Below are 144,179 nucleotides of genomic sequence, written 5' to 3' on the forward strand. Positions count from 1 at the left end.
AGTCGATGAGCAGTAAATGATAATTTATGTACAGGTTAAGCATCCCAAATCCAAAAATTCAAAATCTGAAATGCCGCCAAATCCAAAACTTTTTGAGCATCCACATAATGCACAAAGGAAGTTCTCATTGGAGCATTTTGGATTTTGGATTTTATGATTTGTGATGCTCAGTTGGTAGGTAGGTATAATGCAAATATTCTAAAGTCTGAAAAAACCCTGAAATCTGAAGCACTTCTGGTTCCAAGCATTTTGGATAAGGGATACTCAACCTGTATTACAATTCATATCTTCTCTTTGAATTGACCTTTTATCATTATGAAATTTCCATGATTCTAAATTGGCAACACTGTTTCTTTTGCTGGTGTTTATGTGGTATATCATTTTCCATTCTTTTATTTTCAATCTTTCTGTGTCCTTATATTCAATGTGTGTCTCTTATAAACAACATCTTGTTTTACTAACTTTGTATTTTCATCAGAGTGTTTACTTCATACATAATTACTGATATAGTTATGTTTAAGTCTACTAGCTTGCTTTGGGGCATGACCCTTACTCCTAGACTGTGGCCCTTTGGGGAGTCTCATCCAAAGCCCAGGATGTTTGCCAAAGCCCTTCCACCAGTGGGACTTGAACCTCTCAGCATCACGTGGCAGCGGAACTTGGTTCCCGTATTTAGCATCCCAGTAGTTTTCCTTTCTGCTGATTTCCACTACTTCTCACTGTACGTGCGCATCTTAGGAGTCAGCGAACAACTTGAGGGGAACTTGTTTGCATATTTCTCATTCAGCCCTTCCTATCATTTTACCTTCAAACTCCAGCAGCTCTGGCAGCTTTAAGCTCTCCTCTTAGCCTAGTCAGACTGCTGCTTTCTGCTGTTTACTCCCTTGTACCCTCACCCCCTCCAGGGACTCAGGGAAATCCTCTCAGGGGAAAAGCCAGGAAGAATATGAAGCTTTCCTCATGTTTCCTTTCTCTTGGGGATCACAGCCTCTCAAGTCCTGCCTGCACTGGATGTTCTCCAGTTCCTTTGAACAGTTCCTTTATATATTTTGCCCAGCTTTCCTAATTATTTTATAAGGAAAATTAATCTGATACAAGCCATTCCCATATGGCCAGAACCAGAAGCCTAATGCAATTTCCACTTACTGAACCCTTCTCAAAACTGCTCTAGACTAGGCAGCAAAAGTTTCTGTTGGCAGGCAGATAATTTAATCCTTACTTCAGCCTACAGAGAATGAAATGACCTCATAAGTTGGACCACAAACAAAGCTATCTGAGATATTTAACTGATATCAGACTGAAATTTAAGCACTTGTTAAGAGTTACACAGTCCTGAGAATATAAAAGAATTCAGAAGTCTATTTGGTTCAAGGTGTTTACATGGCTTAGGATTTCTCTCAGAAGTCATTGGACGTAGGCTAGAATCACCAAGGAAATGAAAAGCCAATCTAATGAGTGACTTAGTGAGAAACGCATACTGCTGAAGGTAACTGAAGAACTAGGCAATTGTACGATACAGGAACAAGGGCCCCAGGGTCACTTCTTGTAAGCTATGAAGTCATTGACTAAGTAACCACAAATAGGACCCAGTGTCTCTTACGGACTCAGACAAGAATCAAGTATGCTCCACCTATAAACTCAAGAATGCTGAGAAGCAACCACCAAAATTACTGGAAGTGATAGGATTTTCTTAGGTGTGGGGAGAAGAATCCACTCAATGTCTGCAGATCTGGGTCTCACACCTGAAGGAAATTTCTGGTAGTGATTTACCTTGGTTACCTGGAATGGTTATTATCTTCTTTAGTGGGTATTTTTTCAACCCTGGTTCATCAGTCCGGGCTAGTCAGAGGACAAAGGCCACATCAATTATTTTAACAGAGAGAATTTAATATATGAATTATTAATCAGAAATTGGACAAATGAGATGGCAAAGAGGGGACCCAGAGGAATCACAAAGGTGGTAACTACAAAAAGCAACTACCACCCTTAGAACTGGGGAAACAAAAAGAGTGTTGGGGTTACTGAAATTTAAAAAGTTAGAGGAGGGGCCCCAGAGGGCTTCAGAATTCTGAGGAGGGATCCCAGGCTGGACAGTGCTTGCATCTCTTAAGGGGAGATGTTGAGGCTGGTTCTGGGAATGTGGATAAACTGCAAACAGTAACTCAATACTGCTGCTGTACCCAGCTGTCTGTGCCAGGTAATGTGGACAAAGACAGGATGAGTCCAATTCTTCTCCCTCCACCAGTCCCCCAGGCTCCCTCTAGCACCCTCCATTAGCAGAACCTACCAGGGACCCAGCTGACAAAGCAGCAAGGTGGTTTGCAGAATCCCAGCCACAGCAACACAAAAAAAGGAAAAGGCTCGAAACTGAGAGACAATAGCTCACCAACACTTCAGGGAGGTTTAGATTTAAGGGTAGAAATATTTAAAAGAAAAAAACTATAGCATTAATATTTTATATTAGGAAGGAATATGTGCCTATCTGGTGTTTCAGAATGTGATATTTGAGAGAATAAAGCCCATTAGAGTGCAGTTTTACAACTCCACTTTAAAATGTATAATTGAGAATTAATTTAGACTTGTGTTTTTTTAATGGTGACATCTAAGTTTAAGTAGAGTATAAAAACATTGAAGAGGACTTAGATTTCTCTTTTAAGTTAAATTTATTAGCTTCTATAAGAGTTTAAAATTTGGGATGATTTTGCTTGTGGTCAGAAAAACCAAAGTAGTTAAAAAATAAACATATTAAATTTCTAAATTTGTTTAAAAATGTTTGAAGTGCTGAGCTATGCTTGTAAATAAGAGCAAGCATTATTCAAGCACTCCTCCAAAGTTACTGCCACGATCTGCTAGACTTATAAAATAGAATAAAATTTGTAAGCTGAATTTAAAAGCATAAAAAGTTTAAACTTTGCATCTGAAATAGAATATTGATTCTAAAGACAAAATTATATTATTTATTACATTAAATATAAACATTAAATTATTACTTTTTAAAGACAAATTTTAACATAAGTTTTTTTTTTAAAAAGCCCCAAAATCTTTTCTATATAGGAAATTTACTGTCCAGGATACCAGAGTCCCCCACCCCCACTCCCTACGCCATGAGGTTTTCTAGAAATGGTTGCAGAAAAGCAAGAGATGCAGCTTTGTTCCTCAGCTTTTCTAGAAACCCTGGAACATCTCTTACCTTGTAGCAAGCTGAGGAGATTATGCCCCTGGCTTAGTTATTCTTCATTTTCTATCAGGCTAGGGTACCTCCTAGAATAGAAGGGGATGACCACTGGACTTGTGGTAAACCTGGGGTCAAGTCCTAGCTCCATTGCTTAAAAGACCCAAGGCTCAGTTTACTCATCTGCAGAATGGGGGTGATACCTGCCTTGCAAGGTTGTTGTGAGGAACAGCATAGTACTCGGCCCTCATTCTGGATTCCTGAATGCAGAATGGGGCAAGGAGGCTCTTGTCTGAGCTTACTGGCCTGGGACATTCTCTCTTCTTGGCAGGAGAGTTTCTTCAAAGAGATGGCCCTATGGCAAACAACAGGTACTCTCACTGTCCTCAGGATTGCCAGGTCCCAAAGCAATCTCTTACCACAGAAAGAGGGCAGGCCAAGAGAAAGAGCTGGCTCTGGAGCAAAAACATCAGCCCCGTGAACAGGGTTAACTCTCTGCAGGGAAGTGGCAGACATTGGCTGGAGCAAAGGGGAGGAGTTGCAAGAAGGGCTCAGACTCCCACCTGTGTTCACTGGGTCACCTGGGCACACAGCCTCAGTTGGAACATGCTTGGAGACAGCTGCATGGGGAAGATCCCTACCTGGAGAAAAAGGAGAGAGGTGGCATCCTTTCTGCACATACCTGGCAGGGGCGGGGTGGAGATCAGAATTATACCATCCCATTCATTTATTCAATGCACATGACTTAGAAATTTCTCTGTATTGTGAGGCCCTAAGCCTGCAAATATAAATCCTACACATTCTTGCCTTCCTGGATTAAGCCCCTGAGAATGTATAGAGGTTGAAGTGACTGCTTCTATCTGGAGAAGTGATGGGGAGGGCCCCCAGGGAGAGGGAACAGTGGGAGCATGGCAGGGCATATGGAGATGGAAGGCAGCTTCCTGGGACAATGAACAGCCCTGGTGAAGCAGTCGGTCTCCAACTCGAGGGAGTCAGAGCAGCCAATGAGGCCGGGAAGGTAGGTGGGGTCGGCTTGTGAAGGACCTTGAAGTCGAGTTCAGGTGTATGGATTATATTGAAAGCCAAGGAAAAGTTTTAAGCAAGGGTTGCACCTTAGATCAAATGGGAATGTCCATAAGGGAGAGATGGAGTCTGTACACAAATACAGAAAGTACCAAGTTGTGCAAGTCCAGACTAGGGATGGTGAGGGCCTGACAGAAGGCAATGAGGCAATTAGAGATTGGAGCCTGGGACTACAGAATCGTGGTCTCTGTGGGAGTCTAGGCCATGGTGGGTGGAGGTCAGGCTATAAAGTCCCCAGGCCATGCCACCCAGTCTCCCCTGTACACTGAGACCAGCACTTGTATGCTGCAGTTTCATCTTCCCAGGCTCCCAAGTACATCCCATGACTGGCCTTTCTCCTGCTGGGAGAGAGATTTCAGCAGAGGCGGCAGCAGAGCAGTACCCACAGAAATCTTCAGCTGAGAAGGAATGGAGACAACAGCAAGCATGCTAGGGAGGACACCAGTGCATCTCTGGCCAGCTGAGGGGCTCAAGGCCATTTAAGGACTTTCAGAAGAGCTTCAGCCAACTTACCACTGCTCCTTAGCGTGAAGGCAGGGTGAGCCCCTGGGGTGGACACTTTTTGTCTATCTTGCTTTCCTTCTCTTTTCCCGTCGGATTCCACTGGGCCGGAAGACAAGGAGTTTTCTGAGTAGCTCAGCTGGTCTTTCAGGAGCTTGCTACCCACGAAGAGTAATCAGTAGAAGCAGCAAAAACTAAGGATTATGTGGTAATCATCATTCTGTGGGGCAGAATAATGGCTCCCCCTCCCCCATCAAGGATGTCCACGTCCTATTCCACAGTACCTGTGATATATCCTACAAGGCAAAAGAGACTTTGCAGATGTGATTAAACACTTTGAGTTGGGAAATAATCCTGGATTATCTGGATGGGCTCGATGTAATCAACAAGGGTCCTAGGGAGGCTGAATGTAGTTTGGAGTGATGCCATGTGAAAGGGACTCAACCACCATTCACTGCTGGCTTTGAAGATGGAGGAAGAAAGCCACAAGCCAAGGAATATGGGCAGCCTCTAAAAGCTGGCAGAGGTAAGGAAACAGATCATCCCTTAAAGCTTCCAGAAAGGAATGCAGCCCTGACACCACCTTGATTTCAGCCCAGTGAGACCCTTGTCAGACTTCCAGCCGACGAACTGTAATAACAAATAAGTTGTTTTGAGCTGCTAAGTCTGTGGTAGTTATGGCAGTGATCGGAAACAAAGCAGATCGTAAGGCTGGCTCCTTGTCACTCAGCTCTTGGGTCAGTTGACTTGGAGAGAGACCTCCTTTGGCCATCCTACCCACAGTCATCCTTTCTTCACTCTCCAGTCACTGGCACTTTGCCATTTCATCCAGTGTTGTTCGGTAGTTGTGATGCTTGTGTTGACCTGATTTCCAGCCTTCCCCACTAGAGTAAGCTCCACGAGAGAAGGCATCTTGGTTATTTGTCCATCACCATATCCCTAGTACCAAGAAAAGTGCCTACACACAATGGAAGCTCCACAAATGTTTGATGGGTAGACGGGTGGATGAATGAATATGATGGTGCACTGCTATGTCATGGGCACACTAATGACATGAAACCTATTGAGACAGAATGCTCAGTGGTTGTTTACCATAATTATGACCTGCAAAGGCTCAACCGAAACATACACACTCTCCTTTTACATCCTACAGGATGACTAATCAGTCACACCTCTTCAAAGGCTCTTATTAAGCCTTTAGAGGTCTCAGACTGTTGCCGCTATAGGCCTCCTAGAAGTATGTATGCAGAGTAAAATATGATAAATTTCCTCTGCCAAACAGAATCAGAGGGGAATACATGAGATCATCCATGAGTACGTATGCTAAGTGTTCCCTCTAGGTCAAATACTCTGGGAAGAAAGGCCAAGCTGGTTTTAGAAAAAGTGTTGGCTTCTCAGACTTTTTTCAGTATTTTCTAGCTCCACAATCTGTTTCTCCAGGAAATGAGTTGCCAATCCAGTCCAGGATTGCAAACAAAACTCAGGGAAGACTGGCTGAGCTAAGGCTGCTGTCCGACTGTGGAGTGGAGGCAACGGGAAAAGAGATGAGGAGGCAGAAGTGGGGGCAGGGAGTTTGAGGGAAGGATGCATCAAAATCTAATTTGAGGGAAAAAAAGATCTAATTTGACTGCTATACTTGCAAATTCAATCAAGACACCCTTGGGGCACCCAGCAAGGACAAAATGTTGTTTATTGAATTCGTTTTGGAAACAGACAACATGAAAGGTTTCTGTGAGCTCACTCGAAGAGTCATGATTGCTTCCTGTCATCAAATGTCAACCATAGGAAAAACCTAGCATAAATAATGAAAACGAATCTAGGAGAGAAAAAGTGGTTAAAAACACCTCAGCTATCACTCTTCCAATAGCCCTCTGATAGCTAACACGATCATAAACATCAATAAAATGTTTATAGGAACAGTCTATTTACTGCACAAATATCAAGAGTGTACATCGATGGTAAAGTTGTAAACTGGCTAACAGTCATTAGCAATTAAGTATACTGGGTCTATACTGACACTCCCATTCTCATTTTAAGAGCTTATATATTTAACTGATGACTGCTCTCCTCATCAGGGACATTTAAGACATGGAAAAGGCATTTATATACACACGCACGCATGCACATGTGATTAACCTTACAAACTGAAAAAGTAAGCCCAAGCATGATTAATTAATTTGCCTGGATCAATAAATACTAGTCTCAAATGTTAAGTGTACTAATAAGGACAGAAGCTATCAGTTACATAAATCATCATGTTGCTACCTACTGATGTTCCATTTGCTAATGCATGTTAGTCAATTTGTAGACTTTATCCAACACATACACAGAGATGATTATTTTTGTTTGAAATTCTCAGCCGATCAGCAGATCTCTTTTGGACATTTCTCTCCCATCATTCTTAGAATGAAAATGAAATAACTCAAATTTCTAAATTCCCAGCCATCAAGAGCACAATTCTGATCATATTTCAAATCTTCACCCAGAAGGGAAATGCCATCAAGAGTTAAATGAGAAGGTCTCATCACCACGGCAGCTTAGACTGATCTTCACCTTCTCCCAGCACCCTCTTGCCATATTGGAAGCCAAGGTGGTTCATCTCTTTGAGATTGCATAAACATAAACAGGAAGGGTCAGAGGAAGAGCCTTGTCTTGTCTTTTTTCCTGGAGCTGTTATCAGTGAGACAGACAACTACAAAGAGGAGGATAGGGATTCAAGGTGCATAAAAGCCCCCAGACCTGGAGGGAGCAGTAGAAGGATGCAGCACCGTGCTATGGCCTGCAGCCCCCAAGTGCTTCACATGTTAGAAACTCCGGGCATTTCTTTAACCACAGGGAATAAACATCCTTCGAAAAGGTCCTGCCCGCATCTCCCCTCTCTCCCCACACTGTAAAGCATAGAAACATTCCATTTTCCATGCTTCCTGGAAGAATCCTCTGCCCATGAGGCAAACTGGGTCTCCCCACCCCAATGCAGCTTTTCCTAGAAACCATGAAATTTACAAATTTACACAGGCCACTGTGGATTCAAGTCCAGCTGCTTCTAGAGCTCTGTGACATAAGAGCTCTGTGCACCATAGATCTCTTTATCCTGAACCACTTCCGGTCTCTTTTCCCAGGAGCTCTGCTTGCAATTTTAGTGTGAAGACTCACCCCAGTGGAAATGAACAGTGCAAGATCCCACGTGCAAAATTTGCAAACTTTGTTTTTGAAACAACACACATTTTAAAAATTCAAGTCAAATCCAGGTACAGGCTAGTTGGTTGGTATCAGTTGGCCCCTCACACCCACCACAGGAAAGCATGATAAGAAAGTCCGTTGCTGAAATGAGAGAGACAAGAGGCATCTGGGGGTGAGTTCCTTGAGCTTGAGAGGAAGCCTAAGAGGGAAATGCTGAGGCTCAATAAAAGACAAGGCAGCTCCAGCCTTACAGCCCCTCTGGGTCAAAAGCTAAAGGCCTCTGTGCAAGCAGCACATAGGATGTGGATATAGGTGAGGACAGATCCTCACCCACCAGAGGGGTAACTTTCCCAGCAATTCTGAAACTAAAATAAGGCGGGCACATTCCCAGAGCCCTGCTGAGTAGGGGCTGCAGGCTATTTTCACTCTACACAAAATGGGAGAGAGGAGTTCCCTCTCCACTAATTTTTCACCCATAACCCACCACATCACAAGAAACCTAAAGGGGAACTCCAAAGGCCAACACATCCTTGGTGGTTGTATGTGTGGTCCTGACAACCTCCTGTTCCAGAAATGCCAGGAGTATTGGATATGTCATTGGGAACATTAGGCAGTCCAACATCGGAGGAGGAAAGGCCCAGAGATGAGGATCTGAGTCAGGCTGGCAAGGCTGGAGTCAGAAAGTGACCATTAGGCAATTGGTCACTACAATTGGTGGCTACAAAGAACTGGTCACAGTCACCAAAATGAAGAGGTTCACAACAACGGTTTCCCCTTAGGGCATTTTGACCAGGACAGTACCCTAAAAGAAATAAGGCAGCATTGCACAAAGCAAGAGGCCCCTCAGTAATCCATGGAGATGGAGATGTCCTCATCCTGGTTGCAAAACAGGATGTGGAAAGGCCTGGGGGTGGCGACTCAGCTGAGGGAAGCACAGTTCAGCTCTGAGCCCTCCTGGCTGCCCCCGGCCCCCTCCTCCAGTCCATCAGGGCTATCGGTGATGTTGGGCTCGCTGGAGCACTGCCGGTGGGGTGGGGGGAAGCTGGGTGGCAGGAGAAGGCACTTGTCCTCACTGCTAGCCTCCTCCCCCAGGCCTGAGTGCATCATGGTGGCCATGGCCAGCAGCTGAATGTCCGAGTGGGCATTGGCCACCGTGTGCCGCCGCACGCTGCCACACTTCTCCAGGTAGGCTTCCCCCTCCTGCTCCGTCAGTGGGGTCAAGACCATCTCATTCAGTGGCCGGCTGACTGCGGTTATCGGGGAAGCATAGTTCAGGACAGTCATCTTGGGCCGGACCCTGGAGTGCCGCCTGGCTGCAAGAGAAGAATCAGCAAAGACTGTTATTGGGGAGGGGGTACTGGTGCTCAAAAGCTCCTAATCCAACTAGGGGAAAAGAACAAGGTGGTGGCTCAACCTTTAGGAGCAGCTCTTAGGTGCAGCCCTACTACAATGCAAGGGAGGAATTTGGTGATACCTAAATGTTTCTCTTACAACTTTACCTGTTTATGCCAGATCCTGCCCGTAACCAACCCTACCCCACATATTATTAGGTGGTCACCAACAGACTTTCCTTGACAGATAAGGGTCAAGGGAATCTGGTGTGTTTCTCAGCTGCTGCCTGAGCTTCATCAGATTTGCCCTAAAATTCCCTTTCAAACAATGTCCCCTGAGGACCTGGGCATGGGATGGCCAGCTTCCAAAAGAAGCACCCTGGCTTCCTGCAGGAGTGGCCTCTTCCATGCCAACAAGTGACATAAAAGAGCCTTCATAAGCTGAAATCCAGAGGAAGAGATAACTGAGGAGTTACCTCAGTTGTCAAACCCAAGGTAGCAGGACTGCCTTGCAAATCATAGGGAACCAGGGCTATCAATGACCCTCATCTCCCGCCAGGTCAAGGGTCTCAGACCTATGTTCTGTTCAAGTCAATTCTCCTGGACTCAGTTTTTAGCATCACCAAAGAACAGGCTAGGTTCCATGGATCACCCCAAGGAGGTAGACACAGGAAGACTGGGTACTAATTACACAACTGCTGCTTTTTGGTTCTGAGACAGTTTTGCTCTTGTTACCCAGGCTGGAGTGCAATGATGTCATCTCAGCTCACTGCAACCTCCGCTTCCCAGGTTCAAGAGATTCTCCTGCCTCAGCCTCCCAAGTTGCTGGGACTACAGGCGCCCACCACCATACCCAGCTAATTTTTGTATTTTTACTAGAGATGGGGTTTCACCATGTTGGCCAGGGTGATCCTGGACTCCTGACCTCAGGTGATCCACCCGCCTCAGCCTCCCAAAGTGCTGGGATTAAAGGTGTGAGCTACCACGCCCAGCCTACACTGCTGCTTTTGAATTCTCATCATGTTCCAGAAACTGCTAAACCTAGACATTTTATCCTTTGAATCCTCCCCAAAACTGAACCTAATTCATGGTATAGTATCAGCTTCCACTTTCCAGACGAGAAAACTTGAGTCTCAGAGAGGACGTAGCTTACCCAAGGTCATATAGATAGAAGGTAGTTTAAGCTGGGACTCAAACAAGTCTGTCTCTCTCCAGACCCTTGCTCTTCTAGCTGCGCATCCAAGGCCCAAAGATAACTAGGGTAGGTGAAATACCTCAAGGGAAGGACAAGCCAAGTGGAGGTGCTCCAGGGCTGGAAAAAGCATGCCCATCTGGAGATAGGAAACTTGCCAGGAGGATGTACACTGGAGGTGGACCTTTAGGATGGCAGAACTCCCAGAAGCGGGGAAGGGGTGACAGAGTTCTGAGCAATGGCAGCAGCCTGAGAGAGCTGCTGAGACAGGTGCACCATCAGGTCACAGCCTGGCTGGAACAGAGTCCAGGAGACAGTGGAGAGGTGCCCGGGCAGGCAGATGGAAGCACCTGTAGTACATCAGCCAGGTCGCAGCAGAGCTGCGGGGACGCAGTTAACATCGAAGGTCACAGGGCAGGATGGGCTGTGCTCAGGAAGCTTCCTTGGGCAGAAGTGTGGCAGAATGGGCTGGAGCCAGCAAGGCCAGCAGCGAGGAAAGCCAGGGAGAAGGCTCGGGTATTATGTTCTATAATAAATATGGATTGCATGTGAAAAAAGGTAATGCTAACATCAGAGTCAAAGTGAGAGGTGATGAGGAAAGGAAGTAGCGTTGTGATGATATGGGTAAGGTGAGGAGGATGACCGCTGGAGACACCACAGAGACACCACAGAGATACTACAGAACCCCACAACTAAGAGATCCTGGGAGCGGGGCAGGGAGGAGGAACTGTGGGACAGAAGGAGGGAACGGCAGACTTGGGGGAGGGGTGAGGGATGGGGAAGATGCAGAGGAGGCAGCTGGTGAGACCCAGTGCCGGGGCCTGGCCACATCGCATCTGAGATGTTGGGGGGCAACCTCCATGGGCAGACAGACATGCAGTTTTGAGCTGGGAAGTTTCTATCTAAAGACAGAAATTTGGTCATTTTCAAATAATATTTAAGGACAGTAAGAAATGTTGATAATATTTGGTGACAAAAGCAGAATATAAATAACAGTATTATATGCATTTAGTCCCTTTTTAAGCCAAACTGGGGTTATACTGGGTGCTATATTCACCCACCACACCTATGTATAAAAACTGGGAAAGGTTACATCCAAATATCTAATTATCATCTCTGGGTAAAGGTATTACCTGGTGATTTTTAAAATTTCTTTATCTTTTCATTGATATGTCTTTAACATTTTCATTCCATATGTGGGCATTTCTTTTATGACAAGAAGAAAACATTTTAGGATATGAAAATCAAAGTCCTCTGGAAATTAGTAATGGCTGGGGCCCTCCGAGTGAATGTGACCTCTCTGAAAATGAAGATGGGGTAAAGGACTAAATTATTCTGGTGTGTGCACCTGTGCTGGGTGGATAAAATGAGAGGAGCTAACAGCACTACTTTCAGAGGGGCTAAAATATTAACAGCTAACACACAGGACAGCACTTAAGAGCATTAGGTGCTAATCTGAGCATCTTGTATCTATGAACAAATTATCAACCTAATGAAGTGGGTACTGTTATCACCACTGCCAGTTTACAGATGGGAAATTAAAGCACGGAAGAGGGAAGATGGCCGAATAGGAACAGCTCCAGTCTCCAACTCCCAGCGCGAGCGACACAGAAGACCGGTGATTTCTGCATTTTCAACTGAGGTACTGGGGTCATCTCACTAGGGAGTGCCAGACAATTGGTGCTGGTCAGCAGCTGCAGCCTGACCAGCGAGAGCTGAAGCAGGGCAAGGCATCGCCTCACCTGGAAGCGCAAGGGGGAAGGAAATCCGTTTTCCTAGCCAGGGGAACTGAGACACACAACACCTGGAAAATCGGGTAACTCCCACCCCAATACTGCGCTTTAAGGAAACAGGCACACCAGGAGAATATATCCCACACCTGGCCGGGAGGGTCCCATGCCCACGGAGCCTCCCTCACTGCTAACACAGCAGTCTGCGGCGATCTTACTGCAAGGCAGCAGCGAGGCTGGGGGAGGGGCGCCCGCCATTGCTGAGGCTTAAGTAGGTAAACAAAGCCGCTAGGAAGCTCGAACTGGGTGGAGCTCACAGCAGCTCAAGGAAGCCTGCCTGTCTCTGTAGACTCCACCTCTGGGGACAGCGCACAGCTGAAGTCCAATAGGGGAAGAAGCGGGGGCCGGTGCAGACGCGAACGACTCTGTCTGACAGCTTTGGGGAGAGCCGTGGATCTCCCAACGCGGAGGTTGAGATCTGAGAACGGACAGACTGCCTGCTCAGGTGGGTCCCTGACCCCCGAGTAGCCTAGCTGGGAGACATCCCCCACTAGGGGCAGTCTGACACCCCACACCTCACAGGGTGGAGTCACCCCTGAGAGGAAACTTCCAAAGAATCAGACAGGTACACTCGCTGTTCAGCAATATTCTGTCTTCGGCAACCTCTGCTGCTGATACCCAGGCAAACAGGGTCTGGAGTGGACCTCAAGCAATCTCCAGTAGACCAACAGACAGTCCTTCTGACTGTCAGATGGAAAACTATCAAACAGGAAGGACACCTATACCAAAACCCCATCAGTACGTCACCATCATCAAAGACCAGAGACAGATAAAACCACAAAGATGGGGAAGAAGCAGGGCAGAAAAGCTGGAATTTCAAAAAATAAGAGCGCATCTCCCCCTGCAAAGGAGCGCAGCCCATCACCAGAAACGGATCAAAGCTGGTCAGAGAATGACTTTGACGAGATGAGAGAAGAAGGCTTCAATCCATCAAACTTCTCAGAGCTAAAGGAGGAATTACGTACCCAGTGCAAAGAAACTAAAAATCTTGAAAAAAAAAGTGGAAGAATTGACAGCTAGACTAATTAACGCAGTGAAGATCATAAACGAAATGACAGAGATGAAAACCATGACACGAGAAATACGTGACAAATGCACAAGCTTCAGTAACCGACTCGATCAACTGGAAGAAAGAGTATCAGCGATTGAGGATCAAATGAATGAAATGAAACGAGAAGAGAAACCAAAAGAAAAAAGAAGAAAAAGAAATGAACAAAGCCTGCAAGAAGTATGGGATTATGTAAAAAGACCAAATCTACGTCTGATTGGGGTGCCTGAAAGTGAGGGGGAAAATGGAACCAAGTTGGAAAACACTCTTCAGGATATCATCCAGGAGAACTTCCCCAACCTAGTAGGGCAGGCCAACATTCAAATTCAGGAAATACAGAGAACGCCACAAAGATACTCCTCCAGAAGAGCAACTCCAAGACACATAATTGCCAGATAACCAAAGTTGAAATGAAGGAAAAAATCTTAAGGGCAGCCAGAGAGAAAGGTCGGGTTACCCACAAAGGGAAGCCCATCAGACTAACAGCAGATCTCTCGGCAGAAACTCTACAAGCCAGAAGAGAGTGGGGGCCAATATTCAACGTTCTTAAAGAAAAGAATTTTCAACCCAGAATTTCATATCCAGCCAAACTAAGTTTCATCAGTGAAGGAGAAATAAAATCCTTTACAGATAAGCAAATGCTTAGAGTTTTGTCACCACCAGGCCTGCCTTACAAGAGACCCTGAAGGAAGCTCTAAACATGGAAAGAACAACCGGTACCAGCCATTGCAAAAACATGCCAAAATGTAAAGACCATCAAGGCTAGGAAGAAACTGCATCAACTAACGAGCAAAATAACCAGTTAATATCATAATGACAGGATCAAGTTCACACATAACAATATTAACCTTAAATGTAAATGGACTAAATGCTCCAATTAAAAGACACAGACTGGCAAACTGGATAAACAGTCAAGACCCATCAGTCTGCTGTACTCAGGAGACCCATCTCACATGCAGAGACATACATAGGCTCAAAATAAAGGGATGGAGGAAGATCTACCAAGCAAATGGAGAACAAAAAAAAGCAGGGGTTGCAATCCTAGTCTCTGATAAAACAGACTTTAAACCATCAAAGATCAAAAGAGACAAAGAAGGCCATTATGTAATGGTAAAGGGATCAATTCAACAGGAAGAGCTAACTATCCTAAATATCTATGCACCCAATACAGGAGCACCCAGATTCATAAAGCAAGTCCTTAGAGACCTACAAAGAGACTTAGACTCCCATACAATAATAATGGGAGACTTCAACACTCCACTGTCAACATTAGACAGATCAATGACACAGAAACTTAACAAGGGTATCCAGGAATTGAACTCATCTCTGCACCAAGCGGACCTAATAGACATCTATAGAACTCTCCACCCCAAATCAACAGAATATACATTATTCTCAGCACCACGTCGCACTTATTCCAAAATTGACCACATAATTGGAAGTAAAGCACTCCTCAGCAAATGTAAAAGAACAGAAATTATAACAAACTGTCTCTCAGACCACAGTGCAATCAAACTAGAACTCAGGACTAAGAAACTCGATCAAAACCGCTCAACTACATGGAAACTGAACAACCTGCTCCTGAATGACTACTGGGTACATAAGGAAATGAAAGCAGAAATAAAGATGTTCTTTGAAACCAATGAGAACAAAGATACAACATACCAGAATCTCTGGGACACATTTAAAGCAGTGTGTAGAGGGAAATTTATAGCACTAAATGCCCACAAGAGAAAGCAGGAAAGATCTAAAATTGACACTCTAACATCACAATTAAAAAAACTAGAGAGGCAAGAGTAAACACATTCAAAAGCTAGCAGAAGGCAAGAAATAACTAAGATCAGAGCAGAATTGAAGGAGATAGAGACACAAAAAACCTCCAAAAAATCAATGAATCCAGGAGTTGGTTTTTTGAAAAGATCAACAAAATTGACAGACCACTAGCAAGACTAATAAAGAAGAAAAGAGAGAGGAATCAAATAGACGCAATAAAAAATGATAAAGGGGACATCACCACTGACCCCAGAAATACAAACAACCATCAGAGAATACTATAAATGCCTCTACGCAAATCAACTAGAAAATCTAGAAGAAATGGATAATTTCCTGGACACTTACACTCTCCCAAGACTAAACAGGAAGAAGTTGAATTCCTGAATAGACCAATAGCAGGCTCTGAAATTGAGGCAACAATTAATAGCCTACCCACCAAAAGAGTCCAGGACCAGATGGATTCACAGCTGAATTCTACCAGAGGTACAAGGAGGAGCTGGTACCATTCCTTCTGAAACTATTCCAATCAATACAAAAAGAGGGAATCCTCCCTAACTCATTTTATGAGGCCAACATCATCCTGATACAAAGCCTGGCAGAGACACAACAAAAAAAGAGAATTTTAGACCAATATCCCTGATGAACATCGATGCAAAAATTCTCAATAAAATACTGGCAAACCGGATTCAGCAGCACATCAAAAAGCTTATCCACCATGATCAAGTGGGCTTCATCCCTGGGATGCAAGGCTGGTTCAACATTCACAAATCAATAAACGTAATCCAGCATATAAACAGAACCAAAGACAAGAACCACATGATTATCTCAATAGATGCAGAAAAGGCTTTTGACAAAATTCAACAGCCCTTCATGCTAAAAACGCTCAATACATTCGGTATTGATGGAACGTACCTCAAAATAATAAGAGCTATTTATGACAAACCCACAGCTAATATCATACTGAATGGGCAAAAACTGCAAAAATTCCCTTTGAAAACTGGCACAAGACAAGGATGCCCTCTCTCACCACTCCTATTCAACATAGTTTAGGAAGTTCTGGCTAGAGCAATCAGGCAAGAGAAAGAAATCAAGGGTATCCAGTTAGGAAAAGAAGAAGTCAAACTGTCCCTGTATGCAGATGACATGATTGTATATTTAGAAAACCCAATCATCTCAGCCCAAAATCTCCTTAAGCTGATAAGCAACTTCAGCAAAGTCTCAGGATACAAAATTAATGTGCAAAAATCACAAGCATTCTTATACACCAGTAACAGACAAGCAGAGAGCCAAATCAGGAATGAACTTCCATTCACAATTGCTTCAAAGAGAATAAAATACCTAGGAATCCAGCTTACAAGGGATGTAAAGGACCTCTTCAAGGAGAACTACAAACCACTGCTCAGTGAAATCAAAGAGGACACAAACAAATGGAAGAACATACCATGCTCATGGATAGGAAGAATCAATATCGTGAAAATGGCCATACTGCCCAAGGTTATTTATAGATTCAATGCCATCCCCATCAAGCTACCAATGACTTTCTTCTCAGAATTGGAAAAAACTGCTTTAAAGTTCATATGGAACCAAAAAAGAGCCCGCATTGCCCAGATAATCCTAAGTCAAAAGGACAAAGCTGGAGGCGTCACACTACCTGACTTCAAACTATACTACGAGGCTATAGTAACCAAAACAGCATGGTACTGGTACCACAACAGAGATATAGACCAATGGAACAGAACAGAGTCCTCAGAAATAATACCACACATCTACAGCCATCTGATCTTTGACAAACCTGAGAGAAACAAGAAATGGAGAAAGGATTCCCTATTCAATAAATAAATGGTGCTGGGAAAATTGGCTAGCCATAAGTAGAAAGCTGAAACTGGATCCTTTCCTTACCCCTTATACGAAGATTAATTCAAGATGGATTAGAGACTTAAATGTTAGACCTAATACCATAAAAACCCTAGAAGAAAATCTAGGTAGTACCATTCAGGACATAGGCATGGGCAAGGACTTCATGTCTAAAACACCAAAAGCAACGGCAGCAAAAGCCAAAATTGACAAATGGGATCTAATTAAACTAAGAGCTTTTGCACAGCAAAAGAAACTACCATCAGAGTGACAGGCAACCTACAGAATGGGAGAAAATTTTTGCAACCTACTCATCTGACAAAGGGCTAATATCCAGAATCTACAAAGAACAAACAAATATACAAGAAAAAAACAAACAACCCCATCAAAAAGTGGGGAAAGGATATGAACAGACATTTCTCAAAAGAAGACATTCATACAGCCAACAGACACATGAAAAAATGCTCATCATCACTCGCCATCAGAGAAATGCAAATCAAAACCACAATGAGATACCATCTCACACCAGTTAGAATGGCAATCATTAAGAAGTCAGGAAACAACAGGTGTTGGAGAGGATGTGGAGAAATAGGAACACTTTTACACTGTTGGTGGGACTGTAAACTAGTTCAACCATTATGGAAAACAGTATGGCAATCCTTAAGGATCTAGAACTAGATGTACCATATGACCCAGCCATCCCACTACTGGGTATATACCCAAAGGATTATAAATTATTCTACTACAAAGACACATGCACACGTATGTTTATTGCAGCACTATTCACAATAGCAAAGACTTGGAATCAACCCAAATGTCCATCTGTGACAGACTGGATTAAGAAAATGTGGCACATATACACCATGGAATACTATGCAGCCATAAAAAAGGATGAGTTTGCATCCTTTGTAGGGACATGGATGCAGCTGGAAACCATCATTCTTAGCAAACTATCACAAGAACAGAAAACCAAACACCGCATGTTCTCACTCATAGGTGGGAACTGAACAATGAGGAAACTTGGACTCGGGAAGGGGAACATCACACACTGGGGCCTATCATGGGAAGGGGGGAGGAGGGAGGGATTGCACTGGGGAGTTATACATGATATAAATGATGACTTGATGGGTGCTGACGAGTTGATGGGTGCAGCACACCAACATGGCATAAGTATACATATGTAACAAACCTGCACGTTATGCACATGTACCCTAGAACTTAAAGTATAATAAAAAAAATAAAAAAAGCACAGAAGAGGTTAAATAACTTGTTCCACATTACAAAGAAGAGGCAAAGCTGGGACTGGAGCACAGATGGCAGCCTCCAAAAACCAGGTGAGCCTCATTGCCTTTCCAGAAGGAAGGAAACCCTAGGGTGGGTCAGAGAGGCAGGAGAAGAACCGAAACACTCAGGTAACCAAAGCCTGGGGAGTAGAGTCCCAAGAGAGGAAGCAAATCTGACAGCAACACCCCAGCTCCCGGGGCCTCTGCTCTCCCAGCTTCACACAGGCTGCGCCAGGGCAGAAACCTGCACAGAGTTTGAAATAGAATAAGCACCATGACAAGGCTGGGTCCCTTGGTCCCAGAGAAGTCCCCCGACCCATGCTCCTCTCAAGGCAGTGCTGCCTCCTCTGCCACCTAGGCCCGGTATCATGTTAGGAGCTGGATGGCTCTGGACCTGAGAGAGGCAGAGGCATGGGACAGTCAAGCCACTGCAGCTGGTCTGGCCTGGGAGAGAGTGAATTTGAAGGCACGGCCATGGGAGAAACACAGTTTCAGAGGGCTGGGGGATGGGTGGGTTCTGTTCCGGGCCTCTTCTTTTCAGCCTCCCTTTCTGCCAGAGCACACCTCTCCCCAGCTTCCCATTCACACACCCAATTTCACCTGTCTCTGCCTTCCACAGCGCCCATATCCCTGACACACGGAAGACCCAAGAGAAAGGTATTCCCTCTGCCATCCAGGCAGGACAATGCAGTGGGAAGAAAGGGAGTGGGGCCCGATGGTATCAGTATTCCCACCACACTTGGACAGGAGGGGGAATACCCCACTTTCCAAGAGGAAAGCAAACCATGCTGTTCGCAGACTGGCCATGGGGACATGTGGCTCATGCTGCTTTAGTTTACTCTCTGCTCTTGCAGTGGATCTGGAGGGCCCTAGACATGTGTGTCAGCCACTTCCAGAGCCCATGCTCCCGGAAGATCACAGCAAGACCTGCCCACATCCATGTGCAAAGCTCACAGCAGCTCCTGTCATCCAACTGGTGTGTGTGTGTGTACAAATAATGAAGATAATAAAATTCTAACCCTTTGGACTAAATCTTGAGTCTACTGGCTCAGAAGCCCAAGGGGCCTATTTGGTGGTAACAACTACTTTTCAAAATCAAAGGATAATACATAGAATTTAGAGTGTACAGTGTGTTCCCACCCAGGATCTCGCTGTTTAGTCCCAATCTCCCTCCAAAACAGAGTTGTTCTCAGTATACCCACTGCACAGATGAGGAAGACTGAGGATCAGCCCCAGTTCTCTTAGGTTCCAGATGGCAGCGCCCAAACTGTCCCCACTACACGCTGCTGTGTCTGAGGGGACTGCTGCTGCCCTCAGAAGACATGTCCTTTGAAGCGGCCCCCCTACTGAAGTCAAGTAACAGCAAACACTGCCCCCCAGCAGGTGCTAGACAAGTAGCTGACACTGGCTTCCCTCTTTGGAGATAGGAGACAAAATGCCAAGGAGCAACCAAGAAGAAAGCATCTATGCCAGGCACTGGCAGTTCTTTGTGAAGCATGGACGCTTGTACTCTCCAAGTTACACATTTCTAAAATGTTCCCACATTCTTATAACCTGCATTACTTTTATGATCTCCAAAATCAATAACTATAAAACAGAAGCACCAGAAGAGTTCAAAGCAGCAAGGATCCCACTGAAAAACTGTCCTTAAAAAAAAACGCCCTTGAGAACAATTCATTTCTCTCTCACTGCTGATAGAAGTACACACTTTAGATTGCTGTTGGGAAATCCATGTTGGGACCTGAACCCTACAGCCAGCCTAGCGGGAGACGGGAAAAGACCTATCTGGGGAGCATTTGCTGCATGCAGATGTCTGGGCTCCTGAGACTGGGTACCTACCTGCCAGGAGGGGTTTGTGCAAAGGGTAGGGCAAAAGAGCCAGACAGTAGCGACATTATTTCTATTGTTGCTAGAGATTTCGATAATTTTGTTTGTTTGTTTTGAGATGGAGTCTCGCTCTGTCGCCCAGGCTGGAGTGCAGTGGCGCCATCTCAGCTCACTGCAAGCACCGCCTACTGGGTTCACGCCATTCTCCTGCCTCAGCCTCTCGAGTAGCTGGCATTACAGGTGTCCACCACCACGCCCGCCTAATTTTTTGTATTTTTAGTAGAGACGGGGTTTCACCGTGTTAGCCAGGATGGTCTGCATCTCCTGACCTCGTGATCTGCTTGCCTCGGCTTCCCAAAGTGCTGGGATTACAGGCCTGAGCCACTGCGCTCGGCCTCAATAATGTTTTATAAGTGTATGGGGGACTCTTCTCTTTGGGGAAGGGGTATCTGGAAAGATACAGTATTAATGTTAGATTTTAAAACATGACTGAAACTTGGAAGAAAGGCTGAGACCAGAGAGGACAGAGGGTAAATCAAGGGAACGGGAAATCTACTTGCATGGCAGACACATGCAGCATCTTTGGAAGAAATGAGAATTCATCTGATGATTTCCACAGGTCCTAACCCATGGGAATGAGCCAGGGAAAGGTGTCTCCAATGATCCTTGGAGGGCCCAGGCAGCAAACGGACAAGAGAAGCCCCTCTGGCTGCTCACAGGTCAAGAGCTGGAGTCAGAGTGAGGGGGGCTGCCCTGGAGGAGGAGACCCCATACCACCTGTCCCCACCTTCAACAAACACTATTACCTGTACATGCAAAATGCTGCACTAGCTGCAGAGAAGAAAAGAAACATAAATCTGATGTGGGGCCCCCAACAGGGGCTTGAGCCCAGCACACTTGTGTACTTCCATGCATGTATGTTCACATGTCAGGGGCAAGAGTTCTTAGGAGCAACTATTTACTGAGCATCTACGGGATGCTAGGTACTGTATCAAAAAAGAGGTGCTCCACTGATGGCTTCTAACCACTTTGCAGAAGAACCTGAAGTTGAGATGTGGAATAACTACAGTCACAGTGAGTGAGGAAACCAGGACCCAAACCCAGATCTGACAGCATAGGCCCAGCTCATGACCCCCACACACAAATAACTGTTAGAACAGGTCAGTGTGGCAAATGTCAGGTCAGAGATACAGATGACAGCACCCTGGAAATTCAGAGAAGAAGGAAGAGAAGTCACAAAGTCTATTTCAGATGGGCTGTGCTTCTCTAGGCTTGACTTACAGACTGAACCACTCACTCACAGGAGAGGTCTGTGCCAGGTCCTGGGATACAAAATCCCTGCTCTCAACGAGCAAGCTCAGTGTCAGGGAGAGGCTGAGAAACAGAACATGGCAATACAGCCATGTTCTGGCAAGGCCAAGGATGTGGTTTGGGATCCAGGGGAGGGATTGGGGAGGTACATATAACCTCCCCAGAGAGTGATTTCACAGGGGCCAGGCTGCCTTTAGCTGGGGTCCATAACATAGCAGGCAGCTCTACCTGGCCCTTTCCTGAGACAGGACAACTTCTTCCTCCTGCTGGCCCTGAATAGGAGGACAGGGCCTCTGTGCTCAGCCTTCTGTGGCTCAGAAGTTGCTCCAGGCCACACAGCTGAGCCCCAGCTCTTGTGGTTTCCAAGGCCCTGCTCTCTCCACAGTTGCCTCAGCCTCTCTCTCCCTGCTGATGACTCACCAGAGAGGCTACAGCTCTTCCTTCTGCTTTCTGGGTGGAATGTTTTCATTCCCAAGATTGGGTGTGGGCAGAGCCAGGACCACAGGGACCACAAGGCTGTGTTGAGTCCCCCGAGCAGACAGGCAGACAGCGTTTCCTTGCTAAGTTCCTGCCAGACTCCAGAGCCAAGCCTCAGACAAGTGCGTCAGCTGTGTCCCCACTGGGAGGTCAGGCCTGCTGGGCCCCTTGGGAGGCCTTAAAACTGAACGCCATGCCCATGACTGGCAGACAGCGACTGACACTCTTGCTTCTTGTTCTCCTCCCCAACCTTTTCCTTCTTTGCCCCCAGGAAGGCAGGGCCCTGTCACCCAGGGAAGGGAATCTCCCACTAAGGGACTGACTACCCTGTGGGTACCCCCTGGGGCTCCAAGTCAGCCCTTCCCTTGCAGTGGTGCCCTTTTAGCAGGAAGAGGGCTGGGTCCTGCCATTTCAGCTGGCATCTCCAGGCCACCTCTGCCTCCTCCTCTTCCCTTTCACACAGGGTGAGGCCAAGGGGAGGCTTTATTCCCTCCTCACTCACCAGGAGCCCTGCTGAGCACTGGCATTCATCCACGGCCCCGGAGCCAGCAAGAGCAGCTCCTTTCAAACCCCCAGAGAGAAGCAAAGCCTGGAGAAGGCCGTCCTCGGGCCCTTTGTTGGGGACTTGGTTCCCAGGCTTTTGATCTCCCAGGTTCCCTGGCCAGGCCCCACCGGAGCGACCGCCATAATACGGCCATTGTGACCCCAGCACACCAAGCCCGTGGTGGGCGTCCCTCTCCAGGCTGGCACCTGAAAGCCGTGAATGCCGGCTTGTCACGCAGAGAAGTTACAGTATCCTGAAGGAGAAGGGCCCTCCCCCGGGAGACACAATGGACGGAGGCCTGTGGGAGACCAGGGCCTTTGTGTGGGAGAAGTCGAGCGTGCTGCTGAGTGTACACGCTGGGAGGGCCCTGCAAACAGCAGGGAAACAGCCTGGAGACTTCAGGGACTTGAAAGGTGGGGCAAGGGCCAGCCTCTGAGGAGTCCGCCTTTTACAAAAAGTTTCACTACCCTCCTCCTCCTCCTCCCTCGCCAACTGCCACTGTTGCAGAAAAGTGGCTGCTTTGGAGAGGGGAGCACATTCTCCCACTCCCATCATGGGCCTCCGACCTATGCATACCCAGGGGTGAGAATAGGGTGGCAGGAAGGGAGACCTCCCGAGAATCCTCGTGCAGTCAAACAGGCGCGGGCGCGTGGGTGCAGTGCAGAGCCCCGGGAATAAACTGCTTCTCTGGCTCTGGCCACCTGCCCTGCAGGTGACCTGGAGACTGAAAGCACAACAGTACCTTGGAGGATGGAACCAGTTACATGCCAAAACCCTGGTCAGTTATTCAGCTTGAGTGGCGGCTTCGTAGGGGATGGCTGGCCCCTGCTGCCTGTGACCACGCCTACCGGCGACCACGCCTACCCATCCTCCGGCCCAAGTGAGCCGCGGCAAAGCCCTCCCATAGGTTTAAAGGGTTTTTCACCTCCAACCTCACTCCTTAGTTTTTACTTCAGCCAGCCATCTCAACACCCCTCCCACAGGCAAAATAAACCTTTTACTAAGGGGCAGACCGAGGCCCCGAGAGTCCTCTCTTTATCTGGAAAGCCGTGTCCTCAGTCAGGATGGGCACCGCTGTGACCACTTTAGCTTCTTAGTATCCAGAGACATGGGGTGAAATGTCTGGCTTAGGATCCCTCTTGGGCTAAGGAACACCTCCTGAGCTGTCCCTGAATAAAGTCACCTCCTCAAAGGTGGCAGCGGGCAGTGGGGGTGGAGGTGATGATAGTGCACGCGGGGCAGCTGATAAAGTATCCACAACTCAAGGCTCTGTAATCCTGGCTCCACGTGACCTGAATCCTCACTTGCTTCCCCTGTAAACCTGGGAAGAGCAGTGTCTGCTCCATGGCCCAGCGTCCAGCGCCCCCAGCACCATGTCTAGGACGAGGTCTGTGTCCAGTAGCTTCCCTTGCCATCAACTTCCTTGCAACTCTGAAGCCCTTTCAGTTCCTCTAACACTCCTTCCTCTTGCTCATCACCTCTCCTCCAAACCCTCCCAAGGTCCTCCCCTTGGCCTGGGGATAGTCATCCCTCTCTGTTTACTCAGCGAACTCATATTCATCCTGCAGGTCCCATCGCAGACATCATCACTTCCTCCAGGTAGTCTTCCCCGATTCCCTAGTCAAGGTGAAGTCTGCATGCCCTGGGTCCATGGCCCCTGTACTTTCCCCCTCAGAACAAGTGTACTCTGATGAGACAATGCCTTGTTTGTGACTTCTCCCTTAGGCTGTGTGCGCTGGAGGGCAGGAATGGGTTGGCTTCATTTACAGACAGCACCTCCCAGAGTGCCAGGACAGGGTCTTAGTACACATTTGCTGAAATAATTTAAAATTAACCAAAAGAGGGTCACATCCTTCCCTCCCTGCCCCTACTGTGACAGCTCACCAGAGGCAGGGACTGTCCTAGGTACAAGAATAAAACCTCGAATCTTTACTTTATAATTTGGCAAAAATGTGCATTATTCTTATTTTAGTTGGCAAGCTAAAGCTATCCCCTCTTAGAGTGAGTCCTCACTGAACAAGCTTCCCAATCGACTCTTGTTCCTGGGATAGGACACCAGAATAATCCACCAAAAAATATGACTCTTGGGCATAAGGATTTATGAACTGAAGGCAGTTAAGACGCAGATACAGGAAGCTCTCTGTCCTCCCTCTATTTGCTTAAAGACAGGATATAGATGTATAAAGACAAAAGGTATCCCATCCCACTTCTACCAGGGAGAGCAAAGGTTAACCACTGAAGACAATTTTAGACCCTTATCAGCCGGCAATGGCAGCAGAGAAACCTACATGAACAAGCCTCACTAACCAGCCCTTATCTGCCCTCTATTTCCCTTGCCACAAGCTGCCTCCCCAACTCAAAGTTGTTTTTCTTTGCATTGTCACTTCTCTAGAAATTTATTTTTTGTTGTTGAAGATGCTATATGAGCTGAAATTCAAAGCCACGTATTTAAGAACTACTAACTCCCTGGGTGTGACCCATGTGTGTATGAAACATACAATATTAATAAGCTTCTCTTTGTTTTTCTCCTATTAATGTGTTACAGGGGTCTCTTCCAACTAAGAGCTTAGGAGGGTTGGAAGAAAAACTGTTTTTCTTCCTCTACACTGGCATTAGGCCCAAACAATGGTGGCATTCCTGCCATGGTCCAGCTAACTTGCTGACATCCTGACAGCTCCCTGGATGCCCCTGTCCCCCAAATTCGGTGAGCTGAGCCAGCAGGAACGTGGGCTCCAGGGAGACTGCAGCAACATGGTGCCCAGCTCAGAGTGGGGCTGCAGAAGGCTATTTTCCTTCAGTGTCATTGAAACTGGCGCGTTCCAGCTCCTGGGAGGAATGAGTGAGGAAGGGAGGGAGGAGGGAGAACAACCAGCAGGCAGCAGGCTGAGGCCAGCACCCTCCGATCTGTGGTGGCTGTGGTTAAGCTGGTGTCTCCAGAAAAACATGACCAGGGTGGTGAAAACTGCCAGCTGGCCCTGGCTCTTGCTGTGGTAGAGAGGCCCAGGAAGGGGCAGGAACCTCACTGGAGGACACTCCTTTCTTTGAAGCTCAACTACTGCAACTCCATTAAAGCGAGAAGAGGGGGTATCAGGTCCCCAATCTGAGTAATCCATTTCCGCCTCTGCATCTCTCTGTGGGTGCTGGCTCCCCTGGCCCTGAAGTACCGTCGCTGCCATCATCTAACATTTTTTGAGTGCCTACTATATGCAAGGCACCATTCCTGGGGACAGAATAATGAATAAAACGTTTCTGCATTGTGAGGGTTTATATTTCAGACAATAACTGGGTTCATTATTATTATTATTAGAAGCCTTATCATACAGCTATTTCTACAAAGACTGGTCTGAGAGCTATTTTGTATTATATTACAGAGATATTTGTACTGAACCCATCTAGACTACAGTGTCACTGAGAGAAGGAACAGATCTGATTCATCTCCAGATTTTCCAAGGTGCCTGGTACAGAGCCTGACACTCACTGATGCTAGGTTTACAGCCATCAAAAAACGGCCCCAACAGGATTTGTCCCCAAATCCAGGAGCCCCTTTCCTTGCCATGTGGTGGTACCTACAGAAATGAAGTGGGAGACAGCAGCTCGATAACATCTGGCCACGCATACAAGTTGGCCTGGCATTTCCAGTTGGTTTCAAAGGGAAATCCATCACAGTAGGTTTCTCTACTCACCCAGAGGAAGAGTGTAACAAAACACAGTTTCTGGTATCAGATACAGAAAGATTAATGTCCTGGGCACACCAAAATGATCAAAGCCACGATCAAAGATGTGGATCAGACAAGCACCACCACAAAGGCATAGTAGCGGTCCTTGGGGAGGAATCATCAAGGGGTAGAGGTTACTGCAACCTCCAGAGGCCAGGAACATGAGTGCTTAAGATGCACAGATTTGCACTGACCCACACAGGAAGCAAAAGGCTGGGCACATAATCAGTGCTCAGTTAAACAGTGCTGGTGTGATCACCAGGCCTCCTGACAACTTAACAGCTGCACTCCTTACCCAGCGTGTACGTGGGGCCTGAGAAGCTACGGTCCTCGCTGATGCCTAGGAAAGGAGAAACCACTTGCTTCACCAGCTCCTCCAGTTGCAAATAACTCTCACTTGGGCCTGTGGGCTCGTGAACACTCTGGAAAATGAACAAGCAAGATACACAAAGGTCAGTGTTCATTGCCATGACCAGCAGGTTCTCATTCAACAAATCCTGACTGTCCTCCTCCAATGTACAAGGCTGTGTTGCTGGCAGACAGCATCGCTGCAGTTAGAATGAAGGAAACTGAGGCGTGAAGCCTTGGTCACTCGCCATGGGTCACTGCAATTAGAACTGTGCATGGTTAGTACCACAGCAGCCTCTCCCATTGGGCCACCAATACAGCGTGGGTGTCCCACCTCCAAGGCTGAGATCTGACTGGTCTCAAGGACAATAATCTTATCCACATGCACTGGTTCATACACAGCAAGAGACATTTAACATACATAACGCACGGAGGTCTCCTGATAATGCAAAGAGGAAGGTCCTCTTATTATCCCCCTTCTATGGATGAAGAACTAAAGACCCAGAGAGCTTAAATATCTTGCCCAGAAAAACACAGCCAGTAAATAGCAAAAATCCTGGACTGGAACCCAGGCTATCTGGCTCTGATCCCCTCTTCTGCCACTTGCTAACAGGCTAGAAAAGAAGGGAAGAAAGAATATGGAAAAGTTCAGGGTGATAAGAGAAAAGGAGAATTCTTCTAGAGCCAGGAATAGTTTTAGCACCAAATGAAGAGCCAGTTAAAAACCTCAGCATGACAGAAGCCCTGAGTAAAGAGCAGTCAAAAGCAGAAAGAAGCCAGTAACCAATGTTTTCTAGAAAACTGGCAGACTCCTAGGGAATTCAGCTTCTTGCTGGGAAGGACTCAAACATGCTGTCATGTTGAGGGGCTGCAAAGAAGCAAAGCCCATCTGGCAGAAGAAGGGACTGGCCAGGGAAGAAACAAGTCTCCATGGGGCTGTGCCCAGCCCAAGGGGTTAACATGTCAGATTCTCGAAATGGAGTAGACTGTAAATCACTTCCACTTTCAAAGTAGACTCCACTCCAGTGCGGTGTTTCAGGGATTGAAGGGGAAACTGGTCAGGTAATGAGGCAGGAAGGGCTGACTCCTGCAGGCTGGTGATCCCAGGGGGAGATGTAAGCTGCCAAGGAAACAGGCTCTTCCTTGGCCCCTTTTTGGTACCATCGCACTGAGATGGGTGTGGCAGGGGCTGGGGGAGAGAGGACAGAGCTTCAGGAAATACAAGGAGGCTGAGGAGGGGGCTATGGTGCACATTTGGAAGTAGAAACAGGGCCAGAAGAGATGCAGAGAAAATGAGTGGCTTCTCCCCCAAACCTTCCATACATGCGAAACAGGGAGGGACCACAGAAAAAGGAGAAGTGGCAAAAGGTGGGAAGAAAATGGATAATGAACACGTGATTTGGAGCTGGATGGTTTTCTCCCAGAAAAGTCACTGCTGAGAACTTGGCTTGTGCACAGCCCTCTAGCAAGGTGCTGTCCTCAGCCCTCGGCTTGGCTGCCAAACAGCTATGGAATTTGTGTGGTCCAGCGTAAAATGAAAATGCAGGGCCTCATGCTCAAAACTCATTAAGAATGTCAAATGGCGATGGGAGTAAATAAAAACAAGCTCAGGGTCCTCTGAGCACAGGCTGCACACTCTGCCTGGTTGGGACCCCTGAGAATGCACCATTCTTACGGTGGTCTCAGGACCTGTCTGCGTCAGCTGGGAGGGAACTGATCTTCGCACTGGTCTGTATCTCTGACTCTGCCTCTCACTGGGGCAGTCTGAAGGCAGCGCACGTGGCCCACTGTAGGAGTATTTGTACATTTTGGGAAGGGTAGAGTTGGGTCAGGGACACCGTGGAAGAGCAACAGAAAAGACAGAGCTGAAGGCCTAAGAGCTTCTTTCTCTGTAGTAGGGTCAGGTAGTTTTGAAAAATATCAGCCCCAGGTCTCATGGCACTGTGGAAAGTGCAGGTCTAGGGAGATAATGGACAATTCTAAGTACTGAGGCCCACATTTCCTGTAGCAGATATGGCCCCAGGGCAGTGCCACCTGGAAGTTTCATTCAGATCCAGAGGCCACCGCCCCTGCTGCTCAAGATGGACTTGGGCCAGGGAAAGATCCGAGTTCTTCACAGTCATACCCCCAGCCCCAGGCTCTAGAGCTCCTGGCGAGGAAGAACATGGGCCAAAGGCACCATTCCCGGGAAGCCCTCAGGGGAAGTGATGCCAGATGCCCTGCAGGAGAGTGGACGATCTTGAATGGTCTGTAGGGTGCCTGTGGGGCGTTTCCCAGTACCCTGGGAGACTGCAAAAGAAAGGCAGTAGTTGCCAAGAAAGGCTAAGTGGAGGCAGGAAGACAAGGGCTAAGGGATGGGGAGCAATCAAGCTCTGTTATCAATGAGTACAAGACCTTGAGAAAGGTCACCACTTTCTCTGAACCTCCATCTCAGCTGTGAGATGGGGAAAATAATGGTATAGACACAGGAGGAACTGCTTCCTTGCCTGACTTTCTGGAAATTCACCATGACTCCAGAGCTTCTCTGACTGTACTTCCCTCTGCCAAGAGAAGAAGCCCTGCATGATGGTCACCAACATGGGTGTGAGGTCAGGGACCCAGAGTCAGTCCTGCTCAAGCTTCTACTATATTCCATGGCCAGTGTTTAATTAATACCTATTATGTGTCAAAGAGTGTGCTGGGTGCTGAGGGCTCAAGGGCAAGGAGAAAACATTGACCTGCCTTGATTAGACAGGGGCTTGAGGGGCCCAGAAAACAAAGTGTTCTGAGCAGGAGGAATGGTGAGTACAAAGATCCCATGGCAGCCAGGAGAAGCGAAGAAGACCAGAGCAGTGGAGAAGTCAGGTTCCAGGCAGGGATGGAAGGGTGGGAGATGCCGAAGGCAAGGGTATAGACTTGGGCTGTTTTTCTAAGATCGATTGGGAACCACTGAAGAGTTTGAGGCCGTCCCATGGAGAGCAAATTGGGGTGGGGACCAGAGTGCATGAGGGCAGATTCTCCTGGGCAAGCCGTCTCACCTGTCTTTGGGGACTCAGGGCTATGATGACAGCTTTCTCATACGGTTGCAGGGCTACCTGGCACAGGGCCCAGAATGTTGGATTGTGATAGGTGTTTTTCATTATAGACACAGGCCCTCCTGTTCCAGCAGTGACAGGTGAGAGCCTTCACCTGCAGGACTGGATCAATTCTCCTTCCCACAAAACCAAACAAACCACCACCACCCAAAACACAAAGGAATCGCTTCTCAGCCCTAAACTACTATAAACTGAAATGGGAAGATGGGAGCCCAACTTTCCGAATTTTTCCTATCAGAATCCCAAAGGGCTCATTTTCAAGACTCCTTATTCAGGAAGCACGATCTAATTAAGGCTTCTCAGACCCGAGCCCCACATGCATTTTTCTATCCCCCTCCTTCTCCATCTCTTCCATAAAAATACTTGACCTGGCATTCCGGCCAATTACACCCACCCTCATCCTATTAGGCAACTCTTCCTCCTCTCTAATTATAGGAAAGGGGGAGAATGCCCAGAAAGATGGCCCAGCTTCAAGGACTGAAACATAACACCAGCTGGGGGATGTGGGGGAAGGATTGGGGCCCCAGTGCCCGACATTCCATCACTGCTGTGAGGGCAGCAAGGGGTCACCACTAGCCTGGTCAAGGATGAAGCCATCTTCCCTGAGGAAGGGCTCAGAGCTAATGCTGCAGCATCTGAACTTGTTACAGAGATGAGGAGGCATAGCAGTCACCTCTTGGGGTGTCCCTAGCCAAAAACCCTACTCTCTGAGAATTGTGTGGCCCCACCCATAGGAATGAGTTTGCCAAGGCCATGTTTATACTGCTTGATCTTATTCAAGGGTCATGGCTGATAGGGCAAAGAGGAATCATCTAGCCCAAGCTGGACCAATTCAATTATTTCCTCTGGGGAGGAAGCACAGTGTGCATAATTCCAAATCTTACTGCCTCTTCCTAGCTGAGGGACCTCAGGCAAGCACACAAACTTACTAGGTTTCATTTTCCTCACCTCTAAAATGGGAATAACAACAATGCCTACTTCATACGGTGATTGTCTGGATTATCTGATTAAGGAAACAACACACTTAAAGCCTTTGGCCCGTGCCTGGCACATAGCCAAGGACCAATAAGTGTTAGCTCAGCTTCCTAGTATTGATTTAGAATTGGGATTGAGTGACACTAGGCAGCCACTAGCTAGTCTCTTACTGGAAGCACATCAACTGTGAGGTATCACATTCGATCAGGTAAAAACCAAACACAGAACACAAACCTGCAGGGAGAAAAAGACCAAGTCCAGGAAAGATAGACAAGACGAAGACAGACAAGGTAGCCCAGATACAAGTAGAGACTAGGAAGCAGAGGAAGGATGGTGGCTTCCTGGCCTGAGACAGCCTCATTGCTGGTTGTACTCCCTCCTGAAGTCCATCTGCCTTGGGAGCTTTCCAGGGAGTTCCTCATCTGCTTAAGCTAGGCCAAAGTGTATTCTTTGCCGTGACTTGCAACTTGTGGCTCCCTGGCATCACTGGAGAGGGGAAAAGGGTATCTACTTCCTGAATGAAAGACTATGCTTCCTTCACTCTCCAGTGCAATCTTGGCACCAAGCACAGCACCAGGACCTAACAGGTGCTCAGTGAATGCACATCAAATGAACGAACGAATGAAACAACAAACTAAATAGTAGTTAGCCAAGCCAAGGTGTTCTGGTCACTAGGTTCCTTCCCCCTTATCTCAAAAAGGCAGTCTCTTCCCTCGCTCCCTCCCTTGGCCTTGGGGCAAGTCTCCAGCACAGCCTCACCTGCAGGATGAGCAACATCTGGACAATGGACGAGGGCAGCTTGGACTGGGCCAGCAGCAGCAGGTCACCCAGCTTCACCTTCAGCAGGACCAGGTCTCGGAAGCCCAGCAGGGAGATCTGGCGGATAGTCAGCTCCTGGCCCTAGAGAGGACAGAGAAGGGAAGGCTGTGAAGTGAGATCTCACTGAATCTGCCACTGATCATGTGAAGCTCAAGACAACACATGTTTACATAGCACCAAAGATAGGATGAGGCATCTGCAAGGGCCAATGTGTCTTTCAAAGAGCCAAAGACCAGGCTCCTCTAGAATTAAAATGTCGTTAAGATAAGGCATGACTACCTAAATGACCCAAAGACAATACAAGGCACATGTAATCGGGGCCACACTATTATAAGTGCTGTAAGTGGTTGGGAAGGAGAGAAAGAGAAAGATGGGAGAAACAAAGAAGATGATCAATACTACCTCCCTACATTCAAGGCTGTTTTCCCAACTTCATCTATAATACATCTGAACAGCTATCATACAAATAAAGAAGAAAAACATGGGACCTCTTAGATTGTTGTATAAATACCAATAATTGAGGAAGAAAAATAAATAGGAAAGTAGGAGGAAAGGGATTTGTTCAATTGTTGGGACGCAGTAGGGAGCAGAAGGTGAAAATAATAACTATCAATAAGCTAACATGTATTAAATTCTATGTGCCAGGCATGATTCTACATAGTTTAGATGTAAACAACACATGTAATCCCCACAACCACCCTTTGAGATAGGTACCATTATAAAACTCATTTCGCAGATCAAACACCCAAACACCCAGAGAGTTACTATAATTCAACCAAAGTAGAGCTGCTTTCAAACCCAAACTTCTTGATTTTAGAGCTCCTCAAGTTTCCCAAGACCAAAAGAGAAAGGAAGGTACATTTTTCAGACTCTCCTTTGCACACATATACACAATGCACACTAGAAGTCGGTTGTTCTTGGTAGAACCAAAGACATCATTAGGGTACCCTCCCAAGCTGATGAAGGCTTAAGGATGTTTTCTATTTCCTGCAACTCCATAGAGTTTTATAGAAACATGGTCAAGAGTGGTTTTGCTATCTCCATATCCCCTAATCCCCCACATCCAACAGATACACACAATCACCACCCATACCTTTCAATAACATAAAAAATTACAGAGCTCACATTATGTTGAGTGCTTTAAGTTATCTTATAATGAGGGACTTTGGTTGGGTTTTATTCCTTCAATATGTTTTAAAAGTTGGCCAGTTGGTACTACCTCTGTTGGATGGATTGATGGACAGAGATGCTAAGGCAACAGGAGAGAGCCAGCATTAGGCAGCATTATTCTGGCCAGGTCCTGGCTCTTGGTCCTGTGTGATGCTGGAAGCAGAGGAGACATAACCAACTTTTTGTTTACAACCTTCCAGGGAAGTGAACAATAGAACTGTCTGATTTAAACTATAGAATGTGGGAAGAGAGAAAAAGGAAGACTGGGGCAGGCAACCTTCTAGAAATTAGAACAGCAATTCTGGTGGGAAGGAAAGACTGCAAGGCAAAAGGAAACAATTCTAGGACCTCCTGCTCCAACAACTGCCAAATCACTTTCCAGAACTGATTTTCTAGGAATTCCCTAGAAGGTCATCAAGGCATCCCGAAGGACTCTTCATTCCCCAGAACTGCACTCCAAATAGACAATTATTTTGCCTTACTATTTTTGGTTTTGTATTTGCATCATAAAACATTTAAAGGCAAAGATTAAAAGAGATCGGAAAAAAGGGCTTAAGGTAAAGTTACAAGTCCTCTTCGTCTAATCTCTTATTCTCACTCCACACTGGTAACTGCTCCTTGAGGTTTTTACTTGTAGTCTGGATTTCTCCAGAAAGCTCCTATATCCACAAAACCACACATAAAACCTTTAAACTCACACAGATATTATACCCCTCCTACTGTTCTGCAGCTTGCTTTGGTTCACTTTGTATATTTTGGAAATCTTTTCATACCAGCACATATTGACCCACCTCACTCTTAAGGCTGCGTAATATTCTACCACTGTATGAACACACTCTGTGTAACCAACCATCTCCTGACCAAGATGCTTTCATTTGCACACGTGTGTGTGTGTTTCAAACATATTTATCCATGCCATGTTGGGCATATTTTGTCAGCATATCCAGATTATTGTCCTGCAAAGGAAAATCGCTTAATCCAAATATGCCTTTAAAAAGTCTTTAAAAAAATACTGCCATATTGCTCTCCAAAAAGACTGCATCCATGTGTACTCCCAGCAACAGTGTATAAGAGATCCTACTGTCTCACACCAACTGGGAGGATGATTTCTTAAGTAGGATGATTAGGAAAATACATGTCATGACCCCACTTAGGCAACTCTCATGAGCTGTGCCTACACTTCCATAACAGTGCCAGTATATGGTAGATATTCATCCATAACAGTGCCAGTATATGGTAGCCACTCATCCATAACAGTGCCAGTATATGGTAGACACTCATCCATAACAGTGCCAGTATATGGTAGACACTCATCCATAACAGTGCCAGTATATGGTAGACACTCAACAGTCATCCATTGTCAACTCATCTGCTCAGCCCATGACACAGGAAAACCACGTCCAAATAACTGGATTATCTGCTGTGATTCCAACACATTTTATTGTACAGAGAATAGTAATGATAATGATATTGATGATGATGATGACAATTGTTAAGCCCTTACTGTATGTCATATGCAAAATTAAGTGCTTTTCATGTATTATCTCACTCTTCTTAACACTCCTGTGAAACAAGTTTTATTATTTTCTAGAAGAAAACCAAGGCTCAGAGAGGCAAAGTTATCTTCCCAAGAATATCAAGATGATAAGCAGCAGACTGAGGACGTGAACCCAGGTCAGTGACTTGGTTTGGATATTCGTCTCCCCCAAATCTCACGTTGAAATGTTTTCTCCAGTGTTATAGGTGAGGCCTAGTAGTAGGTGTTTGGGTCATGTGGGCGGATCCCTCATGAATGGCTTAGGTGCCCTCCCCTTGGTGATAAGTGAGTTCTCAGTTAATTCACATCAGAGCTAATTGTTTGAAAGAGCCTGGTGCCTCTTCCCCCATCTCTTGCTTCCTTCTCTCATCATGTGATACACTGGCTTCCCATCACCTTCCACCATGGTTATAAAAGTTTCCTGAAGCCTCACCAGGAGCAGATGCTGGTACTGTGTTTCTTATACAGTCTGCAGGACTGTAAGTCAAATAATAAACCTTGTTTTTTTCAAAAAAAAAAACAAAACAAAATTACCCAGTCTCAGGTATTCCATTATAGCAATGCAAAATGAACTAATACAGAAAATTGGTATAAGGAGTAGAATGTTGCTAGGAAGATACCTGAAGGTGTGGAAGCAGCTCTGGAACTGGGTAATGAGCAGAAGTTGGGAGAGTTTGGAGGGCTCAGGGCTCAAAATATGACAAAAAGACAAGGGAAGGTTTGGAACTTCTTTGAGACCAGTTAAATGGTTATAACTAAAACACTGATAGAAATATGGACAGTGAAGGCCAGGCTGAGGTGGTCTCAAATGGAAATGAAGAAGTTATTGGGAACCAGAATAAAGATCACCCTTTTTATGCACTAGCAAATAACTAGTCTGCATTGTGTCTATGCCCTGGGGATTTGGGGGAGGTTAAACTTAAGAGTGATGACTTAGAGTGTCTGGTAAAATAAATTTCTAGGGTGGGTGCGGTAGCTCACAACTGTAATCCCAGCACTTTGGAAGGCTGAGGCGGGCAGATCACAAGATCAGGAGTTCGAGACCAGCCTAGTCAATATGGTGAAACCCTGTCTCTACTAAAAATACAAATATTAGCCAGGCGTGGTGGCGGGCACCTGTAATCCCAGCTACTTGGGAGGCTGAGGCAGGAGAATCACTTGAACCCAGAAGGTGGAGGTTGTAATGAGCTGAGATTGTGCCACTGCACTCCAGCCTGGGTGACAGAGTGAGACTCTGTCTCAAAAAAATTCTAAGCAGCAAAGCATTCAAGATGTGGTATGGCTACTTCTAACAGCCTAAAATCAGGAATAGGTGTAAAGGAATGACTTAAAGTTGGAACTTATAATTAAAAGGGAAACAGAGCATCAAAATTTGGAAAATTTGCAGCCTGGCCACGCAGTGAAGAAGAAAAAGGCATCTGCAGGAGAGAAATACAAGAGAGCTGTGGAACAATCACTTCCTAGAGAGATTTGCATGATTAAAAGGGAAACAGGTGCTGATAGCCAAGACCACAGTTTTAAAAAGGCCTTGAAGTCATTTCAGAAACCTCTGGGACAGTCCCTCCCATTACACGCCCAGAGACCTAAAAGGAAATAATGGTTTTGGAGGCCACACTCAGGGGATGCCCAGTGCTACCTCAGGATACTGCTCCCCACATCCCAGTTTCTCTGGCTCTAGCAGTAGCTCAAAGTGCCCCAGGTACCATTCCAGCTGCTATTCTGGAGGGAGCAAGCTATAAGCCTTGGTGGCATCCACATAGTGCTAAGTCTACAGGTGCACAGAGTGCAAGAGAGAAGGAGGCTTTGCAGCTTCCACCCAGATTTCAGAAGATGTATGGAAAAGCCTGGGTGCCTAAGCAGAAGCCTACTGCAGGGGTGGAGCTCCCACAAAGAGACTCTACCAGGGCAGTGCCAAGGGGATATGTGGGGTTGGAGCCCTTGACACAGTCCACAGAGGGCCACTTCCTAGTGGAGCTGTGGGAAGGGGTTGCTGCTCTCTAGACCCAAGAAGGGCAGAGCCACCAGCTTGCACCCTGAGCCTGGAAAAACCACAGGCACTCAACTCCAATCTGTGAGAGCAGACCCAGGGGCTGGCACCCTTCAAAGCCATAGGAGCAGAGCTGCCCAGGGCCTTGGGAGCCCATCCTTTGCGCCAGTGTGCCCTGGACGTGGAACTTGGGGTCAAAGACTATTTTGGAGCTTTAAGATTTAATGTCTGCCAGGAGGCTGAGGCAGGAGAATGGCGTGAACCCAGGAGGCTGAGCTTGCAATGAGCCAAGATCGCACCACTGTACTCCAGCCTGAGCGACACAGCAAGACTCTGTCTCAAAAAAAACAAAAAAGGTTTAATGTCTGCCCTGCCCTGTTGTGTTTCAGACTCAAGTGGGGCCTGCTGTCCCTTTCTTTTGGCCAAATTCTCCCTTTCGGAATGGGAATGTTTACCCAATGCCTGTGCCACCATTGTATCTTATAAGTAAATAACTTGTTCTTGATTTTACAAGCTCATAGGTATAAGGAACTTGCCTTGAGTCTCAGATGAGACTGAACTTTTGATTGAGTTGATGCTGGAACAAGTTAAGACTTTAGGGGACTATTGGGCAGGAATGATTGTATTTTGCGATGTGAGAAGGACATGAGATTTGGAGTACCAGGGGCAGAATAATATGGCTTAGATATTTGGTCCCTCCAAACCTCATGTTGAAATGTGATCTTCAGTGTTGGAGGTGGGGTCTAGTAGAAGGTAGAGTCATGGTGACAGATCCCTCGTGAATGGCTTGGTGCCCTCCCCTTGGTAATGAGTGAGCTCTCACTCTGTTTTTTTTTTTTTTTTTTTGAGACGGAGTCTCGCTCTGTCGCCCAGGCTGGAGTGCAGTGGCTGGATCTCAGCTCACTGCAAGCTCCGCCTCCCGGGTTTATGCCATTCTCCTGCCTCAGCATCCTGAGTAGCTGGGACTACAGGCGCCTGCCACCTCGCCCGGCTAGTTTTTTGTATTTTTACAAAAATACGTAAAAGACGGCAGGATGGTCTCGATCTCCTGACCTTGTGATCTGCCCATCTTGGCCTCCCAAAGTGCTGGGATTACAGACTTGAGCCACCGCGCCCGGCCGAGCTCTCACTCTTTAGTGAGTCTTCACTCTATTAGTATGAGAGAGCTAGTTGTTTTAAAAAATCTGGCACCTCCTCCTCATCTCTTGCTTCCTCTCACCATGTGATACACTGGCTCCCCTGTTGCCTTCCGCCATGAGTGAAGGCTTGCTGTGGCCTCACCCGGAGCAGACACTGGCAACTACACGCTTGTTCAGCCTACAGAACCATGAGACAAGCCTCTTTTCTTTATAAATTACCCAGTCTTGGGTATTCATTTATAGCAACACAAACAGACAAACACAGTCAGTCATGAGCTAACTCAGCAGCTCATGCTTTGAACCACTTTGTTCCTCTTTGGTGCTGCTCCCCCTCCCTCATTTCTTACCCAGATTATTCTGTTGCCATCACTTCTTCATATGAAATCCCTGTAGTTTTTTGGGTCTAGACTGGGCCTGGGTAATTATAGCACTCACCTGGAGAACATGATGGATTTTTGCCTTTGGGACTTCTGAGCCCATGGTTACACATTACACTCTCAGAAGAAAAGGCCTCGATTTATAAGCGACCAGTGGGGCATATTGAATTGGTACCTAGTACTTCCTGTGTTTAAAGGTGAGCTGAACCGGGCCAAGGACAGCAACATGCCACGACCATTTATGTTAGAACTGGCTCCAATATCCCAGTCTCTCAATATCTAAATTCTTCCCCAGCATGGGTGAGGGGCAGGGGGCTTTATCTTGAGAACTCCTTGCTGGTTTCCAACCCATAAATGGTTTTTCTAAATGCAGAATCTGGCCTTCGATGTAGGCAAAAAATACTTTTAAGGGATGGTGTGGGGTACCTGGTTTATACCAACCTGATTAACTTGCCACATAAACAAGTTAATCATTGCTTTCTTCAAGGATCATTTGGGGCCATTAACCAGAGCACTGGCTTGTTACCAGGCCTTAGCCATCTCTTAGGCCCACAATGAATCAGAGAAGGAATTCATACTACTCCAGAATTGGCTTTTCTTTTCTTGTTTTAGGCTTGGGGATGGGGGGAAAGCATAAGAAAACCAAGCCTGTCTCCTCACAACCTACATCCTCCAAAAAAATAACAGTGCATATCCCTGTTACCCAAATGCCATCCAGTTTCTCTAGGCTAAGCACCAAGAAAAAGTAAAGCCTAAGAGCATACAGTCCCATAAAACGATAAATATGTGAACCTGATCAGCTGAGAGCAAAAAGGAGGAGGAAGGCACAGTTTGCCTCCTTCTGGGTATGCTATATACCTTTGATGCCCATTTGCTAGAGATCTTCACCACCTCCCTGGAATATTCCTGTCCACAATCTGAATTTGGACATGCCCATCTCACCCATACCCAATTCAGCTAATTGAATAAAGCAGGGTTAGCACATGTGAATGGTCTCAGGAGTTGACAGAAAAAGAGAAGCCAGCAAGGTTGGGGCCATGGCAAACTCGAGAAGAGAAGCAGAATTCAAGTCAGTCAGTGGGGAGTGAGGAGGTGAATAGGGGCAATATTAATTTTTGCCAGATCTTACCATCTTTCAAGAGAACCAAAACAGAGCTATCCTTAGACCCACATGTCTGGGCTCCTGCCTGGCTCTGAGCTTTTAAGACCCTCCCCATCCCCTGCCTCCACCTTTGCCCTCTTGACTATACTGGGGCTATGTCCACCCAGATCCTGCATTCTCCATTCTAGAACCATCTGGACACCTGCACCCTGGAATTCCCTACACAAAAGGCCTGAAGAGAGATCCAGGGTCCTTTGAAATGGTGGTACCATGTTGCTGTCCTGGATCTGGTTCAGCTTGCCTTTAAACACGGGAGGCAGCTGGTTCCAAGATGGCCAAATAGGAACAGCTCCAGTCTACAGGTCCCAGCGTGAACGACGCAGATGGGTGATTTCTGCATTTCCAGCTGAGGTACCGGGTTCATCTCACTGGGGCTTGCTGGACAGTGGGTGCAGACCATGGAGTGTGAGCTGAAGCAGGGTGGGGCATCGCCTCACTCAGGAAGCACAAGGGGTCAGGTCTTTCCTAGCCAAGAGAAGCTGTGACAGATGGTACCTGGAAAATCGGGACACTCCCACCCTAATACTGAACTTTTCCAATGGTTTTAGCAAATGGTACACCAGGAGATTATATCCTGTGCCTGGCTTGGAGGGTCCCACACCCATGGAGCCTTGCTTACTGCTAGCACAGCAGTCTGAGGTCAAGCTGCAAGGAGGCAGAAAGGCTGGGGGAGGGACGTCTGCCACTGCTGAGGCTTGAGTAGGTAAACAAAGCAGCCAGGAAGCTCAAACTGGGTAGAGTCCACCGCAGCTCAAGGAGGCCTGCCTGTCTCTATAGACTCCACCTCTGGGGACAGGGCATAGCTGAACAAAAGGCAGCAGACACTTCCGCAGACTTAACCGTCCCTGTCTGACAGCTTTGAAGAGAGTAGTGGTTCTCCCAGCACAGAGTTTGAGATCTGAGAACAAACAGACTGCCTCCTCAAGTGGGTCCCTGACATCTAAGTAGCCTAACTGGGAGACACCTCCCAGTAGGGGCTGACTGACACCTCATACAGCTGGGTACCCCTCTGAGACGAAGCTTCCAGAGGATCAGGCAGCAACATTTGCTGTTCTGCAATATTTGCTGTTCTGCAGCCTCCACTGGTGATACCAAACAGGGTCTGGAGTGGACCTCCAGCAAAATCCAACAGACCTGCAGCTGAGGGTCCTGACTATTAGAAGAAAAACTAACAAACAGAAAGGACATTAACACCAAAACCCCATCTGTACATCACCATTATCAAAGACCAAAGGTAGATAAAACCACAAAGATGGGGAGAAAGCAGAGCAGAAAAGCAGAACATTCTAAAAATCAGAGCACCTCTTCTCTTCCAATGGAATGCAGCTTCTCGCCAGCAACGTAACAAAGCTGGATGGAGAACAACGTTGACAAGGTGACAGAAGTAGGCTTCAGATGATCGGTAATAAAATTCTCCAAGCTAAAGGAGGATGTTCAAACCCATTGCAAAGAAGCTAAAAACCTTGAAAAAAGGTTAGATGAATGGCTAACTAGAATAAACAGTGTAGAGAAGACCTTAAATGACCTGGTGGAGCTGAAAACCATGGCACAAGAACTACGTGACACATGCATAAGCTTCAGTAGCTGATTCGATCAGGTGGAAGGGTATCAGAGACTGAAGATCAAATGAATGAAATGAAGCAAGAAGTTTGAGTAAAAAGAAACGAACAAAGCCTCCAAGAAATATGGGACTATGTGAAAAGACCAAATCTATGTCTGATTGGTGTACCTGAAAGTGATGGGAAGAATGGAACCAAGTTGGAAGACACTCTGCAGGGTAATATCCAGGAGAACTTCCCCAACCTAGAGAGGCAAGCCAACATTCAAATACAGAGAATGCCACAAAGATACTCCTCGAGAAGGGCAACTCCAAGACACATAATTGTCAGATTCACCAAAGTTGAAATGAAGGAAAAAATGTTAAGGGCAGCCAGAGAGAAGGGTCAGGTTACCCACAAAGGGAAGCCCAACAGACTAACAGCAGATCTCTTGGCAGAAACCCTACAAGCCAGAAGAGAGTGGGGGCCAATATTCAACATTCTCAAAAGAATTTTCAACCCCGAATTTCATATCCAGCCAAACTAAGCTTCATAAGTGAAGGAGAAATAAAATCCTTTATAGACAAGCAAATGCTGAGAGATTTTGTCACCACCAGGCCTGCCTTACAAGAGCTCCTGAAGGAAGCACTAAACATGGAAAGGAACAACCAGTACCAGCCACTGCAAAAACATGCCAAAATGTAAAGACCATTGATGCTAGGAAAAAATTGTATCAACTAATGAGCAAAATAACCAGCTAACATCATAATGACAGGATCAAATTCACACATAACAATATTAACCTTAAATGTAAATGGACTAAATGCTCCAATTAAAAGGTACAGACTGGCAAACTGGATAAAGAGTCAAGACCCATCAGTGTGCTGTATTCAGGAAACTCATCTCATGCGCAGAGACACAAATCGGCTCAAAATAAAGGGATAGAGGAAGATCTACCAAGCAAATGGAAAACAAAAAAAAGCAGGAGTTGCAATCCTAGTCTCTGATAAAACAGACTTTAAACCAACAAAGATCAAAAGAGACAAAGAAGGGCATTACATAATGGTAAAGGGATCAATTCAACAAGAAGAGCTAACTATCCTAAATATATATGCATCCAATACAGAAGCACCCAGATTCATAGAGCAAGTCCTTAGAGATCGACAAAGAGACTTAGACTCCCACACAGTAATAATGGGAGACTTTAACACCCCACTGTCAACATTAGACAGATCTATGAGACAGAAAGTTAACATGGATATCCAGGAATTGAACTCAGCTCTGCACCAAGAAGACCTAATAGACATCTACAGAACTCTCCACCTCAAATCAACAGAATATACATTATTTTCAGCACCACATTGCACTTATTCCAAAACTGACCACATAGTTGGAAGTAAAGCACTCCTCAGGAAATATAAAAGAACAGAAATTATAACAAACTCTCTCAGACCACAGTGCAATCAAATTAGAACTCAGGATTAAGAAACTCACTCAAAACCACTCAACTACATGGAAACAGAACAACCTGCTCCTGAATGACTATTGGGTACATAACGAAATGAAGGCAGAAATAAAGATGTTCTTTGAAACCAATGAGAACAAAGACACAACATACCAGAATCTCTGGGACACATTTAAAACAGTGTGTAGAGGGAAATTTATAGCACTAAATGCCCACAAGAGAAAGCAGGAAAGATCTAAAATTGACACCCTAACATCACAATTAAAAGAACTAGAGAAGCAAGAGCAAACACATTCAAAAGCTAGCAGAACACAAGAAATAACTAAGATCAGAGCAGACCTCAAGGAGATAGAGACACAAAAAACCCTTCAAAAAAAATCAATGAACCCAGGAGCTGGTTGTTTGAAAAGATCAACAAAATTGATAGACCACTAGCAAGATTAATAAAGAAGAAAAGAGAGAAGAATCAAATAGACACAATAAAAAATGATAAAGGGGATATCACCACTGATCCCACAGAAATACAAACTACCATCAGAGAATACTATAAACACCTCTACACAAATAAACTAAAAAAACTAGAAGAAATAAATAAATTCCTGGACACATACACCCTCCCAAGACTAAACCAGGAAGAAGCTGAATCCCTGAATAGACCAATAACAGGCTCTGAAATTGAGGCAATAATTAATAGCCTACCAACCAAAACAAGTCCAGGACCAGATGGATTCATGACCAAATTCTACCAGAGGTACAAAGTGGAGCTGGTACCATTCCTTCTGAAACTATTCCAATCAATACAAAAAGAGGGAATCCTCCCTAACTCATTTTATGAAGCAAGAATCATCCTGATACCAAATCCTGGCAGAGACACAACAAAAAAAAGAGAATTTTAGACCAATATCCCTGATGAACATCGATTAAAAAATCCTCAATAAAATACTGGCAAACCGAATCCAGCAGCACATCAAAAAGCTTATCCACCATGATCAAGTGGGCTTCATCCCTGGCATGCAAGGCTGGTTCAACATATGCAAATCAATAAACATAATACAGCATATAAACAGAACCAAAGACAAAAACCACATGATTATGTCAATAGATGCAGAAAAGGCCTTTGACAAAATTCAACAGCCCTTCATGCTAAAAACGCTCAATAAGTTCGGTATTGATGGGATGTATCTCAAAATAATAAGAGCTATTTATGACAAACCCACAGCCAATATCATACTGAATGGGCAAAAACTGGAAGCACTCCCATTGAAAACCCGCACAAGACAGGGATGCCCTCTCTCACCACTCCTATTCAACAGTGTTGGAAGTTCTGGCCAGGGCAATCAGGCAGGAGAAAGAAATAAAGGGTATTCAATTAGGAAAAGAGGAGGTCAAATTGTCCCTGTTTGCAGATGACATAATTGTATATTTAGAAAACCCCATCGTCTCAGCCCAAAATCTCCTTAAGCTGATAAGCAACTTCAGCAAAGTCTCAGGATACAAAATCAATGTGCAAAAATCACAAGCATTCTTGTACACCAATAACAGACAAACAGAGAGCCAAATCATGAGTGAACTTCCATTCACAATTGCTTCAAAGAGAATAAAATACCTAGGAATCCAACTTACAAGGGATGTGAAGGACCTCTTCAAGGATAACTACAAACCACTGCTCAGTAAAATAAAAGAGAACACAAACAAAAGTAAGAAGATTCCATGCTCGTGGATAGGAAGAATCAGTATCGTGAAAATGGCCATACTGCTCAAGGTAATTTATAGATTCAATGCCATCCCCATCACGCTACCAATGACTTTCTTCACAGAATTGGAAAAAAAACTACTTTAAAGTTCATATGAAACGAAAAAGAGCCCACATTGCCAGGACAATCCTAAGCCAGAAGAACAAACCTGGAGGTATCATGCTACCTGACTTCAAACTATACTACAAGGCTACAGTAACCAAAGCAGCATGGTACTGGTACCAAAACAGAGATATAGACCAATAGAACAGAACAGAGCCTTCAGAAATAATGCCACACATCTACAACCATCTGATGTTTGACAAACCTGACAAAAACAAGAAATGGAGAAATGATTCCCTATTTAATAAATGGTGCTGGGAAAACTGGCTAGCCATATGTAGAAAAGCTGAAACTGGATCCCTTCCTTACACTTTATACAAAAATTAATTCAAGATGAATTAAAGACTTAAATGTTAGACCTAAAACCATAAAAACCCTAGAAGAAAACCTACGTAATACCATTCAGGACATAGGCATGGGCAAGGACTTCATGAGTAAAACACCAAAAGCAATGGCGACAAAAGCCAAAATAGACAAACGAGGTCTAATTAAACTAAAGAACTTCTGCACAGCAAAAGAAACTACCATCAGAGTGCACAGGCAACCTACAGAATGGGAGAAAATTTTTACAATCTGTCCATCTGACAAAGGGCTAATATCCAGAAACTACAGAGAACTTAAACAAATTTACAAGAAAAAAACAACCCCATCAAAAAGTGGGTGAAGGATATGAACAGACACTTCTCAAAAGAAGACATTTATGCAGCCAACAGACACATGAAAAAATGCTTACATCACTGGCCATCAGAGAAATGCAAATCAAAACCACAATGAGATACCATCTCACACCAGTTAGAATGGTGATCATTAAAAAGTCAGGAAACAACAGGTGCTGGAGAGGATGTGGAGAAACAGGAACACTTTTACACTGTTGGTGGGACTGTAAACTAGTTCGACCATTGTGGAAGACAGTGTGGCAATTCCTCAAGGATCTAGAACTAGAAATACCATTTGACCCAGCCATCCCATTACTGAGTATATACCCAAAGGATTATAAATCATGCTGCTGTAAAGACACATGCACACGTATGTTTACTGTGGCACTATTCACAATAGCAAAGACTTGGAACCAACCCAAATGTCCATCAATGATAGACTGGATTAAGAAAATGTGGCACATATACACCATGGAATACTATGCAGCCATAAAAAAGGATGAGTTCATGTCCTTTGTAGGTACATGGATGAAGCCGGAAACCATCATTCTGAGCAAACTATCTCAAGGACAGAAAACCAAACACCACATGTTCTCACTCATAGGTGGGAATTGAACAATGAGAACATCTGGACACAGGGTGGGGAACATCATACACTGGGGCCTGTCGGGGGATGGGGGGAGGGGGGAGGGATAGCATTAGGAGATATACCTAATGTAAATGACGAGTTAATGGGTGCAGCACACCAACACAGCACATGTATACATATGTAACAAACCTGCACGCTGTGCACATGTACCCTAGAACTTAAAGTATAATAATAATAAACAAATAAACAAACACAGGAGGCGCCAGGTACTGATTCAACATGTCCCTTTGTCGACTTACAAATCCAGGCCTTTACTGTAACCCCCCTTCTAGTAGGGTTGCCGGATAAAACACAGGATGCCCAGTTAAATTTGAAGAGTTTTTCAGTATAAATGTGTCCCAAATATTGCGTTATTTGCTTACATAAGCAATTCAAATATAACTCAACATCCTGTTTGTTTGTTTGTTTATTTAGAGACAGGGTTTTGCTCTGTCTCCCATGCTGAAGTGCAGTGGTGCAATCTCGGCTTACTGCAGCTTTGATCTTCTGGGCTCAAATGATCCTCCTACTTCAGCCTCCCTAGTACCTGAGACTAGACACATGCCATCATGCCTGGCTAAATTTTTTTAATAGAGATGAGTTTTCATCATGCTGCCCAGCCTGGTCTCAAACTCCTGGGCTCAAGTGATCTACCCGCCTCAGCCTCCCAAAGTGCTGTGCCCGGCCAACATCCTGTATTTTTATATGCTTAATCTGGCAACCTTATCCCCATGTCTATCTTCCTGAGAGAAGACTCACTGATGGCTGATGGGTGACTACTGCAAGGAGGGGGAAGGTTTCTGCAGGCTACAGGACAGAGGCTTCTATCTGTACTATCTTACTGGAAATGTTATGGGGTGGGTCTAACATGGAAAATGGAATCTATAAGCCTAACCTCCCAGGTTTTAGATATTTGACATATGTTTTCAGCAATTCAAAATTCCTTTAAAACACTGTTCAGACCGAACAGTCCACGTGGGCCTTGACCTCTGGCATAAGGTCATTCTACCCATTGCTTAATGGCTGTGTTCCTCTGCATACAACACCCACACTTCAACAATACCTAATTATATACGAAGCCTCAACCACAGTGGGAGGAGAGAAGAGTGAGTACACTGCAGCTTAAGTGAGAGAGACATGTATTTTGGAGAGGAACATCTACAGGTCAACCTTCCTTAGGGGTGGCATCGACCTGGCAGTGATCATCGTGGTATTAGCTCTACAGAGACAAGGGGGCAAGGATATCAACACAAATGGTGGAAGGAGTGGAGGCCACAGAATAAGAATACTAGAGGTGTCATTCATATTTTACTCTAAATTCCTCGTTTTGCCAGAGATACGATGGAGCTATGCTCACAGAAGATAAATGACTCGCCCAAACCCACACTCTTGAATCTAAGTCTACAGATTCCTAGTCTAGCGTTCTTCCTACTAAATCACGTAGGATCCCTTACAGAGGAACACGGAGTGTTACTCCTTTTTCATGATTTGAAGGCAACAGCAAACTTGCTTTAAAATTGTGCTTCAAAAAAAAAAAAAAGGGAGAGAAGAAAGAAAGAGACAGGGGAAAAAGAAAGAAAAGAAACAAGAAATCTCCCTTCCCCCCAACTTCTCTACTTTTGAAAACTAAGAAAAACAAACCACTCCAATAATATAAAGACATACTCAAAACCAAGAGGGTAACAAGAGCCTAAAAATTGCTAGTTATGCAGGCACTCTTCTTCACTTGAAGTTAGGCACTAAATATAGAACCAGAGAGCCCTAAAAGATCTCTAAACTCCTTAACCAATGCAAGTGCCCAATCTCCAAGTTTTCTCCCATTTACCAGGAGGCCCCAGTCTGCAAAGGCCAGGAGAGAAGACAGACTGCTGAGGATGGCAGGAAGTGTTCCCCAGTGAGACTAACCTGAACTGGATAAAATATTGCCTGCAGGGTAGGGAGAGTCTCAGTGAAGAAGTGGTCCCAGACTTCAGCCAGAACCTCAATGCGATTTTCACCTACAAGAGGGCGAGAAGATGGGAAGGGAGGAAGAAAGAAAAGAATTTGTCATTATTTGTAGAAGAGGCCAGAGGACAGTTCCACATAAAATGTCAAGTTGCACATGCTAACAAACTTGCAGCCAGGAGCTATTAAAGCCCAGAGAGCAGAGGTGTGGTACTGCAGGATCTTCATTCCAGGCTAAGACCAACAGAAATTCTCAGGGCAGAAATATATTCCATTTCACAAGGATGCATGCATTGATCTTAGCTCACTGGTCTTACTAATAAGTAATCTAAACTTACCAGTCTTCACTAGTGAGACTCTGAATGGGAGACGCAGCATTAGTTGTGGGGAGGGAAGAGAGCGCATTACTTACATTTGATCTACAAGGTGTTACTATAGTAAATATAGGACTGGGTGGGAAAATCCAATGGAAAATATGCAAATATGCCTTTCCATCCTCCAATCCAGAAAAGGGAGCTGACATCTTAAAATCACACAGTAACTGTTATCACATGAATGGTTACAACATTATCCAGCACAATGCTAGTTTACTTACCTATAAGATATCTCATGACCAGACTCTAATACCCCCGCTTTGCAGGCTCAGAGAGGCCAACTAACTGCCCCAAAGTCACACAGCTCAAAGGCAGAGCTGTGATTCCAGAACCCATGCTCTTGGCCAGGCTAATCCGGGAAGATCATGTGCACAGCTATATACTGTTTTGTTTTCTTACTCATTAAGACACTGGGTTTATTCTGGGTTTTAGCTGTCAATGGAGAGAGGCAGAAAGAGGATCTGGAAACTGTTTTCTCCACCCACTTCTTTACAGTAACTGGGAGGGCAGCATTCTCTGAAAAGGCCCTCTGCAAAACACAGCACCTGACTTCTGATGCTGTCCCTACTTACTCCTAGGATCAGGAAGCCTAAGCTACAGCCAAGTGTCCCTGCTACCCCAGGCTGGAGCACACAGGTCACCCAATACCATCGGAAGGCTGTGTGAGGAACTCTGCACCTCCAGGAAAGACGGGCCCTAGCAGAGAGGAGCCTGCATAGCAGTTGCTGTTTAGTGACCTAGATATCAGAGCTGATATTGGTCACTGCCTCAGCTCATCCCAGGCAGAGAAACTGGGTCAGCCAAGATTAGACACTGAGAGACACGTTTGGCAAGACACTGCCAGTTCCACTGAATAAATCTTGAAAGATTCATTTGGCACTGTCTATTAATTTAATGGGCAATAAAAGCAGTGGCTGGGGAGAGAGAATAGAACAAGGGCATGACTAGTAGCCAGCAGGTCCAAAGATGTGCAGATTTTGAAAGGTCAGGGTGAAATTCACAGGGGGAAAATGCAAATCCAGAGCACCCTCAACTTTCCTGTGCAAACCACTGATCACACTTTATTGGAACGGTTTATTCACTTCTTCTCTGTCTTGTCACTGGAATGGGAGTGGGAATGGGGCCCTGCCTGTCTTGCTCATCACTATATTGCTAGTGCTAAGGATGGTGCAGCCACTTCAATAAATCAATCTTTTAAAAGCTTTGCTTGAATGGATGGAAAGTGCCAAGTGTATAGATTTTTGCAGATACTGGGACTGGTGAGTGGAAGGAGGTTACCATTTAACCCAAATATGGGACAGTGTAGAACAGGACTTAATAGTTAGCATGAACATTTTCCTTTGCTCCTAGGATAAAGAAAACCTGAATAATATGATCTACACAGCCCGGGAAAATCCATCTCCTCCTTCTGGGTCTTGATCCTCTTCTGTATTCCTGTTGGCCTTTGAGCTCTAATTATCCCTCTTGCAGTCAGCCTTCTCTCTCATGCCACAGGGCCTTTGCATGTGCTGGCCCTTCTGCCTTGACTGCTCTTTCTCTCCCTTCTTTACCTAACCTACTTCTGTTGATCTTTCTAGTTGCAGCTTGAACATCACTTCTAGGAGAAAGTCTCTCCCCATTGGTCAAACCACTCTGCTACAGATTGTATTCTTAGTACTTGTCCTGGGCACAGTTTTATACTTGGTGATGATTTGATTCATGTGTGAGCTCCATGAGGGCCTGTAATGCTGTGATGGTTTCTCCAACTCCTGACTCCCCAGCACCTAGCAACGTACTGGCTCATAGTAGATAATCAAATAAACATTTGATTGAAGCAGTCAGTATCTTCTTTCAAACGTAGGCTATGCTGTTTCACTGCAGGGAGGAGGAGGGGGAAGTCTAAAAGGACCATCTCACATACTGAGTCATCCTGGTTCCTAGAACCAAGGTGAACTCCAGCACCTGGATAATGTACCCGAAATGGTAAAAGGTGACTCCAGCTTCTCTGTTGATGTCCCTGATCTTAAGCCTTCTACAACCAAGACAAGCAGAGACCCTCTTGATCTGAAGGAAGGGAAGAAGAGAGAACCTTGCAGGTCAGCACTGGTGCCTACTTACTCCCTCTTTCAGTGCCAAGACAGGATGCTCATTGACACACAAGGTAATTCTGCAACCTAGCAGCAGTAAGACGCCTCCCAAGAACCCAGGTCTAATTGCTGGCTGCAAACTTCAGAGAGTAATGGAGGTTTTGGAAAGTGTTCAGAGAAGAACATCAGACAGACACAGACACAGCAACAGGGCAGCCCTGGGGGAGAAAGAGTTAAAGAACACAGGTGTCTTCCCTTCCAGAAACAGCCCATAAGTCAAGGGCTTAGCTCCCTGCAAAAATGAAGGGGGTTGGATAGATAGTTCTAGATGACTGTCCTATACATCTGCCCTCTAATGTAACACAGCAGTTTAGGTCACCAGAAGTATCTAGGTAAGTGTCAGAAACTTTTTTTTTTTTTTAGAGACGGAGTCTCGCTCTGTCACCCGGGCTGGAGTGCCGTGGCCGGATCTCAGCTCACTGCAAGCTCCGCCTCCTGGGTTCACGCCATTCTCCTGCCTCAGCCTCCCGAGTAGCTGGGACTACAGGCGGCCGCCACCTCGCCCGGCTAGTTTTTTGTATTTTTTAGTAGAGACGGGGTTTCACCGTGTTAGCCAGGATGGTCTTGATCTCCTGACCTTGTGATCCGCCCGTCTCGGCCTCCCAAAGTGCTGGGATTACAGGCTTGAGCCACCGCGCCCGGCAGCTTCCTAAGACTCAAGGTCACTAAGGCTCTAGAAAAGATGAACTTAACATGGCGTCTTCTGCTCACAAAAGAGCAACAAGTGGGTATGAACAACCACCTGTCTTTTCTGCAGCAGTAAAGAAGGGGTGTGTATATATAGACATGTAAGTATCTAAGCAGAGATGTCAATAAAGAGGAGTTTGTTCAGTGACTGGACATATCATATTAATTGTTTTCAAACTTTGTTTTATAGCAAGAGAATCCTTTTATCCAAACAAAATTTTTCTTGGAGTTCTAATACATAAAATTAAAAAGTAGAGATGCCTGGTTGAAGATGGCAGAGTCCCTTAAAGGCTCCCCATTCACTGTACAGAAAAGGCTGCAACACCCAGAACTCCTGGACTAGAAGAGACTCAGAGAGAATACCCCAGGCCTGGTGCTCTCAAGCCACGCCAGAGCAGGGGCATAGAATGTGGGATGAACTTTGTTCATCCTGTCTAGCCCCATTTCTGAGTTTTCACTCTGAGTGTATCTATGATGAGGGTTATTTGGGTGAGAGACATTCAACTTCCCCTTTTAAGGGCACTTGAACCTCTGGTTTTATTCAGCATCTTTTTCATAGAGCTGTTTTTCCACATTTCCAGGAGCTTGTAATAACTCCCCAGATAACATACATACAACTTATGTGACTAGGGACAATGTTTCTTTCCCTTCCCTTTACCAGGCAGTTGTCTTCCACATTTTTGTACTAGCCTGACTCCAAAACACAAAACAGGGCCGGGCACAGTGGCTCATGCCTGTAATCCCAGAACTTTGGGAGGGCAAGGCGGTGGATCATTTGAGGTCAGGAATTGAGACCAGCCTGGCCAACAAGGTGAAACCCCTACTAAAAATACAAAAATTAGCCAGGCATGGTGGCAGGTGCCTGTAATCCCAGCTACTCAAGAGGCTGAGGCATGAGAATCGCTTGAACCTGGGAGGTACAGGTTGCAGTGAGTCGAGATTGCGCCACTGCACTCCAGCCTGGGCCACAGAAGTGAGACTCTGTCTCAAAAAATAAATAAATACATAAAATGCAAAAGAGCCACTAAATTCTTAAGCAAGTCACCTAAGAATAAGCCCCTTCCTTTGACACGTGAGAAGATAAAGCAAATGTAGCATGTGCATACAATGGAATATTAGCCTTAAAATAAGAAGGGAATCCTGTCACATACTACAACGTGAATTTGAGGACCTTATGCTGAATGAAACTAAGCCAGTCACAAAAGGACAAATACTGTATGATTCCAATTATAAGATGCCTAGAGCAGTCAAAGCATGGAAACAAAAAATAGGATGGTGGCTGTCGGGGGCTGAGGAAAGGGGGCAACGTTGGGAGTTGTTCAATGGACATGGAGTTTCCGTTTTGCAAGATAAAGTTCTAGAGATCTGTTACACAACAATGTGAATATAATTAACACTACTGAACTGTAAAGTACTGCAATTATAAAGAGGGTATATTTTATATTGTGTGGGGTTTTGTTTAACCACAATTTAAAATTTTTTTCTAAAGGCCTTGGGTTACTGGGTATCTATAAGTTTGAAAAAAAAATAATGTCATCGATGTATTCAAGGGAAGAATGGCTACAGGTTCAGTCAACTCTCAAATGTGCAAAGGTTAATTTCTAACCTCTATTCTTCCCAAGGCTTGGTAAGCATTTACCGTATGCCGGACCTCAGAACTTTACAGCGTCAGTTTCTCCTTTTCCTCCCTACTTTGTCTTTCTAGGAGCCCCTTTCCTGGACACACTAGTGTCTCTCCCAGGGAATGGGGAGAAACAAAAGGATGATGACATGACACCTAATAAGTCTGGGCCTGGAAGTAAGTTTGATCTATGGGTCATTAGGCTGGAGCAGAAAAAAAAAAGAAAGGGTCTGGTATGTACACCTGCTGTGTGCCAGGTATGGTGCTACGCCACTCATGTGCCTTATGTTCCCTACAACCCCTCACCCCAATTTATCACTTCAAAAATGATAAAAGCTAAGACTTGGAGAAACCAGTAACTAACCAAAAGTCACCCAAGAAGTAGGTGGCAAGCTAAGATCAAGTCCCACTTTGGTGGGAGCTAAAAGTAGCCCTTGGTAGAGTCATGGGGTTGACCAATTCTTGCCTTTGGAACCTGTTTCCATCTCCATTCAGTTCCTTTCTCTCCTGTCAGTTGGACTTTAAAATCTAAGATCAGGAAATTTCCCTTTGTCTATCAAATCATACCCTATTGAGTGAGTACCTGCTTAGCCTAATGTCCCCCAAATGGACAGGACTACTCTATGACTCCCCAGAAATATTACAAAGGTCTGTAGGAAATAGCTTGGGGCAGACCAGAGGAAATAGCATGGAGGATTCACAGAGTAACTTATTCCTTCAAAAGAGACCCTTAGCCTGCATCCCATTAAACAAACAAACAAACAAACAAACAAACAAATCCTGAACAAGGTCTCCAAGGAAACCACCCCATCCCACTACATTTTTCTGAAACACAGTTCTGACTTGCAATGCTGTGAGCAGCTGACTCAAATGAAAGTGCTGCCGCCTAGGTAGGGAGGACGTAGACAGGGTGAATCACTCGCTTGGAGTCTGTCACTTCTGGACAGAAGCATCTCAGCTGTTCAGACATCAAAGGCTGAGTCACAGAGGCCCCAATCTACCAGGGCTGTCTTGTACTTGCCTTCACACAGCTTGATCTTCTCCTCCACAAAGAACAGTCCTTTTGCAAGAAGCTGGTTCTGCCAAAAGAGAACAAAGAACATAAGAATTTGGGCAACTCTAGAGCGTGAGTGATGAACCCTCTTCCACTTCCAGTGGGCAAGGGCACAGAGTTCTAGGCACTTGTGTTCTAGCCATGCCTCCGAGTTTAAGAAGCCTTTTTTCCTCTTGGAAGGCCAAGGCTTCAGGAGAAGACAGTAAGACTTCTCATAGCAAAAGAGCGAGTGAGATAAGAGGCAAACCCAACCGCCACCCTCATCCCTCAGACCAGGAAAGAGGCATGACACAGCTTGGATGAATTTGCTATTGTTGACACCCAGTGTCCTAGAGGCCCTTAGTGATCTAAACTCACAAAAGGGAGCACTGAGGCAATGGGAAACTATGCAGAAATAACATATTAAAAAAACATAAATTTAGGGCTTCTCACACTAGCATGAAAGAGACTGCATGCAAAATCTTAAGCAGCAGTGAATATGCATCTGTCGATGAATGTGCACATGGGAAATTGTGGAAAGAGAAAAGTAAAATCTTCTTGCAACTGCAACTAACAATTGTTGAGTGTCCTGTCTACATCATAAGCTTTATATCCTTCATCTCATTTAATTCAGTCCTATCAAGTTGGTGCTACTGTCCTCACTTTACTGATGGTCAGTGAAGAGACTTGCTCAAGGGAGACAGACTTGGTCTTCTTGAGTCTGTAAGCCATGTTCTTTCTACTCCACTTCACTGCCTTCCAGCAAGTCTTCCCACCCAGACCCCTTTCTTCCCTTGAAAGGCTACAGCTGGCCACCTAAGACATGGAGCAGCCTCTCTGCAAGTCACAGAAGCTCAGAGATCAATGACAGGCTGGTGTCTTTACACTCATGTCACATTATTAGATTAACAAGGCCTATGATTATGGGAGAGGCAGCTGCAAAGGTGATAATGTGTCTTACCAAAGGACCTAATGCATTCTTTAGCCTTCTCCTTTATAAAACCCTAGACCCTATTGCAATGATAAAAGAAGCATATGCAGCAGTGGAAAGAACTTGGGTATCAGTTCAAGTTCCAGTCAGCTACATTCTAGCTGTGCGATTTTGTATTTAATTTCCCTGAGTCCCAAGCTCTTCCTCTGTAAAATGGCATACTAGCAATACCATAACATTCTTCATTATAATCATTATAAACACATTAATCATTATAAACATGATTAATCACTATAAGCACATACACACAGTATTTTATGTCCTTAGTAATCAGCATTGGTGGTAGCAATAGTAATAACTGCTATCTCAGCCCAACTTCCCAAAAGGAGTGGGAGGCCGAGAGTCAGTAGTGAATGGGCCTTTATAAAATGTACTAATAGAACATTTTATCAAAGGTACTATCCCATTTCTGCGATGGATACACATTAAGCAAATTCACACTCCTATTAGGATTTACAAAATACAACCTAATTTGAGAAAGTAACTGGTCACCATGTAGTTCTTTTTTTTTGAGACGGAGTCTTGATCTGTCACCCAGGCTGAAATGTAGTGGTGGGATCTTGGCTCACTACAACCTCTGCCTCCCAGGTTCATGCAATTCTCCCACCTCAGCCTCCCATGTAGATGGGATTACAGGCACCAGCCACCATGCTCAGCTGATTTTTGTACTTTTTTAGTAGAGACGGGGGTTTCACCATTTTGGCTGGGCTGGTCTCGAACTTCTGACCTCAAGTGATCTGCCCACCTCTGCCTCCCAAAGTGTTGGGATTACAGGCGTGAGCCACCACAACCAGCCACCATGTAGTTTCAAGATGGCAGATAGAATACCAAATCAAAACTACAGTGACACCATATAGGAATACACCAACTTTGTTAAAGAAGAAAAAAAAAAAAAGCAATTCCTTCACAAAGAGCTGTGAAACACACAGGCAATAAAGACAAAGCCCTAACCTGTTCTTTAGCTTCCAGCCGAGTTCATGAATCCCAGCTGGGTCATGGCAAGACTTTCTGGGTCAGAAAGCAAGAAAATACCGCAGCACCAAATTGACATCTTGTGACAGCTGAGCGGGACATGAGTGGTCTATGGAGGTATGTTCAGATGGCAACCACTCCACCTGAATACTTCTGAGCACAAATCTCAATTGTGCCCTGCAGTCTCCGCCTGGCTGGTCCCTTACACCTAGTCCAGACAAGGTTCTCAGAACGTCCGCTTAGCATTCTGTGCACGAGCTCCTGAATGCCATTCTTCTCAGTACCTCTAGTGTCAACACTGATGTCCCAGGCTTCTATTAAAACAACTTTCTTAACCCTCCCTAATTTCACATTTCTGAAATCCACCTATAGAGGTAATAAAGATCGCCTCTGTGATGCAATTTTCATCATGTTGTTCTATCACTATAATTATCTACATGGGGGAGGATAGGGGGAACTGAGGCATGGACAGAAATAAAAACCTAGTCCAGGTGATAGTATGAGTTAACAGAAATTAATTCAAACCATTCATCTGTTAGAATTTTAGGTCCTTAGGAGTGAGGGCATGTCTTATTTTAGTGAATATCCTTGGCTCCTGGTATAGTACCTAGAACATAGTAGGTACCTAATAAATATTTACTGAATATATATACTGACTATTTTAGTGATAAAAATCATTTTTTTTATTTTTAAGAAGCCAAGATAAAAGACAGAATATTTTTAAGAAGAATAAGTGCTATAGGGTCCCTAAGTTTGTTGCCATTTTCTTCATTTGAATTAGAAAATCATTGGAAAATTACATTGTCCATATCTTATGGAATAAACCTTAAAACATGGCCTGGATTTTCCTTTCTTCTCCTTTCAAGGTCTTCTCCCTTCAAGGAGCCATTAGGAAAAAAAATCTTTTTGATATATTTTCAAGGAAACGTAATTATTCCTATATTATGGAGAAATGATAAAGAAAATACTCCTTTAAAACTTCTCACAATACACAGCATGGAAATTCTATAGCTTAGACCAAAATAAGAGAAACACAAACTTGAGGTTAGAAGGGGTCTTAAGAATCATATAGACATTCTCTCCTCTCCCCAGTCCTATGGTCAAAACCAATTGGTCACACACATTTTGATGATATTTAGTGGATCCATTTCCATTTTCCAGGAGGCTACAGTACCTTTCAAAGGTATCTTGAAAATCCTTATATAACTCCCTGCTCCCAGGAGTCTGTAGATTTTGCTCTTACCTTGATAGTTGTATAAACTGAGGCTAGAAGTAGGGTCTCCCTCTCCACAATTCCAATAAAAGACATGAGAGTGAGGCTCAGTCTCTCTACTACTCATGTTTTATTCAGCACACACTATCAGAGTAAGGATCTTTTGAGTTAGCCAAGCCCCAGGCCCCTCTTCACTGGGGAACCACTGCCATCCACCCAGTGGAGGTGTGCCCATTCATTTATGCTCCAACATCTGAGCCACAGCTGCATCTTCCAGCTTTGCTAATGGGTCTCAAACTGAACCCCAAATCTCCTCTCTAGAGAATTTGGCCCCAAAGGGTCTTGCATTCTTAAGGGCCTTGTACTCTGAAGGCCTCCGCTTGCGGTTGGGTGCTCTGCAGTTGCCATCTTTGATTCTTAGTATTTTTATCTTTGAATTTGTGTTTTATAAGTGAACATGCACTGGCATCTAAAGCCTCAGCTCACACATGGCCCTGCCTCCTCACCACCTCCCCAGGAGGGATTTTCAGGCACCTACACCTCACCCCTAGTGCCTGGGCTCCATCACCAGTGTCACCCTACTCCCAAGGTGCTGACAGAGTCATGTTGGTGGAGGCCTCTGCACTGGTACAGGGAGAGTCAGGACTGGGCATGTGCCCTGCAATGTCTTGGGGAGAGGCATAGTGCCAGCCATCCTGCACTCCCTGGACTGGCAGTGCTGCAGTGCAATTGCTGCTGACTCAACGGGGACCTCTCACCCACCCTCCATCTAGATACCAAGAGTGCCCAGTGCAGACGTGCAATCTCCTGGGGACCGCTGCCCACTATGAGCTGCAGTGGCAGGCCCCTGGGAAGGGGAGATTGGCATCCCTACACCAGTCTGGCTAGTAGAGTTATTTTAGAAGAAGCCAGGGACACCAGTGTTGACATTAGAGGTAGTAGAAGAAGGGCATTCAGGAGTCCTTGCACAGAATGCTGAGTACCCACATGTTCCTTCTGGACTGGCCTCTGCAAATGATGAAGCTCACCCTGTCACTTCACCTAAAGATATGCCAACTTAACATCTGTGGGGCTTAAGCCTGCTCAAATGGGTTGAAGGTGGGGCGAAACCCAGCCTTGGCTCAGGCAGCCATCTTGCATTGTGTGTTCTTCCTAAGTGTCCAGTCTTCCTGGACCTCACCTCACAGTATTCCCATCCCCTGACGAATGCCTGACTACAGAAGTTTCTGAATGTTTGCTGGCTGCTGAGCTGTAGTGACGGAGCTGTATGGTAACAGAGCTGGAGAAGGCCCAAGTTTCTCTTGTCCCACTCCTTGCCTGATGGCACCAACCCCACCACCTCCCCAGGCGGAAAACTAAGCCAAAAACGGTTACTAAATAGTAACCACCCAGGAAGCAACTTGGGACTTGGAACTGGGCCCATTGTTACTTAATGCATCCTCTCCCCACCCCATACATGAACTTGGACACAGTCAAGTCGCACTCTAATGAAGTGGCAGAGGAGATGGAAGTGAAAAAGAAAAACAGCTGACATATCTATTTTTCCTAAGACATATAAAAACGGGCTGCAAACAGAAAAATGAGGCTTAGCTAGGAGAAATGTAAACAAGATGTTTGGGGAAAGGCATCTAAAACCACCAGTCTTCCATGGACAGGAAAGACCCGGCTCCTCCCGGGTCATCGCAGAGCGAGTTGGAGGAATGGGCAGAACAGAGCAGAGGGTGGCCGTGGGTGGTGTGGGGCTACCGACGATGCATGCCTCCTGCCAAGCAGGCACCTTCCCAACCTGGTGGGAGGGACCCAGATGAGATGGGTCACCAGGGAGAACCCCATCTTCCCAGCAGGAAGAACTTTCCACGGAGACCAGGAAGCAGGAATTGTGTAAATGCTAAGGCTGCTAGCTACCGTCCCTTTTAATGTTTTAGGGGTGATGATAATGGCAGTAAGAATGCCAGTGGAGTCAGTTACTGGTTTTTACTCAGTATCAGACACTGTCTTATGGTCTTTTGCTGCCTTCTCACATTTTACTTTCACCACAACCTATCCACTTTTTACAAATAAAGAATTTGAGGCCGAAGAAGCAACTAGCAAATGTGAGACCAGACTTTGCACCAAGGTTGGTCTGCATCCAAAGCCCAAATCTTCCCCCTATTATATTCTTCTGGTTTACTTAGCAATAGTAATAAAAATACTGATACAAATACTTATCACTTGTTGACTGCTCACTATGTAACCAGACACTTTTTATATGTCACCTCACTTAGCAACCACATCAACCATATGAAGTAGGTCCCATGATTCCACCTGGATTACTATTAAGAGAACTGATGATCAGAGAGGTTAAGTAACAAGGCTGAGGGCACAGAGCTAGTCAGTGTTCTAACAAGGATTAGAACCCAGATCTCCTGGTAGAAGGGTTGGTGCTTTTAGACATCATGCTTTCCTGCCTTAGAGAGGTTTCTTATGTCCTTGCCCAGAGAAGAAAGCAGATGGGATCCATTACAGATTCAGATACTGGGGCAGTTGGCTTGGCAATCTCAGGCCCACGTAACTGGGTTCTGCCACAGGGCCTCCACCCAGCTGGGCCTTCCTCTCGACTATCCACATTCAACACCTAGCAAGGGGAGTGCCTGGCACTTGAGTGGATTCCATTCCCAAATGAGATATTCTTTCCTACCCCAGAGGGAAAGCAGCTGTGTTGCTCTGCCTTCCCAGAACCTGTGTTAACCAGTTTCACTCCAGACATTTGCTTCCGGAGATATCAATGTCTTGGAAGTTTCCCGTTGTTGGCATAAACCCAGGGCTGGAAATCATAGGCCACTTCCAGTTTTTTTTTTCTCTATGGCTTTGAAAAGCCAGCCATCACCTCTAATGATGTGTACATCTCCTGTGAACCTGGATGCCTTCCTAGATAAACAACAAAGCCTTACAAACACAACTTACTCCCAGGCCCAGAGAATTCCTAATAAGCCAATGTTGGTGTGTGTGAATGTGATGAGACTCACGAGAAGTCCCCAAATGGAGATTGAAGAAGTGGAAACGCGGTGCTAATACTAATTATTCATTTAGCACCGTTTTAGCCATAATTCAAGGGTGAATTGGGGCTTTCAAAAGGTTATGTTTATAAGGAAGAAGGAAGACAGTCCATGTCTGATTTGCTGAACACTCAAAACAAAAACAACAACAAATAAAGTAAACCTGGAACTCCTCCTGCCTGGGTTTTTGGGATTTTTTTCCTGGGGATTCCTTGAGGACATTTAAATATAATCCAAGAGATTTTTCTTCTGTGGCCAGATGACCTGGGCTGGGTCTTCGCACCACCATTTACTAGCTGTATGTATTTGTATCTTAGACAAATAACCCCCATCTCTGAGGCTCAGTGGCAGCATCTGTAAAAGGGGGATACATAATAACAGAACCATCCTCATCAGTCATCAGGAGGAATAAATGAGTTAGCCCAGGAGAAATGCTGAAAGCATTGCCAGACTTGAGCATGCCTCACAATCACGTAGGACTCATCAAAACGCAGATTGTGGCTGGGTGCGGTGGCTCACACCTGTAATCCCAGCACTTCGGGAGGCCGAGGCAGGTGGATCACCTGAAGTCAGGAGTTCAAGACCAGCCTGACCAATATGATGAAACCCTGTCACTACTAAAATTATAAAAATTAGCCGGGCATGGTGGGGTGTCCCTATAATCCCAACTACTCGGGAGGCTAAGGCAGAAGAATTGCTTGAACCTGGGAGGCAGAGATTGCACTGAGCTGAGATTGTGCCATTGTACTCCAGCCTGGGTGACAAGAGTAAGACTTTGTCTTAAAAAAAGAAAAAAAAACAGATTGCTTGGGCCCCAACCCCAGAGTTTCTGATTCAGTTAGAATTTGCTTCTCTAACAGATTCCCAGCTGATACTGAAGCCCCTGGTTCGGGGACCATACTTTGAGAATCTTCAGCTTGGAACAATGGCCAGCATGTACGTGCTTGAAAATATTAGCTGTCATTACCATTATCATTCATTCTGTTCTCCTTATAGCTCTTAAAGAGCCTCAGAGAAAGTCACCTTATCGCTTTCCTTATTGAACAAAAATTTCCCGACACTTCCAACTCAGTTTCTACTTCTCATGCCCACTGAATCACCGAGTGTTTCCACTATTTTAATACCACATTGTTTCCAGCATCTGCTCCTACCTTTTATGCCTCCCCCATCTATGCCCTAAGCCTGGCTCCTGCCATTCCTTTCTCATCTACAATGAATCACCAAATTGCATACATAGTGAGTTCCTGCAAATACATACTCATGTAGAATACCACACTTCCATGATTTAGGAGGAATTCTGTCCCCATAGAGCTTGAAAGGATTGTGAAATCCCTAATTACACCTCATCTTCAGAGCTCATTTTTGGGTGATATATTTTCAGCCTTTGGTACCCATGTGCTCCTTTCTTCCACAACTGATGTGCAATAACCTGAGTCCAATGAGGATAAAGATTTGCCACTTCTGCAAGCCTACTGATTTCCATCTTTATCTCAATTATATTAAGACCTGTGGTCATCAATTTTAAGATCCATTTTTTCCGGATAAACTCATAAAGTATGATAAAAGTACAATCAAAATACTCAACTAATTGCACAAAATTCAAATAATTGCTAAGGAGATTTAAAAAGGCAAAGCTGGCCGGGCGCGGTGGCTCAAGCCTGTAATCCTAGCACTTTGGGACGCCGAGACGGGTGGATCACGAGGTCAGGAGATCGAGACCATCCTGGCTAACACGGTGAAACCCCGTCTCTACTAAAAAAAATACAAAAAACTAGCCGGGCGAGGTGGCGTGCGCCTGTAGTCCCAGCTACTCGGGAGGCCAAGGCAGGAGAATGGCGAGAACCCGGGAGGCGGAGCTTGCAGTGAGCTGAGATCTGGCCACTGCACTCCAGCCTGGGCGACAGAGCGAGACTCCGTCTTAAAAAAAAAAAAAAAAAACCGGCAAAGCTGCTGAAAAGTGACCTCTGGCAGGCAGCGAGCCCCACAGTGAGTAGCCCAAGACACCCAGGGATGCTTCTCGAAGCCCCCAGTCTGGCTCCACCTCATTCTCGCCCCTCACGGTGGCCAATGGGAGCTTCTAGGCCACCCCAAAGCTTACAGATTCCACAATGCTGTTCTTCTCTAAGTACTGGCCAAATAAAAAAAAAAAAAAAATGCAACCTCTAATGACCTCTCACCTAAAAACGTAACTTCTCCTCTGTCTTCTCACCAGATCCTCGTTCCATTTGTTCAAAGCCCCCCTGGGTGGATAGGCCCCAATTTTACCTTTAAAGAAGAGTGTATGTGGAATTCCTTTTACTACTCTCTGTTCACCCAATTAGCTCTTTTTCCATTTTGGGAGTCCTGCTTGTTAGAGAAGCCTGTCCAGCTGATCAAAGAACAGTTGAAACTTCTGTCTCCTCCTCAATTTGGATTTAGAAATCACAAAAGTTACCTTCACCACTCTTGATCTTCTCTCCATCCAGCTTGCCATGAATCCTCAGAGGTCCTATCTTTGTTCCCACAAAGTATAATTGCTTTTTCTGGGCCTGATTTAAAGTCTTTGCCATCCATTCAGGTCTTCAGTTAATGCTACACTCCTTCAGCTCTCTGCCATATGCTGTAAACTCTAGGGAAAACTGACCTCCTGGGACTCTTGCAGATATTAGCAGCAAATGGAAAAATAAATATATATGCATACATGCGCACACACAAATGTATCTCAAACATTACCAAGTATCCATGACCTACTGACAACTGTGGTAGCTAAGTTTCCTCTCTTCCTAGTATTAACCCATTCAAAGCCACCGACTCTAGCCTGAGTTTCTGTTATCAAGTAAAACACCAGTTCCAACAAAAGGAATTGAACTTTCTGGGCTTGGGGGAAAAGCTTATAACACATGCAACAAAGCCAGTAGATACAGAATGGCAGAAAGTACAATCTGCAAACACACCCATGCTCTGAACCACCAAGATACCTAATTAGGTAAATAGGAAAATCCAGAACGTTTCATATCATCAGTTTCAAAAATTACAAGAAACCAATTATCCCTCAGAGCTGTCACTAGTATATAGCGTTTCTCTTGGAAACCCCAATTTTAGGGAAAGGAAAAAAAGTCTATACTGGAAATGTCAGAGACTTTTCCAGCCAGTGCCTTATGGACGTCTCCCTGGGCTTCCGCAGATCACACAGCTTGTCTTCTCTGTGTGCAGGCATGAGATAAGCACAGTTTTCCTACATGATTTCTCTTGGCCTCACCCGGGGTCATTTTCATTATTTCCCACTCAGGAAAGTGGGACATGTGTTAAGACTCACAGAATGTAAAATAAGAATGTTCGCTTTCGAAAGCAGAGCCACAGAAAGGGCTGTCCGAGTGGCAAGCTCGGAGTTGGGGGTCAGGGTGAGGAGACAGGCTTGACTGCTGAATGCAGATGCCTGGGCACGGCCATCTGAGCCTCTGCAGTGCAGAACCCAGCACCCAGGTAGTCCATCTTTCACCTCTCCCAACAGCCAGAGCCATGGTTTTGGTGACTTTCCTGTCCACCCCTGGGCTCCGTTCCTCATCTGTCCTCAGGCCTTCCTTCTGCCCCTTTACTGGAGGGACACACTTTCTGGCATTCCTCCTGATTTTCCCTCCTGAAATGACATCTGACAGTCGAACGTGAAGGCTAAGTTCGCCTCTACAAGCCTTCCCTCTGGGACGTGCCTCCTTATGTGGAGATTTCTTCTGTAAAGTGAATGGTTTGAAACCAGCCCATTTTTAAGCAATACCTGCTAATGAGCTTTCCAAAGCTGAGTCTCTCTGGAACCACCTGCATGACCAGGGCCAGAGCCAGGGCCACCTACATGATTATTCTTTGCATACTATTTTTCTTATATCAATCCACTTTTTAAACATATAAATATGTTTAAAACAGAAACCATAGCAACATCATTTACACTAAGTGAAATGGAACTCAATGATCAACTCAATGCCAACAAAATAATGTTAAGAAATCCTAACTAGTCAGTGTCCCTAGCTGAAGACACTAAGTTCGAGGACTCCTCCTCCTTCTTCAAACAAGGGAGATTACCAAGTCCTGGAGGAGGGGAGAGGACACCATGGTGCCACTCAAGATCTTCTCTAGCACAATGCCAAGGGTGAAAGGAAAATAAAAGAGGAGAGCAGTTTCTAACCACAAGGCCTAATGTGATTTAATGTCATTGCACGCATCACCTAAAATCATTTCAGTGATCTGTGGCAGAAAATCCCTCCCTGTCTCCCAAGAAGGTTTGCTGAGTATCTACTATGTTCCAGGAACTTTGCAGGGAGTGGAGAACCAAAAGAGAGAGAGGGAAGGGAAGGGGAAGGGGAAGGGGAAGGGGAAGGGGAGGGAAGGAGGGAGGGAGGGAGGAAAGGAAGGAAGGAAGGAAGGAAGGAAGGAAGGAAGAAAGGAAAGAAAGGAAAGAAGGAAAGAAGGAAAGAAAGAAAGAAAGAAAGAAAGAAGCTGTGTGCCCACATGACACTTAAAATCTATTTAAAAAAAAAAAAAAAAAAACTGTATCTAGGAGAGCCTTGTTTCCAGATCAGCACCTTAAATAAACTTCGATTTAAAACTGTGAAAACCAGTCCTCGCCCCGCACCCCTGGCAAGAGACTCTATTCACATAGCAGCTTCTCTGATTAGGTTCCCGATAGGAAATGACAAGTGGTTATTAGTTTTTAAGCATCTGGCACGCTTTGTAAGCAGTATTAACTGCCCCCAAAAACCTCAGGGCTTCCCAGATAAACAAGTCCCCACCCAAACACCCTTTCCTATCCGCCCTAGGGGTAACCCCCAGCCCAAAAGACAAACGACATTTAAAACCTGATTGAAACCACACCAAACCATGGAGCTTTTAAATGTCAAGGAGGAAGGCAATTCAACCCAGCAGGTTTCTCCAGGACTGACTGAAAAACCACTTCTCTGTAGTTAGATTTTTAAAAAATCAATCAGTAGAGACAGCAAGAGAAGAGAGTGAGGCCAAGACTGACCTTTGAGTCAAGGGCAACTGAAATGATTCACATTTGTGACTAATTATCTCTCTCTTAATCTTTATGTTTTTGTCTCCCTGAACAGGAGCTGTCTTCCAAGCAGCTGAGACATATGACCAGATTGAATTCCAGGCTTCTGTTGGGTCTTGGTTTGTCCAGATTTAGAGGAGCTGTCTGTGTGTGTGTGTGTTTAAACAACTGACATGTCATTCTTTTAAAGTGCATGTAAAAGTTTAAGCTTCCTGAATCTCATAAAGAAAAGTTATAAAAGGATGCCTGTACTGTTTTCAAAACCTAAAATCTCTTTAAGCTGTCTTATTAAAAGTATGCTCTATTTGGATACAGAATAATATTGCTAACCTGAAACCAAGATGTTATGCATTGTATGCTACTTTTCCACTTGAAGAGATGGATTACACCTTAGAATAACACATAGGCACTTGTATACATTTAGTAAGCACTTATTACTGTCCTACTCTCTCTGCTAGTCACTGAGCACTTTTTATAAATAGCTTACTTAGTCTTCACAACAACCCTATAAGGTTTGGTCGTATTACTGTTGTTTCACAGAAAAGGAAATACAGAGAGGTAAAGCAACTTGCTCAAGGTCACACAGCTAGTAAGTGGCTATGCTGGGCACCGAACCCAAGCACTCTGCCTCTAAAGTCTGTGATCTTGACCACTACCCTATACTGCCCCCCTACACACTATGTACAGAGTGCTTTGCATGTGTTATTTCACATAAAGCACATAATAACCTTTTAAGATAAGTTGTATGTTTAGTCGCATTGTACAGATGAGGAAACCGAGGCACAGGGAGGTGAAACAGCTTGCCCATTCAGCAAATGAATGAGAAGTGGGGATTCTGACTTCACTAAAGTGCCGTCCAGTCAGTTACTCCTTGTCACCCAACACTCCCCATTCCGTCTCCACCATATGCCTTTGGTTAGAGTCATGAAAACAGCTTGTGTCTGTGAATGAGAAACTATCCTCTGATTGGTCCTGGAACCTTAAACTCTAAACTAGCTTTATGCTAGAGCTTTATAGACAAGGGAGAAGTCTGACTGATCCAGACAGTGGATCCAGATGTGGTATGATTCAGGGTCCTCTGGGGGATTCCCATGGTCAAAACTATTTTCTCGGTAATACTAAGCGATCTGTTTTTTTCCCTTGCATTATCCACAAGTTTACAGTGGAGTTTTCCCAAAACTACATGACATGCAATATCATTACAAGTTGAAAGTGAAGCAGATATAAGAATCCAACTGTCTTCTATGAAGCCAGACAATGCAGACATCTCCTTACTATTTTATTCTGAGAGTTATTTTTCATAAAAATGTAATTAGTGCTAGTATGTAATAGGCTTATTACTTAAATAAATTAAGACATATTTTAAAGCTCTTCAGGTTTAATTTCTTTTTTTTTTTTTTTTGAGACAGAGTCTTGCTCTGTCACCCAGGCTGGAGTGCAGTGGCCGGATTCAGCTCACTGCAAGCTCCGCCTCCCAGGTTCACGCTATTCTCCTGCCTCAGCCTCCCAAGTAGCTGGGACTACAGGCGCCCGCCACCTCGCCCGGCTAGTTTTTTGTATTTTTTAGTAGAGACGGGGTTTCACCGTGTTAGCCAGGATGGTCTCGATCTCCTGACCTCGTGATCTGGCCGTCTCGGCCTCCCAAAGTGCTGGGATTACAGGCTTGAGCCACTGCGCCCAGCCTTAATTTCTATTATGGTAAAGATAGACATAAGACAAATAATGGAACCATCCATACTATTCTTTATTTTGATACAGACAAGGATCAAAATATTTTATGTGTGTAAAGGGGTCCTGAGACCAAAATGCCTGAGAACTGCTGCATGGGACTGGGATCTCCATTAACTGCCGGGACACTCAGGCCTGGTGCCCCTCTGCAACACACAGCACACAGCAGGAAATAGGGATATGTAATTTTGGCTGTTGAAAGAATGTCCAATTGTACAGTACTGGCCACCCCCTTTAGGTCCATGCCCCCACATGCATGATAATGACGGATGCTCATATCCACACAGCTTACCTGAAAATAGTCTGTAATAAATGATCCAAGTTCACTCTTCAACAGCCGCCTGGGGAGAAGGGAGAAGAGAAACACCGTCAAGCGGCCCTTGATGGTACAGCTCATGGTGACAATGTGCTCGCCAGTGGCATGGGGTGGGGCCAGGCCTGAGAAGTTAGGGGCACTTTCTTAGGTCCTGGTCCCCCTGACCCCATTGTTATCATGGAATTGTAGCAATGGAAATCCTAGAAGATGCGTTCCTCAGTTCACTCTGAGAAAGTAGCACTGTGAAGAGGGCAGCCAGCCACAGGAAATCCTAATTCCAGCAGAGCTGCTGGGGCAGGCCAGGGCACCTGGCTTTATATGAAGCAAAAAGAAGAAAAGAAAGACCATCATTTTGCACTCCTCCACATTTGCAGAGCACTTTATAGTTTAAAACGCATTTTTCTTTTTTTTTCTTTTTTTTTTTGAGGCGGAGTCTCGCTCTGTCGCCCGTACTGGAGTGCAGTGGCCGGATCTCAGCTCACTGCAAGCTCCGCCTCCCGGGTTTACGCCATTCTCCTGCCTCAGCCTCCCGAGTAGCTGGGACTACAGGCGCCCGCCACCTCGCCCGGTTAGTTTTTGTATTTTTTAGTAGAGACGGGGTTTCACCGTGTTAACCAGGATGGTCTCGATCTCCTGACCTTGTGATCCGCCTGTCTCGGCCTCCCAAAGTGCTGGGATTACAGGCTTGAGCCACCGCGCCCGGCCTAAAACGCATTTTTCATACATTCTTCAACCAAGGATTATAAAGTGTATGTTGAGGGGGGGTAGGAGTAATTATTATTCTTCCTGTACAGATTTAAAAAATTATGCCTCAGAGAGTTCCCCAAAACAAGTCAGTGGCAGAGCCAAGATTTGAACCCAGACTTTTTGCAAAATCAACATCTTTTCCCATAACTCTACCCTGTCTCTCCTCCAAATCCAGAACCCCTCCCCCGACCCAAAATTCAACTTGGTACCATGGTTTGGGTGGTCTTACAACCCATGCCCAATGGACTGAAGCAGTCTTCAAGGTGGGCCACAGCAGGGAGAACAGAGAGATTTTATTTATCCAGCAATGAAGATGTGTTGAATGGCTCTTTATGTGTTACACGTTGTTCTAGCACCAGGAGTTCAAAGGTGAGTACGACAGACAAGGTCTCTGCTCTCTTCTTGGGGGCTGATGGATAGATAGCATGTTAATAAATACACTCACAAGATGATTTCAATGAATCTTAAGTGCTAATAAAATACAAATGGAAAATAGGGATATTGACGCCAGCTCTCCTTTTCCCTGTGACAAATAATGGAACCACCCATACTATTCTTTATTTTGATCCAGACAAGGTAAGGGAACAAAAAAACAAGAATAACTTGCTCCCCAGATCCAGTGAGTTCCCTAGGGAGTAAACCCTTCAGGATTTCAAATGCTTTTTTTTACTCATCCCATTGGTTATGGCTAATAAGGAGCAAATGCTCAAGTTTCTGACAACCCTTGCTGAGGATTCACTCCCCCAAAACATGTTCACTCATGTCACTGAAGGATAAACAAGAGGTTACAGCAAGATGTTGTTTTGTGCAGAGAAAACAGGCACAATAAAATTAAGACAAAAAAAGAGAGAACCACACGATTTGAATTTCTGTGCCAGAAAAAGCCCTGGAAAACCACAAACACAGGTTGAACGAAGAAAATACCTTCCTTTTCCCATGACGGAAAATATGTCTCTCGTGAATGCTGCATTTTGAGGGCCAATTTAATGGCAGTCTCATGGAGGGCCACCCCGTCAACACAACCCAGGGGTTCTCCCAGATGTGGGCAGGTCTGATCCAAGAGAAGGAAGCCTTTGTCAAAAGCCACTGGACTAAGTGCAGGTTGGGCATTGCTAGTCTTTGAGGCAGAGGCTAGATGCGTCTCTCAGACAGGAAACAGCAACCTACGGGGTAGCCTAAAGTGGACAGAGGCTTTGAAACAGGAAGAGGTAAGAAGATTGCTTCTGACCACAGGAAGGAGAAACACCTTCTAACAAAGTCCTCATGGTCCTTGGGAAGTCTCAACGCCATAGGTGAAGAAGCCAAGCTTTCCGCACAAGTGGAAAAACAAGTCCTAACAATAGACTACTTAGGGCAGAGCTTCCCAGGGAGGTATCTTGGGTACTCATGATGCTGAGGGACTAACATGGTTCTGAGATCATATAATACGCTGTGGAATTGGTGTCCCAAGGAACCCACAGTGGGAAAACACTGTGCTCATGAAGATGCCATGGGTAAGTTGAAAAAGAAAGAGTTCGGGGTTAAGGGGGCCTTCAAGATAAAAAACTATGGACATCCTCCTGGAGAGCAGCATGGAGGAGGGATCTATGCTGGTGCCGGAATTACGAGTTTGGGCTGGATATGATTGAACAAATAAGGGTTGCCCCAGGCATCTCACAGTGGGATGCAGAAAAGCATCCTGATGCTACCCAGTTGAGGAATCCAAGACATCTCCTCTCCTTCTATCAGGCAGGGCAGGAAGGGGCTTCACTCTATAGGGAGGGTGGAAGCCCAGGAGCCTTACATTGCAGCCAGGGTGCAGCAAGCCACAGCCAAGGCCAGAATTCTGCAGAGGGTCCCAGGAAGAGAAGTCTAGGTAGAAATCAGCCTAACAGAGCAGAAGCTAAAGAGCAGACAATGCAACTTCCAAGATAAAGACTTAGCAGAAAGGACTCTGAAGCTAGAAGCAGCTATAACAGGTGATGAGATGGTAATGGGGAAGAATAAAGAAGTAGAACATGAAGAGGGGCCTTCTACCATGCTGACAGTGATAACTATTTCTTTACTGAGGAGGAACCAGACGTGATGTGGTAAACTGCTTTATATACTTTAAATATAATGGTCCATAGCCAGGTACAGTAGGAGAACCACACACTTGTCCTTTTATCAAATCTAGAATGCAAAGCCTTCTCCACTAGGTACTGTTCATAGAATTATCTGAACAGAAAATACCTTATTGATCACTTAAGGCAAGATTCTATTGCTCTACGTGGGCAAATCGTAAGCTACACTGCCCTTATTCCTTATAAAATCCTGCCTTCTGTCTGGGCATGATAACATGGTTAGACAGGGTCACATGTCACATACGTGCAGAGTTTTTCATTGCAGCAAAATATAGAAATCAACATAAAATATGCACCAATAAAGTGCTAATAAAAAGATTATATTCATCCAGGCAATGGAATTCTATGCAACTATTTAAAAAAGGGAGTGAAGAAGTGCTCTAAATAATGACATGAAAGATTTAAGTCATAGTAAGCAAAGAAACAATGCAAGATACAGAACAGTGTGTACATACAACAGGCTATCTTATAAAATGGGAAGAGAAAAACAAGAATACACATTTTAGTTTACACTACATTAACACATTTGTTGGTCAATTCCACTCTTACATAACTTGCTGTTCAAGTCTGCATTACTATATGAATGGGTTTCCCCATAGCCCCTTAGAATTGAAATATATAGCTCCTTGATTTTTAAACACAGAGAACACAAATACATTTTATTTATTTTTTAATTCATTAGCTGTTTTTTATTGAGACAGAGTCTCACTCTGTTGCCCAGGCTGGAGTGCAGTGGTGCCATCTCAGCTCACTGCAACCTCCGCCTCCTGGGCTCAAGCGATTCTTGTGCCTCAGCCTCCTGAGTAGCTGGGATAGCAGGCACCCAACACTGCTCCCAGCTAATTTTTGTACTTTTGGTAAAGATAGGGTTTCACCATGTTGTCCAGACTGACCTCGAACTCCTGACCTCAGGTGATCTGCCCACCTTGGCCTCCCAAAGTGCTGGGATTACAGGCATGAGCCACTGTGCCTGATCCACATATGCATTTTTTAAAATCATATGTAAAAAAGTACTGGGTTGTGTGTCCTCTTCTTCATGTCTACAGGTAAAGCCTTGGAGAAGCTTGAAGTTGTTGCTGGAAATTACGTAGGGCAACACAACACTTTAGCCAACTCGATTCCCTGAAGTCTGGGGAAGATGCTGTCCTGCAGACACCACATCACCAGACCCCATTCCAGTCCACAGACCTTGTATAAAGTATCCAGTATTATCAACTGTGTTTCCATATGTATTTCTTATATACACATGAAGGAACTCTGGAAGAATACCCAATAAGTTACTGTTACTAATACTTATCTTCGAGGAAGAGAGAATGGAAAACTGGTTTCTGGGATACAGGGGTGGGAGACTCTACTGTATACCCTTGCTATATGTGTAAAATTTTTGAACCACGTCAATACAATCCTATTCAGAAACAAATTTTTGCCGGGCGTGGTGGCTCAAGCCTGTAATCCCAGCACTTTGGGAGGCCGAGACGGGCGGATCACGAGGTCAGCAGATGGAGACCATCCTGGCTAACACGGTAAAACCCCGTCTCTACTAAAAAATACAAAAAACTAGCCGGGCGCAGTGGCGGGCGCCTGTAGTCCCAGCTACTTGGGAGGCTGAGGCAGGAGAATGGCGTAAACCCGGGAGGCGGAGCTTGCAGTGAGCTGAGATCCGGCCACTGCACTCCAGCCTGGGCGACAGAGAGAGACTCCGTCTCAAAAAAAAAAAAAAAAAAAGAAACAAATTTTTGAGATTCTGAAATTAATAACCACCACCAAGATTATTGCAGAATGGTCAGAAGCTCGAGAAAGAATCGCATAAGTCCCTATCAAGGGCACATCAGGAAGCAGGGTGGGTACCAGCTAACAGAGAATCCCACAAGTCCTGGGAACCCACCAGTCCAGACCTGCCTCAAGCTAGTAACCCAAGAACCCTTTTTCCCAGGACTATAGAGAGTGAAAAGATGAGGAAAGGGGGCCAGGAGTCCCCAGCAGCGCTGGCTAGGCCAGCCTGTGAGCAGACTGTGGCTGAGTCATGTTGCAAATCTACAATCCATGTCTATACTCTGTTTATTCTGCTTGCATTGGTTTATAAGGAAAGAATGTTTCTGAAAAAAACTCTATCTTGTCTCAGCTGAATTGAGAGAAGGGGATTTTCCACACCTCTGTTCCAACACACCATCTCCAGTGGAACTTGGCAGACACTTCCCCACTTAAAAGCTACCTTCCCCCCATCGAAAAAAGAAGGAACTCAGAGTGGAGACCCCATTAATTAATTATTTGAATCTTAACCATTTACTGCAAACATAATGTTATGTGTTAGACATGGTGCTGGATGCCAGAAGAAAAGGATGAAACAGAGCTCAACGATTTCTCCTGTGCCCCACGAGAGAGTGATCTGGTCCACTCTTTTGTAGGGTACAGGAGGTTCATCTTACCCAAAAGATGAGAATAAAAAATATCAAGGCATTAGAAACCTAGGCCAAAATCATAATGAGACAATTCACCCTATAGCCTTACTCACGTTTACCAATTTAATTTGTAAAGGACAAGAAAGAAGAGAAAAGCTGGAGAGAGACAGCCAAATTAAAAAGGCTGTGGTTTGTGGTTCCCTAGATGCAGGAAAGATGAAAACCCTGATTCCTAACACCTAGGCCGTAAGCTCCTTGGAGGCTCAGGCCTAGAATCTGGCAGCCTCCCTTCCACTTTTCCCACTCTATCCTAGGGTTGCTGCCCTGTCAACAGAAAAGCAATTACTTGTTAGAACAAACAATCATCATCATCATAAGGAATAACAAACAAATTGCTCTTAGGCTGGAACCCGGCATTTTTCGCCAATTAAAGTTTATTGAGCACTTACTGGGTGCTGGAAACCACTGTCAACAATGTAGGCGTTCCCACATTTAAGCCTAAAACAGAACTGTAAGCAGCAATAATAGCCTCACTTTTAATACACAAGGAAACTGACCCGAGCAAGCACAGGCCAGAGATAACATGTGTCTTGTTGCAATCAGGGAGCCCAGAGCTGCCCGGCTCTGCATCTTGGCAGCCACTTAGCAGCTGTTGTTAGCAATGACCTGGGACAATTCACTGGTTCTTCATACTTCAGTTTCCTCACCTAGAATGTGGGGAGGATAAGGATACCTACTTCATAGGATTACTGTACAAGTAAAATGGGTTAATCCTCATCAAATTGCTAGAATGCTGCCTGGCCCACAGCAAGGTTTGGCAAGCATGAGCTGCTATGACTTCACCCAAGACTCTGAATCCCAAGGTCTTGAAAACTCCAGCCCACTGCTTCTCAGCATCTTCCTACAAGTACAGCCACACTAGCATTTCCTATGCCTGGGATTGAGGACCCAGGAGAAATTCATAAAGAGGGTAATATGTTAGGTAGGGCCAGACCAGCTGATGAAAGGATAAGAAGGTAGGAAGGTGGAGGCAAAGTTTTGGAGAAGAGAATTGCCGGGACATGTAACTGACATGAAAGCAACCCCTCAGCCTCAGCAGCCTCCATATGCCAACTGTTTCACATATTGGACTTCCATGCCTGGTCTCATTTGAAAACAGAATTCTACCGCTACCAACCCCCACCACAAGCCACTGAGCCAGAAAAAGGGAAGCCGGGAACTGAGGGTAATGTGAAAGGGACACTTACATGGGGCCTGACCAAAATGAGAAACTGGGTGTGAATTTCAGCCAAAAGCCAAAAGGAGGCATAATAGGGGGAAAAAATGGGGAAGCACTGACTGGTCTACATGATCTCACCCTGTCTCCCTTCCAGGCTGACCAGCTGAGACACCACCCCAGTTGACAGGATTTCCTGGTATTACACAGACCTGCGATCTCACGCCTCACCGTCTTGTCAACTCAACTTCCCACTTCTGTGGGCTGAAAGGTAAAGGAGGCATTACTAAAAGCTGGAGTCAAGCTGGTGGAGAGGCACAGGGACAGCAGGATGGTAGCAGAGTGGGCAAGCGCAGAAGTGACAGAGGGAAATCACCTCGGACATAGTCAGTCTGCCTTGCACACAGAGAAAGACCAAAGGCGGCGAAATCCTTCTCCTTGTCCCAACTCTCTTCCCACATGAGGTTAAAGAGGATGAGGCAGCTTGCAAGAAGTGCTGCAGGTGAGCCAAGATGAGTTGGAATAACCATATCAGTCGTTAACATTTCTGTGCCATTTGGCAAGTAGGGGTTGCCCAAAGTTCCCTAGCCCTGCACCCTGGCCCTTTGGCGAGATCTGCCCAGACCACCTCAAGATCCAGGAACAGCAGAGGTCCTCCAGAGTCCTGTGCCCAATGCTGTAGTCGGTCAATGCCCATCCAGCCTGATTGCTGAATGTCCTGATATCACCCACCTCACTTCTGCGATAGGATATGTTTCAAGGAGACAGCTTCTCTTAAGTCGGAACACACAGAAAGACTCCCTCCCCTTCTCTGGTCCATTCCATGGGAACCCATGGGAGGTGGTATCCTTGACTCAGGACATGGAGTACTCTCACGTTTTGGGTGTCTGCATCCTAGTGGGTGGCAATGGGAACAGTGAGAAACATGGGAGGAAAACCGACAAAGAGCATTTATTGAACTCCTAGTGATGCGGCACACTATGCTCAGCAGTCTGCACACAGAATCTCAAATTCTCCAACAGCCTCACAGGTAGGAGTGTATCCTCATTTTGCTGATGAGATTGATGCTCAGAGCTTTGCCAGGGGCATACCCTGGTAGATCCCAACTCAAATGGAGGCCAACCTAACCAGGCAGTGGTACCCCCCATGCCACAGGGGCAGGCAGGCAAGGAAGGGAGGCAAGTGAGTGTGTACTGTAAAGACCAAGAAAGTCCCTCTAAAGCCAGCAGCCAGGCCTCAGCTCCCCTGACGAGCTCCATGCCAGACCTTGAGTCCAGTGCCCAGATCTGACCTTTTCCAGAGAGTCTGGAAACCTGGAGTTTTAGGTGAGAGGTCCAGATTTCTAAACAACTTTTAGGCCAAACACCACATGCGCCAACCCCATGGGTTTCCAATCTGCCATTTCTAATAACCCTTCTTAACCTGAAAACCAAGTCTGTTTCTCAGCCACAGCAGGTACAAAGTAGTAACACATCATCGGGCAGAGTCACCCAGACCAAGAAGAGACCTCATCTTAATCCCTTCCAAACTAGGCTTCTCAGAAGGCCAATGCCCCCTCATGATCTATTCACGAACCTATGCCCAGGTACATCAAGCCCAAATCGGGATAATGCCAGCTCTGTGTGGCTCTTGTAGCCCACTTACTAAGGGTTTAAGGACATGGGAGACTTCGGTTCAAATCCCAGCTCAGGCTCTTTCTGGCTACATGACTCCGGGTGAGTTATTCCACCTCTCTGTATCTGTACTTCCTCCTTGTAAAACAGGGATACACTATCTATCTCACAGGGTGTGGGGAGTTTTAAGAGTTGACCTACATGAAGCACTTGGAGCGTTGCACATACTAAACGCTAAGCAAGTGTCTGCGGTTATCATTACCTCGTGGCATCAGGCCAGGGATTGGTCTATGATATCAGCCTGTGAGCTGGATCCAGGCTCACCTTCCTCCCGTCCCCTCCCAGCTCTCCCCACTACTGTGAGTCCCCCTCTCCTACAGTCAACAGACTCTGTTAAAGAGATGGAAAAATCGGAGGTGGATTTCCCTTTGGGTTTCCGGCAAGCAACTGACTCAGAAGGAAGATATTTCAACTCAGACCTGTCAGAGATCAAACACAATTCTTGGAACCTCCTCTTTCCTTGAAAATCTCTGGGGTTTTCTTCACACCACCTCCTCCCTCCTAACAAGAACAGAAGCAGGGTGGTTGGAGAGAGAAGGAAAATGTGCGTTTCCTGTCTCAGGCCGGCTGCAGATAACTCATCTCTGGTTTCCGGAAACCTCATCTCTGAGCATTTATTTCTGCAGAGAAAAAGTCCTCCCAGGGAGTTTGAGGAGGCGGGAGGGCATGGAGTGGTGGTGGTGGCAAGAATGTTAGATCCTCAACTGTGCTTTCTGCCTGCTCCCGCTTCCGATTTCAACTTGGGTATCACTTTCTCCTAGGTCTAATTATGTGCCCATCCTCCACAGGCTCCCAGCACTCCAGATTCCACCTTCACCCCTCTAAAAGCATTGCCCGAGAACTACCTGCCCAGTTCCTCTCTCATTCTGCTATAAGAGCTCCAAGACACAAACCACCTACTCAATGGCCACCCCAGAATACAGCCCCGTACTCCACATTTATTCAATAAAAGAATCAATGAATCAATGGCCCCTCCTTCGACACACACACCCCAATACTCAAAGACTGAATAAGAACTTATAAGAACATTGGCAAGCAGGTTCTTCAAAGAACCAGCAAACATCAATCTTGCTTTTTTTTTTTTCACACTTTTCTAATTCTTCTCGGTCGCATAAAATCAGTGGGAGAGTTGGCAGAAAAGACTGTTTAGGGAGAGTGCACTCCTGTGTCAGCTTAGCTGCCCTCATTCTTGGAAGGGCTCATGAAACTCAGACCTCTAGCCCAGACTTGTCCCCGCTGCCAAAACGCAGCCACATCAGGGGTGAGGCTGGAGAGGGGTGTTAAAAGCCGCACTAACACCCCACAGAGAATTCAAAACAAGAAGATTCCCAGAATCAGCCCAAACTCCAGCAGATGGAAATTTAGGGAAGCCAGAATTGTTGATTGTGATGCCTGGGGATTTAGCCAGAATCCGTCTATTCTGAAAGGTCATTTTCTTACCTTGAGAGATACTACAATGTGTAAGCTGTGCCTCCTAAGGCAGTTTCAATAGGAAATATTCTGATTTATGGTTTTCATATCAACAGACCATGTGCCCTGACTTTTACACAGGGCAACACTGGCCACTATATTGAGGTGAGACATTTCTGTCGGATTATTATTATTATTATTTTTTTTTGAGACAAAGTCTCACTCTGTCCCCCAGGCTGGAGTGCACTGTGGTGCGATCTTGGCTCACTGCAACCTCTGTCTCCCAGGTTCAAGCAATTCTCCTGCTTCAGTCTCCCAAAAATAGCTGGTTGGGATTACAGGTGCACACCACCATACCTGGCTAATTTTTGTATTTTTAGTAGAGACAGGGTTTTGCCATGTTGGCCAGGCTGGTCTCGAACTCCTGAGGTGATCCACCCGCCTCGGCCTCTCAAAGTTCTGGGACTACAGGGTGAACCGCTGCACCTGGCCTGACAGATTTATTCTTTTGTTGTTGTTGTTGAGATGGAGTCTCGCTCTGTCGCCCAGGCTGGAGTGCAGTGGCGCAATCTCTACCTCCTGGGTTCACGTCGTTCTCCTGCCTCAGCCTCCCGAGTAGCTGGGACTACAGGCACCCACCACCACGCCCAGCTCATTTTTTTAATATATATTTTTAGTAGAGACAGGATTTCACCGTGTTAGCCAGGATGGTCTCGATCTTCTGACCTCGTGATCTGCCCACCTTGGCCTCCCAAAGTGCTGGGATTACAGATGTGAGCTACCACGCCCAGCTGGATTTATTCTTACAGTGTGGAGACACCTGTCTTTGGATCCAATACTGTGTTTTAGAACTTGACCTTCCTCAGTCCCAAGTTCTTCCTCATAGTTACTTCAAAATCTATCTGCTAACATTTAAAATACAGTCTATTTTAAAAGACATGTCATAAATGGAAAGGCCACTTATAATAATTACTGCATTACAAGACCCAGCTACATAAAACATCTTCCTTCCTAGTCATCCTTTGCATTGGCTACTATTTAAATAAATTTGTATTTCCCAGGTACATACTAACTCCACAGATAGAAAGTGGCCAGGGTGACTGGGATGAGTGACCCAAAGAACGTGATTTAGGCTTTGACCCCAGACTTGGATACTCCATCAAAACGTTTATTACCATTTGGCTTGAGTAGAATGGAGAACTGAGAAAGTCATTTCCTCTTGTTCTTTTCTCTGTGGAAAGGAGAAACAGCTGGCTCTCCTTGTAAGAACTTAGCCTCACCCAAACTTCAACTCCAGGCACCACTCTTTGAGGATTCTGTCCCAGACTCTCTAGTTCAAAGTGAGCTCACCTCATCCAAACTGCTGGAGAAGTTTTTTCTGAGACAGGATCTTGCTCTGTTGCCCAGGTTGGAGTGCAATGTGCATCGTCACACCTAGTTTTTAATTTTATTTGTAATTTTTTGTAGAAACCGGGGTTTCATTATGCTGCCCAAGCTGGTCTCAAACACTTGGACTCAAGCAATCCTCCTGTCTCAGCCTCCCAAAGTGCTGGGGTTACAAGTGGGAGCATGACACCCAGCCAGGAGAGGGTTATACACAGCACTATTCATGGGGAAATTCATCACATCGGCCTGTGCTTTCATGCACTGTACTCACCCATTATGTATCACTTTACTATTTCTTAAGTGTTCACAGTAATAAGAATCATATGGCTAATATTTATTAAACTTTATTAAATCACCAGACCCTGTACTAAGGATGCTTTTAGCATTATCTCAATCCTCCCAGTGACCATGAGGTTAGGGCTATTATTATCCTCATTTCATAAAAGACAAAATAGACTTAGAAAAATGAAGTCACTTGCCCAAGGTCACGCAGCTAGCCCAATCTTGATCCCTGGTCTCTCTGAATCCAGAAACTGCTCTCTTCGGTTAAAAATTTCTATTAAGCCTAGCACAAATCCTCTTGCATATAAGAGGACTGTCACAACTGAAAAATGGGCTGAAGAACTGAGGCCTCTCTGTTTGCACATCTCTTTCTGACATCCCTACCATTCTGTGCCCCACCCTCTCCACCAGTCCTGCTTCAATCATGTTGAGTTGATAGATCTATTCTGCAAACAAGTCTTCCAAAAGGAAAATCAAAACCCAAGTGTCTACTTGAATGTAACCAGAGAGCAGCCTAGTGTTTAAGATGCTGGAATAAAGGCAGCTGTGTTTACCTCCACACAGGCACTTGCTGATGTGGGAGGGTTGGCTTTATTCAACTTGGGACATCCAGGTCACATTCAGTCCCTGGGAGATACTTCACATCCTCAGTTATAATCTGCGTCTCTGATGTGAAAGCCTATCTCCATCCTCTGGCCTTCTCTAATATAAGTGTGGCTAGAATGCAAGGTACAGAAAAATGGGGAAGAAAGCTCTGATTTTTTTTTAAGCTTTGGCTTACTCTGGGCTCAATTTATATCTGGGCAAATAGTTTCAAACTTCAACCATATGTAGTTCCCACTAGTCTGAAAAATCACTCAAGACACAGAGGACATCTAGTAGCCCTAACTCCAACACTGGAAAGGAGGGCTGGGGGAGTGTCATGCTCCTCAGGATGGGTGTTAGTCACAGGATATGATAAGAGATGGGCTCACAGAGACCTCGGGAAAGGAACGATGGCAGAAAAAAAGATCAGGAACCGTCAGCTTAATCCCTCTCCCAGCATAAGACCTCTCTTTCTGACACTACAATATTGCCCAAAGAACAAAGGTGTTGCTATGCATCCCCCCAAAATTTATATGTTAAAGCCTTAACCCCCAATTTGATGGGATTTGGAGATGGGCCTTTGAGAGATACTTGGGGTTACATGAGGTCATGAGAGTAGGGCCCACATGACTAGTGTCCTTATAAGGGACATCAGAGAGCAAGCTCTTCCCATCGAATGCAAAAGAGGTCATGTGTACACAAAGTACACATCTGCAAGCCAGGAAGAGGGCCATCACCAGGAATGGAAATGACCAGCACCTTGATCTTGGACTTCCCAGCCTCCAGAACATCAAGAAATACATTTTTGTTGTTTAAGTCATCCAGACTATGGTATTTGTTATGGCAGCCCCAGCAGACTACTAGAGGTATCTAAGTCAGAAAGGAGTTCAAATCGTTATGCCACTGCTCATTGCTGTGTGACTTTGGACAAATTATTTTATTTCTCTAATACATGATTTTCTCATTTATCAACTACTCATAACAAAGGGCTGTGGGGAGGGTTGAATGTATTGATGTAGGAGGAAGGTACCTAGCATTTTTTGGGGACTCAACACCCCGAAGCAGCAATACCTCCCCAATGCATGCAACGACTAGTATCATAAAAGGGCAGCTTCTTGGCCATATTCAGTCCACAGATGTGTTTTGTTTGGCCTGCTCTAATGTTTGGGGAAATTTGGATTTACCAACATTTAAAAGTCAGAAAATTTCACATAAACATCTCAATTTCCAGTTCTTCTTGAAAAATAAGAGATGTATCATAGGGCCTGTATTCTGCCAGGGTAATCCTCTTTCGACAGAGGACAAGATCTCACCACCCGGCACCCACACCAGCTTCACCCATTCAGAAGACCTGCTTGGTACCTGAAGTCTTTTGAGTTAGCAGCCCCTGGGCTACCTGGGCTGGTGAAATCTGGCTTGGCCTGTACTTATCCCAGCTGTCCACAAACAGAGCTTTTAAGTACAATTTCAGGATCAGCCTCCCAAAGTGAAGAACAATTAGCACATTCCTGAGTCACTGTTTTATTTATTTATACTTGTATTGTGAACTAAAGAACCTCATGGAAAGGCCAGAATTTTAGTCCTTGGAGAAGAATGAAGCTTGGCAATGTGGGGGTTGGCTGACCCAGATTTGCCCCTGTCACTCAACTTCTTAGGGCCTCAGTTTCCTCCTTTGTAAAATGAGGCCTTGGGCTAGATATCTTTTGTCTTCTTCCATATTTATATAAGATGTGAAATTCAAGAACATGGATGGAAATTTAATACAATTCTAAAGACTTTAATGAAAGTAGAGCTCTTAAAACACCCCATTGACCTTAACACAGGCCTTAACTATCTGTAAACAGGACCAGAACAATGTACTTGTTTATTGTTCTGCCCACTGCAGGGTTGGGTCTTTAGCCTTGAAGTTCTACACTTAACATATCCAGAAACAAATGAATGCCAGGGCCTGAAAAGACCTGATGGAGGCCAGGCGCCGTGGCTCATGCCTGTAATCCCAGCACTTTAGGAGGCCAAGGTGGGTGGATCACGAGGTCAGGAGTTCAAGACTAGTCTGGCCAAGATGTGAAACCTCGTCTCTACTAAAAATACTAAAATGAGCCGGGCATGGTTGCAGCCGCCTGTGATCCCAGCTCCAGAGGCTGAGGCAGAGAACTGCTTGATCCCAGGAGGCGCGGGCCGCAGTGAGCCAAGATGGTGCCACTGCACTCCAGCCTGGGCAACAGAGCAAGACCCCATTTCAAAAGAAAAAAAAAAAAGACCTGATGGATCAATCTCCCATCCCTAGAAGATCCTGGTGCTCTGAGCCCTGCCTGACTTGCTGCTCTCATTTCACCAAAACACAGACCTAACTGCACAACTACCCAACTTCAGGTGCTCTACGCATGTGGATGGGCCTTCTTTTGGTTCTTTGCTCATTGCAACCACAGGAACTTTGCATGCGCAGTTTCTACCAACTGGAGCTCTCTTCACCTAGGTAATATCCGTGGATGTTTCAGATCACAGCAGCAGCATCACATCCACCCTTCCTGGCCTCCTTGACAAAAATCAATCATTCTAACATATGCTTTCATCACATCAGCTGTGTTGGAGTAGCTGTCTTAGTTGCACTGTTACATTTCACATGTGTGGCTAGTTGACTCATGATTCCCTTCCCAATGAATATAAATTCCAGGAGGGCAGGGTCCATGTCTGTCTTTGGTCCTTGTTGTCTCTCCAGTGCCTGGCCAACAGAGACGCACTCAAATGTTTGCTGGTAAGACACTTAGTAAAAGGAAGAACAGCAATAAAACCCTAAGCAGTCTGGTTCCAACAACCAAGCTGAATTGCCTATTATGGTGCCTAATGGTTAGGAGGGGCACAATAAATGCTTGCAGAATAAATGACATCTGCCATCTATCAACCCTCTACCCCTACCCCCACAAAACACACTACATACTGAACAAATGATTCTCTCTGGATCAGAAGTTTAGACAGATATAGGTCTCAGAACACAACAGCCATGAAAGCAGCATAGCTGACAGAAGAAGCAATAAGAGCCAAGCAGGAAAAAAAAAAAAAACCCTTAAGGCTCCTAAGGGGGTAGCCCCTTTGCCCCTGCTCAGGCTTATACGGGAAAATGGCACCAAGTCTGGCCTGCCACATACCTGATGTTTTCGTTCAGGGCGTAGAGCTCGTTGCTTTGCAAGCCGCCCCCTTTGAAAACGTTGATCACAGCAGTCTGAACGCTACAGGAAAAGAGAATAACACCTGGTTAGAGAATCTCTCTTCTTGGGCCATTTCAATAGCAGCTTAGGGCTGAAGGTGGGTGGAGTGACCAGGAAGCTCATAGCACAAACCTGGTCACACTCTCCATCCATCCTCCATTTCCTCCTGAGTGTCCTTGGAGAGAAAGGAAGATGGAAGCCGAAAGGACTCAAAAGCAGCCCCTGCTTTCTTGCAAGCCAGCAGGTCTTCCTCCCTCACCTCGCTGGCGGCCCTGCTGGTGCAGCCACAGTCAAGGGCAGGCAATGGGATCTGACTGCAGGAAACTGCATGGGCCTGGGAGATTCCAAATGGCATTTCCTGCCAGCAGAAGCTGACCCATGCCTGGGGTTCTTTCACAGCCACTGTCTTCACAGGGAAGCTTGGTGGCCTTGAACTAACATGAACCAGTAATTCCTTTCCTTTTTAACAGCACTTTCCTTGGAAGAATTTCCCGCAGGCCAGCCTTACAGGCCCCTCATATTTCCACTCCTGTGAGGTGTACGGGCAGTAGAGTCAGTCCCTTGAGAGGCCATATCAGGGCTTACTGCACAGCCTCTAGGACGACAGCCCAGTGTTTCAGCAAAGGAGCTGCTTACGATCTTGTCTGTATTAAGGGCCCTGGCCTTTTCTTTAAAGAACAGGGATCCATTTAACACCAAAACATTTTGGAACCCCCTCTCTCCATCCCTATCATCAGAGTCATGCTTTCTGTGTCCATTCATTGAAAATATCCATAATGGGTTGGGCACGGTGGCTTACGCCTGTAATCCCAGCACTTTGGGAGGCAGAGGCAGGCAGATCATTTGAGGTCAGGAGTTCAAGACCAGCCTAGCCAACATGGTGAAACACCGTCTCTACTAAAAATACAAAATCAGTCAGGTGTGGTGGCGTGCACTTGTAAATCCAGCTACTCAGGAGGCTGAGGCAGGAGAATCGCTTGCACCTGGGAGGCAGAGGTTGCAGTGAGCCAAGATCACAGCACCGCACTCCAGCCTGGGTGACAGAGCAAGACTGTCTCAAGAAAATAAAAAATAAAAAAAAAAAAAGAAAAAAGATCCATAATGATCCAAACTACAAAGAATTCAGTCATGCTTCAAAATAATGGTGCATTTAATTTCTCCAAACAGTATCTGTAAAGATTTGAAAAACAGTAGCCCACAAGCATATAAGACACAGTGCCGATTCAGTCTGCTCAATTCTTGGTGCACAAAAGGTTGGCTAGAACCTAACAAAACTCTGTGCCTCCTCTTCTAAGCACCCGTGGCTCACAGGTCTTCATAATCTTTGGTTTATGCCACTCATTTAATTTTTCACAGACATGTTTTATCTTCCCAAGCAGGAAGTAGGAAGTAAGTTACTTAAGGTTACTTATAGAAGTCCACTCTCGGATATGCTGACAGTTTCAGGTGTGACTAATGAGCATGACTAGTGACTGTAATTCCAGTACAACTGTCCCAGTCTGGTAAACTGACTCTGACAGGCCAGAGGCTCTCAGTGGTCTATTTTCTGGCTACTGAAACAAAGAAAGCTAACAGACACACTGGATGTAAAAAAACCTTCCCCTCTTGGCCAGGTGTGGTAGCTCACACCTATAATCCCAGTGCTTTGGAAGGCTGAGGTGGGAGTGATCCCTTGAGGCCAGGAGTTCAAGGCCAGCCTGGCCAGTATAGTGAGACCCCAGTCCTTTAAAAAAAAATTGTTTTTTTAATTAGCTAGGTGTGGTGGCATGTGCCTGTTGTCCCAGTTACTCAGGAAGCTGAAGCTGAGAGGATCACTCGAGTCCAGAAGTTTGAGGCTGCAGTGACCTATAATTGCACCACTGCACTCCAGCCTGGGTGACAGAGTGAGACCCTGTCTCTAAATAAAGGGGAAAAAAATTTGCTCTTGTCATCATTTACCCCCATAATCACGACCTTCCCAGAATCAGCAGAAGCTCAGTCAGCCCCCGGATGCCTCCCTCCCTGCCATGGCCCTTGGCAGCCCTCCACCCCACATCCTGCGGCCTCCTTCACCTGTTCCAGGCCGAGCTGGAGCTGAGCTGCAGAGCCTGCCGAGTTGCTTGGAATCGGGGAAGGTCGCTGAGCACGGGGGAGCTCATGAAGCGCGGTCTAGGCCTGCGGAAGGAGCCCATCTTGTGGAACTCGCCGGGCAGAATGGGAGCGAAGCCACGGGTCATAAGTCCTGGTGACAGTTCAGCTTCACCTCTAGGAGCAGAAGGTCCTGAATGCCCTCGGAAAGGGCTTTTCCAAGGGCTGCCTTCAGGTGCTCAGGCTTTCTTAAAACCACGAATGTAGCCAACACCTGAAAAGAGAGGGTAGCTTTTATTGAGAACTCCTGGCCTGAGAGCGCCTCTTAGAGGAAGTTGGCTGGGACTTTCCAGCCTAACTACCCCCAAAACAACTGTGGTACCCAGAAATAGCATCTATTCCCTTGCAGGTTCCTATTCACAGGTTTGTACAGATCTCTTTTTCGTTGTAACAGTGTGGTCACCTGCAAGTAGGAAGACAGTGACAACGGGGCAAGGCTAAGACCAGTCCTGCAGAAAAATGATTTCTAAGCTGTGCTAGACTCTGGTTCTAACATGCACCCATCAGTTTGGGCACTGCCTGGGTTTCTTTTTTTTTTTTTTTTTTTTTTTGAGACGGAGTCTTGCTCTGCCACCCAGGCTGGAGTGCAGTGGCCGGATCTCAGCTCACTGCAAGCTCCGCCTCCCGGGTTTATGCCATTCTCCTGCCTCAGCCTCCCGAGTAGCTGGGACTACAGGCGCCCACCTCGTCGCCCGGCTAGTTTTTTTTGTATTTTTAAGTAGAGACAGGGTTTCATCGTATTAGCCAGGATGGTCTCGATCTCCTGACCTCGTGATCCGCCCGTCTCGGCCTCCCAAAGTGCTGGGATTACAGGCTTGAGCCACCGCGCCCGGCCTGCCTGGGTTTCTGTGGCCCATGATGTTGTGCAGTAAGAGATAGATTTTTTTTAAATGTCTCAAGGAGGACACAAGAGCTCCTCATCCTGGCATTGATGACCTTCCATGATACGCCCTTACCATGCCAGTCTGAATGTATTGCTCAGTTTTTCTCAAAGTATCAGTGTCTCTTCACTCAGGCACATCTCACCTTCCCTTACCTGCTATTCCTTCACTCATTTCAACAGGACACACTCACTGAATCTTTGCTATTTATTAACCACTGTGAGTTGCAGAACATCCATCCAAAGATTTCTAAGACCAAATCCCTGCCCTCAGGGTACTCAGTCTATGGAGAAGATAACTATCTTTTCAAGTATTCACTCATGCAATAAATATTTATTGAGCAGCTACTATGCACAGGCACTCAGGCACTGGGAGATATAAGATGGCTCCAGAGGCCATGGTGCCCTGCGCCATGGAGCTCACAACCAGCAGGCACTCTTCTATGTCATGCCTGATCCTTCCACCACACTTTTGCTCATACCAACTGCTCCTCTTACCCATAATTCTCTTCCTTTTTCCCTCTGCTTATTTAAACCCAACTCACCCTGCAGGGTCGGGTTCAAGGACACTGTCCCCTTGTAGCAGTTGCTGGGAGACTTTGCGGCTTCACAGTTAAAGGCAGTGGCTTCAGGTTTGAGTCTTAACTTGGCCATTCCCAAGTTGTGTGATTTCGGACACACTGAGTCTAAAGTCCTCAGCTGTTACTAATGCCCACTTTCCAGGACTGGAGAAACGAAATGAGATCACGTGACATGGCCAGCAGCATGGCACAGCCATGGGCCTCAAGGACTGGCTATTTCCACTCAGATGAATTTCTTTCTTTCCTCGACACCTTTGGACCTGTAATTTCAGTCTCTTATTCTTTAGTGACTCTAAAGTCCTTTAGTGACTCTAAGGAATGACTTAAAAGGTGAGTATTAGAGTTCAGCAGAGGGAAGGACAAAAGGAAACACCACGAATCTCATAGTCACTTTTTACTTGCGGGTTTAGTAGGTTTAGCCCAGAAGTATGTTCACTGACATCTCTCTCACCAGCTAACTCTGCTATGTCCCAAAAACTAATGATGTAAGAAAAAGATATTCTAGCCTTAAGTCAACCTTCAGGTTGCCAGGGGAGAAGGTTTTTGCATCTCCAGCTGGTTAGCATTTGAAGAAGGGGGAACCGAAGTCTCAACTCCAAATCGAACATGCTGTTGTGGTCAGAAGAGTGAGTTAGGCCACTCAGATGGGCACGGAGGGAAGCCATCAAAAGGGCACGGGAGGTGTTAGCAGCTGTCTGCAGGCAACAGGCATAGCAACAAGGAACTTGTGATACGAAGAGGCAGAAAAGAAATGACTTGTCCTGTCTCTTCATTTTTTTCTTTTAAGGAAAAAGCAGACTTATGTCCTGTTTTTCTGTACAGTCTTTGCCCCTTCACCCTCTGCTCAGAATGAGTTCAACAGTTTTGTTAAACTTTATTAACAAAAGAAGCATAACAGGCCTGTCAAGTTTCAGAAGGTCTCAGCAGCTTCATAAATGCCACTGCCACTTGGAAAGATCTATATAAACCAACAAATGAGGTGACGAAGAAATAAAGCCACACAAGGTCCTTCCGTATCCTTAAACCGGCTAGCTTTGGGATTTAACTCGTCCAGTAAAGGTCACACTACAAAGACAAGATCCATTTCACTGCCCTTCTTCAAATGGGCCTGCTAACTGCAATTCACCTGTGTAATTACAGGATATTAACTCCCTTTATGAGGATCTTAAACGAGTTAGTGGAGCTGCCTCTCATTCCATGGTACTGGTACAGGGAAGTAGAAAAGTGAGCAGAATGGATCGTTCCAGGTGTTTACCCACCACCTTCCTGCCGAAACACCCACTTCTCCAGGAAACTGTAAGACACTGAGGATCACAGGCTGGCTCCTGTCCCCATCCACTTCTCAGTTAGTGTCCCCAGGCCGCCTAGTCCAGCAAAGCGCCAGGCAGCTCCATCCACACACTCAGCCCCTCTTAAATAAGGGTCACTTTCAGCCTACAACTGTGGCTCCCGTAGACTCATAAACTGCAGAGTCACACACGAGTTGCCACTGACTCATTTTTCTCCTCCCGAATCCGCCACTCTCAACGCTGATAGTTAAAGAGAATGTGAAGCTGTCTTTGTCTCCACCGTTCCTACTTCCGGGCAGAGCCAAGAGACCTCCCCAGAGCAGCACAGGGAGAAGGAGGAGGCCGTTGGGAGCATTGACAAGAGTGCCCTAAAGGGAAAGGCTGATACACCCTGGGTTCACCTGCTACAGCGCTGGGCCCGCAGGCGCAGGCCTGTCCTGACCTAAATCTGACAAATCAGAAAATGACAGAACAGACGGGCCCTCGGAGTGGGGCCAGTCCAGGTCCCATTTACAGATGACAAAGGTATAGCAAAGAAACAAAGAAACTTGTCCAGGGTGCTCAAGGCAGGAAGAGAGCTAGGACTGTTAGAGCTGTTCCGACACCTGTTTGAGCATGTTCCCCAGCTCCCACCTAGGCCAATCTGCAAACTCCTTGAAGACAGGCATAGGGCTTTATTCACCTCTGCATCCTCAAGACTAAGCTCACTGCTTAGCCTGTAATCCCAGCACTTTGGGAGGCTGAGGTGGGTGGATCACCTGAGGTCGGGAGTTCGAGACCAGCCTGACCAACATGGAGCAACCCCGCCTCTACTAAAAATACAGAATGAGCGGGGCATGGGGGAGCATGCCTATAATCCCAGTGACTCAAGGAGCTGAGGCAGGAGAATCGCTTGAACCTGGGAGGCGGGGATTGCAGTGATCCGAGATCGTGCCATTGCACTCCAGCCTGGACAACAAGAGCAAAACTCATCAAAAAAGAAAAGAAAGGGGAGGAGAGGGGAGGGGAGGGGAGGGAAAGGGAAGGCAGGGGAGGGGAGGGGAGGGGAAAAAAGAGGAGAGGAAGGGACGGGAGAGGAGAGGAGAGGAAGGGAGAGGGGAGGGGAGGGGAGAAAAGAGATGAAGGAAGATGTAAGAATTAAGAAGACATTGGCTAGGCTGGGCACAGTCGCTCTCATCTGTAATCCCGGCACTTTGAGAGGCCAAGGCAGGCGGATCACCTGAGGTCAGGAGTTCAAGAGCAGCCTGGCCAATATGGCAAAACCCTGTCTCTACTAAAGGTACAAAAATTAGCTGGGCATGATGGTGTGTGCCTGTAGTCCCAGCTGCTCAGGAGGCTGAGGCAGGAGAATCGCTTGAACCCGAGAGGCGGAGGTTGCAGTCAGCCAAGATCGCACCACTGCACTCCAACCAGGGCGACAGAGCGAGGCTTCAATCTCTCTCGGAAAAAAAAAAAAAAAAAGGCATCAGCTGCCTGGCTGCCATGAAGCCAAGCATTGTCTCAATACATAAACTTCCTCAACCCTCGCAAAATACCACTTGAGCTGGGCACAGTGGCTCATGCCTGTAATCCCAGCACTTTGGGTGGCCAAAGTGGGCAGATCATAAAGTCAGAAGTTTGGAAATCAGCCTGACCAACATGGTGAAACCCTGTCTTGACTAAAAATACAAAAATTAGCCGGGCGTGGTGGCGCACCTATAATCCTAGCTACTCAGGAGGCTGAGGCAGGAGAATAGCTTGAACCCAGGAGGCAGAGGTTGCAGTGAGCCGAGATCGTGCCACTGCACTCCAGCCTGGGTGACAGAGCAAGACTCTATCTCAAAAACAAAACAAAACAAAACAAAACACTTGAACATCAGAGAAGTTAAGTAACCTACCCAAAGTCACATAGCTAGTGAGTGACAGATCATTGACTGGTGCCTCATTCCCTAGCCCACTCCCACTTTTCCATGCTACCAAACTCAGAAAACCAGAACTGAAGCCACTAAGTTAGGAACCAAATTTCATATCAAAAGTTCAACCTCATGCCCCTGAGATAAATAAACTGGCATAAGGAACTCTATGACCATACTTGATGGGGCAAGAGGAGTGGTGAGAAAGGATGAAAGGAGAAAGCACAGTTGCCTTAGACACCCACTCCCTACTAGCTGTGTAACCTTGATCAAGTTACTCGACCTCTCTGAGTCTCAAATTCCTCCCACATGAAATGACCCTGAGTGACTGCCTGAGGGTTGAAGGAGGATTAAGTGAGTAAATATTTGTCAAGCACTTAGAACTGTACCTGGCAAATAAGTGCTACATAAGAGCTCGTTCAATAAATAAAATCACGTTGTTGCAGTTATTCCTAAATTGCCAAGCCGTGATAGCAGTGGGGATACAACAGTAGCTCCCTCTGCTTCTGGTAACCCAGTGGCATCTGGAAGTACTCCACTGAGGAGCAGACAAGTCTTCTGAGCCCCCATCCCCCTCACAGTGCACCCAGGCTTGCCTCCTTAGCCCTTTGATAACTCATGACGTTATTTACTGACCCTACACCTCTCTGTAGCAAGTTCCTCAGTTTGAAAGTGTTTTTCCACCCACAGTTGTGCTTCTAAGTCTTACCTCAATCCTGTAAGGCAGATGGAGCAGACAGTCTGTCACAAATTAGGAAACTGAGGCCTGAGCAGGTGCCTGACTCGGCTAAGGCTGGACAGCTGGCAGATCAGGGACTCAGCCCCGGCTGGAAGTCCCCCAGCCTCACGCCTGGCTCACTGTTGAGCCTGCCAGGAGATTCCTTTTATCTTTTTTCCTATATGTTTCAAAATATTTTCATTATGAAATTTTCATTTTCATTATGAGTTTATACACACACAAACATATATTTTAAATAATAATAGTAGACCAGGCATAGTGGCCCACGCCTATAATCCCAGCACTTTGGGAGGCTGAGGCTGGAGGATTGCTTGAGCCCAGGAGGGTGACACCAGCCTAGGCAATGTAGTGAGACCCTGTCTCTACAAAAAATAAAAATAAAAAGGAATTGTTCAGCGATGGTAGTGTTTGCCCGTATTCTTAGCTACTCAGCAGGCTAAAGCAGGAGCATCGCTTGAGCCCAGGAGTTCGAGGTTACAGTGAGCTGTGATCATGTCACTGCACTCCACCCTAGGCAACAGAGCAAAACCCTGTTTCTATTTAAAAAAAAAAAACTAATAAATAAATAATGATAATAAACTAGTACCTACTTAAGAAATAGAATGTTACCTTGGAAACTCTATGTGCCCCTATTTTTCTGATAATAGCATACTTGGTCATATATTACAAAAAACATAAGAATTCACATAACTCTATAACATACATAGTGAAAGGCCTCTTTCTAGCCACTTAGTATAGAGCAGCTCTATCCTGTAGAACTTCGAGATGACACAAATGTTCTGTATTTGTGCTGTCCAATATGGTAGCCACTAGCCATATATGACCATTGAGAACTTGAAATGTGGCTAGTGCAAGTGAAGAACTGAATTTTAATTTTATTGAATTTTTAATAGCTGTACACATGTGTACACACACATTCTTGTTAATATGCTAATAAGAATGAGTAATGTTTTTCTTTCCTTTTAATAACACGTCATGGCCATCTTCCCATATCACTACATATTGATCTACTTTATTATGTTTAATGGTAGCTTGGCTATTCCATTTAGGAGGTATTACGTTTTATTTAACTAGTCCCCTATGGGTAGATATTTAAGGAGTTTCCCCTTTTTTGTTACTGTAAAGAATGAGTGTATCTGTGGGTCTTAGGGATGACATGACCACGTTTGTAAGGTGGCTTCTCAGCAGTGGAACTTCTGAATCAAAGGGCCCAGAAATTCTTAGTTATGACTCTAATGCCCACCCCTACCAGAGCCTAGAAATAGCATTGCAGAAAGATGTTGAGAAGTATAATGCTTATAGCTCTGAAGGATGTACAGCCACAAGTGTGTATCATTCAGAGCTTTGGCGGCAGATAAACCCTAAAATCAATGGTCACTTTGCCATTCGCTCACTATGGTAGGCAGAAAAACATCTCCCAACCCCCTACAAAGATACATTCGCTTGTCACCAAAACCTGTGAATATTATCTTATATGGCAAAAGATGCGATTCAGATAAGAATTTTGAGAAGAGAAGCTGGTCCTGGATTATCCAGGTGGGCCATAAACACAATCACATGTGTCCTTATTAAGGGGATGCAGAAGGTACTAGAGACAGAAGAGGAGAAGACACAGACACACATAGAGAAGAAGGTGATGTGGAGACAGAAGCAGAGACTGGAGTAATGCAGTCACCAGGAGTTGAAAGAGAAAAGAAGCAGATTCCCCTCTACAGGGAGTACAGCCCTGCCCCACTTTAATTCTGCACTTATGGCCTCAAGAACCATGAAAGAATATATTTCTGTTGTTTGAAGCCATGAAAGCTGTGGCCATTTATTATAGCAGCCACAAAAAACCAATATACTCACAGTATGACCTTGGACACCTCTGAGCTGCAGTTTCTACATCTGAAAAGTGGGAAAAGGAAGAGTTGTGGTGACCAAAAAGATTGTCTATGAAGTACTTTGCATGGTTCCTGGAACTGTACAGGCGCTAGACACAGGTGCAGTGGAAGCTGGGAGAAAAGTCACCCGAGACAGGCTGGTGTCACCACTTCCTGTGGAGCACTGAGCAGGTGATTTAGGATTTGCAAGATATTGGATGAGATGACTCAAGTAGGACTTAGAATGCTCCTTGAACACAGCAAGTGCTTGATAAATGCTACCTATGGTTTATTGTATTGCCTCCATTACTGCTACCCCTGTATTAGCCTGTTCAAACTGCTATTACAAAATACAGCAGCCTGCATGGCTTACACAACAGAAATTTCTTTTCTTGCAGTTCTAGAGGCTAGAAGTCCATGATTAAGATGTCAGCAGGGTTGATTTCCTTTGAGGTCTCTCTCCTTGGTTTACAGATGGCTGCCTTCTAGCCATGCCCTCACATAGTCTTTCCTCTGTGCACTCATGCCCTTGGTGTTTCTCTTTATGTCCAAATTGCCTCTTCTAGGACACACACACAAAAATGGAAAGACATTCCATGTTCACTGATTGAAAGAATCAATAGTATTAAAATGTCCATACTATCTAAAGCAGTCTACAGATTGAATGCAATCCCAATCAAAATACTAATGACATTCTTCACAGAAATAGAAAAAAAAATCCTAAAATTTATATGAAACCAAGAAAGACCCAGAATTGCCAAAATCTTCCAGAGCAAAAAGAACAAAACTGGAGGAATCACACTATCTGACTTTAAATTATACTACAGAGCTGTAGTAACCAAAACAGCATGGTACTGGCATAAAAAACAGACACACAGATTAATGGAGCAGAATAGAGAACCCAGAAACGAATCCATACATTTATAGTAAATTCATTTTTGACAAAGGTGCCAAGAACATACACTGAGGAAACAACAATCTCTTTAATAAATGGTGCTGGGAAAACTGGATATTCATATGCAGAAGAATGAAACTAGACCCCTATCTTATATATAAAAATCAAATCAAAATGGGTTAAAGACTTAAACCTAAGACCTTATACTATGAAACTGCTAAAAGAAAGCATTAGGGAAACTCTCCAGGACATTGGACTGGGCAAAGATTTCTTGAGTAATACCCCACAAGCACAGGAAACCAAAGCAAACATGGACAAATGAGATCACATTGATTTAAAAAGCTTCTGCCCAGCAAAAGATACAAATCAACAAAGTGAAGAGACAACCCACAGAATGGGAGAAAATATTTCAAACTATCCTTCTGACAAGGGATTAATAACCAGAACATATAAGAAGCTCAAACAACTCTATAGGAAAGAAATATAATAATCTGATTTTAAAATGGGCAAAATACCTGAATAGACATTTCTCAAAAGAAGACCTACAAATGGCAAACAGGTATATGAAAAGATGTGCAACATCATTTGACGTGGTTTGGCTCTGTGTCCCCACCCAAATCTCATGTCGAATTATAATCTCCATGTATCAGGAGAGGGACCTGGTGGGAGGTGATTGGATCATGGGGGCAGTTTCCTCCATGCTGTTCTCATGAAAGTGAATGAGTTCTCATGAGATCTGATGGTTTTAAAGTGTGTGGCAGTTCCCCTCTTGCTCTGTCTCTCTCCAGCCACTATGCTTCCCCTTTGCCTTCCCCTATGATTGTAAGTTTCCTGAGGCCTCCATAGCCATGCAGAACTGTGAGCCAATTAAAACTCTTTTCGTTTTAAATTACCCAGTCTCAGGTAGTTCTTTACAGCAGTGTGAAAATGGACTAATACATCATTGATCATCAGATAAATGCAAATCAAAACTACAATGAGATATCATCTCACCCCAATTAAAATGGCTTTTATGCAGAAGACAGGCAATAGCAAATGCTGGTGAAGATGTGAAGAAAACGGAACCTTCATATACTGTTGGTGGGAATGTAAATTAGTATAACCACTATAGAGAACAATTTGGAGGTTCCTCAAAAAACAAAAAATAGAGTTACCATATGATTCAGCAATCTCACTGCTGAGTATATACCCAAAAGAAAGGAAATCAGAATATAAAGGAGATATCTGTACTCCCATGTTTATTGCAGCACTATTCAAAATAGCCAAGACCTGTATGCAATCTAAGTGTCCATCAACAGACTAAAGAAAATGTGGCACATATACATAATGCAGTACTCTTCATCCACAAGAAAGAATGAGATCCTGTGATTTGCAACAACATGGGTGCAACTAGATATCATTATGTTAAGTGAAATAAGCCAGGCACACAATGACAAACTTCACATGTTCTCATTTATTTGTGGTAGCTAAAAACTAAAATGATTGAACTCACAGAGATATGAAAATGATGGTTACTAGAGACTGAGAAGGGGTATTGGTGGTGGGAGGAAAGGGGATGTTAAATGGGTACAAAAATATAGTTAGGTAAAATGAACAAGATCTTGTATGTGATGGTACAATAGGATGACTACAGTCAACTGTATTTTAAAAGAACTAAGAGTATAATTGGAATGTTTGTAACACAAAGAAAGGAACAATGCTTGAAGTGATGGATACCCCATTTACCCTCATGTGATTATTGTGCATTTCATGCCCGTACCAAAATATCTCATGTACCCCCTAAATACACACACTAAGTACCCACAAAAATTAAAAATTAGAAGAAATGTTCTATGCCTAATGTCTCTGAGTTAGAGAAACTAGAACTTTGGTCCATATTCCTTTCTGAAAGGCCAATGCCAGTTACATTAAGAAAAATTCCCTTCAAAAGCAACTTAAAAGTTTTGGTGCTGAAAGGGTTCACTTCAGTTATCTGGAAAGCCCAGGCCCTGGGTCCAGGAAATTCTGTGGCGGTTACAGAGTTACTGGGAGGTATCACAGGCCTTGCTAACACTCAGCTCACATGAGTTTCTTCAAAAACTTCCATGATGTGTTTCTTGGAGAAAAAGAATGTGTCATCTCACTTTCTCCTCACAGCTGCCACGGCCAGGGCATAGAGATGGGGCAAAGCCCTGCCTACTGGGGCAGTGGGTAGAGGAAGATACTGCACTTAGTGGAAAATGCAAATGAATTCCACTAGGGCTCCAACCTTTGACTCTGAAAAGGGAAGTAGAATCGTGGCCCAACAATTTAAAATAAAGAAGTAGGTGGCTTATAATAACTCTGAGGCTTCCAGGAAAAAGCCATTCTGAGTGTAAATAACAAAGAAGTCAAAGAAAACAGCCATGCCACCTAATGTGACTGCCTGGAAAACAAGGAGAAACTAGTTCCCAGGGAAACAAGAGAGATGACCTCTTTTACACATAACACTCGGAAGCTTCTGCAGTCAGAAAGCCCAGCATGCAAATCCTTCCCTGGGCCATGAACACAGGAATGACCCAATGTCCTTCCACACCACCAGGATTTAGATAATGATCAGTCAAACTCAACTGATCCATTCTCTAATTGCAGTCAGAATGGTCTTTCTAATGACAACCTTGATGATCATGATAGCACCATTTACTGACTGCCAACTGTGAGGCGGGCACTTGCCATGTATTATCTCAGCATTTTAAAAATGAACTTAGAAGGTCTTGACTTTTAGTGAAATAGAATAGAAAGTATCAGAGTGCATCACATTTGGAGAAAACAAATGCATTCATGTTTACTGGGTTAAAATGTCTCATTTATTTCACACCTCATATGGCACTCAAAACTACATGAAAGCATCTGTTTGGGAGTACCTGTGTCTGATCTTACGACCACAAGAAGGCAGGTGCTATTACCAACCCCAGCTTACAGAGAAGCAAATGGAGGTGCCTAGTGTTTAACTTGTCTCAGGTCACACAGCTCATGAGAAAGGATGCTGGGACTAGAACCCAACAGTTCAGAGCCCACCACGCTTACGTCACTCTTTGCTGCAATGCCTTCAAATGTTCCCCACAAGTCTTAAAATAAATTCACAAACTCCATCCTCACAGCCTCACTTCTCACCACTCTGCAGTTCCTCTCATTGGCCTTCCTTCATGTCTTCCACCAGCACCTGCTCTGCCCCACCCCAGGATCCTTCCATGTGCTGTGGCCTCTATGTGAAATATTTCCCACCCCACTCCCCAGGTTCAAACCTGCACCCCCTTTATAGCCACCATCACTTGCTCAGAGAGGCCCTCCTTTCTCCTCACCCCTGATTAGGTTCCATTACCCCAGAGAGCACCCTCCCTACCTCCTTCGTCATCTTGTCATAATCTGCCTTAATAAATGACTACAGAATTATTTGTTATAGTTTTGTGAGGCCCATAAGGGCAGGCACTATCTGTCATGTTCTCAGGTACATCCCCAGGGCTTAGCACAGGGCTTAGTGAAGCAGGAATTCCATAGATATTCTCTGAATGAGTAAATGAGCCAGGTGTATGTGAAGCATCACTGCTAAGAGACAGGAACTATAAGCAGGTGTTGGCTCAGAACACCAACATTTAAAATTACATGGGCATTTTGGGAGGCCGAGGTGGGTGGATCACCGGAACTCAAGAGTTCAAGACCAGCCTGGCCAACATGGTGAAACCCTGTCTCTACTAAAAATACAAAAATTAGCCAGGCATGGTGGCGGGTGCCTGTAGTCCCAGCTACTCGGGAGGCTGAGGCAGGAAAATTGCTTGAACCCAGAAGGCGGAGGTTGCAGTGAGCCAAGATCGCGCCATTGCACTCTAGCCTGGGTGACAAAAGCAAAACTCTACCAAAAAAAAAAAAAAATTACATGGGGCTTCACCATGGGTAAACACCAGGGTATTGAAATCTGACTCACTTGGCTTCAAATCCAGCCTCTACAGCTTATTAGCTGGATGACCTGTGTATGTTCCTCATAGGCTCTGAATTTTCAGTGTCCTTGTCTGTCAAATGGTTGTAATGCTTAAGTGCATGTTGTTAAGATGAAACTGAGATAACCCAGATCATGGCCTGGCCGTGAGTAGAGGCCCAAAAAGCTATAGTTATTATTAATATTTTTAAACAACATTGTGTTCTTCGCAAAACTCTCTTAGGCTTCACAAGGTGATGGGTGGTGGGGTTGGGGGAGACAGGCATTCGCACGCATTGTTGCAGGGAGAGCACTCTGACTTGACTGCTGTGGAAGGAAATATGACAAGATCTATCAAAGTGACAAAGGCCATACCCTCTGACCCAACAAATCTATTTCCAAGAATTGTATTCAAGGCACATCAAGTGGCTTATGTAACATGGGTTTTACTGCAGCCTTCTTTATAACAACAATGAGCTGGAAATAACCTAAGTGCTCACCCACAGGGAACTGGCCATATGTAAACTATGGTGTCCCATATACTGGAAGGCAAAGCAGCTCTAAGAAAGAGCTGACCTTGGGTAGGTCGCGGTGGCTCAAGCCTGTAATCCCAGCACTTTGGGAGGCCGAGACGGGCGGATCACGAGGTCAGGAGATCGAGACCATCCTGGCTAACATGGTGAAACCCTGTCTCTACTAAAACTGCAAACAATTAGCCAGGCATGGTTGCGGGCACCTGTAGTCCCAGCTACTCAGGAGGCTGAGGCAGGAGAATGGCGTGAACCCGGGAGGCGGAGCTTGCAGTGAGCTGAGATCCGGCCACTGCACTCCAGCCTGGGTGACAGAGCAAGACTCCATCTCAAATAAAGGAAAAAAAAGAGCCAAACTTGAATGAAAGAAAGGCTAACCACAGAGCCATGTGTACATTATGCTACCATCTATGTAAAAAAGATAAAAAAGAGCATTTACCCTTTTCATTGCATGTGCGTAAAATGTCTCTGGAAGGGCAAACCGGCAACAGATAACACTGGTCTCCCCCAGGGCAAGGAGCTGGGTAGCAGGGACACAGTAGGGAAGTCTTTTCTCTACAAGCCCTTTTGGACTTTTTGAATTCAGAAACATGACAATGCCTTACTTCTTCAAATAACTAAGTGTAAAGGCAATAGTGACTCCCCTAACCTCCCTTCCACAAAAGGAAGACAACAAATGAAGGTCATATGATTTCTTCAAAGTCACCCAGCTGTTAGGAGGAAGTCAAGATTCAGCTTCTGATCCCAAGTTGGACTCTAGCAATGACCATTCATTTGACACCAATTTTGTGTATTCAGCATTTATTCCACAACAGGAGTGACCCTGTGCAGGAACATATGGGCTAGCAAATAAACACTGGCAGGAAAAGTAGATGAAAGGAAGAACCAATTTCTTTTCTTTTTTCTGCACTATGCATCATAAACAGGCCCAAAGGGCCAGGCTAGGACCAGCTTAGGGAGTGAGGCAGGTGTGGACAGTAAGCTTGCTTTACTACCAGCACCTGCCCTGGCTAAAGGAGGCAGCCACTACTCAATCCGATCCGCTGTTTGCCATCTTCGGATATAAGCCCGGTTTTGCCAGATCTGATATTTCCCAGGAAAAGCCAAAAATCCAAATTTTTAGAAACGTGAAATCACTGGATTTGTAAGTGTTGGCAACTAATTCAACAGGCCAACCAGCACTTTGAAGGCCAAACATGTAGGTTTGCGACCTTTACTCTACGACCATCACAGCTGCAGCCTCTAGTCTTCTTAGACCTTTTATGCGGAGCCTAAGCCAGGTATAAGGTAAGCCTGCACTAATCAGTCCCTGTGGCCTTGGGCAAGTCACTTCACTTCTCTGGGTCTGCTGACTCACCAGTTAATTAACGGTTTGGCTCCGCTGATGGCCACGATGTTCTTTCACCATCTCTGGCTGTGCCTTCAGCCCCTACCCTGGGAGCCATACACACTGAGAGCCTTTGAGAGAGGAGGCAGGGACTGATACGCTAACACAACACAAACTCAGAACCATCCCTCAGCCATGCTTGAACTCCCACCTACCACATTATCTAATTCACCAGCCTCTTAACTTAGCGGCTCTCTGTCTTAACTCACTCTCAACTCATTATTGATTTCTCGATGAAGCCTTATGTATGACATACTCCCTCCCCTATGTATTATATACACACCCAGATAGAGGGTAAGCCAGCAGCACCCAAGATATTGCTAAAGGAAACACACAGAAAGCAGAACCCGCCAAGCCAGCATAGGAGACTAGATCTGGACCCCACGCCTGCCCCAGGGCCAGACCACTGGATGGAAACTAGATCACAAGCAAATTTTCAAAAGCGGTGGGGCCATTTGGTCAAATCAATCGTTTACCATGACTATTTTATTATCATTATGACTGCTGATTAGAATAATATTAACTATCATCAGAGGCTGGCCAGGATGGTCAGGACTGTGTCAAGCCTCTATTTGCATCTATTACCTCAGTTAATTTCTACTCTGAACCAATGAGGTAGGTTTCATTAGGCTCGTTCTGCAGATGAAGAAACCGAAGCATAGGGATTCACTTGCCCAAAGGCAGAAGACTAGGAAGGGGGACCAAGAGGCAAATCCTGTATGATTTCAGAGCCTGAACTCCTGACCCCTCTGTTTTAAACAATGCTTGTGTGTGCCACACACAGAGCTGAGAGATTAAACACCGCCCATTGCTTCCCTTCATAAACATCACCCATAGGTTCTTACCTTAGAGCAAGAGGACTCTGCCCCTCAAGCAAGGAGTCTTTGTTTCCTTGTGGCACCCACAGACCAGGCTGCAGTTGTTGTGTTTATTTACTTGTTCAGTGTCTGATGAGCCCTGACAGGATGGAAACTCCTTAAAGGCAAAAATCTTGCCCGTCTTGTTCACTCTCATATCCCGGTGTCTAGCATGGCACTGAGCACATGAAAGGTACCCAATAAATATTTTTATTTTATTTATTTTTAACATATTTTTAATTATTTTTACTTTTTTTTTTTTTTTTGAGACAAGGTCTCACTCTGTCACCCAGGCTAGAGTATGGTGGCACAATCACAGCCCACTGCAGCCTTGACCTCCTGGCTCAAGCAATCCTCCCACCTTAGCCTCCTGAGTAGCTAGGACTACAGGTGTGTACCACCACACTCAGCTAATTTTTTGTAGAGACAGGTCTTGCTGTGTTGCCCAGACTAGTCTTGAACTCCTGGCCTCAAGTGATCCTTCCATCGTGGCCTCTCAAAATATTGGGATTACAGGTGTGAGCCACCATGCCTGCCCAAATACTTTTAAATGATGGACTAAAAGGTGCACTTCCAAGTCACCAGGAAGAGTGGCCTTCCCTTTCCTGAGAGATCAGAATAATTTTCTTTGCTGCTGACTAAACTTGGGTCCACCTAAGCATTATTGTCCACGGGGACGTAGACCTGGGCCACATAGGTGAGCAATCCTGAGTCTGTTTGCTGGTCAGTGGAGCCTACAGACATGGCAGAGCAGAAGTGCCTGCTACATAGCATAGCACATTTGTTTCTATTAAGGACCAATCTTTGCAACTCTTAGTAGACAACAGCCAGCCAAGGAATGAACACTGACTCTTACAAACAAGCAAATGTTAAGGGTCAACTGTGAACTATGGAAAGGGCTCAACAGGAAGCAAGTGACAACTTTCTCAGGCGCTACTGGAAACCGAGTGCAGACAGAAGAGTCTGAGAGTCCAAACTCTCAGACTCAATAAATAAATATTAGGCGCAACAATAAATATTAGGGTAAACAGGATACACACTCAAGCGTTTATCTCTGCTTAACAGTGTTCACTAAGTGTCCACAGGATTCAGAAAGCTGACAATTTGGACGCACCTAGAAGTAATTATATCATCACGTCATCATCACATTGGCCTGCAAGCCACTGTATAATCACCAGAAAAATCCCCTTCTGTGGTACAAGTTAAGCAAAGCTGTGGGAAATAACCACACATCTTATTTACTCATCTATAAGCCCACTTTAAGTATCAAGTTTCTTGAAGTGCATATTGTCTGGGTGTGGCCCACAAATGTCATCCAGAGTGATTCCACAGCGCCTACCAGATGGTAAGCCAAAAAGTCTAGACACAAGCAGTAGCTAAGACTGACCATTACGTGAGTGAGTCATTACATTTCTGACATGTAACGTATATAAAACCCTGGTGAGAGAAAGAGTAGTCAAAAGCTACAGTCTGGCAGCCAACAAGAGTTTTAAGTGTGGGAAAATGTGCTCTAGATTAAAATGTGCAACTTTAAAAAATTAGCTCCACTCTCTCACTGCAGAAATAAGATAAAATGTTTTTTTCATAAGAAAAGGAGATGAGGCTGGGTGCAGTGCCTCACACCTATAATCCCAGCACTTTGGGAGGCCAAAGTGGGAGAATCCCTTGAGGCCAGGAGTTTGAGACCAGCCTGGGCAATATAGCCAGATCCCATCTCTACAAAAAAATAAAAAATATATAGCCAGGCATGGTGGTACATGCCTGTAGTCATACCTACTCAGGAGGCTGAGGCAAGAGGATCCCTTGAGCCCAGGAGTTTAAGCCTGCAGTGAGCTATAATCATGCCACTGCATTTCACCCTGTGTGATAAAGTGAGACACTATCTCCAAAAAAAAATAGAAAAGAAAAGAAAAGAAAAGAAAAGAAAGAAGGAAGGAAGGAAGGAAGGAAGGAAGGAAGGAAGGAAGGAAGGGAGGGAGGGAAAAGAGAAAAGAATGGAGAGGAGAGGAGAGAAGAGAAGAGGAAGGGAAGGGAAATTTCTTCTCAGGTAGTATAGCCAGGTATAACAGGCATTGAATAGAGACTCAGAAAACTGATGAAATAGCCACATATGATCATTTCATGGACGTAATGAGTCCAATTCAAGCCCATTTAACTCAACCAAATATTAGAGTGCCCACTGGATACCAGGATCTGAGTAAAGGAAGTTACAAAGGGCAAAGAAGGATAAATTATCTTCCCCCAAGGAGCTCAGAGTTTCTAAGGAAATATCCAAAAGTAATACTATAAATGCAAGCAGACACCAAGGGATGTAACTGAAGATGGACAACTGAGACAAGATTGAGGCAGAAAGGTTCACTCACATTCTAGAGTTAACAAAGCTAATGAAAGGTCAGCTGAAAACTACAGGTTCTCCACTTCCTTGCCCATAAGTCTAATGAATATGGGGCCTGGAGAATGGAAAGGAAATTTTGAGAAGGAAAAACAAGCTTTCATATGTAAGAAGTTTTAAAAGTTCAAGGTGTATTCAAGTCTTAACTATGAGAGACCAGGTGTAGGATGAAAACATCACATTTCAACAAATATCTAGGGAGTACCTACTACCCTTGCCACAAAGATGAGCCAGATATGGCTCCTACAATAATATAATAATAAAAGGAAATAGTAATTGGTCATGATTAAAGAAAAAGACAGGGGTGGCCGAGGCAGGTGGATCACCTGAGGTCAGGAGTTTGAGACCAGCCTGGCCAACCTGGTGAAACCGCATCTCTACTAAAAATACAAAAATTAGCTGGGCATGGCACCTGTAATTCCAGCTACTCGGGAGGCTGAGGTAGGAAAATCACTTGAACCTGGGAGGCGGTGGTTGCAGTGATCCAAGATCGCGCCATTGCACTCCGGCCTGGGTGACAGAGCAAGACTCCATCTCAAAAAAAAGAAAGAAAGAAAAGAAAGAAGAGGAGAGGAGAGGAGAGGAGAGAAGAGGAAAGAAAAGAAAAGAAAAGAAAGGAAAAGAAAAGAATAGAAAAGAAAAGAAAAGAAAAAGACAGGAAAGCCTAAAGCTGGGATGGGAAACAATGCTTACAGCAGACCAAAGCAGAGAATGTGAACAAGATTAGTGGGCCAGGTGGGGAAATGTGGCAAACTAAAGAGTGTCCTCAGACTCCTTTTGGTTTATTACAGAAAAGCTGAAAACCTGTGTTCAGATGTCAACTCTCCCAACTTTTAAATAGTGGAAAAATCATCTTGTTTTCTTCTTTTCCCCAAAATACAATGCAAGCCAAACAGTACATGTCTGATGCCAAAGTTTGGCCCATGGGCTGCCAGTTTTAGACTCTTGCATGAGACTGAGTGGGGACAAATGTACACAGCTGTTGACTGTGAGGGCCAAAGGAATGATGAAAAGACATATTGTGAAGGTTACAGAGCTAAGTCTCAAGAAAAAGAAATACAGCCCCGGGGAAAAAAAGTAATTGAACCAAAAAAATTAAACTCCAGAGGCCTGTGGTATAACACTTGCCACTAACATCTGCACAGCACTTTATAGTTACTAGAGCTCTTCCTCATGTTATCCCATTTGACCACCAACAATCCTAGGAGGTGGACACTATTATTATTCCTATTTTAGAATTGGAGAGTTTCTGGTTCAGAGCATTTAAGCAACTTGCCTGTGTGGTCCCATAGCTATGGAGGGATAACACCAGAACTCAGGTGTAGATCTTGTATTTTTTCAGACTCTCAAAGAGAAGAATTCCAGGCCATCTCGATCACCTGATTTTTAAAGAATATAGATTCCTGGGCCCTCCCCTAGTGATTTTCATTCACTGGGTCCAAGATACCTAAATTTGTACTTTCCAGATATCTTCCAAGTGATTCTGATGTCCAACTAGGCTTGGTAACACTGGTCTAGACCAATGTCCTCAACTGGGGCGATTTTGTCCCACTGCCTGGAGACACTTTTTGATAGTCATAACTATGGGAGTGAGGGGTGCTATGGGCATCTAATGGGTAGAGGCCAAGGATGCTGCCAAAAATCCTACTATGCACAGGACAGTCCCCACAACAAAGAATTATCTGCCAAAAACATCAATAGGGCCAAGGTTGGGAAGCCCTGACCAAGGCTCTAGTGCCCTGCTACCCACATTGTGATCTGGGAACCAACAGAATCAACATTGCCTGGGAGCTTCTTAGACATTCCGGCCCCAGCCCAGACCTACTGAATCAGATTCTGTGGTTTAACAGGATCTCCAGGTGATGCACATGCACTTTCAGAAGCACAGCTCGAGACCATGCTTCCTTGGCCATCAAGGAATTTTAGAACAGAATGGAACCTTAGTGGTAGGCCAAAGTCATTACTTTTTAAATAGGGAAACTGAGGCCCAGAATAACTCACCATGATCATACAGCTTGCTCATGGCAGAGCTGAGATCAGATTGCAGATCTCAATTCCTCAACCTGTGTTATCTCCATGATGCCCATTAGGACCAAAATGAGGGCTCATTCAACAATCCTGCCTCTCTGAAAAGTTGATACCAACCTTGGTGGGAAGCTTTTCTTTTGTTTGAGATGGAGTCTCACTGGAGTGCAGTGATGCGATCTTGGCTCACTGTAGCCTCTGCCTCCTGGGTTCAAGCGATTCTCCTGCCTCAGCCTCACCAGCAGCTGGGACTACTGACACACACCACCATGCCCGGCTAATTTTTTGTATTTGTAGTACAGACATGGTTTCACCATGCTAATCAGGATGGTCTAGATCTCCTGACCTCATGATCCACCCACCCCAGCCTCCCAAAGTGCTGGGATTACAGATGTGAGCCACCACGCCCAGCCGGTGGAGAGGCCTGAAAGGAATCTATTGTCCTGTTGGTGAATAATAATAATAATAATAAATTATCCCAAACACCACAAAAGAGTACCATGTTTACCCACTAATTCAGCCTGCGAGATGTTTTACAAGGAAAGCGGCCATACTGCTCCCATAGCGGTAATGTCCAGGAGCTAGCATGATGAAACTGTTCTCCAAAATGAGGGCAGCAGTCAATATGGTCTCCCCAAAGACATCTGGGGAAAGATATTGAACCAGTTCCAAATAAGTATTTAGAATTAAATGGCAAGCGTAAAAGGGTTTACACCAAGGATTTATGCGGCTGAAGTCATAAGCAGGTTGTGACAGGTTTGAGACAGCCTAGTTCAGTCTGATACAGACACACATCAGAGCCAATGGTAGATTTTCTCCCCCTCCCCACCCACCCCTACCCTGCCCTCTGTCCTTGGGAAGAAGACAAAAACAAATCCTTTCAGCTCTTCTTCCAGGCTCAACTTAAGCTAACACATACTCCAATTCCTAAACAGCTGAGTGCAATGCAGTCCCTTAATCCTAGTATTTGCTGGAAACCCAACTGCTGTCAAAGATGCCATCAACAAAATACGGGACGCATCCTGTGTCGAAAAGAACCAGCAGGCCGGGCGCGGTGGCTCAAGCCTGTAATCCCAGCACTTTGGGAGGCCGAGACGGGCGGATCACGAGGTCAGGATATCGAGACTATCCTGGCTAACACGGTGAAACCCCGTCTCTACTAAAAAATACAAAAAACTAGCCGGGCGAGGTGGCGGGCGCCTGTAGTCCCAGCTACTCGGGAGGCTGAGGCAGGAGAATGGCGTAAACCCGGGAGGCGGAGCTTGCAGTGAGCTGAGATCCGGCCACTGCACTCCAGCCTGGGCGGCAGAGCGAGACTCCGTCTCAAAAAAAAAAAGAACCAGCAAAGTTGGAGAAAGTTCTGTAATAGGTGAAGTAAGGAGAGAACGGAAAAGTGGAAGTATTGCTGGCATTTGGCAACCAACTAAAGTGAAACCACAATATTGATGTGTGGCTGAGGGAAATATATTCGCACCTCAAAATTGAGGAGAGAAAAAGAAGAATGAAAGCTTTGCGAGTTTAATACATGAGTAAATACATAATTTTATGTAACATATAATTATATGCTAAATAAATTGAACAAATAATAACGACAGGTTGTTTGGAGGGGGTAGATGTTTATCAGGTCTTTCCACAGGCCACAGTCAGACGGGTTTCTGCCGCTCTCCATAAACCCTTCTAGCTGAGCCTAGCTGTGAGCTTCTGCTTTTTAATGAAGTTAGTATATAGTGATGTCATTTATTACCCTGCTCTAGAAATGCAATATTTTAAAAGGGGGGGGAAAGCAGAGAATGTCCTCTACACATTAGAAGAATATATAAAAGCCTCTAAAATCTCAGAATATGTTACAGCTGGAAATTTCAGGGAGTTTAAAAAAAAAGTCAGCTTAAATTTCATAGACCGTTTAAATTCTTAGTTGATGATAATTAGGGAGCAAGTGGCATTTCTTTAAACGCTGCTAGACAGAACTTAATCCAATTTAGGTAATCACTAACCTTTGCTTTTTTTCTCTTTCTGTCTCCCGTACATGAAATCCAAGGATCGATCTACAAAGGCCATAAACTGGCAAAGCATAAAAAAAGAATATTTAAAGAGGGAGACTGGGTGACTAGAACCTCAAAGGGCCAAGTCTAATTAAAATGGAAACAGGTCCCACAGGCTCCCTAATTTATATTGACTATAAAGCCAACATCGAGCAGCAGAAGACATCGGGAGGGAGGTGGAGACACTTCCACACTCTTCTCTTCTGGGAACCTCGTCTGGTGTGTTCTGCAGTGTGACAGCCATCCTCGCCCAGGCCAATGCTAGTAATTCTCTATATTCACAATAACTACAGGGCGTGACTTTCCTTATTCTGTGGCATCACTACTGTAAGAATTATCCAGACTGTCCCTTCAGGCTTCATTGTTCACCCACCTCCTGTCCCCTCATTTTACAGTCCCTGAATAGCTCCAGTCTTGACTCCTGATCCAGAAACTTCCGATCCAGAAACTTCCATGTGAACCACTAGGATTTTCTTGAGAACTTGGGACCCTGGGTTCTCCATGGAAGGCCTTCAAGGGTAGATATCAAAATGTACTGAAAAGAGCAAGACGCTTGAGTTCATGGCTGTGTGACACTGGGAGAGTAACAACCCTCTCTGAGCTTCCATTTTCTCATCTGAAAATAGAGAAAATAATATCTTCTTGCCTGGGTTGTTGGGAGGCACAAATACCATTACCATAGCTATAGCTGGCTCACAGAAGTTGCCCAATAAATAAGTCAGCTCATTTGCTTTAACTGTACAAGTTACAAAGTAAATCCTGGATCCCCAGGTACTGACAAAAATGTGAATTAACTCAAGTTCACCTCTGATGCCCCATCACTGCCATCCATCCCCCTCCTTGGCTCCATGTGAAATCTCTTGTAAAACAGTGCTTTCTGCTTATCAGGGTACTGCTCTCTTTGTTCCCCAATTCCAAAACCCGTATTATGTACAAAATCCACAAAATATTTTATTCCTATATTTCAGCAACTAACATATTAATTCACACTGACTTGTTAACAAACGATCATTTCTACAAGCATTGCCTTTAACATGTATTTACATTTTCCATACAGAGAGGCAACTCTTGAGAACAAACCTTTAATGATGAACATTAGACATTGTAGGGATCTTTCAGAGGAACTCACACACTATTTTTCAAATCAATTCTGTATTGGGTCTAGCTCTGCAGAAAGAATGAAAAGGAAAAAGGCTGCAATTTAAGAGAAATTTCAGCATATTTTACCTTGTACGAAAGGAACAGCCACAGGAAAACAGACACATGCATACCTACAAATCATTAGTATGGAGAAATCTGAAAAAAATTAAGTAATCCACAAAGTCCTTACTGAATTCAATTCTCTAAAGATAAATGGCTTTAATGTTGAAGATACATTAAGTCAAGGAGCAAAGTGAGGATTATAATTTAGGTCTGGACTATTAGCAAGAGATTTTCAGATAATCAGTGTAATGGTTTTCTAAAGACAAGATTAGGGCTTTTTTCCCCAATAACTGAGCCAATTTGTAACACTCTGTTAAATTTTAAAAATAAATAAAAAACCATCAATCTAATCAACTATAATGTGAGCTAATCAACAATGGAGAATTGAAGGGAAAGACATCTCCAGACTACAAGTCTGGAGTAAAAATCTGTAATCCATTCTCAGCTCCATCCCTGTGTTTATGGCCTTAGACAAATTATTTAAATTCTCCAAGCCTCAGTGGGCTCATCTATATGATAGGGATATAATAGTACCTATATCATTGTTTGCATGAGGAGTCTATAACATTATCAAAGTCTCTCCGTGCAAAGTTTAAAACATTTTAAGACCTCAAGAGGTGTTTGCACCTTTCCCCTTTTTAAAACAAGTGGCACATATTGTAATGTTCAAACACAGAACATTATTGAAATTTCACCCACAGAAATAAATATATATCCATGGCCGGCTGGATCTGAAAGAAATGAGGTCCCTCCCTTGAGAAACAAACTAGTCTAAACTAAGCCTTTTTTGACTTTCTTATTTCTAGTGCCTTTCTTCTTTTACATATTAATGGTTCCAGTTGTTAGAAGCATCAGTAACATACTCAAAGAGCAATGACTGCAGTTGGAAAAACTAAAGACAACTTTGTGGACTGATGAAGCATCACTTCCCTTATCTGCAAAGCTACATTCTACAGAAACCGCTCTAAACAGCACCCTTGATCCTGATTCTAGGGCTGCAACCAGAGAAGACTAACCAGCCAGGTTCCACAGACAGGAGCCCTGCACCTTCCTCAGTCGAACTGGGAACCTTACCAGGGGCTAAATTTTAAATGGGGCTAAATTAGTTTCTGCAAGCTCCATTTCCCCTCCGGTCTGACCCGCTAGCTGCTTCGTGTTGTAACAGCGCCTTCCACCCCAGAGCAATTTACCACAGCTCAGCACTTTGACATTTTGCAGTATGTAGGGCAATGAAATGTCATGACTGCAAATTTCTACAGTGGTCAGGATCACCAAAGAGAGGTCAAAAATGATAGTCTCGCGGGCTTGATCAGCAAGGGTCCCTTAAGGATGGTGGGGGATTGAAGGCGTCCACTGGGCCGGTGGCATCCCTTTGGTCCTTAGTATGGGTCATCTGAATGTGCACGTGTCGTCTGGGCAACAGGTCCAGAACTCCGCCCAAGCAGGGAAGCCCGGAGATTCCAGCCCAAAGTTTTTTCCACGCGGGTCTCCGGGGCAGACGTGCAGCTCAGACGCAGCGCGTGAACCTTTCGTCTTGTGGAGCGCATCGCAGTAATTGAAACCTTGCACACCGCAGGACTGCCGTGGCGTCTATAAATACTCACCGCCTAACTGCTGACAAACAAAACGCGGGCTCCCGACACCGCGGAGGAAGAGGCGGCGGCGGCATGTGACCGAGGACAGGGGCTGGGTGGAACTGGGGGAAACCCCTATTGCCAGACAGGAAGGCATCCCAGAGCCGATTCCTGAAGCACAGTTAGCAAGCACATAGCCTGGTTCCATCCCGGGCGGCGGCCTCTAAGAAAACCGGCCGGAGGGTTGGGCAGGCAGGGTCCTAGCTGCCGGGGCGGGGCCCCCAGAGCGCCCCCTGCGTGCAGCGAGCCCGGCGTGCGCGCACAGTAGGCGCGCAGAGGACAGTCTCGCCATAAGGAAGGCAGGCGGGAGAAATAAAACCGAAGGGGGATACTGCGGCCTCCCAGCGCGGGGTCCGCAGCTGGGCCGTCCCAGGGCTTGCTCGCAGCCCGTCCCGGCGGGGTCCCCGCGGGGTCCCCGCGGGCTGGGCCCTGGCCCGCCCTAGCCCGCAGAGCGCGCGTGTGCATCAGCGCACGGGACAAAGTGGCTCCCTTCCCTGCCCTTCTCTCCCTCGCCTCCTTCCAGAAAAAGGGGGACGGCCGGGAAAAGGCTGCTGCAGGCGCGAAATCACCCGCGCTTAAGCGGGGACAGCTCTTTAGATTTGCGCCCTAGACCGAGGGAGAAAAAGAGAATCAAACAAGCCGACTTTCTTTTTCGACCTCCCGGCTCAGCCTAGGTCCCGTGATCACCAGCATCCCCATCCCACCCCACGGCGGTACCTCAGCCACCCTAAACAGCAGACCGGCAGCGTGGCCTGCCCACCGCCCCACCATGGTGGTCGCGAGTAGGATCCCCTACGCCTGCCTGCAGCGTCCGATCGGAGGATCCTTAACCATGCAGGAGTTCCCACCTGGTTGCCCCCCAAATGTGACACTTTTCCCCAGCTCCTCCCCCGACCCCCGCCCCGCCGAGCCCGGTGAGATTAGTGCGCGGTAATTTTCTGCTCAATACTGCGCGGTTGCTGAGCCTATGACTCCGGCCCCTCCCAGAGACGCCCCCCACCCACCACTCACCTCCTTGGGGTGTCCGGCGTGAATCACACCGAGTCGCACACACCCGCCGCTCGCCTCCGCCCCAGACTCCGCACGCCTAGGAAAAAGTTTCCGGTCTTCCCGAGGAAGTTTTCTCACCGGGGAGAAATGAGCGACCTGGATGGTTCTCCCCGTCGCGCTCTGCCTAGCTCTCCCTCCCTCCCTCCCTCCTTCCTCCCCCAGCTCTGCCCTCCGATGGGGTCTCGTCCAGCCTCGGTTCCTCTCCAGAGCTAGTCAACAAACGCATCGGCCGCGTAGCTCCCACAGCCGGGCTGGTGACACGTTTCCCTCCTCTCTCATCTTACGGCCTCCTCCTCCCCCTCCTCCCTCTCCTCTCTTCCTCCTCCTCCCACTTTTCCTGTCCCGGGCACCTCGCTTTAGTTTCTCTCCAACGGCCCCCACCTCACTTCACACCATCCCACTCCTCCTCCCCTTCAGCAACTCTCACCCTGCTGGGGAGAGCGGAGAGGGGGGCCCTGCACTTAAATCCAGTTCAACGATTTCAGGAAACCCAAACTTTTTGACTTAACAAACAAACAAAAAAAATACCGAGGAGGATGCAGGTCAAGGGAGCTCCGCGCTTGTGTTTCTCTCACACAAGGGGAGATCTGCAGCTCCCCGGCCCCGCTGCCCCGCAATGGGAAACTGTCAAGCCAAGAGGTGATTCTGGGGCTCACTTGAAAGGAGCAGGGCGGAGCTGAATAGAGGACTGGAGCCTCGAACTTTTTTTCTTTCTTTCTTTCTTTCTTTTTTTTTTTTTTTTAAGGAATAGTCCCTAGGGCGATTCCAGAAGTTGTTTCAAGTGCATTAATGAAAACATAATGCAAGTGAAATCTTTCCCCTGTTTGCAAATTCTTTTAAAGCTCCCAAACTCATTTTCTAACTGCAGGTTTAATGAATTGGAGGGTCCTTCAGAGTTTGAATACCACAGAAAACCAACAAGCCAAAAATTAAAAACAATGCATAATTATTTTGAAAACTGTGTGTGTGTGTTTTGTTTTTTTTGTTTGTTTTGTTTTTTGGGTTTTTTTTGTTGTTGTTGTTGTTTTTGCAGGTGTTAAGAATTTAGTGCAGCTGTTTGCAGGACTCACTACTTGCATCATTTCACCCTATGGTTGAGCAGGAAATACTTTAAAAATGCTGCCCGATCGCACATCACACATAGGCTTTGAAACCACAGTGACATTTGCTAAAGAAAAAGATGTGCGCGTCCTTTTATCTCAAAACTGAGCAAGACTCATTTTCATTTTTTGATTTGGTCATTGCAACCCTACAAAATCTACGTGTTAGGGTTGTTGTGGGCATGGGAGCGGGTTGAGGAAGTTCTGGGTGTCTCATTTGTCCTGTGATATTAAGTAAAGCTAAAAGATCCTCAACAGAAGCCCTAGAATGATGAATGGCTTTAAATTTCCTCCCAGGAATCACACACAATGAAAGAGACGGCATGGGACACATGCCTGGGAAACAAAATCTTTTTTTTTTTTTTTTTGAGACATTTCCCCTCTGTCATCCAGGCTGGAGTGCAATGGCATGATCTCGGCTCCCTGCAACCTCCAACTCCCTGCGTTCAAGCAATTCTCATGCTTCAGCCTCCAGAGTAGCTGGGATTACAGGCATGCACCACCATACCCGGCTAATTTTTGTATTTTTAGTAGAGACAGGGTTTCACCATGTTGGCCAGGCTGGTATAGAACTCCTGACCTAAAGTGATCCACATGTCTCTGCCTCCCAAAACGCTGGGATTACAGGCATAAGCCACTGTGCCTGGCCAGAAACGGAGAGGACAAAGAGCAGGGAGGAGACGTAAAACAGGCTGGTCTGAGGGATTAAGAGCCAAAGCCTGGAACCAAAATGGCAAGGTCTCTACAGCAGCTCCTCTTCTTCCCATCCTCTGGTTATTAGCCAAGTTACTTAACTTTGCTGTGCCTCAGTTTACTCATATGGAAATGGGGATAAAAGTAGTAGCTATGTCTTAGGGTGGCTATGAGGATTTAGTGAATTCATACAGAAAAAAATGCTTAGAAGCCCTACTGGGGTTCAAAGGATATTAAGCTATTATTATTCCTGTCATTGTCCCTAGGACCAGGGAAGAGGAAAGGGAGCTAGTTCTACCCGGCTGCAAGGAGATCAGTTTGGGAACATCCATTCTACATTGCTAACTCTCTCATCTCCTTCTAGTCTTATTTCAATGAGACCTACCCTATTCCACCTATTTAAAGTTGTAATTCGCCCTTCCCTCCCAGTCTCCCTCATTCAACTCTGCTTTTTTTTTTTTAATAGCATCTGTCACCTTATAACATATTGTATGGTTTACTTTAAGAAAAAAATTATGGCCAGGTGCGGTGGCTCACGCCTGTAATCCCAGCACTTTGGGAGTCCGAGGCAGGTGGATCACGAGGTCAGGAGTTCAAGACCAGCCTGGCCAACATAGCAAAACCCCATCTCTACTAAAAATACAAAAATTAGCTGGGCATGGTGGCGGGTGCCTTAATCCCAGCTACTCAGGAGACTGAGTCAGAGAATTGCTTGAACCCGGAAGGTGGAGGGTGCTGTGAGGTGACATCACACCACTGCACTCCCGCCTCTGAGACAAAGAAAGAGAGAGAGAGAGAGAGAGAAGGAAGGAAGGGAGGGAGGGAGGGAGGGAGGGAGGGAGGAAGGAAAGAGAAAGAGGGGGTAGGGAAGGAGGGAGGGAGGGAGGAAGGAAGGAATGAATGAATTATCTCTCTTTTACCACCTCCTACTTTCAGGTTAGAACATCGGCTCTATAAGGGACCACTTTAGTTAAACAAATCCAATTTTTAAAAATTCACTGATATTGCCCCAGTTTCTAGAACAGTGTCCGGCACATGGTATGTACTCAGCAAATGCCATAGAAATGAACTCATTTAGCATATGCTATACTGATTGCCTATGGTGGGCAGGGCATTGTGCAATAAGAAAAAAAAGTTAATCATGAGGCCTATCCAAAGATGAAAGAGGCTCCTGTGGAAAGAAGCATACTTCCTGGTAAACAGAAATATTCACAATACAGGAGCATGCCATAAAAAAGTATTGAAGGACTGAAAGGGAAGTTTAAAGAGGTTAAATTCTTTTCTAACCCTAAGAGTTTCTCATTTTGTAAGCAGATTTTTTTTTCTTCTTCTTTTTTTTTTTTTTGAAACAGGGTCTTGCTCTCTGGCCTAGGCTGGACTGCGGTGTCTTAATCATAGCTCACCATAGTCTCAAATTTCTGGGCTCAACTGATCCTTTGCCTCAGCCTCCCAAAGCACTGGGATCACAGCCACCACGCCAAGCCAGAATTTTCTTAAGATGAGAAGTAGTCAGTATTTCCATGGAAATCAGAGCTTCTCCTTAAGGACCATTAATGCCAATATGTGATGCTTGTCACCACCCAAATTCTAACCAAAATTCCACCTAAATGTCAATGGGACATTGCTTTTTCTTATTGAGAAACAGAATCTTCATAGGAAAAACCAGTACATTAATTTATGAGGAGGAAATTGTAGGTCTTTATTAGATATATACACAGCTTGCCATGTCCACAGCCTCCGCAATGGAAGTCAGTCCAATAGAGGCTCCTGTTGAAAGAGTAGCTATCCCTTAGGCAGCCCCCTTTAAGACTAAGGGTGGGCACCTAAGCCAGGTGCATCCAATCCATAGATTTGTCCTGTGAAAATTCTAGCCCCCAAAAGTACACTTTGCCAGTAAGATTACATGTCAGGAATGCGAACAAACACACACACACACACACATACACATACACACGACTATTATGCAGAGCAAAAGCTGAAGTTTGTGACTTTATCTGAACTTTAGATTCTAAAAGCTGCAGACTAGCTGTGGGCTCATTAAATGTTATATATTAGATTGTATTGTTTGAACCTCATGAGGTCAACATTGTTTGAATTACTTGCCAATATTTTAAAATCAGAAAACATTATGCGAAAATACAGATTTTTCAGCTTGCCTTGAAAAACCTGGGGGACCTGGCATGATTCTTGCTGCAGACCTGCACTCCACAATTGACTAGTTCTGCAGTGCTTTTTCTCCCTTTTAGGGAGAACATGCAGTTTCCAGTTTGCCACAGTCCCAGCCATTCCCTGCTTCTCCTGTTACCAGCCTGATCACCCATTTTCCTGCCACTCTGAATGCAGCTTGCAAGGGATGCGGACACATAGTTAGAAGGGGCCAGCGCTATGAGCAAGCAGAAATTATGCAATAGAATGGCATGGGTTCAAACCATTTTACAAACAAAACCTTGCTTGGAACCACATAATTTGAACACTACTGAGATAAAGGAAGCAGTAGAAGACAATTGGACATCAAGACCAGGAGAAGCAGAGGCCCTCCCTGAGAGGCTGCCTTGTGATCAAAACCACCTTTCAGATTCTGTTCTTGCAAAAGTCCATTGTTCTAGTTTTGCTTTGTTCCCATGACAATGCCTGCCCACCCCATTCCCATTACTCATTTCTACCCCACAAAGAGCCTAATCGCACCAAGTTCAGGCAGGGTTAGGTGACTTGTTTAAAGTTATACACAGGCAAAAAAGGACAGGACAGAAACCTCTGATACCCATTCACTCTCTCTTCCTCTAATTAACGGCTTCCATCTCTGAATGATAATGAAAATTACTCAATTTATACATTATCACATGTATTTATTCATTCATTTATTTATTTATTTTTGAGATGGAGTCTCTCTCTGTCACCTAGGCTGGAGTGCAGTGGCACGATCTTGGCTCCCTGCAAATTCTTCCTCCTAGATTCAAGTGACTAGGTTCAAGTGACTCTCCTGCCTCAGCCTCCCAAGTAGCTGGGATTACAGGCATGCGCCACCACACCTGGCTAATTTTGTATTTTTAGTAGAGATGGGGTTTCACCATGTTGTCCAGGCTGGTCTCCAACTCCTGACCTCAGGTGATCTGCCCACTTCTGCCTCCCAAAGCACTGGGACTACAGACCTGAGCCACCATGCCCAGCCCATATTATCACATTTAATGCCTTAGGGGTCTGATATACAATAGTTGTGAAACAAATGTCTGCCAAGTTTAGGTGTTTAAAGTTTGATCTCCCTCCACGATAACCCCAATGTCTCATACTATGATATAAAAGTATTCCAGTGAAGAAAAACATATATCCTCCCATAAGCTTTCTCCTTTTGTAGATGGAAAAAAGGAGGTCCTGAGAATCCAAGATCCTTTGTTAATGCCTAGCACAACTTGTGAGGAGCACAGGCAGATCTCCCAGCCACGTGCAACATAAGAACACACAGTTTTTCAGGTCCGTAGAGCTCAGGTAATAAAATGAGTTAACGTAGTTACTCATGATAAATACCAATCTAGATATAAAACTTGCGTAAGCACTCAATATACCACCACAGCACTGCGCTATCCATAAAAATGGGACCATTTGAGAAATATACTCAGCATCTGATCTAACACCAGGCTGTAAAATCAGTGACCTTTGGTACAGCATGGAGATTTAGCACACACATGATAAAAGTTTGCCCTCCTTCTGCCTTCCTTGTAACTTCCACAGTAGAAAAATTGAGAACGCTGAAGTTCGCTTTTTGGGATAATTTTGGACGACATAAACAAAATAATTATTTTAGTCCCTTTCATCCTTCTCTTGTTAGCAATGGGGTATTTCTGGTATATTGGGTTTTACCATCATTTCTGTCTTTTGGTATTGGGGAGAGTCTGCCCTCCATTCTAAAGTGGCTGGTAGTGAATTAAATCTGACTGCCTTCTGAGAATAATTTGAATAAGCAAATCTTAACAGGGAAAAAAGAAATTTGGTGATCCTACTTGACTTTTTCTTGGATAACTTTCTTTCTACTTTTTTTTTTTTTTTTTTTGTTGAGATGGAGTCTCACACTGTCACCCAGGCTGGAGCGCAGTGGCACCATCTTGCCTCACTGCAACCTCTGCCTCCCAGGTTCAAGCGATTCTCCTGCCTCAGCCTCCCGTGTAGCTGGGATTACAGGTGCCCACCACCACACCCAGCTCATTTTCTGTATTTTTAGTAGAGATGGGGTTTCACCATGTTGGCCAGGCTGGTCTCAAACTCCTGACCTTGTGATTTGCCTGCCTTGGCCTCCCAAAGTGCTGGGATTACAGGCGTGAGCCACCTCGCCCGGCCTCTTAGATAACTTTCAAGGGTTTCAATTACTCCTTCCCACAATCCTAAGTCCATCGGTTGGTCAACAAATACTGGCTGGTCACTTATTGGTGTCAAGCACCAGTGATGCAACGGTGAACAAAAAAGACAAGGTTTCTAACACCAAAGAGCAGAAGACAAACATTACACATGGAAACAAATGCATAAAGGAGATCATCTGAAGTACTGATGTGTACTGTGAAGAGGATAAACTAGAGTGACTGGAAAAAAAGAAGAGAAATGCTTTACGTAGGGTCATCAAGGATGATCTTCTGTAGAAGATAACTTTGAAATCGAGACTTAAATGATGAAAAGAGGCATCTATGGAAACAGAAGAATGTTGCAAACAGCAGAAATTGTCAGTACAGAGGCCCTGAGTCAGGAAGAAGCATGGGAATTTAGAGGGAGAAAGCAAGCCCCTATAGTTGAAGCATAGGGAACAGGTGGAGAGGGGACAAGATGAGGTCCAAGCAACAGAGCAAGGTCATGGTAAGGTCATGGTAAGGAGTTGGTCACAGTGGGAAGTCACCACTGCCATGATCAAACAGGCTGCCATTATATTGCCCAGTTCATTTCCCAGAAGGCCTTTTGCTTCAGTGGAAGACACTTCATTGCAAATAATCCCTCTCTGCATCCTAAGACAGGATAGAATGGGAAACTTTCCAAATAAATACTGAGTTGCAGGCCGGGCATGGTGGCTCACTCCTGTAATCCTAGCATTTTGGGAGGCCGAGGCTGGTGGATCACCTGAGGTCAGGAGTTCAAGACCAGCTTGGCCAACATGGTGAAACCCCATCTCTACCAAAAATACAAAACAATTAGCCAGGTGCGATGGCAGGAGCCTGTAGTCCCAGCTACTCGAGAGGCTGAGGCAGAAGAACTGCTTGAACCTGGGAGGGAGAGGTGCGGTGAGCTGAGATTGTGCCACTGCACTCGAGCCTGGGTGACAGAGCGAGGCTTCATCTCAAAAAAAATAAATTCCCAGATTTACCCAAAAAAAGAGTTCTTCATCTTTCTTGGTGATTGTAGATGCTTTTGGGGAACATCTGACCAGACCATACTGCCTTTTCCAGGAACCATCACACACCTCAGACTCTGCAGAATGGTGCAGCAGATTGTCCTAGACTTGTATCAGGTGACTGGTCCTGGGACTGGGCACCTGACACATGAGCAGATGAGATGTGCCAATCAAAGTGTCCTTTGGAATTCAAACTAAGGGACCCACATGCCATATAAGATAACTGGTTTCCCAGCTTCATCCTCCCCCAGGAGAAGCTGGCTTCATGTGATCCTGGTTTCCTCACAACAGTCAGCCTCAGCCTCAGCATCACTCTCTGCACTGCAGTCATCAGGACTGGCCACCTTATGCCCTGCATCATTGTCTCTGCCCATCAGTTCAAAGATCAGGGCCAGGGTTCTTTTAATCACCCCAGATTATCATCACCATGTGCTTTTTTCCATCCCCATTTCTGACCTGTCTCCCAGCCCAAACCTCCTTTTGTGCGCCCTGAAACCCATAGTCCATCACCAACAACATCCCCTACACTTCAACTTCTTTTCTGAACATTTCCTTTGCCTTTATGCCCTAACTCAGTGGTTCTCAAACATTTTTATCTCATGACTCTCTTTAAAGTGACTGGGGACCCTAAGAGCTTTGATTTGTGTGGGTAATATCTATCAATACTTACCGTATTTGAAATTAAAAATTAAAATTAATATATTCTGTTTAAAATAATAATAAAACCATCACATATTTTATGGAAAATAACTATATTTTCCAAAACAAAACAAAACAAAAGTACTGGGAAGGATGGTGTTGTTTTACATTTCTGGAAATCTCTTTAATGCCTGGCTTAATAGAAGACAGTTGGATTCTTCTACTGACTTCTGCATTCAATCTACTGTTGCATTATCACACATTATGTAGACTCTGGAAAATTCCACCATAGACTTGTGAGAGAATGAGAGTGATAAGGTGACTAATATCTTGTTTTCTATGAAAATAGTTTTGAGCTGTGGATCTCTGCCAGGTCTTAGAGACTCCCTAAGGGTCCCTGAAGCACATTTTTGAGAATCACTGTTCAAAGTGAAATCTGCTTTTCCACTGAGGCCCTAAAAGTCCTCTCAAATGATGGTAGTTTTTCTCCCACGCTCATGGCATGGCTGGACTTTGAGGTAGAGTTATTGTTTTCCTTGTTTTTTGTGCCACTTCCAGACAACAATCCCTCCCTAAAATCCCCATCAAGCCATTAGACTATTCTACTCGCTATCCCCTGCCCTCGTAGTGTTCATTACAGATTCCTGGGTTATCTCCCTCCTGCCTTGAAACTTTCAGACCTGGTTTATGATCACTCTCTTAGATGTTGCTCTTTTCATAATTCTCCATGATTTCAATATCCATAGAAATAATTTTTCCAGTATCCCAGAAGCTCAGATCCTTGATCTCTGCCCTGATGACCTTGTTCTCCACTCTACAGCAGCCACTTACTCTCACAGTCAGCCTTGATGTTGTCATTTCCTATTTACACCGACTCCCACTCTCTAATCACCACCTCCCATCTTTCACGGTCATTCCCTCTAGTGCCTTGGCTCCTACAAATCTTCAACTCCCCTGAGATATACTATCTTAACCCATGGCTGGTCATTCTCAAGTCTTCACTTCCTTACTCACCCAGATTAGATTCCCTTATTATATTAACTCCCTCACATACACCTTGGACTCTCTTACCCTTTTGTTTACCTCATACACTTCATTGTATTTGCTTTGAGAGAGAGGACGCAACAGAGAGAGAGAGAGAGAGAGAGAGAGAGAGAGAGAGAGAGAGAGAAGTTCTCTGGTCCCAGTTCCCATGAAGCCTGGCTTGGACTTGTTTCTATGAGATGCCCCTTTTATTTGAGATAGTGGGGTCCAGGGTCCAGGTCAAGTTGTCCTTTGAAACCCAAATATCTTGACCAGAACAGTCATCCCTTCTAGTATAAGCCAAACCTTAGGTCAATCAATGTTTCCTTGTGAGGAAAAGGGCTAAGGTTTGGACTGAGACCTGGTAGTACCATTTAAGGACAATTCCATTTGAAGGCAGTGAGAGTCTCAGTTGCAGACACTACCTGTTTCTCAGGGATTTCGTGAGGTCTAAATGAGGTTTGGGAGAGCTGTGTGAAATACTTGGCACAATGTTTGGCACATTGTAACACATCTTTTAGTAACAAAAGAAAAATAATTAGATACCATATTTAAAATAAGAGACCCTTGTATGTTATTGACCAACTATTATGTTTGTTTCCCCACATAAATAATCTCAATTCTTTTATGGCAAAGCCTAGTATTTTATTCTATTCCCAATTTGGTGAACATATGTTTTAGCCTTTATTTATATTTTGATGCATATTACTGCATGCTGTTGAATATAAATGAGACCTCAATAAGTGGTCCGAGAATATGGAAATACAGTTGTAATCTTAAAAATAAACCATGACATTTATACCCTTCCTACTTCAGAAATAGATAAAATCAAGATAAGGAACACAATCACATGAATATAAGATAAATAATGACACAAGGCAGCAGTCTGCATTGGATATATAGAAAGGCGAATGGAATAAGCAAAAATTTATATATGCTTATTCCTGTCTGTGGGAGAAGGGAGGAGAAGGGAAGGAAAGGAGGAGAAAGAAGGGGAGGGGAGAAAGAAGGAGAGAGGAGTTTTAAACTCTACTGTGAAAGAATTCTGGCCAGGATAGTTTATCCAGGCTATTCAAGAGACCGGATCAAAAATTCCTCAAGGCAATCTCAGCCCCTTTCCTCAGAGTCAAAGCCTACTGTACAACCCTCTAACCACTAATTTAGCGTCCTAGGCACCATAATACACCCACAAGGTACATCCCATACAAAGCAAGCTTTGGGGGATTAACTCATGCTAACTACCTTCCCCAGAGAGTGACGAATAAACTAAAGTACTAATTAATCAGTAATTTGGTTTCTAGAATTTTCTACCTAAAATCACATTTATAAATTATCTCTTTAGGCAAAAGACATGTCAATAATAGGAAATGTATTTGTTTTTCATTTAATCTAAATCTTCCTTTGCAAAACAGAATTTACATTATACTCTAAGCATGGCATATGCCTCCCTCTTCCTCTCTTTTTGTCCTCTCTCTCTCTCACACACACACACAAATATAGAATTGATAAAAACAAATTACAACTGACATTAACATTAATTGCAAAAAAAATTAATTGCAGATGTACAATGTGCTGACACCGTGTGAGGTACTTTGCAAGCAGTGGCCCACTTACTCCCCAGACAACACCAGGAAAGAGGTGCTATTATTATCCCCATTTTATAGATGAAGAAGTTGAGATTAAAAGAAATAGCTTAGTCATTTCCCGACGTCCCACAGCTTGTCAGAGGTAGAAATAACTACAAATTATACAGTTTTATTTCCCAATGTAAGTTCTTCAGTCATCTTGACCTCCCAATTAAGGAAGAGGAAGTTGCAAAACTGTTTGGGGAAGATAAATATTCTCATCCAAACCACTCATTGCAGGGAGGTTTTCTGCTGGATGTGAGAAATTAGATTTCTGCAGGAGCAGAAAGTGAACAAGGAAACATGCCCTGTCCTCTAGCAGCACATGTACTGTGCTTGAATGTCTCACTCAGTCAGGGTGAGCCACGCCAGCCAAGTGGATGGCTGCCCTTCACAAAGAACTCTGTTCTTTCTCCAGCATTAACTGGGGGGGAGTTCTAGTCTGACAATAACACAGACTGGCCCATCACTCAACATCTGCTTCACTTCTTTTCCTAAATATAATACTTGTGTTACCAGAGTTTTGGTATTTCAGCCTGGCTTTTATTGATGAAGTCTGGCTTAGCTATCCTTGATGGGCATTTCTCAAACTGTTCCCCAAGAAAAGGAAGGGATAATACCATGAAATGTTGCTGGTGTTGCTGGAGAAACATTCCTTAATCTAATAACTTTTGGAAAAATACTGCATGCAATACTGTAAAATGCATTCGTATATTAAGAACTTGGAGGTGGTCTTCAGAAAAAAAAAATTCAATAGTTTAATTTCATTTCATGGAATACTATTAACAGCTTGAGGAAATAATATTCTGCAGGACATAATTGGGAAATGTGGTCCTAGACAAAAGAATCCCTGTCAGTCCAACTTGCTTTGAAAGGGCCGGAGACTGTATAAGATGAGGGGAGATCTTAATTGAGTCTACTCAGTAGACTCTGCTTTTGGCTTTTTAATTTCTTGGATGACTGGTCTGCTGATAGTCTCCCAAATTTACAGACAAAAAAAAAAAAAAATCCTGCTTCAGTTTCCACTGCAGAAACAAAGCAAGTAACCTTGAACAATCATTCCCCCTAAGTGCTTTATCATAAGAACCAGCTACCTCCTTCACAGAAGGGATGATGAGACCCAACAGATAGGATCTAAGGACGTTTGATAGGAAATCAGCATGAGCAGTCATTACTTACTGAGTTTACATTAAGTACCAGGCCCAGACTAAGCCCCCAGCAGATAGTAACTCGTTTAATCCTTATAGCCTGCCTGTGATGCATGGATCACTGAACTGTCCATTGGAGAATATCTAGAACTTCACACAGTGCCTCCTCCACTGAGCAGCCACTCAACAAATGTTCACTAGAGGAAGGAAGAGAGAAAGGAATGGAGAGACAGAGAAAGGAAACAAACTGAGGTTTAGAGAAGTCAAATTGCCCAACATCACACCTTCAACAAGCAGGAGAGTCAGGACTCAAACACGGGAGAGCTGAGCTCTTCCACACCAGGACAAACTGCCAAGCTTCCTGCTCACTAACACACAGCCAGCCTCTAGGAGCTGGCTTGAGGCTCTGGCTACACTTGCTCAGGATGTTAGCTTTGGGCAGCTTGTAGCTTGTATAATCAAAACTGCTGTGTTTATATGGCACTTTTTTTGAGTTTGTAATAATGCAATAGGTAAAATTTACTGAGCACTTACTAAGCGCCAGACACTACTCTAAGAACTTTACAAAGCTCATTCTCCATGAGCATCCTAAGAAATAGGTGCAATTATAACCTACCTTACAGATGAAGAAACTGAAGAGTAGAGAGGTGAAGTGACTTAACCTCTAATTAAGTGATGGAGTCAGGACTTGAACTGAGGCAATTTGATCCCCAAATCTCTGCATTTAACCTCTTTACTAAATTCATTCCCTCTATCTAATGACAGACCTCATGAGAGAAGGAAAGGACAAAGGCAAGTCTCATCCGCAGCTGGATAATATGTATTAATTTAACCCCAAAAAAGGTTTACTATGCATAGTTCTCAGCACATCACAAGTGTCAACTCATTAATTCTCCTACAACACAAAACAACACTATGAGCCCAGTGCAATTGTTATTATTTCCATTTCACAGATGAGGAAACTGAAGCACAGAGAGGCAAGTAACTTGCCCAAAGTCACACAGCAAATGGCAGAGCTGAAATTCACACCGGGACATTCTGCTCCGATTAGTCTATGGGTTTAACCACCACAGAGTGCAGCCTGACAAGAACACGCAGGTGCCTTATTTAAAAGTGAAATACCCTCCCAAGACCAGTGGCTAAAAATGGTCTCTAAGAGGAAGGCAGAGCCATCTGTAGACCTGGAAGTTAAACAGGGCCAGGGAGCTTGAATGACTTAATCACGGTTCGATTTAGATTTCCTGGCTGAAAGTGTTCCTGTTCGTCCTGCTGGAAATTAATAGCCAATTGTTTCTTGGTATTCTTGTGGGAGGGGTGGGCCATTTTCCTCTGGCCCAGCTGTTTCTGGAAGAGTAAGTGCCCGGCCAGTGTCAGGCAGGTACAGAAGGACGGGTAGGTAGAGGGGACCAGGTCCCTTTGTCAAGCGAGTTTGTCAGAAATCGATCAACTCCTGCTTTTTCTACTGATCTAGGAGCTGCAGCCCTTCCTCCACTCCTTGCAGGAAACCTGCCTTGGGGTTGATTCATCTCTCAAAGGCGGGTCAGGAGGAAGGGGAAAAGAAAAGACAAGAGTCAGGTCATTTATTATCAGAAGGGGTAAAAGAACTTCTAAGGAAGCGGTGAGGAGCTATAATCACAGCATCTGCAGAAAAGGCATTGAGCTATTAACAGTGAACTCTGCTTAGTGCAGTCATTCTGTCCCCAGCTAATCTGGAAAGAAAGACATGAGCTCCCAGAGATCAGGGAGTGATGTCCACCCTCACACTTCAAAAACACTCCAGGAATATATTTTAAATAACTTGTGGCATGAATGTAAGTTAACAGCAAAGAATTGGGCTTGACTTTTTTCCTGGTCCATAAATATTTGCCTCTCTTTTCTGTCTTCTGGTATGACACAAAGAGTAGTGTGTGGAGTCTTGGCCACAACCTCATTCCCGGCCACTCTTTCCGTCTCATCTCACCCTATGCCCCGGCACACTGAGATCCCTGTGGTCTGGAAAAGGCAGTAGTTACTGCATACAGGTCGAGGATGCAGGGTGCAGAGACAAACCAGGCTCAGGCCTGGTCCAGTGACATGGCCATGTGAACCTGGGTGCATGGCTTAGCCTCTCTGGGCCTGGAGCACCTTGTTCTCTTTCTCCCCCTTAGAAACACCCACGTCCCCATGCAGGAGCCAGGTCAAAGGGCTGCCCTGCTCCTCCATGCCAAGTAGGCTGCCCTAGCACTCAGCACACATACCACCCCCCAACCCCCACCCTTGCAGCATTTGCCTCCTCGTGTTACAGTGATCAGTTTACCTGTCTGTCGCCACTCACAAATTATAAAATCAATGACAGCACATTATTCATCTTTGAATCCCCGATATCTAAGCAATGCCTGGGTTATAACAGAGAATCCGTAAGACCTTGTATGGAAGGAAGGAGGAAAAGTGGAAGTGAGGAAGGAAAGACAGGTGGAGAGAAGAAGGGAGGACAGACATAATTGATTATACTTTCAACCAGAAACAGCAGGCATGGTGTGAGAAGTGCTAGAAAAGCATTCTTTCCCCAATATGTTAATTCTACTTGCCCAGTGTCTAAAACGCCCTTTTTTGGAGATTTGTTCCTGGGGTAAAGATACTGTCTCTGGTTCTCCTTGTCATGGTTTCCCACCAACCACCGCCCCGCCCCCTCACCCCCACCCCACTAAGGGTGATGTGTGAAACTGTCAATAGCCAAGCACCTTAGCATTCACTTGCAAGATGGATTTTCTAAAGACAAGTGGGGAAAAGGCACGTCAGTACTTTGGTGCTAAAAGTGGAGGAACAGGGGGCCCCAAAAAGGGAAGGGAGGGATCCGTTTCAGTGAGTCAGAGTCATAAGAATGAGAGCATGCGATTCCCATACCCACCCTGCCCTGCCCTCCCATCGGAAGCGTTCTCCCTTGCCTACATCACTCGGAGCAAGTTCTGTTTTCAGGACGGAGCCGGTGGCCAGTTCTCTTGCCTAGGGAAGGCAGGAGTCTCTGGTGACTGCCTGCTGCTTCCATGCTGACAGAATGTCTTTTTTTTTTTTTTTTTTTTTTTTTTTGCCTTTTATGTACTCATTTGTTATTACTTCAGCCCCCTTGACTTTGAACTTGGTAAGGGAAAAGACTCTCTCTACTTTCATCCTCCAAACTGAAAGGGCCTTCAGAGGTCACTTTATCTAACTCTGCCTCACGCTGGAATCGTCTGTAGCACCTCTCCCAAGCCCCTCGAGGGAAGAGAGGCTAGTGATCTCTCTTTAACAGCTATTCCATTTTGGAAAACTCCAAGAGCTAGATATAAGCTAGAACCTGTTGCTCTCAAACTTATACAAAGGAGAGAAACAAGTCAAAACAAGTGACTTGTGTTAGGTCACAGTTGGGAAAATTCTGTAGAAGTCCAAGGGTAATGAAAAAGATTGTCTCTTTGCCTTATTTTTTTCAGTAGACATTGATTGGCCCACATAAATGAACAAGTATAAGCAAACACACTATTGTTTGATCACATTCCCACAATGATTTGTTTCCTCTAGCAGAAACAGTAAATACCTAGAGATCAGTGACTCAAACTTTTTGAACTCAGTACCACTTTAAAGTCTTAGAAACCGTTATGAGCCTTAAAGTCTTTTGTTTTTACAAGTTATATCTGTTGATATTTAACATATTAGAAACTAAAACTGAGAAAATCCTTGGTTATTTATTAATCAATTTAAAAATAATTTTAAAAGCCATTACAAATTAACATAAGTAACATGTTTTTATGAAAAATAGCTATATTTTCCAAAAACAAAAAGTATATATAGCAAGAAAAGTGGATTTTTTTTTTTTTTTTTATTTCTGCAACTCTCTTGAATGTCTGGCCTAACAGATCTGGATTCTCATGTCTGTTCTGCACTCAATCTGTTGTAATACCAATGCCATGTAACCTCCGGAAAACTCCACTATATACTTGTGTGAAAATCAGAGTAGAAAAGGCAAATAAAATATTAATACTGTTATTACTGTTAAAATAGTTTTGAGCTCATGGACCTCCTAAAAGGATCTCAAGTAACTAAGATCACTTACATAGGTGGGGACCAGTGCAAAGTGCAAATGCTGTTTCTTGTCCAAAAGTTATAAAGAATTTCAAGACAGCCACAGCAGAACATTGAACTGAGCTCTGAGCATGGGGCCCTGTGTGACTTCACGGCTCCTGCAGGCAACTTCAGGGGTCTCTGACCACATGTCGAGAACTGCTGCTGTAGAGTTATACTTGCTTCTTGAATCAAATGAGTGGATTAAGACAATTAGTGTACACCAGGGTGATATCAAGTTAGGAGTGTGTGCATGTACGTGTGTTTGAGCTGCTGGATCACCAGGTATAAGTGTTCTTGATTAATAACATATACCTAACAAGATAAAAGCATAACTTACACAGATTTTCCCTCTGGGTGTATATCATAAAACCTTATTCTCTTATTCAGCCTATTATTCCACACTGACCCTAAACACACACACACACACACGCATTTATGCATGTACACACATACTCCTTGAGCTGATGAGTTGCATGCATGTGGGTGTATGCGTTACACGTGTGATGGGTTGCACATACCCTTTGTGTTCCAAATGGCTGCACACCAGATAGTCAGATATTTGTCATGGTTTCCTGTTTTGGGTTTTTATTGGGTTATAGGCTTTGATCAGCAAAACTGATATCTCTAGTCCCCATTTTCCTGTTTGGTACCTTATACATAGTAGACACTCTAAGCATTTGCTGAGTTAAATTTTATAACTCTGGTGGTTAGAGAAAATTATGCTTATTAAATACTGTTAGCAACTGATGGTTGGCACATAGATATCCCGTTTGATTCTCCTTCCTGAGAACTCAACACTTAGGGAGGTCACCATCCCACTAATAATAGGTAGACTTGTCCAAAGAAGAACAGTATGTCATTGTCATTCTACTAGAAACAAGGTAACAATATTTCATGATTCTCCTGAAATTCAGGCATGAGTTTAGCTAATAAAGAACATAAGGTTTCTGTAGTATTTGTGAGTGTGTGTGTGTGTGTGTGTGTGTGAGAGACAGAGTCTCACTCTGTCACCCAGGCTAGAGTGCAGTGGCATGATCTCGGCTCACTGCAACCTCTGCCTCCCAGGCTCAAACAATTCTTATGTCTCAGACTTCCTAGTAGCTGGGACTACAGGTGCGCACCACCGTGTCCAGCTAATTTTTGTATTTTTAGTAGAGACGTGATTTTGCCCTGTTGGCACTCAAACTCGTGACCTCAGGTGATCCACCCACCTCAGCCTCCCAAAGTGCTGGGATTACAGGCGTGAGCCCCGCACTTAGCCAGGCTTCTGAAGCATTTAAAACAATACCCTATGGTTTCTGTTATATAACAGTCTGGATGTATCCCGTCTCCGTTTCTGTTGATCCCGCTCCTTTGGGACGTACTGTTAGTGTCTTCATGGCGTCTGTTCTGGAATCGTTATGTCTGTATCTTATCTGTTATTTTCTACATTTTAATGAAAGTGTCATTGCTGATATCTTTGCATCATTATTGATTGTCAACATTTGATCACAAACATTTATGTCTTCCTAAAGAACAAAACACCAGAATAAAATGATAATTAATATGTAAAAATATAAAAATTAACTATAATGCCCTAGAGTCCAAGTAACAAATTAATCCATTTCAAAGAATAGTATACACATGTATAAATATAATGTAGCCTCAATTACAATTCTGGTCAAATCACCTCTCTCTCCAACACTGAAGAAAGTGACTATGGCCTCTCTCCCACGCTAAGACAAACTCTTACAATAAGAGGATTAATCTTTCACCGAAAATGACAGAATATCCTTCTGTTCTCATTAGAAGTTAATACTGCTCCAAGTACAAAGGACCCCTGGATCTTTAGTTCAAATCTGCCACTTACAGATAAGGAAACTGAGGTTCAGCCACATGAAGTGACTTATTTGTCCAAAATCACACACAGCTGTTTAATAGCAGCACTGGGACTCAAACGCAGTTCTCCTAACATTAGATAAAGGACCATCCAACCACAAGAATGTGAGCCTGCAAGTCAGCGTGGGTCCAGGTAACTGAAAATCTAACCACTGATTACTAAAAATCCAAGCACGGATGTATTAGGGATCGTCAATAAGTAAAATACAAAACATCTCCATATCTAGCCAGGTGCCAAAGCCTTTAACCAGTGCCCTGAGCACTAGCCCCTCCCAGAAGTATGAAGTATCTTTCCTTCCTCTTTAGCATCTTCATTCTCTTCCCCTTTACCAGCCCTTTTTCTTACTTCCAATGTATATTTATCACCTTGGGAAGAAGAAAAAACAAACCTCTACATGGCTGGCTACTCCTTGTAGTTGTAATTCTATTTCTTTCCTGACAGTTACTGCCAAATTCTTGGAAGTTATATACAGGCATACCTTGGAGATATTGCAGGTTTGGTTCCAGACCATAGCAATAAAGTGAATAATAATATCACAATAAAGTGAGTCACACAAAGTTTTGAGTTCCCTGGTGCATACAAAAGTTACGTTTATGGCCGGGCACGATGGCTCAAGCCTGTAATCCCAGCACTTTGGGAGGCCGAGATGGGCGGATCACGAGGTCAGGAGATCGAGACCATCCTGGCTAACATGGTGAAACCCTGTCTCTACTAAAAATACAAAAAACTAGCCAGGCGAGGTGGCGGGCGCCTGTAGTCCCAGCTACTTGGGAGGCTGAGGCAGGAGAATGGCGTGAACCCGGGAGGCGGAGCTTGCAGTGAGCCGAGATTGCGCCACTGCACTCCAGTCTGGGCGACAGAGCGAGACTCCGCCTCAAAAAAAAAAAAAAAGTTACGTTTATATTATACTGTAGTCTATCAAAAGTGTGTGCAATAGCATTGTGCCTAAACAATGTACATACTTTAATTTAAAAATACAGCTAAAAAATGTTGACCATCTGAGCCTTCAGTGAGTAGTAATCTTTTTTGCTGGTAGAGGGTGTTGCCTCAATATTGATGGCTTCTGACTGACCGGTAAGGGTACTGGGTGCTGAAGGTTAGCACGGCTGTTGCAATTTCTTAAAATAAGACAACAACGAAGTTAGCCTCATTGATTGGCTCTTCCATTCACAAAAAAACTCTTCCTTTCACAAAAAACTCTTCCTTTCACAAGAGATAGCTGACAGCATTTTACTCTCAGTGGAATTTCTTTCAAAATTGGGGTCAGTCCTCTTAAACCCTGCCACTGCTTTATCAACTAAATTTATGTAATATTCTAAATCTTTGTTGTTGTTTTAACAATGTTTATAGCATCTTCATCAGGAGGAGGTTCTATTTTAAGAAACCACTGTCTTTGCTCATTCATAAAAAGCAACTCCTCATCTCAAGTTTTATTATGAGCTTGCAGGAATTCAGTCACATCTTCAGGCTCTACTTCTAATTCTAGTTCTCTTGCTATTTCTACCACATCTGCAGTTACTTCCTTCACTGAAGTCTTGAACCTCGCAAGTCACTCCTTAGGGTTGAAATCAACTTCTTCTAAACACCTGTTAATGCTGAGGTTTCATCTTCCTCCCATGAATCACTAATGTTCTTAATGGCATTTGAAATGGTTAATCCTTTCCAGAAAGTTTTCAACTGACTTTGCTCAGATCCATCAGAGGAATCACTATCTGTGGCAACTTTAGCCTTTCAAAACGTATTTCTTAAATCATAAGACTTGAAAATCAAAATTACTACTTGATCCCCGGGCCGCAAAATGGATGTTGTGTTAGCAGTCATGAAAACATTAATCTCCTTATACATCTTCATCACAACTCCTGGGTGACTAGGTGCATTGTCAAAGAGCAGTAATGTTTTTAAAGACATCTTTTTATTTTTTCTGAATAGTAGTCTCAACAGTGGGTTTAAAGTGTTCAGTAAAACATGCTATAAGCAGATGTGCTGTCATCTGGACTCCTTGTTCCCCTGACAGAGCACAGGCAGAGTATATTTAGCATAATTCTTAAGGGCCCTAGGATTGTGAAAAGGGTAAATGAGGACTGACTTCAGCTTAAAGTCACTAGCTGCATTGGCTTCTAAGAAGAGAGTCAGCCTGTCTTTTGAAGCTTTGGAAACAACCATTGACTTCTCATTAAAATGAAAATCCTAAAGAGCATCTTTTTGCAATGAAAGATGTTTTGTCTACAGTAAAAATCTGTTTAGTGTAGCCACCTTCATCAATGATCTTAGCTAGATCTTCCATATCATTTACTGCAGCTTCTCCATCAGTCCTTGCTGCTTCACCTTGCACTTTTATATAATGGAGATAGGTTTCTTTCCTTAAACCTCATGAACCAACCTCTTATAGATTCCAGCTATTCTTCTGCAGCTTCCTCATCTTGCTCAGCCTTCATAAAATTAAAGAGAGTTAGGACTTTGCTCTGAATTATGCCTTGGTGTAAGGGAATGTTGTGGCTGGTTTGATCATGCATCCAAACCACTAACATTTTCTCCATATCAATAATAAGGCTGTTTTGCTTTCTTACTATTATTGAGTTCACTGAAGTAGAACTTTTAATTTCAAGAACTTTTCCTTTGCATTCAGAACTTGGCTGTTTGGCCCAGCTGAGATGGGCTTTTGGCTCATCTCGGCTTCCAACATGCCTTCCTCACTAAGCTTAATCCTTTCTAGATTTCGATTTAAAGTGAGAGACGTGGTCTTTCCTCCACTTGAACACTTAGAGGTCATTGTGGCATTATTAATTGGCTGATTTCAATATTATTGTGTCTCAGGAAATACCAAGACCCCAGGAGAGGGAGGGTCAAGGGAACAACCAGTTAATGGAGCAATCAGAACACATATAACATTTATTGATTAAGTATGCCATCTTATGTGGGTACAGTGTGTGGTGCCCCAAAACCATTACAATGGTAACAGCAAAGATCACTCATGATAGATCACCATAACTGATAAAATAATAATGAAAAATTTGGAAATATTGTGAGAATTACCAAAATGTGACACAGAGACATAAAGTGAGCACACGCTGCTGGAAAAATGGGGCCAACTGACTTGGCCAGAGGGTTGCCACAAACATTCAATCTGCCAGAAGCACAGTATCTGTGAAGTGCAATAAGGCGAAGTAGAAGAAAACAAGGTATGCCTGTAAACCCTGGAGGCCTCCCTTTTCTCACTTCCTTAAACTCCCTTAAGTCCTCACAGTCTTACTGCCACCCCAGTACCTTACAGAAACCACCCACTCAGAGGTCAATGATCTGCTTGTTGCTAAATCAAATGACTTTTACTTAGTCACAATTGTCCTTGATATCAGTGATTATGCTTCCCTACTAGTGACAGCTGTCGTAATAATACAGAAGCTTTGATACTTAAAAAAAGATCAGATGTTGGCTGGGCATGGTGGCTCATGCCTGTAATTCCAGCACTTTAGGAGGCCGAGGCAGGCAGATCAATTGAGCTCAGGAGGTTGAGACCAGCCCAGGCAACATGGTGAAACCTCGACTCTACAAAAAATAGCTGAGCATGGTGGCATGTGCCTGTAGTCCCAGCTACCTAAAGGGCTGAAGCCGGAGGATCGTTTGCGCCTGAGAGGTCAAGGCTGCAGTGAGCTGTTCGCGCCACTGCACTCCATCTTGGGCAACAAAAGGAGACCCTATCTCAAAAAGAAAAAAAAAACAAAGATCAGTTGTTAATAGGCTGTTTGTAAGTTCAGTGTAATCCCAGCACTCTGGGAGGTCAAGGTGGGCAGATCACCTGAGATCAGGAGTTCGAGACCAGACTGGCCAATATGGGGAAACCCTATCTCTTCTAAAAAATACAAAAAAAAAAAAAAAAAAAAAATAGCTGGGCATGGTGACACGCACCTATAACCCCAGCTACTCGGAGGCTGAGGCTGGAGAATCACTTGGACCCAGGAGGCAGAGGTTGCAGTGAGCCGGGATCGCACCACTGTACTCCAGACTGGGTGACAGAGAAAGACTCTGTCAAAAAAAAAAAAAAAAGCGAAGCAAAGCAAAGCATGGACTCTAGGGTCAGACTACCTGGTTCAAATCTTACTTGTACAATTCACTAACTGGGTCCCTTAAGCAAGTTGTGCCTCCACTTCTAAATCTATAAAATAGGGACGTAACACTAACTAATTCACAGTCTTGGTGAAAGTCCGTGCAATATGCTTGGAACTGTCTGCCACATATTGCATTCTCAGTAAATGTGAGTTGTTGTTGATGCTATATTCGTAAATCCAAGGTGAACAAGAAGAGACTAAGTTTGCAATCTTCACTCACATATCCACCAAATAGAAATGTTAGTTTAGGCTCTGAAGTTTATGTTTCTCTTTGCCACCATAAAACATTCCACTCTTGGACATCCTTCCTTAAAATGGATCAATTTGTAAATCTGTTGAGGCAGATTAGACCTCCCTCTGCTGATGGTCTCTAGAAATATCTGAAAGGTATGGGATCCACGACCCAATCACCTGAGATTCATTTAAATGAAGAACAGATTCGAATGAATGAACTTAACCTCACGGAATGCCCATGGCTTACAACAATCATCTCCAAGCAGCATTTTCTCCAAGCTACCCCTTTATGTTCTCCAATCTCTAGCCATCTCCTGAATTTGCATAAGGCATCTGAAATTCAGGCTGAGCTCTAGCCACATATTCCAGATTTTTTCCAGTCTAGTCTTCACTTTTCCTTGCCCCGGCTAGTAACTGTCTTGTGTGTAAGCTCAACATTTTTCACATACCATATGATTCCCTCTTTGTTCTGCACCACCATAATAATCATAATCACAAAGGAAGATGTTGCTTGAGTGCTCACCATGTGCCAAACTCATTTCTAAGTATTTAATATGTATCGTCATCCCCATCATCCGATGCTTCACTTCAAAGGCGCATGTAACATTCTGCGTTTTCTCACTTTCTTTTCTTTTTTAGACAAATATAGAATGGTCCTATTGCAATACATTTTCTCACTTTCAATTTTAAAAAATGACCTCTACTTTCATTATGACTGCAGCACATTCCTCTCACTGCTTCTGTGCATATAGGAAATAACAGGCTTAGTAAAGCTTATCATACCTCAAAACCCACCACAGATGCAACCAACAAATTATTGATAAGGGACAGCCAGATGGCCAAAGCTAAAATAACTGTCCCAACAACTTATTCCAGTCTTTGGTGGCAGTCGATGTGCCTTTGCCTGGAGTGCAACTTTGTTCATAGCAATAAAATAGTATAAACTGAAAGATGACTAGAGACACTTATGTAGGTTTGTTGCATGTTTACCAGGTCCCAGGCACTGTTCTAAGAGCTTCACATGTATTATTTTTATTTCATCTTCAAAACAGTCAGGAGGTGACTACTGTTATGATTTCCATTCTACAGACAAGGAAACTGAGGTTAAAGAAGTAATCTGCCCAAGTCATAGTAAGCCAGAATTGAGACACAGGTGCTCCTGACAATGAAGTCTATGTCTCAGCCACCCAATGCCTAGGTTGACTTCTGTAGCAGTGTACTCTCCTGTCTTTCTAGCCACTTCTGACTATTGATTCTTTGTCTCCTCTGGCTTCTCTCCCTTTTCCCTTTCTCCACAGGACTCTTGAAGTCCTAGGAATGGTCGCTCATTTTTACAGTCACTGAGCTTGATTATAAACCCACTGGAGCAAGGGTCCCCAACCCCTGGGCAGCAGATAAGTACCAGTCTGTGGCCTGTTAGGAATGGGGCCACACAGCAGGAGGTGAGTGATGGGCAAGCAAGCATTACTAGCTGAGCTCCACCTCCTGTCAGATCAGCCACAGCATTAAATTGCAGCATTACATTCTTATAGGAGCACTAACCCTATTGTGAACTGCACATGTGAGGGCTATAGGTTGTGTGCTCCTTATGAGAATCTAATGCCTGATGATCTGAGGTGGAACAGTTTAATCCCCAAACCATCTCTCCCTAGCCCTCCGTGGAAAAACTGTCTTCCACAAAACTGGTCCCTGGTGCCAAAAAGGTTGGGGGCTGCTGCTCTAGAGTCCAACCTGTTCATTCCTGTCTCCCTAAAGACCGTGTCAGCACCTGGCAATAGTACATAAACAGTATATTTTTCTTGAACGAATGAATGAACAATTCACTTTTCTCAAGATTATTTGGAAAATAGTAATCATTTCACTCTAAATGAATGATAGGAACTTCGCCCTTTACAATTTTGTGGTTTTCTTTGACTCATGTGATGCCGGAGCTCATCAATATAAGACATTGGTTCTCAACCAGGGGCAATTTTGTCCCTCCATACCCACTCCTCTGGAGACACTTGGCAATGTGTGGAGATGTTTTTAAATGTCACCACTGTAGATGTGCAGAGAAGGAGAAGATGCCAATGGCATCTAGTGGCAAGGATGCTGCTGAACATATGATGTGCAAGACAGGGATGCTGCTAAACATCCTACAATGTGGGTGACAGTCACCCACAACAAAGAGCTATATGAGTTTGAGGTTGCAGTGAGCTATGATTGTGCCACTGCACTCCAGCCTGGGCGACAGAGCAAGGCTCTGTCTGTAAGAAGAAACAAACAAAACCAAATAACCAAATATTTTTACACCATCCTTCTCAGTCAGGTGGGCCAAGTTCTTCCTGTCACTTCTGGGATAAGGCAGAAATCTATGTGACCCAAAGGACTGTGCCCGATATGGCTGTCCACCTCTCCAGTTCATCTCACACCATATTCCCTCTCTCTGTCCTCTCTGTCCAAAAGTCAATAATGCTGAGGTTGAGAACACTGGCATCAGGGTTTGTTCTTCATAAAACTGGTATCCTGGTATCTGAGGAGGGCCAGAGATGTCTAAGCCCCACTGTTTAGCTGAGTGCCAAGTACTGTAACCTGGGATTAGCATTGCCCTCTGAGCTGAAGAGAAGAAACAGGGGAAAATTGGGGATCCAGCCTGAGGATCCAGAGATCTAATTACTGGCCCTGAAGCCAGGTACTGACATGAGTAACTGCTGTAGGCAAGTTATTTAACCTCCCTGGGCTCAACTTTTCATCTGTAAAGGGGAAAGGGGGAAGGAGTAAGGTGAGCCCTGTCTAGATCTAAAACTCTCTAGTTTCAAAGATAAATAGATGGGACTCAATTAAACTAAAAAGCTTCTGCACAGCAAAATAAACTATCAGCAGAGTAAACAGACAACCCACAGAGTGGGAGAAAATCACAATCTATACATCTGACAAAGGACTAATGTCCAGAATCTACAAGGAACTCAAACAAATTGGTAAGAAAAAACAACAACAAATAATCCCATCAAAGATGAGCTAAGAACATGGATAGACAATCCTCAAAAGAAGATATACAAATGGCCAACAAACATATGAAAAAATGCTCAACATCACTAATGATCAGGGAAATGCAAACTGAAACCACGATACCGTACCACCTTACTCCTGCAAGAATGGCCATAATCAAAAAATCAAAAAATAATAAATGTTGGTGGGGATGCAGTGAAAAGGCAACACTTTTACACTGCTGGCGGGAATGTAAACCAGTACAACCAGTATGGAAAAAGGTGTGGAGATTCCTTAAAGAAGGAAAAGTAGAACTACCATTTGATCTAGTAATCCTGCTAGTGGGTGTCTACTCAGAGGAAAATAAGTCATTATACAAAAAAGATATTTGCACATGCATATTTATAGAGGCACAATTTGCAATTGCAAAAATGTGGAACTGGCCGGGCGCGGTGGCTCACGCCTGTAATCCCAGCACTTTGGGAGGCCGAAGCGGGCAGATCACGAGGTCAGGAGATCGAGACCATCCTGGCTAACACGGTGAAACCCTGTCTCTACTAAAAATACAAAAAATTAGCCGGGCGTGGTGGCGGGCACCTGTAGTCCCAGCTACTCAGAGGCTGAGGCGGGAGAATGGCATGAACCCGGGAGGCGGAGCTTGCAGTGAGCCAAGATCGCGCCACTGCACTCCAGCCTGGGCGACACAGCGAGACTCCGTCTCAAAAAAAAAAAAAAAAAAAAAAAAATGTGGAACTAGTCCAAATGCCTATCAATCAACGAGTAGACAAAGAAATATATATATAATGGAATACTACTCAGCCATTAAAAAGGGATGAAATAATGCCATTCACAGAAACCTGGATGGAACTGGAGACTATTATTCTAAATGAAGTAACTCAAGAATGGAAAACCAAACATCACATGTTCTCGCTCATAACTGGGAGCTAAGCTGTAAGGATGCAAAGGCATAAGAATGATACAATGGACTCTGGGGACTCGGGGGAAAGGGTGGGAGGGTGGTGAGGGATAAAAGACTAGACACATTGGGTACAGTGTACACGGGTCGGGTGATGGGTGCACCGAAATATCAGAAATCACCACTAAGGAACTCATTCATGTAACCAAACACCACCTGTTCCCCAAAAACCTACTGAAATTTTTTAAAAGAAAAAAATAAATAAATAAAACTCTAGTTTTAACAAATTCTGAAACATGAACTTTTTTTTAACTGGTCCTCTGTTTCATAACCAATCCCAAGTCAAGTTTTATCTTTACCTTTAAGAACCTCCTGCCACTGTCCCTTTTTTTCTTCACTCCCTGTTATTCTTCACTCTCTATTATTCTTCACATCTCCACCACCTCCTCCTCCCCCGCACACACATGCACACATATACACACTCACACATTCACACACACACACCCACACCCACACACACACTCTCACATTCACAGACTCACATATCCACACACCCATCCCACACACACCCTCACTTATCCCCCCCACACACACTCACACTCACCCACCCCCACACACACACCCTCCCACACACACACCCTCCCACACACACACCCTCCCACACACACACACACACCCACACGCACACTCACTCACTCTCTTCCTCCATCCGGGCCCTCATTGTCACCACCTGGATTATAGCAAGAAACTCCTAATTGACCTCTTTTTCTCCAGGGTTAAACATTTTAACCTGGATTCTCAGCAGCCCTTCCTACAAAGCGTAAGGTATGTTTCCCTTCTCCCTGTGCTCTTCTCATCCTCCCCAGAGAGGTGCTCCTGTTTCAGATTCCTTCTGCAAGGAGGCTTCTCTGAAGTCAGCAGAATTGCCTCTTCTTTGCTCACATTCTAGTGCCAGGTTCCATTTTCCTCTTGCGATTTTTCACGACACCTTCCCTGCAGCTAGGAGAGCAGTACTGGCCCTGGGTTACAGTGCTCAGCACTCGGCTAATTGGTAGGGCTTATAAATCCCAGGCCCATCTCAGCCAGCAGAGCATAGGTTTTAGGAAATAATAAGAAATCTATACATCTGTGTGCTTACAATGTGTCCAAGCATCACCTCAGCCACAGAATGGTGAAGATGTGCCTCAAACACACTGTGGGAGGCTGGGGTAGGCTCATTGTTTCTGCCTGCCAAAGACGGGCACCACGAGATTCCAGAGAAAGAACAGAAGGCCCCTCGCCTTCCTTCCTATGAACAATCGACCAGAGGAAGCGGGATACTTGGCCAGGACTTCCCTGCAGGAAACCTGGGTCCTACTGGGGCCTCCTGTTTCCCCTCCCTCACTCGCCCTGGTTCAGTTCCAGGTGAATGATCAGCCTGTGTGGTAAACAGATACCAGAAAGAGGCAAGTGCAAGCTCCTATGGAATTTTTTTTTTTAACTTTAACTTAGTTGTTTTTAGAAACAACAGTTTTTGAAATCTTCAAATTTTCTTTCTTTCTTTCCTTTCTTTTCTTTTCTTTTCTTTTTTGTTTTGGCAGACTCTTGCTCTGTCACCCAGGCTGGAGTGTAGTGGTGCAATGTCAGCTCACTGCAACCTCCATCCGCCTCCTGGGTTGAGGCTATTCTCCTGCCTCAGCCTCCCAAGTAGCTGGGATTATAGGCACCCGCCACCATGCCCGGCTAATTTTTGCATTTTTAGTAGAGATGGGGTTTCACCATTTGGTCACACTGGTCTTGAACTCCTGGCCTCTCGCCCACCTTCATCTCCCAAAGTGCTGAGATTACAGGTGTGAGCTACCACACCCAGCCAAAATCTTCAATTTTTTAGCGAGGGACGCTAAGTACATTTTATATCATATGTACCTTGAACCTACTGTGTGCCTGATACCCTGCTTGGCCCTGAGAGAATAGGAAAGAACCAGTCTTTTACTATATGTGAGTGGTCATGAGCTAGCTAACTAATTTTCCGAACTCCACTGCTCATCAGTAAAGTAGAGACATTGGTACCTGAGTTATAGGGGTGTTGCGATGTCATCCAATGTTGATTATCTGTGAAGATATCTGGCACCATTTCTGACACACAGCAATCTTCTTGAACTTGGCATCAATTATTCATTTTAAAATAATCTTTTTTTAATAGCTATTTATATGAAAATTTGTAAGACAAAGACCCAACTCTCTAAAATCTTACTTACAGTTATGGTTATGACACAGCCATGTGAGATTATTCATTTATGATGCAAACCAATGCAACACAGAATTACCAGCCCAAATGGGCAAGGCAGACAGAGGTGCCCGGAAGTTCCAGGAAGGAGATAAACACATGGTCGGAAGAGGCGGGGACTTTGGTTAGCTAAAGGAGGAGCGGGATTCGGATGCACAGAAAGGTGAGGCAGGGAACTGGGGCTTTGGGCACTGTGTCACCTTCGATTTGCATTCTTCCTTTCTCTCTCTAAGGATATATCAATGGAGTCTTTCATACATCATCTGCCTTATTAAATAGGAACAATAGATACCATGAAGCCTGTTTACAGATGAAAACAACCAAGGCCTAGAGAAAGCCATGCAGCCAAGCTATCACCTTGGTTTTGTCTAAGAAGAGTATAGGGTAAAATGTTGTGAAGTTAAGGGGACCAGCATATCAAACACAGCTACCAGAGTAAAATAAGGCTACTCCGGCAGCTGTTATAGTAACAACCACAATAATAACAACCAAGCCAACAACAAACTGTTAACATGTACTGAGCACTTACTGATTGTGCCAGACATAATGGAAAATGCTAAATGTGCATTGATTCATTTGATTCTCATAATAGCCCCGTGAAATAAGTATCATTATCATAATCTTATTATGGCTCTTTTACAGAGGAAAAAATGGATGCTTGGAGAGATTCAGAAACTTTTTCCAAGGTTGCAAACTCAGGTCTGTCTACCCCAAAGCTCAGGCCCTGAACCACCATAGGAACTTTTTTCCCCCAAGCTCCTGAATCTTGCAGAGACCAGGCCCTCCTGAAATATTTTAGAAGGAGGCTATATAAGGATCTCATCCTTACATGGTGGCTGGACCATCATCTGCTCCACAAGAAGTGGATGTCAGTGGTTCAGGGCACAGCCTGGGGCATGGGTAACCGTTCCTTTCTCCTCTTTAGGATGTGAGGGCAGCTTTTATTTCTTCCATGCTTGCCCTCTCTTCTTCAGGCTCAGCAAACTCCACTCCTCTTGACAGCACTTCCACACTCTTCACCTTCCCAGTCTCTGTCTTCAGCAAACATCTAGTTTTTCCATGTCTGCCTTATAACTCAGCACCCCAAAATTAAAAGAAAGTCCTAGATATGGTTTGACTGTTGCAAAAAATGCTGGGACTGTCCCCTCTATTAATCAGAAAATTATACTTTCATTACTACCATCTCAAACTAGGTTAGGCTTTTAGCAACTGCTGGTTTCTTGAAGCTTGTGGTCAACCAAAATCCCCTTAAATCAAGTCAAAACTGTCCCATTCCATAGGCAAAGTCATTTCTATACATCTGGGAATTCCCACTGCATACGTATTTCATTGTAGGGATGTGAAAAAGAAATTACGAAACAATACATATGTTTCATTTCAAATCAAAGAAAACAGAAATGAATAAAGAAAAAACAAATAATCACCCTACTGCCAATCCCACCCTTTTTCTCCCCAAGGTAATCAGTATTAACAGTTTGGAGCCTATTCTTTTTTTTTTTTTTTTTTTTTGAGACAGAGTCTCTCTCGCTCTGCTGCCCAGGCTGGAGTGCAGTGGTGCAATCTCGGCTCACTGCAAGTTCTGCCTCCCGGGTTCACGCCATTCTCCTGCTTCAGCCTCCCAAGTAGCTGGGACTACAGGCACCTGCCACCACGCCCGGCTAATTTTTTTTAGTAGAGACGGGGTTTCACCTTGTTAGACAGGATGGTTTCGATCTCCTGACCTCGTGATCAGCCCATCTCGGCCTCCCAAAGTGCTGGGATTATAGGCATGAACCACTGCGCCTGGCCTGGAGCCTATTCTTATAAAACACATGCACAATATCCAAAGTTTCTTTTCAAAGATATCATCCACTATGCAAAGTATCTGCAAACCATGACCCGTGGACAAAATCTGATGCACTGCTTGCTTTTGTAAATAAAGTTTTATCGGAACACAGCCGTGCCTATTCTTTTGTGTATTGTCTATAGCTGCTTTTGCACTACAATCGCCAAGCTCAGTAGTTGTAACAAAAACCATATGGCCCACAAAGCCTACAACATTTACTATTTGGCTCTTTACAAAAAATATTTGCCCATTCCTATCCTATGCACTATACTAGCTTGGTTTTTCACTTAAGAAAACATTGTGGACATTAGGTCACTGCCTATGGAGCTAATATTCTTGTAAAAGCTATCTAGTATTTTGTAATATGAATGATCCACAGTTTCTTCTATTATTTCACTATTGCTAGACACCCAAATTGTTTTCAGGTTTCTGTCACTATGGACAATGCTGTAATAAACACCTATTTCTTTTTTATTTTTTTCTTTGAGATGGAGTCTCGCTCTGTCGCCCAGGCTGGAGTGCAGGGGTGCAATTTTGGCTCACTACAAGCTCCGCCTCCCGGGTTCACGCCATTCTCCTGCCTCAGCCTCCTGAGTAGCTGGGACTACAGGCGCCCACCACCACACCTGGCTAATTTTTTGTATTTTTAGTAGAGACGGGGTTTCACCATGTTGGCCAGGCTGGTCTCGATCTCCTGACCTTGTGATCTGCCCGCCTCGGCTTCCCAAAGTGCTGGGATTACAGGCGTGAGCCACCACGCCCAGCCTACACACCTATTTCTTAAATCCTTCAGAAGGCTGGGCCGGTCGCTCATGCCTGTAATGCTAGCACTTTAGGAGACTGAGGCTGGAGGATTGCTTGAACACAGGAGTTTGAGACCAGCCTGGGCAAGATGATAAGGCCCCATCTCTACGAAAAAAAAAAAAAAAAAAAAAAAACTAAAAAACAAAGCCTTCAAAAGAAACTGGGTATAATGAAGAGAGCCAAGGGGCTCTCAAGAGAAATACAGCCCTAATCTCAAACGCAATGCTCTCACTGTGTCAATAAACCTCTTCAAGCAGCAGTTATGGCCAGCCCTGGGTGTTGCCATGCTCCTGTGAAAGCAATTATACTTTTAGGAAACAGAATATGTCTCCAAGTGAAAATCTTGTCCTGATGGACTCATCTACACTCTTCCCAGCTTTCTGCCAAAGCACAGAGCTTTTCCCTGAGTATCTGCTGTTACCTGACCTACCCATATCTCCCACTAAACCCTCCTTTACAACCCAGGCATTAGGCTGGGACACACACCACTGCATCCAGGCAGGGTTTTCTGCCACTGCCAGGGCAAGAGGCACCTTGGAACAGGGGAGAAGGAGTTAGGCTCAGGAGAGAAGATACCTTTGATCCTAGAGATGGAGGGAATATACACACAGGTCACTTGTTTCTAATCTTTTGGGGATCACAGACTCCTGAAAGCTATAGAACTTGTCTCCCCAAAAACTATGTCTTTTTTTTTTTTCTGCATGAATTCTTCATAAATTCAGGGCATGCACAGAATTCCTGAAGATGCTATCCATGGGGCACAATCCCTAGGTTAACAACCCCAGCTCCAGGTACAGTGCAATCATGTTCCCTACGGTGGGTTACACACTGCAATCACGTTCCCTACAGCGGGTTACCCGCCCCTTGTCAGGAGTTTAAGAGGCAGCATATTTCTCTGTGATTCATTAACACTTCCCTTCCTCCCATCATCGACCTTGTGCCTGTTGTTCCAAAGGACTTCCTCAGGCTGGCAGTCACGTGCCCCCTTCTTCCTCTACCTATCCTGTTTGGGAAGATAAACGGACTTCCTAGCCCTCAAACCACCTCTCACTGGGCACAAAACACAACCGTCAGTCCCACGCGCTGACATGGTCCTTCCTGCCACTGCTGTCACCCTGACCTCCCTTCCTAGCCTCCAGTCAAGCCCAAGCTAGAAAGACCCTTTTCTCTCTGGAAAAGCCCTTTGCCATCTGGAAAAGTCTTCCGGAACATTCCTAAAAGCTGTAAATCTTTGTGAACTAGTTTTTACTTTCTGGCCTCTGCCTGAAAATTTGATGACTTTGTTTTTGCTGAATTATAACAAATCAAGCCTGGTAAAAACGCTTCAAAAATGCCAAATTCAATAGTCAAGGAGGAGCTCCATGGGTATTTGTGCTGTCCCTTCCTTACTGGTCAGAAAAGTAGCACTAAATAAACCTGACGTCCGGTCAGTTCATTCTGTCAGAATGCTCGTGGTTTTCATTTATCTTGATTTTTTTATCAGTCTTGAAAAGTAATGCTTATTTTTTGTTATTTACAAAAACCGAGTGCACTTTAGTGTATTCTAATGCCTCATAATGTCCATTAAACTGTTCTTGTCCTTTGACCTAGTAATACCCTTTCCAGAAATCTGCCCTGATAAAATACTAAGACATTAAAACAAAAATTACCTTCAGAGATGGCTATCTTGTTGTTATTGATGATAGCAAAAAGTACAAATGAAGTTAAATGTCCAAAACAGGTGATAGAATATAGCCATAGAATGGAACATTATGTTTGCCTTAAAAATTATGTCAATAACTTTTAATAATATCAAGAAATATTTATAACATGTTAAGGAAGCAAAACACAAAACTGTAAACACAGTGCAATCTCAACTAAATGTGCATGGAAATAAGTCTGGAAGTAATACACCAAGACTTAACACGATTTTCTCTGAGTAATGAAATTAGACTATTTTATACATTTATATATTTTTCCAATTTTTCTATGAGCATGCGATTTTTTTTTTTTTTTTTTGAGATGGAGTTTTGCTCTTGTTGCCCAGACTGGAGTGTGCAGTGGCACAATCTTGACACGCTGCAACCTCCACCTCCCAGGTTCAAGTGATTCTCCTACCTCAGCCTCCTGAGTAGCTGGGATTACAGGCATATGCCACCACGCCTGGATAATTTTTGTATTTTTAGTAGAGACAGGGTTTCTCCATGTTGGCCAGGCTGGTCCTGAACTCCTAACTTCAGATGATCCACCCACCTTGGCCTCCCAAAGTGCTGGAATTATAGGCGTGAGCCATTGCACCATGCCAAGCATGTGATATTTTAAAAATAAAAACAACATAAAACTTATTTCTACATAGTAGAAAGAGCATGGGCTTTAGAATCAAATGACCTAGATCTATATTCTGACTATGTCCTTGGATAAGTGACTTAAGCTTTCTAGACCTGTTTCCTCAACAGTAAGTGGAGGTAATAATAGTGTTTATATCATGGAGTCATTGTGAGAATCATGTACCTTATGTACGTACTCTTAGTTTCTTTTTGGTAAGTGATGGAAACCACCTAAAGGCTGATGGTTGAAGGTTAGCTGCTCTTCTACCACCCAAGAGCAAATCTCAGATCAAATCTTCCACAATACCAACATTTGCTAAACTTTTAGAGTAAGCAGGAATAATGTGATTCCTACAGCTTTTACTGCATGCTCAGTGAAGTCCTTGTTCGCTGTCTTTTTAGCTGTTCAGACCAACCTCCACCTTATATGAAAGGGTCCTCAAGGTAGGTGAAACCATATTTCAGAGGTAAGGTTGTGAGACCCTTATAGAAAGACTCAAGCAACAAAGAAATCCTCTAAGTAACTAGATAGAGGACCTTATAAGGGTCAAGTCATCTTATATACTTTTCACACAGGGTGGACAATAATAATACTTTTTAGCTAATCTGCAAATCTTGCATATCACTCACTGAAAATACATGTACTCCCTTACAGATATCGAACTAGAATTTGTCTCTCTCGTTTTTTTTTAACATTTGAAACAATTCCGAATGCATTTCTGATTAACATGGAATTCTGATACAAATCATACAAGCCAGTCACATCCTGGTCCTGAAGGAATCATTTTGGGGTCTTTGCCCAGCTGCCTTTGAGATCATCAGCCCTTCATGCTAAATTGTGAATCTGTGTAAGCTGCCAATCACTTTAAGAATCGCTTTTGCAAAACCATGATCTCCCTTGAAACATCAAATTGTTCTTGCCTTTCAATTTAACAATTCACTTATTGAAGTCTGTTCTGAAGCAGTTCTATCCAGTGCCCAGCACGCAGTCCCTGGTGCATCGCCGGTATTTTTTTTTTTAATGCCTGCAGGTTTTTAAAGGAGACTATGAGAAAAAAACAACATGCCAAAGTGACACATGAATTAATTTTTTCCCATTTCTTTCTAAAGTGTGGCTACGTTTAAAGGGGTCCGAAGACTGGATGGTAAAGGGTCTGTGGTCAGAACACTGAGAGGAAAGAGTCAGCCCTGACCCTGAAGTTCCTAGGGCCAGAAAGGGTGCCCCATCCTACACCTGATTCCAAGTCTCACTGTGCCTCAAGGGATCCCAGAAGGAGGCCTGCTTTGGTATTCTGAGAGTTCTCCATTCAGAGTGGTTTTATCAGAGGAACTGAACCAGAAAGTATTTGACTCAGATAACAGGCTTAATTAACATTCTTCTCATTCTTCAAACAACTGATCAGGGTGGAGTACCGCCCATGTCTTACTGGAGGTAGACCTGGCACACCAGCTGCCTGAGACTCTCCTGGGATTTCCCAAAGTCATTTCTTTCTGCTGAACCCTAGGCTTCTCTAGGGATAATGTGTAATAATAACACTCCCCTTTGTTTTTTTTGTTTTTTTTTTTTTTTTTTTTTTTTGAGACGGAGTCTCGCTCTGTCGCCCAGGCTGGAGTGCAGCGGCGCGATCTCAGCTCACTGCAAGCTCCACCTCCCGGGTTCACACCATTCTCCTGCCTCAACCTTCCAAGTAGCTGGGACTCTACAGGCGCCTGCCACCACACCCGGCCGATTTTTTGTATTTTTAGTGGAGACAGGGTTTCACCGTGTTAGCCAGGATGGTCTCGATCTCCTGACCTCGTGATCCGCCCGCTTCGGCCTCCCAAAGTGCTGGGATTACAGGGGTGAGCCACCGCGCCCGGCCCCCTTTGTTCTTATGGGGCATATTTTTCCTCCCATCTGCCCTATTGATTTCCAGCTTTATATGTCCAGGTTAGTGTTGATAGACCAAAGCCAGCCTACATAATAAAGATAATGATAATAATAATACAGTTTATAGAAACTTCTCTGAGGACTGGTACTAGGCTAAGCACTTGGTATTCACCAATTCACCCTTAGTTGAGCCTTCATGGAGTGCGGTTGGGACGCGGGGAGTGTCTCAGCTCCCACTGCTGACTCACCTTGAGTCTTCTGTATCCTCCCAAAAAGATCTACCTCCATCAAGACATTCAGGAACAATGGCTATTTTACTGAAGACTTTATGCAGAGATGGGCTTGTAGATGGAATCACAGTGTAGACCGAACAATAGGAACTTTGAAACATTTCCGTTAGCTTTCCAATGTCCACCCAACATTTCTTTCCTCTTCTAGTTGTCTCTTCATTTCTCCTGTTCTCTTCCCCACCTTTGCTTCTGTAATTCCCTTGGATATTTCAGAGCCATTAAGCACTGGCTCTACCTTGCAAAGCCCACCTGGCATCTCAGCTTCTGGAAAGCCAGGTAAACACCACAGAGCCCAATGAATTGACCTCAGGCGCTTCTCTTGTGGGGAGGGGGTTCTTAGCAAATTCTAGCCACTATTATTATCTGATAGAACGCTTACAACATTTATGAGAGGCAAGAGCTCTGTACTGTTATTGTTCCCATTTTGTGCAGCAAGAAACAAGCTCAGAGGTTAACTTGCCCATGGTCACTTAGCCAGATTCAGAATTGGGAGCTCCAGAGCTGTGGGTGGTCTTAATGGCTCTGCTTACTGTGACAGCATGTCCCAGTGAGCTCCAAATAGTTCCAATTGAAGCCTGTGTTCTTCACTGTCAACGCACTCTGGTCTGGAATCCTGTGATCATCTTAACTATGCTAGAGGCTTATCCATTGTTGCATCCACAGCACATGGCATATCGAAGTGCCCAGTGAATATCTTCAGCTCCCAGATTGGTCTTGGGACAGCCTTCACCGCCCCCCCAAACCAGCCATATTCCCTTTACCTCTGAATTATAGAAGCTTTCAAATGAAATTCTGACTTGAGCCAAGCATACAGAGGACTCACTTTCCCAGGGCTGTGAGGCAAGTAATAC

The 144,179-nt window shown here is 44.7% G+C and overlaps 1 protein-coding gene across 6 annotated transcripts; it reads right to left on the bottom strand.

The window, feature by feature from the left end:
• Positions 1 to 6,427: 6,427 nt before the first annotated feature.
• On the bottom strand, positions 6,428 to 108,873 carry PRR5L (proline rich 5 like). 6 transcript variants are annotated; one of them, XM_033205042.1, is made up of 10 exons: positions 108,727 to 108,873; positions 108,160 to 108,235; positions 82,935 to 83,223; positions 80,823 to 80,903; positions 65,853 to 65,901; positions 52,587 to 52,644; positions 46,719 to 46,810; positions 31,239 to 31,379; positions 26,378 to 26,504; positions 6,428 to 9,249 (listed from the first exon to the last, which is right to left on the bottom strand). In XM_033205042.1, the coding sequence occupies exons 3-10, from the start codon at positions 83,096 to 83,098 to the stop codon at positions 8,855 to 8,857; spliced, it is 1,107 nt and encodes a 368-aa protein (XP_033060933.1). In that variant the 5' UTR covers positions 83,099 to 83,223; positions 108,160 to 108,235; positions 108,727 to 108,873; the 3' UTR covers positions 6,428 to 8,854. The 6 variants fall into 6 exon arrangements, with proteins under 6 accessions (XP_033060933.1, XP_033060932.1, XP_033060934.1 ...); XM_033205041.1 differs by lacking the exon at positions 108,727 to 108,873 and having other exon boundaries at positions 108,160 to 108,508; XM_033205043.1 differs by lacking the exons at positions 108,160 to 108,235; positions 108,727 to 108,873 and adding an exon at positions 84,988 to 85,150.
• Between the last annotated feature and the right edge of the window lie 35,306 nt (positions 108,874 to 144,179).

This window comes from Trachypithecus francoisi, unplaced genomic scaffold, assembly GCF_009764315.1.
Source record: "Trachypithecus francoisi isolate TF-2019V2 unplaced genomic scaffold, Tfra_2.0 Lachesis_group8, whole genome shotgun sequence".
Taxonomy (NCBI): domain Eukaryota; kingdom Metazoa; phylum Chordata; class Mammalia; order Primates; family Cercopithecidae; genus Trachypithecus; species Trachypithecus francoisi.

Excerpts from the sequence above, each read along its gene's own strand:
- PRR5L (XM_033205042.1), bottom strand. The coding sequence starts at position 83,098 with ATGACCCGTGGCTTCGCTCCCATTCTGCCCGGCGAGTTCCACAAGATG. Across the intron at positions 65,902-80,822 it reads GCCCTGAACGAAAACATCAG|GCGGCTGTTGAAGAGTGAAC; the intron begins GTATGTGGCAGG and ends CCTTCTCCCCAG. Across the intron at positions 52,645-65,852 it reads TTATTACAGACTATTTTCAG|AACCAGCTTCTTGCAAAAGG; the intron begins GTAAGCTGTGTG and ends CTCTTTTGGCAG.